Source organism: Zeus faber, assembly GCF_960531495.2.
Source record: "Zeus faber genome assembly, chromosome: 1".
In the NCBI taxonomy this organism is placed as follows: Eukaryota; Metazoa; Chordata; class Actinopteri; order Zeiformes; family Zeidae; genus Zeus; species Zeus faber.
In genome coordinates, this window is record NC_137193.1 from 30,988,922 (window position 1) to 31,129,044 (window position 140,123).

At 43.7% G+C, this 140,123-nt stretch overlaps 13 protein-coding genes across 21 annotated transcripts in view; 8 read left to right on the top strand and 5 right to left on the bottom strand.

Annotated features, from left to right (window-relative positions):
- Positions 1 to 675, top strand: part of atat1 (alpha tubulin acetyltransferase 1) — a gene marked incomplete at its 5' end in the record, with an annotated part of 17,094 nt that extends 16,419 nt beyond the window's left edge. The window contains one exon of the mRNA XM_080022976.1: positions 1 to 675. This exon is cut by the window's left edge and continues 935 nt beyond it.
- Positions 676 to 1,823: 1,148 nt separating this feature from the next.
- LOC307242830 (uncharacterized protein) lies at positions 1,824 to 7,359 on the bottom strand. Its single transcript, XM_080017424.1, has 6 exons — positions 7,078 to 7,359; positions 5,315 to 5,996; positions 5,128 to 5,177; positions 4,890 to 5,020; positions 3,790 to 3,956; positions 1,824 to 2,757 (listed from the first exon to the last, which is right to left on the bottom strand). Exons 2-6 carry the CDS (start codon positions 5,804 to 5,806, stop codon positions 2,587 to 2,589), a joined length of 1,011 nt encoding a protein of 336 aa, XP_079873550.1. The 5' UTR covers positions 5,807 to 5,996; positions 7,078 to 7,359; the 3' UTR covers positions 1,824 to 2,586.
- Positions 7,360 to 8,144: 785 nt separating this feature from the next.
- bag6l (BCL2 associated athanogene 6, like) lies at positions 8,145 to 25,261 on the top strand. 4 transcript variants are annotated; one of them, XM_080006420.1, is made up of 25 exons: positions 8,145 to 8,440; positions 8,591 to 8,675; positions 10,033 to 10,150; positions 10,549 to 10,775; positions 11,433 to 11,504; positions 11,588 to 11,710; positions 12,159 to 12,376; positions 12,501 to 12,630; positions 12,882 to 13,085; positions 13,181 to 13,415; positions 15,065 to 15,127; positions 16,070 to 16,389; positions 16,477 to 16,549; positions 16,668 to 16,972; positions 17,319 to 17,589; positions 19,925 to 20,094; positions 20,225 to 20,278; positions 20,366 to 20,468; positions 20,571 to 20,695; positions 21,861 to 21,995; positions 22,195 to 22,266; positions 22,735 to 22,920; positions 23,161 to 23,268; positions 23,681 to 23,827; positions 24,539 to 25,261. In XM_080006420.1, exons 2-25 carry the CDS (start codon positions 8,595 to 8,597, stop codon positions 24,635 to 24,637), a joined length of 3,639 nt encoding a protein of 1,212 aa, XP_079862546.1. In that variant the 5' UTR covers positions 8,145 to 8,440; positions 8,591 to 8,594; the 3' UTR covers positions 24,638 to 25,261. The 4 variants fall into 4 exon arrangements, with proteins under 4 accessions (XP_079862546.1, XP_079862548.1, XP_079862547.1 ...); XM_080006422.1 differs by having other exon boundaries at positions 17,322 to 17,589; XM_080006421.1 differs by having other exon boundaries at positions 16,671 to 16,972.
- A 64-nt stretch (positions 25,262 to 25,325) lies between these two features.
- Positions 25,326 to 31,109, bottom strand: cUnh6orf136 (chromosome Un C6orf136 homolog). 3 transcript variants are annotated; one of them, XM_080006459.1, is made up of 7 exons: positions 30,846 to 31,018; positions 30,054 to 30,287; positions 29,265 to 29,960; positions 27,551 to 27,639; positions 27,253 to 27,453; positions 26,770 to 26,839; positions 25,326 to 26,608 (listed from the first exon to the last, which is right to left on the bottom strand). In XM_080006459.1, exons 2-7 carry the CDS (start codon positions 30,150 to 30,152, stop codon positions 26,465 to 26,467), a joined length of 1,299 nt encoding a protein of 432 aa, XP_079862585.1. In that variant the 5' UTR covers positions 30,153 to 30,287; positions 30,846 to 31,018; the 3' UTR covers positions 25,326 to 26,464. The 3 variants fall into 3 exon arrangements, with proteins under 3 accessions (XP_079862585.1, XP_079862584.1, XP_079862583.1); XM_080006458.1 differs by lacking the exon at positions 30,846 to 31,018 and adding an exon at positions 30,419 to 30,831; XM_080006457.1 differs by lacking the exon at positions 30,846 to 31,018 and adding an exon at positions 31,040 to 31,109 and having other exon boundaries at positions 25,327 to 26,608.
- A 2,737-nt stretch (positions 31,110 to 33,846) lies between these two features.
- On the top strand, positions 33,847 to 51,400 carry abcf1 (ATP-binding cassette, sub-family F (GCN20), member 1). Of its 3 annotated transcripts, XM_080014038.1 has the most exons (28): positions 33,847 to 33,987; positions 34,291 to 34,329; positions 36,007 to 36,053; positions 36,148 to 36,225; positions 36,748 to 36,871; positions 36,970 to 37,004; positions 37,088 to 37,156; positions 40,369 to 40,428; positions 40,817 to 40,912; positions 41,021 to 41,074; positions 41,152 to 41,241; positions 41,534 to 41,632; positions 42,540 to 42,662; positions 42,777 to 42,877; positions 42,981 to 43,066; positions 43,181 to 43,320; positions 43,591 to 43,739; positions 46,581 to 46,664; positions 47,140 to 47,264; positions 47,881 to 47,993; positions 48,136 to 48,310; positions 48,395 to 48,469; positions 48,784 to 48,854; positions 48,941 to 48,973; positions 49,156 to 49,324; positions 49,419 to 49,483; positions 49,562 to 49,634; positions 50,900 to 51,400. In XM_080014038.1, the coding sequence occupies exons 1-28, from the start codon at positions 33,927 to 33,929 to the stop codon at positions 51,064 to 51,066; spliced, it is 2,601 nt and encodes an 866-aa protein (XP_079870164.1). In that variant the 5' UTR covers positions 33,847 to 33,926; the 3' UTR covers positions 51,067 to 51,400. The 3 variants fall into 3 exon arrangements, with proteins under 3 accessions (XP_079870164.1, XP_079870166.1, XP_079870165.1); XM_080014040.1 differs by lacking the exon at positions 40,369 to 40,428; XM_080014039.1 differs by lacking the exon at positions 34,291 to 34,329.
- Positions 51,401 to 51,454: 54 nt separating this feature from the next.
- On the bottom strand, positions 51,455 to 54,245 carry mrps18b (mitochondrial ribosomal protein S18B). The gene is made up of 7 exons (XM_080016138.1): positions 54,154 to 54,245; positions 52,470 to 52,635; positions 52,289 to 52,386; positions 52,139 to 52,207; positions 51,947 to 52,013; positions 51,808 to 51,867; positions 51,455 to 51,726 (listed from the first exon to the last, which is right to left on the bottom strand). The coding sequence occupies exons 1-7, from the start codon at positions 54,232 to 54,234 to the stop codon at positions 51,530 to 51,532; spliced, it is 738 nt and encodes a 245-aa protein (XP_079872264.1). The 5' UTR covers positions 54,235 to 54,245; the 3' UTR covers positions 51,455 to 51,529.
- Positions 54,246 to 55,675: 1,430 nt separating this feature from the next.
- ppp1r10 (protein phosphatase 1, regulatory subunit 10) lies at positions 55,676 to 68,814 on the top strand. The gene is made up of 18 exons (XM_080012747.1): positions 55,676 to 55,972; positions 59,437 to 59,545; positions 59,649 to 59,735; positions 59,889 to 60,024; positions 60,658 to 60,709; positions 60,839 to 60,928; positions 61,034 to 61,162; positions 61,274 to 61,379; positions 61,531 to 61,634; positions 62,175 to 62,302; positions 62,399 to 62,558; positions 62,647 to 62,790; positions 62,950 to 63,196; positions 63,472 to 63,547; positions 63,644 to 63,862; positions 66,339 to 66,462; positions 66,546 to 66,923; positions 67,032 to 68,814. The coding sequence occupies exons 2-18, from the start codon at positions 59,439 to 59,441 to the stop codon at positions 67,172 to 67,174; spliced, it is 2,430 nt and encodes an 809-aa protein (XP_079868873.1). The 5' UTR covers positions 55,676 to 55,972; positions 59,437 to 59,438; the 3' UTR covers positions 67,175 to 68,814.
- A 2,882-nt stretch (positions 68,815 to 71,696) lies between these two features.
- agr2 (anterior gradient 2) lies at positions 71,697 to 73,692 on the top strand. Its single transcript, XM_080016007.1, has 8 exons — positions 71,697 to 71,743; positions 71,875 to 72,038; positions 72,130 to 72,193; positions 72,283 to 72,335; positions 72,676 to 72,752; positions 73,062 to 73,125; positions 73,256 to 73,339; positions 73,468 to 73,692. Exons 2-8 carry the CDS (start codon positions 71,888 to 71,890, stop codon positions 73,515 to 73,517), a joined length of 543 nt encoding a protein of 180 aa, XP_079872133.1. The 5' UTR covers positions 71,697 to 71,743; positions 71,875 to 71,887; the 3' UTR covers positions 73,518 to 73,692.
- A 467-nt stretch (positions 73,693 to 74,159) lies between these two features.
- Positions 74,160 to 80,905, bottom strand: tspan13b (tetraspanin 13b). 2 transcript variants are annotated; one of them, XM_080013111.1, is made up of 6 exons: positions 80,677 to 80,905; positions 79,164 to 79,316; positions 77,469 to 77,499; positions 77,177 to 77,290; positions 76,659 to 76,769; positions 74,160 to 75,074 (listed from the first exon to the last, which is right to left on the bottom strand). In XM_080013111.1, exons 1-6 carry the CDS (start codon positions 80,737 to 80,739, stop codon positions 74,857 to 74,859), a joined length of 690 nt encoding a protein of 229 aa, XP_079869237.1. In that variant the 5' UTR covers positions 80,740 to 80,905; the 3' UTR covers positions 74,160 to 74,856. The 2 variants fall into 2 exon arrangements, with proteins under 2 accessions (XP_079869237.1, XP_079869238.1); XM_080013112.1 differs by having other exon boundaries at positions 74,864 to 75,074; positions 77,469 to 77,549; positions 79,149 to 79,316.
- Positions 80,906 to 83,799: 2,894 nt separating this feature from the next.
- On the bottom strand, positions 83,800 to 93,868 carry bzw2 (basic leucine zipper and W2 domains 2). The gene is made up of 12 exons (XM_080016708.1): positions 93,805 to 93,868; positions 93,580 to 93,650; positions 91,611 to 91,787; positions 90,593 to 90,696; positions 90,434 to 90,499; positions 89,287 to 89,422; positions 89,069 to 89,178; positions 88,685 to 88,855; positions 84,864 to 85,010; positions 84,508 to 84,646; positions 84,205 to 84,327; positions 83,800 to 84,085 (listed from the first exon to the last, which is right to left on the bottom strand). Exons 2-12 carry the CDS (start codon positions 93,641 to 93,643, stop codon positions 84,054 to 84,056), a joined length of 1,269 nt encoding a protein of 422 aa, XP_079872834.1. The 5' UTR covers positions 93,644 to 93,650; positions 93,805 to 93,868; the 3' UTR covers positions 83,800 to 84,053.
- A 4,800-nt stretch (positions 93,869 to 98,668) lies between these two features.
- LOC307247031 (ankyrin repeat and MYND domain-containing protein 2-like) lies at positions 98,669 to 107,622 on the top strand (the record flags this gene model as incomplete). Its single annotated transcript, XM_080023086.1, has 10 exons — positions 98,669 to 98,735; positions 99,174 to 99,238; positions 100,538 to 100,676; positions 102,691 to 102,789; positions 102,881 to 103,041; positions 105,489 to 105,703; positions 106,161 to 106,296; positions 106,442 to 106,570; positions 106,691 to 106,814; positions 107,459 to 107,622. 10 exons carry the CDS (start codon positions 98,669 to 98,671, stop codon positions 107,620 to 107,622), a joined length of 1,299 nt encoding a protein of 432 aa, XP_079879212.1.
- A 3,052-nt stretch (positions 107,623 to 110,674) lies between these two features.
- On the top strand, positions 110,675 to 111,854 carry sostdc1b (sclerostin domain containing 1b; the record flags this gene model as incomplete). The annotated part of the gene is made up of 2 exons (XM_080023199.1): positions 110,675 to 110,837; positions 111,412 to 111,854. The coding sequence occupies 2 exons, from the start codon at positions 110,675 to 110,677 to the stop codon at positions 111,852 to 111,854; spliced, it is 606 nt and encodes a 201-aa protein (XP_079879325.1).
- A 16,593-nt stretch (positions 111,855 to 128,447) lies between these two features.
- meox2b (mesenchyme homeobox 2b) overlaps positions 128,448 to 140,123 on the top strand; it is an 11,884-nt gene continuing 208 nt past the window's right edge. The window contains exons 1-3 of the mRNA XM_080018701.1: positions 128,448 to 129,164; positions 132,888 to 133,060; positions 137,714 to 140,123. The exon at positions 137,714 to 140,123 is cut by the window's right edge and continues 208 nt beyond it. Coding sequence (XP_079874827.1) covers positions 128,678 to 129,164; positions 132,888 to 133,060; positions 137,714 to 137,932 — 879 coding nt within the window. The 5' untranslated portion in view covers positions 128,448 to 128,677 and the 3' untranslated portion in view covers positions 137,933 to 140,123. The remainder of the gene's footprint in view (positions 129,165 to 132,887; positions 133,061 to 137,713) is intronic.

Sequence of the window (140,123 nt, forward strand, 5' to 3'; positions counted from 1 at the left end):
GCTATAGACTTGGTTTAAAAATAATAATAATAATAAAAAAATCTGACTTCCAAAGGGAAGATTAGAACGAATCTAGGTCTAAGTGAACTTTTGTACTTCCTAGTCTAGAACTAATGCATCTTAAATTAAGCAATTTCTTCGAAAGGCATTTTGTAATTTTGTATAAATGTAAGTAGGGTTATTTGAGTTCCGAATAAGATTAAACCCCGTCAGCGGAACTGTCCCTATATGTACCCTGTTCTGCTAACGTTTGAGTGTTTGACTCAGTGGAATCGTTACTCACCCATCGGCAAGAGCCTGCCCAAACTGTCAAATGGGCCAATTCCGGACCGCCAGGATCTTTAATTGGGCCCACCATAGCAAAAGAACTCTCTCTGAAACGCTTGGAGAACCCAAACGTTTCAACTGAGAGGAAACAATGCATGTTTTTTTTTGGGTTTTTTTCGCTGTGCACCTTCTGTTACAAATAAATTGTATGTGTGCTAGTGCTTATCAATTGGGTTCCAGCTGCCTTCAATGGGTTTCTTTGTGTCTATTAAGTTTGCTGCGCTGCCTTCACAAGCCTAATTGTGACCTCTGTGCAGAGAAACATTTTCTTTTTACAGTTAAAAACTTATTTGAAAGTTGTGTTTCATTATTTCAAAACAATGGCGGACCATTCATCTCTGTGCCCTTCGACCATTTCTCATGTTGTTTACAGTGCGGTGTTGGCGGGCCGCTTGCCGCCAAGTTCCAGTTTCCAGCCTCCAAGGGAAAAAGGTTTAGGTTTAGCCTGAAGCGATTACACACCTCGAAAAACGACCACTTCCTCTTGTTTGGAGAGAAATGAACCCTTCGGCCGTCCCAGCCCTCTCGGGTTCAGAAATGGTGGGGGGGGGAAAATGTCACAAAGGTTTTGGGTTAAGCACATAAGCAAAGTGGAACAGATAAAAATAAAATGAGTCTATTTACACGAGAGAAATTTTGGTTGTAAAACGTGTGCGTGTGAGAGAGAGACCTTTGTGGCCTTTCTAAACCCATGACAATTTCACAGCGTTAAAAGAACTAGACTGCAGCGCAGCACAGCACACAAAGGGTACCAAGATGTCTTTTAAGGCTTCTGCCATGTTTGCTCTCAAGTGGGGGTCTGTGATTCAGGCGGCTCACATGCTCCATCTGCCTGCACCCCCCATCACAGTATCCCAGCAACCCCTCCATCTCCGGGGCTCGGACAATCTCAAGTAGAACCCTTTGCCATTTAAGCTTCCACTAATGCTGCAACCATCTGAAGGCACACGTTGCTACTAAGGAATTTCAATTACCAGGTTTTTTAAAGGCCACCCACAGTATTTGAACGTCTGTTGAGCTATCCATTGGTTTTCTGTGTTGCAATACGGTGATTACACAGTTACCTACATAAAAAAAACATTTTTTGCACTTTCAGTTCAAACACCACTTCAGACGCCGCTGTTGAAATGTAACAATTTCCTCACACTTCTGCCTCTGTGACTGAGCCACCGCAGCCTTTTCACCTAAAGTCTATTGAGAGTCCGATATCAATATGAAAAATCCGCCACGTTCGTCGGTAGCATTGGAAAGAATCTGCTTCATTTATCGCTGGGTGCCATCATGTTGCTAATATGTAATGTGCAATCACTCACCACAGCCACTTCCGTTTTGAGAGAGAGATTTGTGGGGTTGGGCCAGCCTGGTCTAATTACTGGCCTCTAAGGACTACGGACCCAACAGATACAAAACAAAAATAATTTTATTTTTTAACAAATGTTCCACACAGAAACAATAATAATAATAATTTAAAAAAAAACTCCACAACAACCTTTCTTTGTATTGTGCGTCAGGCCCCATTTCATGAGGAGACGTGTTACAGGCGCATGGTACAGGAGCAGCACTCAGTCATTCAGGATGCTTTGTGGAAAGGGCCGTGTGAGGTTACGCAGTCTGTGTTTGTGAAAGAAACACTTCCTCAAAAAAAAAAAAAGCAATATTTCGAGTGGAGCTGAAATCGTGACTTTCCTGTGTCTCGAATTCCTCCTCGGCCATCAAATAAGAAAGTGCTTCGGAAAGAAGTACTTTGCCCTTTCGCTATGGCGCCCGTTCTTGCCTAACTTGTTTATTTTTTTCCCTCTCCGTCAGCGAAGGAAACTCTGAATGTGTTTATTGGACCGTGGGGAGGCTTAACTGCCCACAGGGAGGGGGAGGCCAGAAAATGAGGATGTTTAATGATTACAAGATGAGATATGCATAGTTTAAAACCGGTCCGATATACCGGGGAGGAGAAAAGCCTCCTCTCACTGTGTTTTTAAATTTCACTTGGTCTGTTTTTCAAAGACCCACTTGTCCGACTTCCGAGTGTGTTTACCTCCAAATTCCTCCCGACCATGAAAACACTGTGGCCAATGTGCAGTGCATTTCCTCCCCGTGCATAAATACAGCACCGGCAACACCCCGTGTCTTGTGAAAACACACCATTCAGCCTTCATCCATCAGGCTCGGGGGTTTTAGCCACACCTTCCTCGGGAGTGGGGCTGGTTTGGGGTCATCTCGCACACTAACAAGTCCACCCCCCCCTTTGGCAGATGGAGGCTCCTAGGCGGCCTCCTCCAGCAGGGCGAGGTAGACGGTGGACTGGAGGAAGCGGGGGTAGCAGTCCGTGTCCAGCAGGGAGTAGATGCGCTTCTGGGCGTGGGACAGCGAGGTGTGAGACGGGGCCTGGAGCAGCTGCACGGTCAGCTCCCTGGTCTTACTGTCCAGGTTCACCTGGCGGGGCGGGAAAGGAGACGAGCGCGTCATTCACACACACACACACACACGCGCACACAAGTACAAACAAATACGCCTATTGCCTTCAACAACGAAACATTACTCCCCACGCTCAGTTGGAAACGTTCCATGTCGTCTTCACACCTCACGGCCGCGTGGTGCCGTGATGATGTGGTGTTTAGGTCAGGAGGTTTAAGTGAAGTTCCGGCCGGATTGCCATGACAACAAAGCTTTTTTTTTTTTTTTTCCAGTTTGCCTAGAGAGGCATACGATGCGTTTCCCCCACGACGTGTGAGGTTATGTTCAGTTTACTCAAGAGATCAGCTTTCCTGTTAGCACACAGATTCAAAGCGTACAATGCAGGGTACCACCACCACGCAAATAAGAGTTTTCATTACATCGGATTACTCTAAAAACATTTTTTAAGATTATTATTATTATTATTATTATTATTATTATTATTATTATTATTATTATTATTATTATAATAGCTTAGAGGCCTCTGGTTGCATTTATATATTTATACTGTGTGTGTGTATTCAGATATTTAGATCATATAATGATTATATTTATTTATTAATGTATTATTATATTATACGATTATTTTTTTTGAAATCGAGAACAGTATGACTCAGTATGACCGAAAACCTGCATGAAGACTGAAGTAGGAATGAAGTACACAGCCATTTCAATGTTTCAGACTTGCAATGCAATGTGCAATGTGCAAGTCTCATACTTTCAGACCTTGTTGTGAGAAATATTTCAGACCCAACACTTAAAATTGAGAAATCAAAGTGTAAATTCAAAGATGTAGGTTTAACAAATTAATGTTTTTTTTTTTTTTTTTTTTAATAATCGATCCAATGACTCCATTATTTTTCCAGTGTAGGTCATCATTAACTCACACTACAACATTTGTATCATGATGACAATAACACAAGAATGGTAAGAGGTACTTGTATTCGGCGGAAATCCTTTTGTTTTATTAAAAAAAAATTAAAAAAAATCCATTTTAAAAGGGTGGTGTACCTCGCGCGGGGACCCCGGCTGGATGTAGGTGGCACAGATGTCCTTGGCACGCCGCTGCAGACTGAAGTTGTTGGAGGAGTGCTTGTACTGCTCGCAGGCCAGGTAGAACTGCAGGTTCTCCTCGCTGAACTCTGAGCGCAGGAACGCTCCGAACACGGACAAGCCCGCTGGAGAAGGGGGGGAGGGGGGATAGTTTACCAAGGGTTTATCACCCACGTCACTTTCACCCCATGGAACGCTGGACACCACATCTGGAGCGTTCCCATAGCAGTTTCGAGAGCAAGGGATCACTGTGTGTGCGTGCGTGCGTGTTGGGGGTTTCGGGACCATGTGCTGACCCCGTGGTTACAACGTGCAATAGTTCACGAGTGGCGGCCGGATCGACTACGACCCCGAAATGACACTCGACGACGGGCAGCCACAGAGATTTTTTATTTATTTATTTATTTATTTTTTATTCCGTGGGCACAAGGGCACAGACTACACTCCATCGTCCCTGGCAATTTCTTGTAATTGCAGAACGGGGAGCAAGGAACATGTACAAGTTCCAGATACACAAGTAAACTCCATTCATAGGCCAAAGCTAACAACCTCATCTCAAACACAGAGAAGCAAGTGCATTCATCGAAACACGTCAAAAGAACTGTTACGCTGTGGAATCGGCACGATCTGTGCGACTTCGATTCTGATGTGGCAAAAACACAGTGCTCCGGACGGCACAAAAGAACAACAGAAACTGCCAGAAGCGGCTTGCGTCGCTTACATAACCTTTTCTTTTCTTAATCCTATTTTCCACGATGGCAGAACACTCATTCTCTCCTCCATTATTACCCCTGTTACCTCGGTTAAGACAGCTTCTAATCTTTCCCGAGCTTTACCCCAGGCTGTCCGACAGGACTAGTCTGAGTCTATTCTCTTTGGAGGCCGTGCTTTACAACCACCTCGCTGTTTACTATCTGTTCTATTCATAGCCGTGACCCGGCGGGTGAAGGGAGGCGCTTTATTGCATCGCAGACAGGAACTGGTGACGTCCGCCAAAAATGAAGCGTCACGCTGACGTCCCAGCCCAGGCATGCGGATTCAGATAGGGAAGGGCTCACCTCGACACCCCAGGAGGCTGTTCAGAGACTCTGCCCACTTGTCCAGCTCTTCTCGACTGAACTTTCCTTTCCTGTGGCCGACCTGGCTCCACTGCCGCATGAACAGGAGACGGGACCTCCTCTCTTTGGCACTGCCGTCGCGGAGATAACAAGATGTTGATAAATGCACTCACACTCACACTCTCGGTGAGGCATGCCTAGTTCCATTTAAAAAATAACTGTCTACAGTAGAAATCACCTGTCACTCTGCTCAACGTTGAATAAATTTGAGTTTGAGGAATGAGGACTCTGAAAAGGACAGAAAGGTTATTTGTTTTCTCCTCTTACACCACATCCTGCTCAATTGGTACGCTTGTGTCAATGTTTTCCTACCAAAATTCTTGAAATGCTTGTATACGCAAATCACCTTAACAATTGGCGTTTACCTGTGCAAACAGACTCTTCAGGTGGAGTTTGGCCGACGACAGCCGGGCTTTGGCGTTGTTTTGGGATTTGAAGGAGAAGGGGCTTGTGCAGGAGGGCGAGGAGGGGGAGGAGGGACAGGGGTTGTCCCTCCCCATGCTCTCTGTGCTGCCTTTGTCCGTGGGCACCAGCTGACCGTCGCTGTAGGCCCGGCAGCCTTCGCCGATGGGCCCCACGCTCAGGTGGTGCTTCTCCAGCTTGCTCAGCTCCGTTAAGTTCTCCACGCTGACACTCAGCTCCTTGGACAGCTCCCCCCTGCCGGCCCTGCCGGGGCTGGGCCCCACTTCCCGAATCATGGGAGGGAGGGAGGTGGATTTCATGGCCGGCTCGACCTCCTCCGGGCGCGGCGTGTAGATGCCGGACTCCCTCTTGCAGCTGGGGTCCTTCAGTGCCGCCTTTCGCCATGGCAGAAAGTCCAGGTCTAGAAGGGACCCTTCAGAGCTAAACCTACGCATCCTGCCCTCTAGTAAAGCCTTCACAGGAAGTTGGATCAAGGAGAGGGGCGGTATTGAGGTTTAAAAACAAACAAAAAATAAAAACTAAAATTAAAAAAAATACAATGCAAGCGTGAGAAGAGGAAGATTATGCGTCCAAGTCTACAGTGAAGCACAATCTATGAGGCAGGCAGAGAAGAGCAGTGGGAGGCTGGGGAGGAGATAAAATTGGATGATTAGAAAATGGGTCACAGCAGCACAGTGAATTGCCCCAAATTTCTGCTTGGTCTCACACACTAGAAAGGCGAGTACTTTATGTAACTGTTACAGACAATATCACAGTCAAAGGGCTGAACTTTGTTTTCAGTGTCAAAACGGCATCACCCAGCCTGTTCTCCAATGGTATTTCCTATGATATGATACAGTGGTGGCTTTATATCATTTAAAATTCAATTGCAATAGAGAATCTAGCGTAAACTGCAACTAGTGACAGATCTCCACAGAAACATGCCTATGTCGCGTTCTAATGACTGCGTGAACTCTAACTCCTGTTTCCAAAATAACCCAAAGCTCAGTCTGTATGTGTGTGTTTACTGGATCTGTTCTGCTGCCGATGTGTTCAGTTTAACATTTAACAAAGTCTATAATAGAAACATTGGCAAAGGGTTTAAGACAATGCCACTGTTGCATTTCTGTTGTTTTTTGTGCATTTTTTTTTTTTTTTTTGGTCATTGGAAATATTTGGATGTCTTACTCACAGTATTTCTTATTGAGAGTCGCTTCGGACAAAAGAAACGTGAGGTTTATGATCACCCCTTCCGCTTTCGGGTTCAATGACTTGTTTCTGAAAATGCAAATCCATATGCCTGTGTCGGGTGGATTAAATGACACGTCCCAGGATTACGTTCCAAACGGAGACTAATTCTATTTGCCCTCCTCTGATCCTCGATTTTCTTGCTTTTCTTGGGCCATTTGAGGTAGCGGAGGGACGTTTACAGGGGCTGCTGTTCAACGCTATGAACGCCCAATCCTGATCGACAGTTTACTGACCACTTGTTGCGTGTCGTCGGGAGAGGAAGACCCCCGCCACCAGGCGCGCACGCACACAACGCAACTATACCAAACGGTTGTTTCTTATAAAGTGTCAGCTAAAAATAATAATAAAATAAAGAATCAAATTTGGGATTTTTTTTTCATATATATATACAAAATTATCTCACGGATTTGCACTTTAATATTTGGCAACTTTTTTTTTTTTTTTTTCAATGTGTCAATAAGAAAGGTGTCCTTACCTGTTCCCCAAGCGCTGCTCTGGGAGCCGATCCGACGCCTTGTCAACAACAAGAAGAAGCGGCGTCGGTTTTCGCGCACACCGCTCCAAGCACATGGATCTTTATGCCTTTCTGTTCCAGGAGTTGAGCGTTGCGCTGGGAGGGTCCACGCAGTTTTTCCACTGTTTTTTTTTTTTCCTTGTTGTCTGGTTTGAGGTTTTTTTTTGTTTTTTTTTTTTTACGTCAGAAAGAAGCATTAAGGCGTCATGGCTGCGGCAGCCACACCTACGGTGGGTCCCGACTTGCCCGTCGCCGCAGACGGGACGAGGCGCTGCCTGGTCCTGATCATTCATTCACAAAACAGTGGGCGTGTCCGGACGACCACACCCCGTCGCACTTTTAACTTCTCTGCTGTCGACCGAGCGTTGCCGTCATGTGATTGACCGGACCGAAAAACAACAACAACAACAACAACAACAACAACAACAACAACAACAAAAACCCCTATCGGTTTCAAGAATGGCATTTGCTAGACGACTACGTGGAATTGACATAATTGAATACACGCAAAATGTTACGTAAAACAAGAATTTTAAAATGAAATGGAATAAGACAGAAAACCGTGAAGTATATATTAATAACAACTATACGACTTTCACTGATGTTACAACAAGCAGAAACAAACAAGCAAATAGAAAACTATTATTAAACTATTGTTGAAAAATCAATAATACGATTAAAACTAATATCACTGTGCTCCCCCGTTATAAATACAAGTTTTCTTCGTATTATAACAATTATTAAGTTACTATCATTAAGTCTATTACGACTCGGTGATAGAAATAAGCCTGGTGGTAGTTCTAGTAAGGCAAGCACAAACACGTAACAGTTAAAGAAGATAAATCAATGACGGTTGCTCACAAAGTTATAGATTCCTCATTTCTGTTGAATATGAGACGCCGCAATTGAAGAAAAAAAAAATCTGTTTTTAAAGAAAGATCGCCATGTGTTTTTTTTTTTCGTTTTCCTCGGGCGTTTGAAGTGGACACCCAAAATCTGTTCGTTTGTGGGTCCTTCGGTGATTTTGTGCTAGTGACTAGCTGGCCACGGATAAACTGGATGCCCTCACACAACACAACAGCAATTCTTCATGACAAACCACCCTTCAGAGGCGATGCTCGTAGTCGGTGACACATAAAAGCTGACACGGGCTGTCTTATTGAACAGACGCGACATTGTATTCTACCGGGGAGATTTAGCGTTAGCTAGTTAGCTGTGTTAGCCTCCCGATAATTGGGATTAGCTAACGTTAGCTAGCTGGCTAACAACAATAACAACGGACGAGCGGAGCGGTGTCCAGTGCAAACTGAATATACATAACCAGGTAGTGTTCTGTTTGGATCCGCTGTTGAATTTGCTCTCGTTTCGCTTGAATATAAATGGCACCATCGCGGTTACGATTGAGTCAAAACACAGGTTGTGAGAGTGAAATCTTGCCATATATGATAAAGATGTATTTCGTTTTTTTATTTAGAACCATGGCAGATTCGGGCACCACCATTGAAGTCACCGTAAAGACGTTGGACTCTCAGAGCAGGAGCTACACAGTCAAAGGCGAGGTAATGCCACACGACCTGATCAATAGCTTAGGATGGGATTTATTCCAGATGTCAGATGGTAGTGTCGATGTTTACCAGTATGATAGACGATGCTTTTAATCGTTTCAAGTTAATATGAATAAAAAGTTAATATTTTAGCGGGCTATTGTTATTGCTGGGATTTTTTTTTTTAAATCTTCCTGTGTTTTTCGAGCTAAAAGTATCTGGAACACAACAACTGCTGAACCCCGGGACATGGTCTTGTTAGAACTGGGGCGTTTCAGACATCTCGTGGTGCAAATTTTATCCACATCAATCTTCATATTCAAGAGGTTTATTTGTCATATACATACAGTCATACATATATGCAGTGAAATGTCATGGCACCCGGAGATTACGCACAATAAGCTCTAAAAATACTAAAATGTGCATATGTTGCAGGAATTAGTGGAAAAACCATTGCAAGTATTTTGGCGTACCTTGATTAGTTTGTGAAGCGAGACACTTTTGTTTCTTTCAATAAGGACATTTAGTGAAATAAAATACATATAAAATGTAAAGCTTGATCGGAATGACAAGAAAAGATTCATGGCAATGTTTTTATCCTTCTTTTTTAGATTGGCGCTATTTTAGAGATTTCTATGAACTAACTCCATTTGTCCTTCATTACTTTTCATATACTTGTTAACGCATAACTGACAGTTTTTATGAGCCGGACGTTATCAATAGGGAAAACTTTTACGACCCCACTTCTTTAATCTGATCGGCTAAGCGATCATAATGTGACATTGACAAGTGCAGCTGCTGTTTAGCTCGAGTCGCACGGGAGAGGAAAGTGGCGTCATACAGAGAAATTCAAGTGGCGTGCTCCAAACGATAATGTCAGTGAAGGCGCGTGTGGCAGTTTTGAAGCACCAGAGGGCAGATATTTAAATCGGCAACTCAGCCATGGCACTGAAATGAGGCGCTGAAATCTGCGTTGCGATACGGTCCGGTAGATATCGATCATATAGGAACCGGTGCCATAGTGATACCGGATTTCGGTACCCAGCGGGATGTTTAAAACGTCTGCGAGGGAGTGGAGGATACTGGGAGGTGGCTGCCCACCAGGTTCCAAGCAAAACAGTTAGCATGCAGCAGCTATCTAGCTATTCGCTATCTCTGAACACATAGGGAAACAATGAGCTAGTTTCCCAAGAAAATGGAGTACCCTTTAACCAAACCAGTGATGTTCACTCAATTTTATAGGTGGTGCCAATACACTCGGGGAAACCCTGTTATTATCTAATTTTAATTTTAATCTCTTTCTTAACTGCACTGTTTTCGGGGGATTAATAAAGTGTTGTCTTATCTTAATTACACAAACGTTTCGTTTCAGTTGACAGTGAAGGAGTTTAAGGAGCACATAGCCTCCTCTGTGGAGATCCCAGTCGACAAGCAGAGGTTGATCTACCAGGGCAGAGTGTTGCAAGATGAGAGGACCCTTACTGAATACAGTAAGTAATATATGCATTATTCCTATATATTGGGCCCTGTTCAGACCAGACACATTTATCCACATCCACATATACCCTGATTGTGTCTCGAGAGGGACTGCAGTCTTGCACAGCTTTAACGCCTGTCTAAAATGTGTCTTTGATGACCGTTTTTGATCCAATTTCTCTCCCGCACTTGATATATAAATGACCACACTATTGTCTTTCCTGTATGCCAACAATTATTCATTGTTGGCATTCACACTTCACCAAGAACGTGGTCTCCCGTGTAAGTAACCTCCTCTGAATGTGGTTTAGGTGACTGAATTCTCAATGCTTTCCACTGAGCACCCAGATGCAGTCTTATACCTACAAAGCTTGAAGTAGAGACATTTTATATCCTTTCGTGTCACTCTCAGACGTGGACGGTAAAGTAATCCACCTCGTGGAGCGAGCCCCGCCTCAGACCACCACGTCCGGCTCCCTGGGCGGTGGAGTGTCTGCAGCAGGGGCGGACGGAGGCCCGAGCACCAGCCACTCCTCCACCGCCTCGCAGGGGATGCCGCACGACCGCAACGGGAACAGCTACGTGATGCTTGGGACTTTCAACCTCCCTGTCAACATCATGGATCCCCAGCAGATACAGGTGCCACATTTCAGCAGATGCAATATCATTGTGTTTTTTTGCTAGAATAACTTTGATGTTTCTGTGTTGTTGTTTGTTGCAGATTGTAATAGTAACACTATACCATAGTTATATAACTTAGATAAGTAGTTGTTCATAGATTCTAGAGTCAGTCATACAGTTATTGGTCGAAATGTTATACATTTACATTACATTTAGTCATTTTGCAGACGCTTTTATCCAAAGCGACTTACAATTATTCAAACACCGACGGACGCAGCCATCAGGAGCAATTAGGGGTTAAGTGTCTTGCTCAAGGACACTACAGCATGCTAGCAGGAGGAGCCTGGGATCGAACCAGCAACCTTTAGATTACTAGACCACCAGCTCTACCGCCTGAGCTACCACCCCCATACTTTGATAATATCAGCCGAATTGCATTGATTTAATCGAGCATCAAAAAATTTGGCATTTGATACCAAATTTGTTTTATAGCTTTGCAGAGAACCTTTTAGCAGTATATGACCTTCAACGCAGTATTTACTGTATCAAAACTGAAAAAAATAAAATTGTTTAAGAACTGGTGAAGTCAATGTATCTGTGCCTCACATTTTGGATCAGTGGGTTTCAGATAAATAGTGTTCTATTGCATTGTAACGGCTGGGGCTTGCTCTCCAGATGTCCGTCCAGCAGATGATGGCCGGAGTTGGAGAAGCAGGAAGGAACGCCCGGGTCAGCACCAGTGCCGGGGTAAGGCGTGTCCCCCGTATCCCTTTTATTCTTTGTTCTTAGCTGTCCGGGGAAAACTTAAAATAAATGCTCCGTGTTCGCAGAGCAACGGATCCGTCGACGTGCACATCAACATGGACCAGTCAATGCAGAGCGAGCCGCGGATGAGGCTGCAGCTGGCTGAGAACCTGCTGAGAGACGCACAATCTCTAATCCACCGGCTGGAGGTAGAACGGTTGAAGAGTTTGAAAGATCCAGTGTTGACGCTAGAAATGTTGGGTTAACAGGGAAGGTAGTCAGTGCCACTGTGGTCGTGATGTTCTTTCAAAGAGCATGCGTTATTGAACAAAGTATTCAGGGAAAACAAAATGAATGAATGAATTTGAAACATTACATGGTAATTCACCTGTGTGTGTGTGTGTGTGTGTTGTGTGTTGTGTGTTGTGTGTTGTGTGTGTGTGTGCATTTAAACTCTCCTGGATGGGTTATAAACAATCAGAGAGGTTACAGATTATTTTCCTACAAAACCTGCTATTTCAAGGGAACTTTCTTATCACTTACGCCTTTTATATATTATTTTTTATATTTCACCACTGACAGTGGAAATAGTGGATGGCCCACTGAAGGCTACAGTAGAGGATACCCTGAACTCAAAAGTGTCTTCCTGGTTTCTAGGGCCAGTCTAGTGAAGGCGGCTCTCAGCCGGAGGCCGCTCGGCCCTCCTCTCCCTCCCAGCCCTCCTCCTCCGATGACCTAGGAACGACCAGGACGACTTCGTCACAGCCCATGGACACCACCCCCCCCGCCCCCACGGCCATGCCTCCTCCCTCCTCCTCTTCCTCCTCCTCCTCCTCTGCCACCCAAACTGAGGGGCCACCCCACTCTGGCCCCAAGTAAGACCACCTCTTTTGTTTTTTTAATTATTTTTTACCCTTTCCTCTTGCAGTCTAAACCTATGTCGTCACCACGTTTGTTTTGTTTTTTAATCTTGCATTCCCATTCTGCTGGTGTTCCCAGCCACCCGAGCCCAGGTGAGTTTGTGGAGGTTCTCTCCGAAGTGAGGCGGGTAGAGGAGCGGTTGCGGCCGTTCATCGAGAGGACCCACTCCATCCTGGGCGCGGCCACGTCAGCAGACTACAACAACAATGTGAGGTTTTATCTACACAACTGCACACGACTGACATAAAAATGATGTGATTCCTGCAAGGGCCGAGCAATAGTGTCTTTTTTCAAATATAGGTATAGATGTCCTTTTTTCAATCGCACGATGTCATGTCGCCCTTGCTTGGAGAAAACTGTAGTATTTCTGTCTCTTTCAGCCCTAATTGTGACCCAGTCCTCAGGAGATGGCACTCCATTCTGATGCAAAACTCTGCAATCTTTTGTATTTTCTTACAGATTCGGGAGAGGGAGGAGGGTCAGCGCACTCTCAACCTGGTTGGAGATGCTCTTCGTCTCCTGGGCAACACCTTAGTTGCCCTTGGCGATTTGCGCTGCAATCTGGCCTCCAGCCCTCCGCGACACCTCTACGTGGTACGACCCATGGCCCACTATGCCTCCCCAGTGCTGCTTCAGGCTGGTCTGCCGCACATGCCCATCCCAGTAGGTTTCAACGGCTTGTTACTTCATATCAAAATAACTTTATATCAACACATAAGTATTGTTTAAATTATTGTAATTTTTGTTTTTTGTGATAGATCAACCTCGGGACTACAATGACAATGACATCTAATGGGGCACCAACAGCTGAAGGACAAACGCAGCCCCCCCAGGCCGCTAGCCAGTCAGATCAGCAAGGCCAAGCCCAGGCACCGGCGGGTCAGAGTAATGGTGGCAGCCAGCAGCCCGGGCAGGGTCAAGGAGGCCCGAGGGTGATCCGGATCACCCACCAGACCATGGAGCCTGTGGTCATGATGCAAATGAACCTTGATGGTAGGAGAACTTGCCTGGAGTTCAAAAGACATCCTTTCCATCGCTATCTACCAGTTAAAGGGAATTTCCAGTTTTTGGGCAAGTTTCACAAGAGCTCAGCTAGTTGCTTCTCTCAACAGCCTGGCATTGAGCTGACACAGTTAGCATGCATCAGCCCACTCACAATCTCAGCACTGGACACAAAGGGATGAAATTGGTGTGGACTCTCTTCTCAATCTAGGTAACATAGACAATGAGCTGGTTTCCCAAGAACATGGTGTAACCCTTAACCAAACCAGTGATGTTAACTCAATTTTAGAGTGGGCCAATTGCACAAAATAATAGTAGGTCTATGTGTTTTTTGTTTGTAATAACAAAAGAAAAATTTCAAGCTTCGCTCAAGTCACAGAATGTGCTGTGGTGTTATTGTATACAATTTTTTAGTGTGGGCCCCCCCAAACTGCTTAATTTCATTGTTGGCACCAGATCTACATAATATGGGTGTTTTGGTGAGCCAAGGAGAGTTCTCATTTTGTGAAAGCAGCTCTCAGCATGCAATATTGCAGCTGTAAACCCATCCCAGATTGCGGTTATGTGGGATTGAAATGGTCCCACGAGAACACCCAGACACAACTGAAACTGGATTTTAACTTGTGCAATAGTTTCCCAATTGACAGGCTGCGTTTACAGTATTTGTCCAATGCTGCCATCTTGTGGTGTAGTTAGTCACAACTTATTTTTTAGAACAATCAAGTTTTCCTTTTATTCGACTTATTTAAAATGTAGTAGATTCTCCTCACAAGTCTCCAGGTTGTCCCCTAGGGTACGATGAAGAACACTGAATTTGAATCAGGGCCTTCAATCGATTAAAATATTGAAACGCGATTTATTGCATGATTGTCCATAATTCGCAAATAGTAAATTAATTGCACATTTTTTATCAGTTCAAAATGTACCTTAAAGGGTTCTTTTTTTCCAAATGTTTAATACTCTCATCAACATAGGAGTGGACAAATATGCTTTAATTACGGAATGTATGTCAATTGGAAATCAATTAACAACCCAAAACAATGACAGATATTGTCTTGAGGCAAACTTAAGCCCAGCAAATATAAAATACTAAAATGTCCCAGTTTTCCACATTCACTTCCAAATTTTCCCGGTTTTCACCAAAATTTAAATAATAATAATATTATACTTGTTTTCAGCTTTTACATTGACATTTATCATGTTCTGTCCCACTCATTACTTAACCCAATAAAAATAAAAAAAACAATGCACCAACTGTGAATTGAAAACTGATTTGTCTATATGTGTGTCAATCAGTCAATGTGTCGTTGCCAAGCCTGTTGCTAGTCAATCATCAGCGCTGTGAGCCACAAGCGCAGGCTGCCTTTGAGACTTGTGGCTCTGTCTGGCCAAATATGTCTTATCTGCCTATGGTGCGTACATAAGCGCACATACCTGCCGGTTTCACCGGGATTCTCCTGTTGTTAACCCTCTCTTCTTTCCCCGTAAAAAATAGATGAACCCCCCCCCCCCGTTACGTTAATGCATCAAAAAAATGTTAAAACTAATTTGTATTCACATGTTATTATCGCGTTAACGTTCACAGCCCTAATTTGAATATAAAGCTCTCTGATCTTCTCTTTCTCTCTGTGTGTTTGCAGGTGAGTCTGCCAGTGGGCCACAGGTTCCAGGTCAGCCAAATCCTGCAGGTCCTGCACAGCCCGGTAAGCCCCTCTGCGTTCATGTCCTACCTGTTTAGAAAGGTAGGATGGGCCATCCAGCCATTGGTACTTGGGGGGGGGGGGGGAACATTTATTTATTTTTTTTACCTTGCAAAATAATTTGAGACGTGATGGCCGAAGTTCAAATAGTTCCAACTTTGACCCAGTTGATACTGGCGATTATCAAAACTGACACAATCAAAAATACATCTCTCTTTAAAGATTTAAATATATACATATAGAAATATATATTTATTTTCATTAAGGGATGATAAAGACAGTCGTGGGGTGGGGACGGGACGGAGAAGGTATTCCCGTTACGCACGGTTACACACAGTTATTTTGTTGCATTCAATTAAAAAACAGTAAAATAAATAAGTCTACAAAAAACGCACACTTTGTTTGGATAAAAGATCGCTCTGATCTGAGCTGCGGATCGCGCTCCACAATTTTTCCAGATCGACAATGCATTTCTTTGCGTGCATTTGCGAATGTAGGCTAAAATAAATAAATGAATCATGTTGAATAGTTATTCAGCTATAAAAATATTAGAGAACTGCCTGGTTTTACCCCCACGTGATGGCGGTCTGACATAGCGAGATGATGGTATCTGCAAAGTGGCATCTGAAATGAAATCTAATTCCGCTGCGGGGCTCATATGTACAATGTGCGCGCATTATGGTACAGGGCAGGATGCGGACATCGTGGGCACAAAAAAATCCCGATGATAGGCCCGCCTCTAAATATGTAGAGTTCTGAGAACGCGAAACTCCTGCAGTGCACACCGCCACGTTTACATCACTAATATTCATCAATAAAATAGGCATGTTCTTTTTTGGCCTTTGATGAGGTATAAATGGATATATTAACATTGGCAGCCATCTTGAATTTCATTCTGAGGTGTTGTTTTGTTGCTCTAAGAGTAAAGTAGCATGTTTTGTTTAGGCTCCACGCCGGTCCACATCCCAGGGCTCCCACCAGAGTTCATGCAGGCCATCATCCACCAGATCTCCCACCAGGCCGCGGCCATGGCAGCAGCCACCGCGGTGGGCCAACCGGGTCAAATGCCGCCAGGCGCCGCAGCCGGCTCCCCCTCCGCGGAGGGAGCCCCTCCCCCGCAAACCCCTTTGCCAGCGCAGGCCAGGGTCGTCATCACCAGACCGTCCTTCTCCCCCCGCCCATCCCAGCCTGTCGGAACCACCCGAGGGACCACCATCAACCTCAGGGCAGCGGTGCCCCCTACAGCAGGGCTCCAACCAGGGCAGGTGAGGCAGGAGGATGATGTGAGATGTAGACACCGAGATTGGAAGAGAAGTGAATGAACCATGGCTTCATGTTGACCTCCCCTGCAGCAGGGATCTCCTTCCCCTCTCACCCAGATGATCAGCGGTCTGGTTGGGCAGCTCCTGATGCCAGGGCAGGCAGGTGAGTGGCAGCTCCACTCCACAAAGTCATCAATACAGTTTGTGCAAAGGCACAAGTCAAATATAAAATTTGATTTGATTTGTTGTGTCCCCCGCCTCCCCACACTTTTTCATCTCAGCAGGCGACCCAGTGTCCACCTCCTCTTCTTCCCACTCCTTCACTTTCTCTACCTCTTCCTCATCGGACCCCTCCTTTTCCACCGGTCCCTCACCCCTCACCACGGCCACGAGTACCTCCGGTCAGATGCCCACCCACAACTCCACGGGCCAGCCACCGGAGGGGGGCTCCGGGGGAAACCTGGCCCAGCTCCTGGGCTCCCTATTGGGTGGAGCGGCCGGACCAGGTGGGGGCGTGCCACCCTCCATCACTGTGACGTTGCCTGGTGTGCCCGGCTTCTTCCAGGGCATGACTGATTTAATACAGGTAAGCGCATGGAAGCTGTAGAACTGAATAATATATAATATAAGGGCAGAAAAGGGACATCATATGCTACTGGCTGGTTTAAATTAAATCACTCCCAGTTATTGGATAATTTTCTTTTTTATTTTAAACACGTACAGCACTCTAATAGAATTAGTTGCTTGTCAGAATGAGAAAAATAGTAAAATGTGTTTTTATTTATAGAATATAGTGTAAAATTGATTTAGGAAACATGGTGTTCACATTAAAGTGAATAAAAAGAATAGAAATATGTCTCATTTCATGCAACATTTTTTAACATTTCAATGTGTTCTAATTGACCCTCTGACTTTGATTTCCCACCGGTCAGCAGCCTACCCAGGCTCCTGGCACTCCCAGTGCTCCTCCACCCACAGGCCCTCCTCCCCCTCCTCCTCCCCCACCTCCCCAGGCCCCGGGCGGAGTCGGCGGTGGGGACTCACTGAGCCCAGAGCTGTTCACGGGCATCGTCCAAGGCGTGCTCTCCACCATGATGGGCTCGCTAGGGGCCCAGCAGGGGAATGGCGAGAGCATCGCCCAGTTCATCCAGAGGCTTTCCCAGACCAGCAACCTGTTCACCCCAGGCTCCGGGGATGCAGTGGGTGAGAATATCCCTAAGTTATAAGTAATGAAGTTCAAAATTGCATTGCAGCGACATGGACGTTCTGTATAACATTTAGCTGTATATGTTAATCACCTCATGGTAGCATCAGTTGGGATTTTCTTTCTCGCTTCTTCTGAATAAAATATAAAGGTGGTTGAAGTATACTAAAATAAACTTGTCTGGTTCAGTGTAGGTGCGGTGGTGCGATGCTCCTTTGCTCTCAACCAGCGTTTCCATTATCCGGTAATTACCGGTTTTTGACAGGGAAAATCTGCTCAAGTCTGACATTCAAATTTCTCCGCTCATAATGTCCGGTAAAAATAATTCAGCACAATTATAATTTGTGCTGGCCGATAAAACAACGATAATTATCGCTATATTTATAGTGTTAACTGGCAGGACCTATTTTATTTTAAATATTATTATAAAATTATATACATCTACATGCCTTAAAAGGGACCAAGCTGGGAAAGATGTACAGCAGGTTAGGGTGATGAAGGATAATGATGGGAATGTGCTGACTGTTGAGGAGTATGTGTTGAGAAGGTGGAAGGAGTACTTTGAGGAGTTGATGAAAGAAGAAAATGAGAGGGAGAGAAGAGTGGAAGATGTGGGGATAGTGGATCAAGTAGGGCAGCAAATTAGCAAGGATGAGGTGAGAACAGCATTAAAGAAGATGAAGAGTGGAAAGGCAGTTGGCCCAGATGACATACCTGGGGAAGCATTAAATTGTTTAGGTGAGATGGAGGTGGCGTTTCTAACGAGAGTGTTTAACACCATCCTGGAAAGAGAGAGGATGTGGTGTCAAGAAGTGTACAGGTACCCATCTTCAAGAATAAGGGAGACATACAGAGCTGTAGTAACTACAGGGGAATAAAGTTGATCATCCACAGCATGAAGCTATGGGAAAGGGTAGTGGAGGCTAGGTTAAGAGGAGAGGTGGGGATCAGCGAGCAGCAATATGGTTTCACGCCAGGAAAGAGTACTACAGATGCAATGTTTGCTTCAAGAATGCTGATGAAAAAGTACAGGGAAGGCCGGAGGAAGTTGCACTGCGTCTTTGTGGATTTAGAGAAAGTGTATGATTGGGTGCCAAGAGAGGAAGTGTGGTATTGCATGAGGATGTCGGGGTTGGCAGAGAAGTACGTAAGAGTGGTACAGGACACGTATGAGGGCAGTCAGACAGTAGTAAGGTGTGCAGTAGGTGTGACGAAGGCATTCAAAGTGGAGGTGGGATTGCATCAAGGATCAGCTCTGAGCCCTTTCTTGTTTGCAATGGTGATGGACAGATTAACAGATGAAATCAGGCAGGAGTCTCTGTGGACTATGATGTTCACGGATGACATTGTGATCTGTAGCAAGAGTAGGGAGCAGGTTGAGGGGAGCCTGGAGAAGTGGAGGCATGCATTAGAGAGAAGAGGAATGAGAGTCAGCAGGAGTAAGACACAATACATGTGCCTGAATGGGAGGGAGGGTGGCGAAAAGCTGAGAATGCGAGGACTGGAGGTGGAGAAGGCGGATGAGTTTAAGTACTTGGGGTCGACCATCCAAAGCAGCGGAGAGTGTGGGAGAGAAGTGAAGAAGAGAGTACAGGCATGGTGGAGTGGGTGGAGAAGAGTGTCCGGAGTGATCTGTGACAGAAGGGTTCCAGCAAGAGTGAAGGGGGAGGTCTGCAGGACGGTAGTGAGATCAGCTATGTTGTACGGTTTAGAGGCGGTGGCACCAACAAAAAGGCAGGTGGCTGAACTGGAGGTGGCAGAGTTGAGGATGTTGAGATTTTCATTGGGAGTGACAAGGATGGACAGGATTAAGAATGAGTACATTAGAGGGACAGCTCAGGTTGGACAGTTTAGTCAAAAAGTGAGAGAGGCCAGATTGAGATGGTTTGGACACATGTGTAGGAAAGATGCGAGTTACATTGGGAGAAGGATGCTGAGGATGGAGCTGCCAGGCAAGAGGAAAAGAGGTTTATGGATGTGGTGAGGGAGGACATGCAGGCGGTTGGTGTAAGGGAGGGAGATGCACAGAACAGAAGGTATTGGAGGCAGATGATCTGCTGTGGCGACTTCTAACGGGAGCAGCCGAAAGAAGATGAAGAATGCTTATCAATTGTTTTAAGCTCAATATACCCAGAAAATATTTGACCAGAATCTCTCCCATTTTTTGGGGAACTTGAACTCTCCCAGGGCACGTTGACCGGCACCAATTTTTTCTCATCATCAACTCTGCTCTTGACTGAGGCAGGAGTGTAGGCCAGAAAGGCTGTTTTAATACATATCCGCGAAAATACACACCCCACCAGGGTCACTTACAGTCCGTCCGTCTCCCTCAAGGCTTCTTCGGTGATCTGCTGTCCCTGGTGTGTCAGAGTTTCTCCATGGCAGACATGGTGCTGCTGCTACACGGCAACGCCCAGCCGCTGAGCCGCATCCAGCCGCAGCTCCAACACTTCTTCGCTGACTACTACCTCCAGGGCTGCGAGCCCACTGACGCCAACATCGCCGTAAGTTCCCGACCCTCTCCAAATCTAGCGACTAGTGTAAATGCAGCTCAACCGGCTCCTAGTTGACTTTGACTTATTTATTCATTTGTTTTGGTATTCCCAACAAGTCGTCCTTCCTGTTTCTCGACAGAATGCGGCCGAGGACCTCATCAACGGTCTGGAGGAATACATCGCCGAGAGCTTTGTAAGGGACGCTGCCGAAATTAAACCAACAGCGCTCACAGGACCATTCGTGTCAATGTTTGTCTCTTTGTTTGTTTTGTCTGAACAGGCCACCGTAACCGTACAAGAAGGAGTGGACATCATCCAGACCAACATGTCTTTCCTCAGACAGCAGTTCACACGCATGGCCACACACATCCTGCGCTGCAATGGTGGGAGAGTCGATCTGATCCACTACCTCCTAGTTATGAGGAAAAAAAGAGCCCCCCCCCCCTTTCTTTTTAATAATTTTTCAATCTTTTTACTTCTTGTAGATCACACATTCGGCCCCCGCCTGCTGTTGCTATGCACCCAGGGCCTGTTTGAATGTCTGGCCCTGAATCTCTACTGTCTGGGCGGCGAGCAGAGAGCCCTGACTGCTGTTATCAACCACCGCATTGTGAGTACTAGAGCCCCACCAATTCCAAATTTTTGTGATCGATGCCGATCCTGATTTTGGAGAGTCCTAGTACACCGATTACCCATCTTTTGACCAATATTTGTCAAAAAAGTGCAAAATTTTTTAATCAATTTGAAAAACATATATTTTATATAAGTTTCTATATTTGATAACATTTAACTTATAACCAAACAAATAAATAAAAATAAACACACAAATAACTTTTTGATAGACCGTTTTTTTTTTAAAGATGATATTAAATTATTTTTTTATTTTTTTCCAAGTTTCAGTGCACGCATCATCACTTCTGAAATGAATTAGTTTTCCAAGTTTCCCATGAACACAGCGTCGCTTCCTTGAGAGCCATGTCTAAACGCGAATGTTAACAAACTTGGATGGATTTATAATGCCTAGTTGGACTTCTGCACTTATTTTGGTGAGTAACTTAAAAGTAGTATAAAACAAGTACAGGATAAATAATCAATGTATTTTTGTTTATAACACTTATTTAAAAATCGGAACACTTTGGCTGCATAACGATGCCGATGTGGTCAAAAAAGTCAAATAATGACCGGCCGGTCAAGTACACCTCCTTCCTCCTAGTTAGATTAAACTGGTATAACGATGCAAATTTTAGGATGATGGTGGCTGATGCCAGGATAAATTGGAGTATTGTGTAAAATATGAAATGAGGTAAAAATACAATATCCACATCGTAACATGGCGCATACGGAAATGAATCGATTTTCAGATTTTGGGTTACTGCATTTATTGTGTGTGTGTGTGTGTGTGTGTGTGTGTGTGTGTGTGTGTGTGTGTGTGTGTGTGTGTGTGTGTGTGTGTGTGTGTGTGTGTGTGCGTGTGTGTGTGTGTGTGTGTGTGTGTGTGTGTGTGTGTGTGTGTGTGTGTGTGTGTGTGTGTGTGTGTCATTGAAAATGTTATATCAGACTACTAGGTTTTATAATGAATACAATATGACACCAGACATTTTTGGTCACAGCTTGGGTTGGGTTAGGTCATCACCATCATTCATTTGGACATTGTGTATCACGGTTTCATGACTGAAAGACAATATATTATTGCTCATCGTCTTGGCAATTGGTGCGGACACTATGGGAATAAACCTACCCCAATGAGTTGAATGGAGGCCGTCTGTTTTGCACAGAGGAGGATGTCGGCTGAGGTCAACCCCAGCCTTGTCAACTGGCTGACCAGTATGATGTCCATGAGGCTCCACGTCATTCTGGAGCACAACCCAGTAACCGAGGACCAGATCCAGCACTATGTCATCTACACACAGGTAGTAAACCCCGACCTGGAAAAAGAGTACGCCAACACCAGCTCCCCCCATAGAAAACCTACCATGCCACTTGAAGCTGGTTGTGGTCCTAACATTGTAATGTTTTTAAAAATACATAATCACCTTCTGGGACATTTCATCAATCAAAGCTTTTCAGTTGTATGTGGAGATGATAGGGTTTCTGATTTCTATTTCCCAGAGCGAGTCCACCCAGAGGACTGAGGCAGCGGAGGCACAAGCCGAACCGCAGGCGCAGAGCCATAATGTCGAGGTGAGCTTTTGTCCTTTTTGGCAAAAACAACTTAATGGCTGTTGATCTTGTTGACAAGATATTAGAGCGAGTTTTATTTCAAATCTAGAGTTTAGAGGTTCATATTTCAGTTGCCAGGAACCATGGTTAGATCAATACCCAGCTCTGGTGCCATGATACACCAAGTGTATCATGCCCTTTAGAAACACCTTGGTAAATGGCAAAGAAGGCTTTTTAAGGAGAGTAAAAAAACATTGAGATACATGCATTTATATATTTTTTATTTTGTAAAAAATATGTATTTTGCTTATTCACGTATGTTTATTAAGTTGAAAGAATTTAGTTAATTTACTTGGCATCATGTCATTGTCCCAGCTACCGGATGTAAACCTTGTACGGTGTGATATTACATAAAATTGAGTAATTATTGTCGTAATAAATTCTTCACAATTGCTGAGCCCGCCTGTAATTCCACGCACACCCCGTCAGATGGACGAGTCCCCGTCACCTGCGCCGGTCACCACAGCAGAGGACGCCATGGCCGTGTCAGAGGAGCGGCCCTCGCCCGAGGAGAACAGGCCGCCCGGCAGAGCGTCCTTGCTGGAGGCTCCGGCGCCGACGGGAAGGGACGAGCCCGGGGCTGAGGTGGAGTCCTGGGCAGCAGCCATGCCACCGGTAACAACATTGTTTTCTCACGAAGGTTCCAAAATGGTGTCGTGATCTGATGATAATCTAATTTCATGACCGTTTACCTCCACCGATAAACAACAACCCGTCATAATGGATTTAATATCCAGCCCTGTTTGGGAGTTGGGTAGATTGTCCTTTCTACCTCCACCCGCTGACAGAGCAGGTTGTTGAAATAGTCCCCTCAGCCGCCGCCCCCTTGTCACTGGGAACGTTGTCCGCCGGCAGGAATGGGTTCCCATCATCCGGCACGACATGCTGTCTCAGAGGAAGATCAAGGCCCAGCCGCCGCTGTCCGACGCCTACCTCCACGGGATGCCCGCCAAGCGGAGGAAGGTGAGGCCCCTCGGCACGCCCGGTCATCCCAGGACGGTTTCTCTCCGTCCTCTTTGTCTTTTACTTTTTGCGGGTGACGAGGCAGAAATCTCGCACACAAAAGTTCTGACACGATCGGGGCCAAATGCTTTTTCCGCCGGTAAACGGTTCTTGGGTGTTGGGATTATTTTGTGTATTGTTAATCGCTCGACATTTCGAAAGCGCTGATTTTAATTTTTTTTAACGATTTATAGTTGATTCGGTTTTTCAGTTTTTAACACGGTGAGAACATACAAAGTTCAATAAATAACTAATAAATAACAAAAGTCTCTTCACGAGAGACAAAATAATACAAATTGGATAAGTGCCGAGAAAAGAATGTATACAAAAAGAGTGGCGAGTAGTATTGATTTTTATTTATTTTCTTTGTTAGACCTCCCAGTGTGAGGGGCCCCACCTCTCCCTCTCCGACGCGGTGAGTCGAGCCGCTCGCACGGCCGGCGTCCGCCCCGTCACGGCTCCCAGCAGCCTGCAGGGAGAGCTAGAGATGCCTGAGCTTCAGGAGGCCTACGCGGACCAGGTAACGACGCCGGTGTACGAGTCAGAGCCTGGCCGCGTGCCAGATCGTATCGCTTGGACCCGTAAAACTCCATCTTTTGATTGCATTTCTGAACCACCTCGCCCCCTGCTGTGTCCCTGGGGAGAGAAGCGGCGCTAAGTGGGTTTGTAGCAAAATCAACTACATCACCTCTTTTGGAATTTGGTATTAAACGAAAGGGCGACGTCAGTGGCTGTGAATGAAGAGAATTATTATTATTATTGTATAGCTGGCATAGACAATATTTTGGATTTAGTGATGATTTACATGGGAACCGCTCTGGATGTAGATACGTAATACAATTGAATAATTGCGTTGAAAAGCTGAATATGAATAGCATCATTTGAAATTGAATTGATTCGTTTGGAACTGAATTCCAATAAACTTCAAACTGAATGTAATATTAATGAAGGAGTGCTCCACCAGCCTGCGTCAGGTCTATCTTACGCTATGCAGAGCGCTGGGTCACTGCGAGGAGGATTTGTAACGTTTCCAAGGTTAGATAGAGAGCTTTAGCCAATGTTTATAATTTGTTTCTAAAGAAACCTTGTGAGCGGACTCTAAGGGAATTTCACAAATGTTCTGATCATGATATATGGCTTTGTCTGCAATTCCCGATAGCTTACCACAATTGGTTGAACGTGAATAATAAGATATTCATTCCTGTTTCCTTCACGTCACTTCCCATCGCAGGTAAAAAGTGACATCAAGGAGAGAGTGCAGGACGACCCCAACTACAGCTCCCAGCAGTTCCCCAACACGCACCGCGCTTTCTCGCTGGAGGATTCCTAATCCCACATCCCACTGGTTCATCCTCTCACGGCAGCAACCGCTTCGTACCCAGTCTAGACATTCACCCAGGATCTGGCAGACAAGCCCCCCCCCCCCCCCGCCCCGGAAACAAGCGCTGGGAGGGCTGATTTGTCACCAGTGCGTTTTAGGTTGTTGAACCAGCCTCTTGGGAACATAGCGTAAATCCATTCTATGTTGAGTGTATTATATATGAGACTGAATTGTAAATTGCCACAAATTGTATATTGTAACGTTCACATACGTAAAATGTCATCGCTCCATGTTAGCGCCAAGTCAATTAAGTGGCGTTTCTTACCATAACATTGGATCTCCATTTCTTTTAAACTTGTTGCCCATACCAAGTCTTACTTATTTGTATTTTTTAGGAATTTAAGATGTCTATTAACATTTGTCCAATTCAGAGGATGGAATACGAGTTTTCTTCTTCAGTTGAGAATACAAGAATTGCTATGATCAGGACCGTAGCGCTGATAGGTGACTGTCTAATGCTATTTTCGGCGGGCATAGCAGCAACTTATAGAACTTTTTTTTTTTTTAATAAACTGTGAATGCATAGTATGTATTAGAAGAAAATGCTTCTTACAGTCCACATTAGAAATAAATAATAGTGAGAAAAGACAGTCCTCCATTTCACTCATTTGTTTTATTCACACAACCAAGATATACACAAGCTTTACAGCAGCAATACATGTGATATTACAGAGATAAACACAAATTGATTGTTATTAGATTTGGATGACTAACACATACCATAGCGTATTAAACAAAGTACGACCGCACTTGTTATATATGGCATGCTGTAAAGCGAGGATCTGCTGAGCCAACAAGCTTTTTTCGTGAAAGCGTAGTGATCTTACATTTAAAGCTCGAGTGGCACGACTTGAATCACTTGAGCTGATGAAACCCCAAGTATAGTATGCTAGTTTCCATTAGAGGGAAGAGTTGTCCAGAGTTCACAGCAAAATCACAGTTTAATGCTTGTTTATTTTTCCCCCAGACAGTTATAAATCTAGTCATATTGTAAGGAAATGACACTTTGTGCCGAATCCTCTCAAAGTATGAGGTTTAACATCCCAACACTTTAGTTCATCAGCATCTGATGATGTCAGACAAACTTAATGAACTAAAGACAAAACTGTGCGACCGGTGCACAATAACAGGGAAAGGTAACGGCAGAGCAGGACACAAACACGCCTATTGATATCACCAGCTCCTGCGTTTGCTAGAAAACTGAAGCTCCTCGAGTCCACGTCTAGTCAGGCAATATTCCTGTTGTAACTTCTGCTGCTAGAGTAAGCCCAGGTTACAATTAAATATCACTCCAGCTGTACCTTTGTGCGCTGTTCTGTTGCATATTTACTGCACCAATAAATTGCATAATAATAACTCGTGCTATTCTACTACTGTCCGGAGGTTGAGGTTTTAGCCTTTTTTTTTTTCCCAACTTGAATTTTGAAATATCTAGTGTAGAAGATGAAACATGGAAGAAATCCTCTTGTGTAAAACTCCAGCATGCCAATGTGTTTTCACGGTTACTTAGGGTGATGGGACGGGAGTTTCTCTGTATATACATTGTGTGTTTTCTAACGTGGTCACATGAGCTGGGGTCCTGGAACGGGTTTCAAGTAATCAAAGGCCTCCTCCCATCGCCACTGGAGTCGCTCAACACAGCCGAGGCCGTTCCTCCGGCCCTTACAGTCAATTCTCTCTTCTGTGCATCGCCACAAGTTGTCCTTGTACACTCTCGACCCGTCGCTTCGTCTCACTGGCGGGTAACTCCCTCACCCCCACACATCTACCCCGCTGTTAGTTTCTGCCCTGTCGAAGGGCAGAGAAGAAGAGGGGCAGCAGGTTGAGGGCAGGCCGATGGTCCTGCACTCCCAACGCCACCAGGGCCCCAGCCAGGAGCGATGTGACCCTGGGCAGGACGGGTGGCTGGGCCTGCATCACCTGCGGGAACGGGGGGATACGTATGATTAGTATAGTGGAGACGTGGAGACGAGACCACCCACACACTCACACACACACACACACACACACACACACACACACACACTCACTCACTCACACACACACGCTCACACACACACACACACACGCTCACACACTACCTTTTCCACCTTGTGACAGTGGATGAGCCCGTCCTGACCGACGTAGAAAGTGGAAAATGCGTCGTATGACCTGTGGGTGAAGTTTTCACAGAGCAACTTTAAGCCACTGCAACACTGACATTTATTGGCCCGTACAGCCCTGTCGCATCAGGAATGGCCTGTTAGAGATTCCTCTACGAAGAAGGCGGGACCTAAAACTAGCTTGGTAGCTCACCAACCGTAATAAAAGACATGTGAGGAAACGTAATTATACCACTTCTGCCTCACCTGCGCAAATGTCTATTTTGTATAACAATTTTCTAGCAGTGCAGAGTTCTAAAAAAAAAAACTAACTAAAAAACAGGAGGATTTGAGACCGCTCTAAGGATAGCACCACTTGACGTTGCTCTTTTGGACTCTCCGACAGATCAACCCATTCATAAGGTCCACCCAGCCAAAGGTGCTTTGCTTTTGGTGGATTGGAGTTGGTCTGATGTTCTCAACCTGTAGAGGTGGGACTTGTCCTTCCTGTAGAAGCGCAGCAGCAGGCTGTAGAAGGGGAGGCCCCACACCCTCCAGCGAGCCTTGACGGTGCCGTCCTCCGCGTGCTTCGTGAGCTTCAGCACCTCCAGCCGCGCCTCGGAGTAGTAGCACAGGCAGAGCAGCCGCCACAGGGACAGGGCCAGCCGGTACGACAGGCGGCCCCTTGGAAACACGCCACGGTACCGGAAAAGGAGAAGTATGTTTTTGTACAAAGAAGAACAATGAGTGATTCAATAAGTCCCCCTGACTGTGAGCATACCTGGTGTGTGTATTGATCAGCCCATTGAGGAATTCCACGTTGTCTGAATACATTGTGTAGTCGTGGCTCTTGGCGAAGAAACATGGAAGCTGCGGAGATGAAAGAGCTTCATTTTAGTCAGTATAAAGAACATAGGTGGGCTTGCATATATGCTCACATCCTGAACTCATCATGAACATTTTTCAAATTCCACTTAAAATAAGGAACGGAAATTATCTCTTGCGTTGCAAGATCAAAATCTGATCAAAGTTAATCTGGACTAATTCATCAGTTTCAGACGGAATAGTTGGGACTATCTGAGTTTCACTCAGAGTGAGGATTATTCAGCTCTGTGCTGTGAATGGAGTTCTCTTTTGATTCAGTCAAAATCACTTTTTTCTTTTAGGGGGAATGCAAATCACATTCAATATGACGGACTCGCATGGGCCTTTAATTTAATCCTCATTTAGGTCCCTGTAAAGCAAAAATAAATGTGTTCCGAGTTTGTCACACCGCAGAAAAATGTGTTATTAACCACCCAGCCAAATGTGGATGATTAGAAAAGTTGCCAAGTATAGCTGTGGTGCGTCTGCTGAAGGCGCTGAAGCCTGACACCCCGAGAGCCACTGCAGCGACTCTCGGGGTGAACAGGGGTTCCCAAAGGATCACTGATCAGCTGCGCAGCCGTTCCGATTGCAGTGCTCCCTACTCCGCAGCGCCTTCATATAGTGTTACGGGAGGGGCCAGGAAAAGCAGGGGCCACCGTGCGTCATCCAGCTGGGATTTAGGCCCGCCCCCAAAAAATCCAGAACACAAAAATGGTGATAAACAGTTTAACGGTCTAACTCCACAATTCAATACGACATTGTTCAGTCCGGCGATGCAAATTGAAAGGAATTTCCTTAATGGATAGTTGTTAACCTTAAAAAACAATCGTCGATTAATTTGGTAACGTAAAAGGTTATGACGTCACCAGGGGCTGGCGCCCACCTGAGGACCTACACAATGTTGCGCACCTCTGAGATTCTCCTCATTTCATTTCATTTCAAAATGGAGAAGTTCGAGGCAAGACTCGCTGAGCTGGTTCACGCATACAGGAATATTAACGACTTGTCTTGGCGCAAGTTAAATATTTAAAACTTTTTGCCATCCTCTGCGGCAGTATGAGCCGGATGTTCCCTAGCAGATCCAGTCTGGTGCAGATATGAACAACGAGACACTTATAAAATTACTAAACATTGCAAAAATTCTTATATATAATAACAGACGCAAAATAATTTAGTTATTAGAATAAGAATATATTAGAATATAGAAAATATTTTATTGGAGTCATCACCATGGCAACATATCACTTGTTTCGTTTTGCTGTCTTACCTCCCCCTCTTTTTACATGTTTTCAGCAATGGTTTTCTCACATGTATAATGTGTTGTGAAAACAAATCACTGAATTCACTTTACAAGGACTTCAGTTTGTGAGTTGAAGATTCACTCTTTTGCCTGCTGACTCCAGACTACAGAGTCATTGAAAAGATTTGTTTGTTCCAAATAAATTGTCTTGTCTTGTCTTACTTCACTACTAGTAGTCCATAATAATTAGCACAGTTATACAGGTTTCTGAGGTTTTTAGTGGTTAAAATGATAGTGGTGTGGCGTGGGATTATTTAATTGTAAAAAGTGCACCGTGGAAGAGAAAAGGTTGGGAAACACTACCTTAATGTAACGCAGCCTTTCTTACCTCGATTCGAAGCCTTTCGTAAACCATGGCCAGCCTTTCCTCTCCTTCACTGTCCTTCGTGTCAAGGCTGCACTCTGCTCTTTCCACCTGGCTGCAGAGGAAAGTAGCCAAAGACAGAGGAAGCTTCGAGGGCTCGTTCTCAAGTCCGACGGCCCCCAGCCTGCATTTGACGCCGTGCACAGCGAGCGGTTCTGTTCCCGGGCAGTGGAAACAGTAGAACTGAGAGCCGTGCACGAAAGGCGCCGGGCAGCTTTCTGCCTCAAAAAGGTGTCGGAAGGACACGCGCCCCCTCCCCAGGGCTTCGGCCTCGGCCCCGGCTTCGTCTGTGCCCCAGGGCCCGACACTGATGTCGTCTTCTCGCCTGCCATCTACGGTGGTCAGCGGGAAGGGAAAATCCATCTGCCTGCCTGCGCCCGGTGCAAGTAGCTCTCCCAGTTTGGACTGGCCGAACAGGGGGATCTCCACCAGGGTGTGCTGGCCATCGGCTTCCCTGCGGCGCACTAGCACACACACGCTGAGCGAGTCCTCCCAGTCCTCCTCCAGGCGGCTTGCCCTATGGGGTTGGCTAGCATGGTGGAAGGGGTGTGAGAGCAGCGGCAGCTTCACGTTCTGATATCGCAGGCCGCTGGGGGGTACGGGGGCCCACGACGCGCTGCCCAGGGGCCGAGTCTGCTCGATCCACTGCCAGTTGACTCCCTGCAGGGGGGGGTCCACCAAAAAGGGAACAGTGTGAGGTTGATTTTTAACATATGGAAATGGGATTGCCGATTCTAGGAGCAAGCAGGTTACCTGCGTGAGGCCGCAGTGCTGTTTCTTGATGGGCGGCCTGCTGCCATGGCTCCTGAGACATCCCACCCAGAAGGCGATGCCCCCTCTGCACACAGCCATTCAAGACCGGGGCACAGGCTACCCAAAGTCACCAAGTCACCATGACCCCAGAACCGGAGGAAGACTAGCTACTTCTTTCGATACTCGACTTCGGACAACTCCCCACAAATCCAATGAGTGTATAACACTCTCTCCCTAAAAACAGTCAGAAAATACAAAGGGGAAGACATTGAGAATTCAGATAGTGTTTTCAGAGACCAGGAGGGGCAACAAACACCCCTAAAATGTAGTGTCACGCAACAATCAAGCCTGCTGATCGTAATGACCTGTGTTTCTTTCTTACTGTAGTCTCGCACGGAGGACATGGAAGTTACGCCAGTAGCACATGACAGGCAGAACGTGAGTGGCGAGCCAAGACCACAAGCTCACAATCAGACAGCACAGTACACACACTGTGTCCGGTGGAAGCCATTTAAAGTAAACATACACGGATCAATACCACACGCACTGACAACCGAGGGGACTCCTCCTTGCACTAGCGGGACGGGAGATGTGCTAGCACTGTCTTACTATAGACAGCCGGTAGTGAAACGATACTGAAAGTAAACAACGACGATACGTGGAGGTTCCCACAACCCGTCCTTATGTTTGCCTGGGTACATAATGCGAGCAGAGGTCGCCCCTGGACGGCAGGTCAAGCTCCAGAAATAGCCTTGATGTTTTCGCCCCGTGCTAGCATGTTTTGAACCTCACCTTCCACGCTTGTTGCTAAAGTCAGTTAGCCGCCGACAGCTACTAGCTTAGCCTGGATAGCCACCGCCTGAGCGACATAGGACTAAAAAAACCCCACTTCAATCAAATGATGTGCCGCAATATCTCTACCCGAACTCTCAGAACAAAGCCCCGTAGAACAGCGAGCATAACGACATAGCGGTGAGTTAACTTACACAAGTGTCATTCCACTCCCCCAATGCCCTTGTCGTGCAGACTCCCCTCACGTCAGAGCAGCGTGACGGCGCTTCCAGAAAAGACGCCCCGCTGCTACGTCCACCCACACACCCTTCCCTTTTTGTTTCTTTAACTTTGGGAAACGTTATTATTATTATTATTATTATTATTATTATTATTATTATTATTATTATTATTATTTCCCGCCGGGCTGGAGCCCAAATAATAATAATAATATATCAATTGAATCATCAAATAAATCAGGAGACATACTCATGGAGAACGTGTCCCCATTACGCACGCTTTCGTTCCATCCATCATCCGAAGCGCCATTTTTATTATTTTTTAAATATAATCTTCGTGTAATTCTCACGCAAAATCGGTCTCTCCAACACCCTGCCCTACCCTACCCGACAACAAATTCAATCCGTGCAAAGACTTCAAAAGTAACCCAATTCCGCGTGAAAAGTGGACCTCGAACATTTGTAATTTGCGTCGAGAAGAGGTGATGGTGTGTTTTACAAAAACCTTGGAAAACTGTAATACGTACACAACGCGACTAAACTAGACCCCGTGTATTGCTCGGGCTAAAAGTGTCTGGCCCACGACCACCGCCAAACCCACGGACACAGTTGACGTCTCGCTAGAATCGGGACGTCTCAGACATCTTGTGGTTCAAGTTTGATCCATAGTGATCTTCATTTCGAGCAGGAATTGGAGAATTATTATAAATTAAGGCTTTCTGTTTGTTGTGTCTCTCCTTACTTTGGGGGGATTCAATGAAGTTGTAAGATACAAACTGTAGGCGTCCATGATGTGTTTCATGGACTTGGAATGCATTGGAGCTGCACTGAGAGTGCAGCTCTACTTCCACAGAAAACACGGTGAGTTATAACAACGAGTAGTCGTGGTTTACGGGCAAACATAGACGGTTGTTTTAAAGACAGGAGGGTTGCGCTGTGGAGACCACATAGTGGTTGCTCCGTGACATTAGCAACCAGGAGACGACAGACTGGGGGAGCTGATGCGGCCTTCAATGTAAACTCTGAAAATTGTGCTGCGTTTCAGAGAACCCTGAAAACTGTAATACATACCAAACACGATGAAAGTGGAACTCTGTGTATTGCTGCCTGCAGCTATATTTATTATTATCATTATTTAGGGTTATTTTGTTATTGCTCGGAGTTTTATTATTACAGGTACTGCTCACTTAACAACCTCTCTGACCAGTCTGTATTATACGCTGTGTACAATACCGCAGCGTGCGCAATTTCTTAAAATTGTAATCTTGGCATTTTTCAGGCTAAAAGTATCTGAAACACGACAACTGCAGTATGCACAGACATGGTTGAGGCCTTGTTGGAACTGGGACCTTTCAGACGTCTTGTCGTTCGAGTTTTATCAACATCGATCAACATTTGGAGCAGAAATTTGCGAAAAACTGTCGTAACTTTACTGGAAGTAGAAGAACAGCGAGGCGATTAGGGTTAGTTTCAGGAGCGGCCTGCTTTGTGACATCAACGCTGTGAGCAGCGTTTGTTTCTCCAAGTTGACGGGGATTTTTTTCAAGGGTAGCACCACTGCATGAGCCTGTTGGAAATGTTACCAGACGGCAATATCAGATTTTGATATTATTTATTATTTATGGACCAGCAGTACTCGAGCACTAGTACAAATATATACAAGCTTTTGTTTGTTTACTTAAATATCATTTTATTGATTATAAACCAGCAATACACAGGCCAGGAGTAATGGTCTGTACCTTAGCAGCAGGCCAAAAAATGTACAGTACTCGCTTTTTGTTAAATTAAAGATATTATTTATAGTTTGTTTGTTTATTTAAATATTTATTATTTAACTACACTTTATAAGTGCAAATGTGTACAGTCAGTACCTGATGTTTGTAATTATTTATTGTTTATAGACCTGCCCTGAAGGGTAAGTCCTTCAAGTTTCAAGGTTAAAGTGATCAAATTGGCAATGGCATTATCTGACTTATTTCCTGTGTTGAAAAAGATTATACAGCCTGGTCAAATATAGACATTAATGGAACACCGACTGCCTGAAACTGTCATGGTGTCCTCCACAGTGGTGGCCTGCCGGCAACAAACCTTGCACTTGCTAAAATATCTCTGTTTTAGTGTTACAGTAGCCTAAATTATCCATCCATTATGCTTATAAGTGGTGGCATCAAGGGCTGGTGTTTGTATATGCGTCGATGGGGCGGGGGCGGTCGAGTATCCGCGGGCTGGTTGTGGGGGGCTGGTCTGGGTAAAATACTCCAGGGACGTTTTTTAGTCCCAGTCCGTCCCTGCGTCTAGTTTAGTTAACCACAGCATATTGTACAGTACAGTGCAGTGCAGTGCAGTCCTGGACGTGGGGGATGGCTTCTCCTGTGACCCCCTTCTCAACGTTTCATCCTTTTCCTTGCGCAGACGTGGTTCAAGATATGGCGATGTTGTAGAGTTCTTTGTGAAATGTGGCTTTGTTAAGCCCTTTGATACTACACCGTAATTAAGGGCTATAGAAATAAACTTCACTTGACTTGACTTTACCATTAGATATTAAAAAATAACTTTTTCCAACTCTTCATTTGTGCAAAGTGATCCTAGATTCATGCAAGAACACGTTGGAGATGAACGCACCCCTGCGAGGAAAGGAAATCGGTATCACATGTCCCACTTAAGTGCCGCTAGGCGGCGCTGTGCGAGTCGTCCGAGCGGCTGCGACCCGGCGAGCGGCGAGAGCGGAGCAGCCAATCAGAACCGGCGCTGCAGCCGCGTCATCACCCGAGTGGGAAGTCAGGCCCACGCGGTGTGTGCGGCGCCGAGTCTGCTGAGTTTTGTGCCGCTCGGGGAACCGTAACAGTCAGTCAAAGAAACGAAAATGCCCAAGAAAGCGAAAGAAGAGCCAGAGTGGGAAGGGGACGATGTCTCCCCGGCTGCAGGTAAACTAAGTTATTTGTTTATTCACGCGGCAAGAGGGCTAACTGCACTTGCTGTGGCCGGGAAGTTAGCTAATGCTAATGCTAGCAGCCTGGGAGAAACTCACTGTCAACATCGTTAACAGTGAGATCCCCGCGAGCTGAGTTGGGCACATGGACACTTTGGTCCAAGGAATAACCGGGTTAAGCAAGGGAATTAATCAGAAACGGGTTTCCAAATCTATTTCAACTACGAAGTTAGCATTGCTGCTGCGTCCATGTGAAGGTGATGCAATTCCATTGTTTTCATTGAAATGTGCCTGACAGCAGCGTGTGAACCTGACAGCGAGTTGAGTCCAAAGACAGGTATTTGTCTGATCATCAAGTGTTGAATACGTGTGGGTTGAAGTAGCAATAATAATTTTAGCATGTAGACCGAGGACATTATAATACCTTGTTAAAAATGTTGTAATAATTAAGACCAACTCATCCTGTACAGCAGTATCCCCATTGTTTTTTGTATACCCACAGCCCTACAAGCACCCATAGAACCACCCCTGCTAAAGCCTTCTAATATCCTGTACATAGAAAATATTTTGTGTGTTCCGTATATTTTTGTGCATTTTTATTTTTAAGATTTCCTTTAATATTACTCGCTATCTGTAGAGCAATGCACTAACCCTTAGCCAATAAAAATTCATTGCTTATTAAAATATACTTGCCCAATAAACTGATTCTCATCACTGTTGGGCCCATTAGAGCTAGAGATATTGTATTTAACTTCATTGGACATTCTTCTGCATAAGCTACAAACACGGTTGAGGTGTCATTTAAACTGCCATGTCACAAAGATGTCATTGTTTCAATTTCATCCAAATTGAGCATCGGAGCAGATATTCGTGAAAAACCAAACAAATTTGACACGTAATATTAAGTTGGTCTTGGTTAACTGACACGTCACATGTCTCGTTCCAAAATGAAGGAGATAAGATTTACAGTACAACGCTTATGACGTCGTCATATTATTTACTTTAAATGTACAGATACCGATTGAGAATGTCCAGTTGAACTGTGTCCAGTGTGCATTGTGGACTCAGTCACTTTGTAGTCTTTATACGTTCCCAAACTATCGATTTACGTGTATATTTATATGGCTTCTTACCTGGTAGAAGTCAGATCTGTTAGATTGATATTTTAGATCCGTTAACTACATTACTCTGCCGGATTAATGAAAAAAATAAATAATAATAATCCTTAAAATCTCTTCAGCGTGTCCCTCAATCGCTGAAATGTTCGACTCAGTGATGCGTTCAAGATCCAGCGAGGCGTCGCAAAAATAAAAGCCTTGCAATGTTATGTTACGCACAGAAATACCACAACGTTTTTCGTATTTTATACAAATGTATTATACTGAAAATGTAATCCAAGGAAAAAAACTCAACAAATAAATGATGTGCCCGACCTGGCACCAAATGACCACCTGTCACTGAGAGTGCGGCTCTATTTCCACAGACAACATGGTGAGTTCTAACAATTAGATGTTCTGGTTTACAGGCAAACATGGAAAGTTGTTTTTAAGACAGGAGGGTTGCGCTGTGTAGACCGCAAAGTGGTTGCTCCGAAAGATGAGCCAATGCTGCGTTCAAGTAAACTCAGAAACTCAGTGCAGCGTTTTAGAGAACCCTGGAAACTGTAAAACGCAACCAACATCACTAAACTGGACACTGTGTATTGCTGTCTGCAACTATATTTACTATTATTATTATTATTATTATTATTATTAGGGGTCCAGTCCTGTGGACTACAGGTCTGCCACGTTCAAATTTTTAGGATGAAGTAATAACCTGCAACAAGCGTGAATTACTACTACAAACCTTTTAATTATTACTACAAACTGATGCTAAAAAAAATTAAAAATATTTTTAATTATAAAAATTGTAATTGGTGTCTGCTGGACCCTGTGTATTCCTGCCTGCAGCTATATTTATTATCATTATTATTATCATTATTATTATTTTTTTTTTTGTAATCCCCTCTTTACAGAGAAAACTGCAAAGAAAGGAAAGAAGGATAAGAAGGGGAAAAAGAGTGTAAGTGTAATTTATGGAATCCGTTTTTCTCTCAAATTATTGTCATGCGTTATTTAAGCAACCTCACTTCTGTGTATGATTGTGTTTCATTCAGTTCTTTGAGGAACTTGCAACCGACGGCAAACCTGAAACTGTGGATGAGACTGAGGTGAAAGATACTAAGGGAAAACAGGTAATGATCTGGAGGAAGGCCAATGAGAGACGGTCGTGTTCCTATCGGGAATAAAATGTAACATATAAAATGTTACATACACAAACTGCAAACTAACTGAACCAGTGACGCCCTCTGTGTAAAAAGTAAAGTAAATTAATATTGAGGACAAAAAAAGTTTTTAACTCTGAAATAATAACTTCAATGATGTAGCTTGCAATGCATAGTATAGTCATTTCCAATGTAGAGCCTTGATGCCCTGCTCTAATGAGAATGCATATTTGGCAAGTCCCAAAAACATGAAAAATAAGACGATGATTTTAATAATGGTTATAATCGCTGCTGAAATTCATCATTTAATGAGTTTGAGCGTAAACTGGATATTTCCCACCACAAGGACAGGGTGTAATCTCTATTTAGTGTCAATGCGCAGCCAGCACCCTACACTTCAACCTCTCCTCTCTGCCCTCTGCTCTGATTTCTACTGTAGTTTATGAACAAAAGTGTCTGGTCTCTGCTCACAATGATATTTTTGGCTCTCAGAAAAAGAAAAAAGACCGGCGGAAAGGGCGAGGCGACGATGATGACGACGACGACAATAACGAGGAGATTATGCAGAGGCTGAAGAAGCTGTCGGTACAGCCCAGTGATGAAGAGGACGAGCCAGGTCACTCCAGTGCCTTTTGACCCAATGCTTGCTCTCATCGTAATCGGTAGGATCACATGAGTTTGTTGCCATTAAATGTGTTGTTTCCTTCTCTGCAGTCGTCCCTGCTAAAAAAGGAGGCCAGAAAAATAAGGTGAGACGGTATTTAATCTTCATTAAAAAGTGCAGGTGGTAATGGTTTTGTTGGATTTTTGAGCACCTTCTAATTTCCGGCAGGGCGGGAACATTTTTGCTGCCCTCAGTCAGAGTGGTGATGAGGAGGACTTGGAGGACAACGGAGAAAAGGTACATTACGCTTTTATTTATTTAACAAAAAACGAGACATCAAATTCTGCAATTTTTGTGACAAGCTCAGTTTATCTGCTTAGAAGCGCTAAATGTGTCAAGATGTAGAACCTTACTATCCTCGTACTTTTCAACCTGGCTTTCTTTCTTCCAGCATTCTCTTTGCATCTACATTACATTAATTATGAGTGGGGCTTGTTATAATCAGTGTTTCCTGATCATTTGGACAAAGTGATCAGGTGTTTTTCTTTCCGCGCCGGGCGGAAGGGATATTTGACTCACTCAATAGTCACAAGCTTGCAGTCATTCAGTCGCAAATAGGCATAACGGGCAGCCAGCTTTGATAATCAAGTCACTTGTGCCAAGTGTCAATTTAACAACAGCTTTCAATTATGGCTGTCAATTTACTGCGTTCATTTTGTTAGTTTATTATAAAAAAGTCACTGTACGTCGCACAATTCCAACCACAATAGTATAATTTGTATTTTATTCTATTTACATTACATTTAGCAGACGCTTTTATCCAAAGCGACTTACAATTGTTCAAACACCGATGGACGCAGCCATCAGGAGCAATTAGGGGTTAAGTGTCTTGCTCAAGGACACTACAGCATGCTAGCAGGAGGAGCCTGGGATCGAACCAGCAACCTTTAGATCACTAGACCACCAGCTCTACCGCCTGAGCTACCATCCCCATATTCTATATAAAAATGACCTGGAGTCGCACCAGACCAACCACGCCACGCGAGAACGCAATGTCCAAATCCGTTATCGGCTTCCCCCTTACAAGCAACAAACGGCCTCCATGCGAAATAGAAAAATAGAAAATAGAAAATAGAAAAAACAACTTTTATAACAATCCACATTTTTTATTTAAGCCCGATACTCCAGAGAAAAAGGCATCTAGCAGGTCCTTCACAGCAAAAGCAAAAATCCGCCAGTTGCAGCAGGTTAGAGTTGGCTCTTCCACTTTGTTTACCTCTCTGCCGGAGGTGCGATTGGCACATCATTGCTTTTGGCTTTGAACATGGAAGCAAAGGACCAAGCTCTGCTTGGCCCTCTCAATGGAAAATGTAACTACATAAAACATCCATATGGAAATAAAAAATAACATGTATTTGTAAAAACTTCTTAAGATATTGAAATAAAAAAAATGTAATAGTTTTATTTCAATATCTTAAGTTTTACAAGTCAATATCATTGACTCCTAAACACACCTTTTGTAATGTCTATTCAATGCTTTACTCATCTGCAACAATTACATAATGTCTTTGAATTTAAATATCTTAATTTGGGGCTTTTCCCAGCATATATTGATATATATACAATTATTTTTGATTAATTTGGTTTATTAATTAAAGATCATCTTATTACTTTGATGACATTTTTTTAATCGGTTGACGGTCCTACTTTAAATATTAATCTCTTCCTGCTAACATCTGTTATTTGTCAAAAATGTACAGTACTGACTGGAATTGATGTATTGCAGTAGGGGTATCAAATCATGGAAGTGGCTCTGTAAGGTTTTGATGGTGGTGAACCCTTAGGATAAAGGATAACAGGATACGACACAGCAGGGTTGAGGTGTAAATCTGTTGGAGGAATTAGCAGCATCAGTCAAGCAGGGATGTTTTCTAGAGCTCTGGTTTTTACTGGTGACCAAAAAAAGGTACAACCAAGTTCCAGAACTCTTACAATAATATAGCAGGCTGGTGGACAACAAAAGCAGTGTCGCAGGTCCAGCAGATTCTGGTAGCAGTGGTGACACCCAACCTGACCCTCTCTCTCGCTGACACCCAAACCTGCTTTCCCACCTGGCATACACCGATCAACCACAACATTAAAACCACTGAGAGGTGAAGTGAATAACATTGGTCATGTCATTACAATGGCACCTGTCAGAGCATCTCCAAAACAGCAGGTCTTGTGGGGTGTTCCCGATATGCAGTGGTTAGTACCTCCCAAAAGTGGTCCAAGGAAGGACAACTCGTTAATCGGCGACAGGGTCATGGCCATGGGCTCATTGATGTGCATGGCGAGCGAAGTCTAGCTCTGATTCGACAGAAGAGCTACTGTAGCACAAGTGCGTAAAAAGTTAATGCTGGCTATGATAGAAAGGTGTCAGAACACAAAGTGCATCACAGCTTGCTGTAAAGCCACCGACCGGTCAGAGTGCCCATGCTGACCCCTGTCCACTGCTGAAAGCTGCTACAATGGGCATGTGAGCGTCAGAACTGGACAATGGAGCGATGGAAGAAGGTGGCCTGGTTTGATGAATCACATTTTGTTCTACATCACGTGGATGGCCGGGTGCATATGCGTTATTTACCTGGAGAAGAGATGGAACATTGGGATGCACTATGGGACCGGCGGAGGCAGTGTGGTGCTCTGGCCAGTATTCTGCTGGGAGACCTTGGGTCCCGGCATTCATGTGGATGTTACGTTGACATGTACCACCTACCTAAACATTGTTGCAGACCAATACACCCCTTCATGGCAACGTTATTCCCTGATGACAGTGGCCTCTTTCAGCAGGATAACGCGCCCTGCCCCACTGCAAAAAATGTTCAGGAATGGTTTGAGGAACATGACAAAGAGTTCAAGGTGTTGACTTGGCCTCCAAACTCCCGAGATCTCAATCCGATCGAGCATCTGTGGGATGTGCTGGAACAACAAGCCCGATCCATGGGGGCCCCACCTCACAACTTACAGGACTTAAAGGATCTGCTGCTCACGTCTTGGTGCCAGATACCACAGGACACCTTCAGAGGTCTTGTGGAGTCCACGCCTCGACAGGTCAGAGGTGTTTTGGTGGCACAAGGGGGACCTACACAGTATTAGGCAGGCGTTTTGAATGTTATGACTGATTGGTGTATATCCCCACTCCTTGAACTCCATGAAAACACGCCCCTGGAAGTGGACCTCAGAGAGAGTGATTAGTAGGAGTTCCCCAAAATAAAAGCACAACATAAGAAAGATGAACTTCCTGTATTAGTCTGTTTTGTCGATTACAGTCAATGTGCATGTGAGTATTGCTTCTTTCACCCTGGTGAGGGGGATGCTCTCTAGCTCCCTCACAGGCTCAGACATAAAAACCCTGGTGGTGGTCTTACTGTGATGGTCACTGCAGTCTGAAAGCTGCACACCAATTGCTTATCTAATGTAAATGAATGCTGGGTCTATCTGTGCGTGTCTGTGCGTCTCTGGTGCAGGAAATTGAGGTGGTTGCTAAAAGCAAGAAAAAAGATAAACCTAAGGCCAAGAAGGTGAAGGTGGGTGTTAAACATTCATTATCCAGGACTCTTCATCTTCCGTCTGCTCTCTTCTCTCCTGCAACCCTGCTTCATCTCTCATCGCCACTAACTCCTGTACCATTTTAAGCACGGCAGAGCATATCTAAAGCATGTTTTTTAATCTACAACACAGTTTTGTCTCCCCTTCTGCACCACCTTTAAAGGTTTGCTTTTTGTTTTTCAAATAGTGCCCTATTTAAACATTGTTTTTGCATGAACTGGCGTTAAGGCATAAATTGTTTGTCCCATTGGGCAGCAAATGACTCAAAAGATGAAATGAATTACGGCCCTCTAACCCATTCTGCCAGCAGCGTGTCTTTCCTAAACCTTAGCCACTCACACTGACCTATTGGTATGGAATGATTAGGCTGCGTCTGAGGACGAGGTGGAGAAAAAAGATGAAGATGAGAAGAAAGCTTTGAAGAAGAATAAAAAGCCAGAAGCCAAGCATGCAGCCCCCAAGGTGGGTAAAGCCACCTCCTCTGTGTATTTGACATGAAGCACCTGTTTTTGAAGAATGACGCATGAGTGACTTTTTGTTTTATTGTACTGTGTACTCTCTGTTCTGAAGGCGGAGGAGGAAGAGGAAGACAAGCCGAAGAAAGGCAAAAAGGAGCCACCGAAGGCAAGTAGAGTGGCAAGCAGTGCCTGTGGAGCTCAGTTATAGCATCCTAACGCTCATTTTGCCAATTCCACCTGTAGAAGGGAAAACCAGCTCAGCGGCCGCGCAGCGAGGACGAGGAGGAGGAGGAGGAGGAAGATGGCGACAGTGACTGCGATGACACCATGCTGGTATGTTTTCCTTTCCGAGGCAATTATTTATTTATTTTTGTTTGTACTTTGCTTAAGGCAGTTCCAGTCAACTTTATTTATAAAGCACATTTAATGAAATTACCACCCTCACCCACAATGTATTATTGTACTTATTATTACTTAATGTTTGATACTTTAGCATGCTTCACACCTAGCCCGTAATCGTATCGTTAGGTGTGAAGCAGGTTTAGTTTTAAAGAGAAAAGATAGGTTTTCATCCAGTATTTATTGATTTTGACCTTTTTGGGGGGATTGAACCTTCTCTCCTCAGTGTGCGGAAGATGTTATAGCCGAGCAGGCGAAGCAGCAGGATGGGGACGATCCGTTTGCCAATCTCAGCAAAAAGGAGAAGAAGAAGAAAAAGAAGCTGGTACTTGTTTTCTTTGGTCCTATAAGTGTGTTTGAAACCCGGTGGTTGTCTCATTTTAATAATTTTCTATATTTCGCAATTTCTCTTTAAGAAGAAGCAGAGATTATGCATTTATTTCAATGTCAGCGCAGTGACACAGCAGAAGATCCAGACAAAAGTGTGTGTGTCTCTGGGTTCAGCTGAATCATAGCGTTACTGATGATACACTGTACCCCATTCATTGTTTTATGAATAGGGTGACAACCAATGAAACCCGACGCCTTCCGAAATATCAGCCTGTGTTCTAACTAATTGTGGTCAGGTTTATGATGCCATTTTATAATGGAATGAGATATTTTTTTCCTTTTTACTGACTGAAGTCTAATTATTATTTTTAGAAAAATAAACCTATGGGCTGATGCATGAAACTAGGTGTAACTGAATTTCAACTGGACGTAATTTTTCATATTTTTCATATGAAGTACAGAAATACAATCCAATACAAACCTCATTGTTTATTGTAACTAAATATCAAGTATTTGTTGGTTGTTTTGCTCCCTTTCAGTCCTGCAACTGCCATAGACAAAAATAGCCTCTTTCTCGGCCGCTCACTTTGAAGGACTGGTAAAGGCTTTGACTGTTGCCTTTTTACAGCCCTTAGTTTGGTGGGTGCTCGCAAACTCTCCTCATTGTGTCGTAGGGCTGTTTCCAACGACTTATTCTAACTACCTTCTACGTGACTGTACAGTGTAAAGTACAGCGTATAGGTTAAGGGGAAAAAACAGCCTTTGTCCAGTGTCCCGATAGCCACACAACCATTAAAACGTCTACATTTTTATATTCTCGTGTATTATGTATATTACAGAAATTTGCTTTTAACAAACACTTTTATTTCAACCTGTCTTTGCCGATTTCTGGGACATTCCAGATGGAGTACGAGAGGCTCGTTGCCAGCGTGCGCGCTAAAAACGCAATCGAGGGAGACTTCTCTGTGTCTCAGGCAGAGATGTCCTCCAGGCAGGCAATGCTAGAGAATGCATCGGACATCAAGGTAACTCAATGGAACGTACTAACAAAGCTATTTCATATAATATAAAGAAGAAAGACGCAGTCATATTGAATTAAACCATCCAAGTATTTTATTAACCGGATTCATTTTCCTCAGCTGGAGAGATTCAGCATATCTGCTCATGGAAAGGAGCTGTTTGTCAACGCTGACCTTCTGATTGTCGCAGGGAGGAGATATGGCTTAGTTGGACCGAACGGGTAAACCTCTCCTCTGCGGAGCAGCAAATTATTATTTGTTGGTCAGCAATGGGCGGACAGACCTAAAATCCTCCCCCTTTTTTCCCCTTTCTCCTTTAATCAGCAAAGGAAAGACAACACTACTGAAACACATTGCCAACAGAGCTCTCAGCATTCCCCCCAACATCGACGTGCTGTTATGTGAACAAGGTACGTGACCTGACAGATAAACCGTTCCTTGCGTTCATGTCTTCCATTTCAGCTCCTCTAATCCACCATTCTGTGTTTTGTCTTGTTTTTTTTTCCCTCCTTACTGTCCCGCAGAGGTGGTGGCGGATGACACCCCCGCGGTGCAGGCGGTGCTGAAGGCTGACACCCGACGCCTGAAGCTCTTGGATGAGGAGAAGCGGCTCCAAGCTCGGCTGGAGAAAGGAGAAGACAACGTGTCTGAGCGGCTGGAGAAGGTGAGTTGTATTGTGCCCTTTGCTGTATTATACTCTACCTGTGTTGATTATAGTTTAAAAGCCCTCGTAAAAATAACTAAAAGCATAGCAGACCTAGTAAAGAGCTTTGTGGGTGGAAAAAAAGTGCTTTTCAAGAGAGAGGAATGACTGAGAATGAGAATACAATGAGATCGTTGTCAGTAGAACTGTATCGTGGTCACGATATTTTTTAGCTAACCACTTGAGCCTGATGTTCCTTTGTTCACGTTTGCGCTCTTCCGTCTCCTGTAGGTCTATGAAGAGCTGAGGGCCATCGGTGCCGCGGCTGCAGAGCCCAAAGCCCGCAGAATCCTGGCCGGTCTGTCCTTCACCCCCGAGATGCAGAACAGGCCCACCAAGAAGTTCTCTGGAGGCTGGAGAATGAGAGTCTCCCTGGCCAGGTATAACACCATCATCAATTGGAAACCTGTCAGTCAACTGAGATGCTTCGAGTCGAGCAGTTTTCCAGTCAGTGTGCATTACAGTAACAGGATAAAACAGAAGCTTACAAAATGCAGGGATAATATTTCAATGAGGAATTATACATAAGGGGAATCATAAATATATTATCTTTGTGATTCGCCTGCGGATGCAAACACGACTCTCCGTGCTCCCCGATCGCCGTGCCCTGTTCCTACAAATAAAACAACCATGTGACCGTAATGTTAACATATGAAACGTGAGATGCACCGATTGGTCGGCTGGTGGCGGGAATTGGTTGGTTTTCACCGGCCAATCAGTGTCAGATATTAGATATATCCTAGTCTTTGCAGGTCAAATTTTCAGCCCGATACTGTTCTCATGTACTGTAATTTCCGAACTATAAGCCGCTACTTTTTATCCACGCTTTAAACCTCGCGGCTTATCCAATGACGTGGCTAATTTATGGATTTTTCCCACTTTCACAAGCTTCATGCCGCCAAAAAACTGAGCAAAAAACACATTATGTGACGGTGCTCAGTTTTTGGGCGGCATGAAGCTTTCATTAGACCAATGAAATTGCCAAACGGGTTAAGGTGAAACAATGTAACTGTTTAGATTAAATCGAGCGCGCTCAAACTTCCCATCATTTACGGCCGTCATTTCGTCACCCTCATCATGGCAAAGAGACAAAGAAATGCATATGATGCAGCTTTCAAGTTGAAGGCGATCGATCTGGCTGAGGGAAAAAGAAATAGAGCTGCTGCACGGGAGCTTGGCCTTAATGAGTCAATGATAAGACGTTGGAAACAGCAGCGTGAGGAACTGACTCAGTGCAAAAAGACAACAAAAGCTTTCAGAGGGAAGAAAAGCAGATGGACCGAACTAGAAGATGAGCTCGAAGACTGGGTCAACACACAGAGAGCAGACGGCCGAGGTGTTTCAACTGTGCAGATCCGACTGAAAGCCAAAACAAGCGCCACCGCAATGAAGTTTGAGGATTTTAGAGGTGGACCATCGTGGTGTCTCAGATTTATGAGACGTAAAGGCCTGTCCATCAGGGTACGGACGAGTCTGTGTCAGCAGCTCCCTCCCAACTACGAGGAAAAAGTTTCAAACTCCTGCAAATTCACTGATGCATAAACACATAACAGATTCTGTGAAAGAAGCCATCAAGAGGACAAACTCAATTCCAGCTGTGATTCCTGGGGGCACAACAAAGTATTTGCAGCCACTCGACATCAGTGTAAATCGTGCATTTAAGGTGGCGTTCCGTGTTCAGTGGGAGGCTTGGATGACAAGTGGGGAGAAATCCTTCATAAAACGGGCCGCATGCGAAGAGCAACTTATGGTCAAGTCTGCCAGTGGGTCTTGACAGCATGGAGCATTGTCAAAAAAATGCACTACTTGATTTGAAGTTTGAACTGGACATTATTATCTCCCAAATAGGAGCCTTTCTGTGTGGAGTTTGCATGTTCTCCCCGTGCTCACATGGGGTTTCCTCCACCTCACGTCAGTAAGGACCCCCACAAAAAACATGCACCCATCATTGTCTGACCAGCAATGGACATTTATCACCTGGTCCCCGGGCGCGTCCACGTATGCTGCCCACTGCTCCTGGCTGTGCCCCCGGAGGAAGGACAAGCCAGGATGGGTCAAAAGCAGAGGATCCATTTCACCGGCCACCATCAAAGCATGTGCATGTGTGTGTGTGTGCAAGCATGTGTTGTAGTGTGGTGTGTTGTGTGACGAATAAAGACTGTTTCTTCTTTCTTTGTGTTCGACTAAAACTCAGTGAGAGTTAGAGGTTAAATTATGCCGAAACTTGGTGACAGTCCCATATTCTATTTTATTGAAACTCAGTGACAGTTTCAGGTTTTATTATTCTTTCATAGTGAATAATGAACAATAATAAACATTCTCAAAATCAGAAAACTCACTATTGTGGTAACTTTAACCAATTGCAGTGTAGTCCATATGTGCAGCTGTCCAATCACTTGATTGTGATCAGATCACATGATGTATTTGTCATCAACGTACAGCAGAGGGTAAATACGAATCTGCAGGTCACACAGGTCGAAAAATTCAGAAATAGGAATCAGCCAGGAAAATGACAGTTGGTGCATCTCTAGTTGATGAACATGTTCGTAACTTGAGGAGATGATGCATTTCAAGGGGTATATCCTAATGATATGAATTTATATACTGTATATAGTTCGCTGTAGTAGCTCACATACCAAGTGATTAGCCTCGTTACGAGACGACTACGGTGTTAATAACTGATGGAGTCATTTATCTGCAGTAACTCAAACACCACGGAGACTCCCTGTCACACTAGTGTGGTACTCAAAATATTTTTCCAAGGTTGGCAGGTCTGAGACAGGTGCGCAAAATGCTCTCCAATCACTTATCTCACCCATAGGATGAGCCGAGCCCCCTGTGATTCGATATATATATATATTTTTTATATAATGTATCGACACAATAGTGCTAGACTGGGGATATGGATTGCAAAGAATTGTTGTAAAGTTGCCAACTGGTGCTGAGAATTGTCCTTCATTAAAAGCCACCCAGCCCTAGAACATTGAGATGATTACAGTATGCCCTCCCCCGCTACCAAGAACTCAAATAACACTAAAGAACTGTTTTTTCAAATCCCAAAGAACCATATAAGTAACATGAACGCCATCCGCTAAATAACCTTTTTATTTTTAAGTTTTGCTATTTTTTTGGGGCATTTGTCATGTTTTTGTGTAGTTCCGCTTCTGTTCCACCGCTTGTCTGGTTTGACCTGACATTATTCCACCTGTTTTTCTTCCCAGAGCTCTGTTTATGGAGCCCACCCTGCTGATGCTGGACGAGCCCACCAACCACTTGGACCTGAACGCCGTCATCTGGCTCAACAAGTACGGTGTTGCCCAACAATAGTCAACTGTGTTTTTTCAACCTGTTTACCAGCGTAGAGACCAGAAAGAAGTTCAACACCTACACCTGTAAAAAGATGCACAGAAATGCACAAACTTCATGTTCTGAAGCCAAACTGTCTTGATCGATTCCCAACAATTTAAAAAGCTTAAGAGCAACAAAAACATTTTTAAATATTATCCTCATATTGTATACATCTATATATTATATTTATATTCCTGTTCATACTTGCTTGTACAAAGCAGGTAATTCTTATATGAACTATGAGCAGGAAACTACTCAAGGATAGAACCTGTGTCTTCTATATTCCTAATTTTTAATCACTGATATGCTCTGTCGTTGAGAAATGCTTAACGTCTGCCAGTTATTTTTAGGGCCATGTAAAGCAAGTTTCTGCACTTTATGTTCCAATGTTTTCTATAATGTACATCTATTGTTGACACTCTGCACGTTTAGCTATCTTCAAGGCTGGAAGAAGACCCTCCTCATAGTTTCCCACGACCAGAGCTTTCTGGACGAAGTCTGTACGGACATCATCCACCTGGACAACCAGAAGCTTTACTATTACAGGGGCAACTACTGTACGTATCCATCCAGGACCGCAGCTAGATGACGGCGGGAAGACTTCTTAAGACTCTTTCAGCTGTTATCCAAACATTGGTCAAATCCTAAAGCACCCTTGAGTACAGTTAAATATAGAATTTTAACCATTTGACCACACTCCATATGCTCCATTTTTACCAGATGCCACTTTCCAACACCTGTCCAACACTACCACGACACTTTCCTGTGTGGTAATTAAGCTCTTTAAACCTGTGAGTCGTCTTGTCCCGCGATGAGTCACCGCTCCACTCGTTGGAACCTGAATGTCATATGATCTTCAGGGAAGATCACAACAAAACGCCTCTTTCTCCTGCCTGGATTTTTTTAAGGATACAAACTAACATTTCATGGACATGGTAATAAACAATCGGGTAACTACAGATTATTCTGTTGCAAAACCTGTCCTTCTATGTGACCGTATGTTCAAGTCCAAGTATGTCTCTCAATAACCGCAATTAGGTAGAAATGGAAAAATGCTCTAAAATAAGTGGAGATGAAGATGGGAAATCACAAATGTCTGGTAGCCAGGTCTCAGGGGTATTCTCTTGAGGGAACCCTGTTATCAAATTCTCTTTTTTTTTTTTCCTCCGAAAGTGACATTCAAGAAGATGTATGTGCAGAAGCAGAAGGAGCTTCAGAAACAGTACGACAAGCAGGAGAAGAAGCTCAAGGACCTCAAGGCAGGCGGCAAGTCCACCAAACAGGCCGTGAGTAGCGCTCTCACCTTGGCACATGCACCCATCACCTCTCTCATGTCTCACTCACTCACACACACACACACTCTCTCTCTCTCTCTCTCTCTCTCTCTCTCTCTCTCTCTCTCTCTCCTCCCGCCTTCCTCTCTCCCAGGAGAAGCAGACCAAGGACGCGCTGACCAGGAAACAGCAGAAGGGCAAGAAGAAGGGCGGTGTCGAGGAGGAGAGCCAGGAGTCCACGGAGCTGCTCAAGAGGCCCAAGGAGTACACAGTGAAGTTCACCTTCCCCGACCCGCCGCCGCTCTCTCCGCCCATCTTAGGACTTCACAGTGAGCCACATCCCCGAGCCCTTGGCTGTCCTACAGTTACGTATTCGAGGGATGACCCTGCAGAGTAATTCTTGTCTGCCACAGGTGTCGACTTTGCCTATGAAGGTCAGAAACCACTCTTCAAGAACGTAGAATTTGGAATCGACATGGAATCCAGAAGTGAGTATATTCAGGGTTTAAAGTTTCAAATATGCTTCATCTCTTTTTATGTTGCATGAAAATAATATGCTTGAAATGTGAACAATAACCTGGAAAATACTGTTTCTAGCTTTATTACAAATTAGTTTGTATATTCACATTGAAATTGCTGGAAACGGGTTTGAGTTCCACTGCATTTTACCTGTGAAAACCTAGGATTTTGCTCTCATTTCAAAGCCACGTTGACCATAATGTAGTTTGAATCAAAGTTGACATCTTGTTGTCTTTTGTTTACACGCCTCTGTTTGAATATCAACCCAATCCTCCTTCCTCAGTTTGTATAGTGGGGCCCAACGGCGTGGGGAAGAGTACCTTGTTGCTACTCCTCACCGGACGATTAAATCCAGTAAGTGTGAAGAATCTCCACTGTCTGTTTTCTCAAAAAACGTGTGGACCTGAAAGTAAAATATATTTATATTTTTTTGTCTTTAGACCAAAGGTGAGATGAGAAAGAATCATCGGCTGGTGAGTAACTTTCTAAAACGTTATTAAAAGGGTTCCTAACTGCAGCTGAACCACAGCTAAACTCATATTGCTGCCGTTGTAGAGGATCTGATCAATTTATTTACTAGCATTTGTCTACTCTACAATTAGTTTACTCCAACGCGTGCAGTACCGCCTTAACCCGGGCCTTTGCGTCTCCACAGAAAGTGGGCTTCTTCAACCAGCAGTACGCCGACCAGCTCAACATGGACGAAGCGGCCACAGAGTACCTCATGAGGAACTTCAACCTGCCCTACCAGGACAGCAGGAAGTGCCTGGGACGCTTTGGTCTGGAGAGCCACGCACACACCATCCAGATATCCAAGCTCTCTGGTAGGTTCTACGTCAGGTGAATGGCCGAAGCCCGGCATTTTAAGTTAGTATTTTCTACTTGACATTTATATTACAAAACTGTCATTCCCACCAGGCGGTCAAAAGGCCCGAGTCGTGTTCGCCGAGCTCTCCTGTCGCCAGCCTGACGTTCTTATCTTGGTGAGTGTTTTCGCCGCTCGTTCACGCTCACACTTGTTTGGGATTTAACCAAACGTTTTGCCTTTACTCCCCAACCAGGATGAACCCACAAACAATCTGGACATAGAGTCGATCGACGCCTTATCAGAGGCCATCAATGAGTACAAAGGAGGTATGATCACACACGCACCTCCCATTGAAGAAACGCCAAATAATTGTATTGTTTACTAATTGATTTGATCTATTTTGCTACTTTGAAGACATTTTGAATTAGTATAACTTAAACTGACATCCTGTTCAACACTGCTGTTTGACTGTTTTACCAATAGTTATTATAAGGACATTGACATGAATTTAATTAGTAAGGTTGGGCCGGTATTTAGAATTTTCAAACAGGTTTGATATGAAGCCAAACACGGGGCCGGTATACCGACTTTTACCACTAGGTGTCGCACTTGAACCAGCAGCCGCTCCCAGCAGGACGCCTTAGTGACGCGTTGTTTTTATTTCTCATAACAACCATTCAAATTTCTCATAACAACCATTCAACTTAACTTTCCTTTTTCTAAACATCTAAATAATTAATGCAATAAGACGTAGGCCTAGTGCATCTTGAGAAACTGGAGAGAAAGGGGGGGGGGGAAAACTCCACTCCAATTCTCTGAGTTAGGTTTACGTTTTGCCTCAAATGCCAAATATTTCCAAACAGCACTTCTGCTGTTTTGTTTGTCAACCAAAACCAATGGTGGCAGGCCGTGCAGCTGCCATCTTAAATGAGCTCACACCAGAACAAACCAGAGCGAATGAGACGAGTTACGACAAGACAGCGCTGTGATTGAGAGGGGGCGGGGCTGCGTGGGCGCTGAATCCGTTATAGCGTTTATAAACAAACATAATATTCTGTTAATCACATTGTCATATTGGTTATTATCAATGCAATGCAATTTGGATTGAGTGCCCTCCCACCGACGGCGCAGGTTGCTGGTGTAGACTTCCTATTTCTTTTGCCGGAACATCTCATGACAAATATCGGTCAAGTCGGTTTGCATAAAATCCAACCGGTTTAGGCTCCTAACCGGACCGGTTTGGATGCTACCAAACCGATCACCTATAATGGCACATAACCTGTCTTTCCCCTGACTCCCTGTTGGCATGGACCACCTTGCTTTGTGGAGACCTTTAATGCAGTTTCATACTTTTTTTTTTTTTTTTTCTTTTTACGATTGTTTTTTTTAATTGGTCTTCAGATCTCAGGTGCCACTGTTAACAAAACTCCTTTTATTGCTCACATGCCCAATTCTACTATTGACTGTAAAAAAATGATCTGCGTTTGTTTTTATTATGACATTTATTGGGCATCAGTTAATTTACAATTCAATTCGTACAATTTATGGGACAGAGCGCCAGCATAACTGTCCCCGTCTCCCCCTGCCCCAGCCGTTATCATCGTGAGTCACGACGCCAGGCTCATCACGGAGACTCAGTGCCAGATGTGGGTGGTGGAGGACTCTGCGGTCAACCAGATAGACGGAGACTTTGAGGACTACAAGCGGGAAGTCCTGGAGGCGCTGGGGGAGACCTTGGTCCACAAGGTCAAGGAGTGACCACAGAGACTTACCGCTTCAAACTCCAAGAAACGGGAAACCTTGCCAGGGCAGAGTCGTCATCGACAAGCGCTCTGGGCTGCTGTGCCCTGGAAACTCTAGTTATGTCCAATGAGCACACGGTCTGGATGTGTTGGCATGAAAGAAATAAAATAAATCATGAATTCAGACTGCTTGCTGCAGTTGTCTCTAATGGCGTAAGGGCACACATTATAACTGACTCAATTTTTATGTGGAAAATAAACTTCCAATTAATAGGGACTGCTATGGAAATATTTTGGAGTGTATGATATCTGTGCTGAAAAAGCCAAACAATTAAATGAATTTACCCATCTTGTGACACTGTCTCTTATAATGTTTAATGAAGACAACAACCAAATAGTTCAAGTACAGTTTGTTTTATTGCAGATACACTTAACAACCAACACAACATGAAGTCCTATTAGTCGTAAGAGAAAATGCCCTATTTGAGATAAGCCTTGTATATTTTCTTTACTTTAGCCACTTCTTTCTCATCGGGCTCGATTGTGCCGTACCACGTGTACCACGCCTCGCCGGGGGTCAGGCATGGGGGAGGTGGTGTGGAACCCACTGCATCATGGGAATTGGAATAGTCTTCCCCCAAGAATTCCACATGGGGAATTTGGAATGGTAGCAAGCCTAGAAGAGAGGAACGTGTCAAAAGCCATACTGACCACACATTGACAACTATTTCAGCTGCTCCCTCTTTATCCTACGTACCATGATTTTGTGCCGTGCTGATTGCCTCGTTAAGCTTCTTTTGCTGCTTCCTACATACACCTAGAAGGCAGAGGAGTCTGAGCAAAGACACAAAGATGTTTCTCAAGGTGTTCAGTTGGAAGGGGCGATGTAATCTCACCTGTCCGAGTGGGATCATATACAATTCCAGTATAAGGACTTATGAACTGCTCCAGCAATTTAACGTTCTGTGGGAAAACGAAAAACAAGCCAATGTAGGACCTTCTGTTTGAGGGGGAAAACCACATTTTCATTGTATTTGTTGTGAAATACCGGATTTACAGTTTGGGAAGCAATTGCGAGGCCAACCGACCTGATAATGAATGATGACGTTTGGATCGCGGCAGATGGGACACGGGTTTCCACAGATCTTGTCGCCTCTCTGTCGAGAGAAAGTGCGTTATTGCAAAGCTAGTTTGACAAGAACACAACAATTATCTTGGAGGAATTCAATTATTTTCACAATGCAAGTCTTGCGGGTCTTCTGTGGGGGAATGCCTCCCTTGTGGTTCCTTCTGTAGCCTCCCCACACAGGGTTGGTTCCATAGCGCTCAATGTACTCTGCACGGGGGGGGGGAAACACATTGTCAACGAGACACGGTACAATCCAAAGCCAGATATACTTTTCTTTCTCCATTGCTCACCTTCGCTTTCCAGGTAATCCCAAGGTCTGTCCTTGTAGCGGGCCAGCACATCGGCTGCTTCGCCGGCATCCGTCACCGATGGCGACGTGCAGAACGAGTGACTAAGCGGCGTCAATGCCGAGGCGGCCGGAGTCCACAATCTCACGGGCAGTTTCTGAGGACATGACTGACAAAGGAGAACTCACAAGTCACCGCCATTTAACCAACCTGCCTGTGATCGATGGAAAGAAACGCAATCACATTTTACCATCATTTTATAAGTAGACCTCCCCCTTCACTCTTGCTGGAACCCTTCTGTCACAGATTACTCCGGACACTCTTCTCCACCCACTCCACCCTGCCTGTACTCTGTTCTTCACCTCTCTCCTGCACTCTCCGCTGCTTTCGATGGTCGACCCCAAGTACTTGAACTCATCCACCTTCTCCACCTCCACTCCTTGCATTCTCAGCTTTTCGCCGCCCTCCCTCCCATTCAGGCACATGTATTGTGTCTTACTCCTGCTGACTCTCATTCCTCTTCTCTCTAATGCATGCCTCCACTTCTCCAGGCTCTCCTCAACCTGCTCCCTACTCTCACTACTGATCACAATGTCATCCGTGAACATCATAGTCCACAGAGACTCCTGCCTGATTTCATCTGTTAACCTGTCCATCACCATTGCAAACAAGAAAGGGCTCAGAGCTGATCCTTGATGCAATCCCACCTCCACTTTGAATGCCTTCGTCACGCCTACTGCACACCTTACTACTGTCTGACTGCCCTCATACATATCCTGTACCACTCTTACGTACTTCTCTGCCACCCCAGACATCCTCATGCAATACCACACTTCCTCTCTTGGCACCCAATCATACGCTTTCTCTAAATCCACAAAGACGCAGTGCAACTCCCTCTGGCCTTCCCTGTACTTTTCCATCAGCATTCTTGAAGCAAACATTGCATCTGTAGTACTCTTTCCTGGCGTGAAACCATACTGCTGCTCGCTGATCCCCACCACTTGCCTCTACTACCCTTTCCCATAGCTTCATGCTGTGACTGATCAGCTTTATTCCCCTGTAGTTACTACAGCTCTGTACGTCTCCCTTATTCTTGAAGATGGGTACCAGAACACTTCTTCTCCACTCCTCTGACATCCTCTCCCTTTCTAGGATGCTGTGTGTGTGTGTGTGTGTGTGTGTGTATCTATGTATATATATAATAACATATAATATAATATCATATGTTACTCAGGTTGGTTGAAAGTCTGGTTGATTTTAAAATATTTACTGGTCAAAATTGCTCACAGCTACACTCTTTCGTTTGAAAAGAACCGAAGGTAAAGTTTACAAGCACTGCATTTTAGTTACACTGGAAATAATACTTTGACAGGTGAACTTACGTACTTCAATTACAGTAACGAGAGTATTCGTAAGCAGTTCCTTCTCCCCTCGGCGGGTCAGTATCGACGCTATCTTAATTCAAGGAAAATTGGTAAGAGCCCGTCAAACAGCAAACCACCGCCTTCGTCCCGGCGCTGGGTTCCCACACTGCGGGACATTCACTCCATTCAACGTTTAACATGGAGGTTCCGGTACGTTCCTGCGCCGTGGAGCCGCGGGGGGGTAACGCGCACCAGGAACACCACGATCCTCATCACGAGTTTACACGCATGAGTCATGACATCACCGACGAACATCCAAATACCTTGTGTCGCAAAAGAGACCGAAAACGAGGCGACGTTACGCTTCGCAGGGCCCTGCCGATGCCTCGCATGTGCGCCGCCATGTTGTTTTCCCCCGCACGGGGCCGGGCGTGAAAGGTCAAAGGTTACGTCGGCTTGTTCCCTAGGCGACGGTGTGAAAGTGCAAAGTTGTTCGTATCTCCTGTATTTGTGATTATTGACAATAATTGCGATAGAGAAATACAAATGTCCATACGAGCTCATTTCGATAAAATTGTATTATTTGGTAAATAAATGATCAACTATAGTGTGTGTATATATCAATCGTATTTCACCAATTCACCATTGTATGAATGTATTTTATCGTGTGTAGATATATATATATATGTATGTATGTATGTGTATATATATATATATATATATATATATATATATATATATATATATGTATATGTATATATATAAATAAATATATTTCACCAATTCACCATTGTATGAATGTATTTTATCGTGTGTAGATATATATATATATATATATATATATATATATATATATATATATATATATATATATAAATAAATAAATATATTTCACCATATGAATGTATTGTACAGTGTGTGTGTGTGTATGTATGTGTATGTATGTGTGTGTGTGTGTATATATATATAAACAAAAAACTCAATAGTACTCGATTGTGGATTATAAATATGCAAACATGAAAAGCTTCTGCTTTACATTTTGAATTGTTGATACTAAGGTTCACGGTTCATTTTTAGGTTAACGTTTACATTATTTGCACTTTTTTCTATTTTTATATAAAAAAAATGTATAGGGTCATTTTGTTATATTTATCTATATTGTACTTCAATATGATCATCGACGTATGTTGGTGTGTGTGCGCTTCTGTAACGCCGCAATTTCGCCGCGGGGACGAACACAATATCGATCCGATCGAATCTATCCGCACTGATAGTGAACTCGCTGCCGCGTGGGCTTGGCTGACCTACTTCCCGGTCGCCATCTTGTACAAACATCGACAGCTATATTTATGCACCAAATATGCTTTGAAACCAAGGAAATCGTGTCGCATTCGACGGGAAACGTGGCGACGGGCCCAAATCCGCGTCGCGACGCGAATTCGAGACCGGGCCCGGCGAGTGGCGCCGTGTCCCGCCGCGAGAAGGGCAAACGACGCCATTACGCCCTTGGCCAAACCCGGCGCGGCGTCCGACTCCATTTTGCCGGCGTGAAGAAACGCCTCGTGTGACGCCGGACACGTCACGCGGTATAAAGGCGAAGCCCGTCCCCTCGCCGCTCATTCCTGGATTTGGTCAAAGGTGAGTAATGTCGCAAAGACATCGAGGCTATTTTGAAGCAAAAAAAGAAAAGAGAGTTACTGCTTGTTGATGGTGAAATTGGGACGGCTCTAACCTAAACTCTTAAAGAACCTAATATGAACAAAACATGAATGAGAAGCGAGGAAACGTAAGTTTAAATGTGTCTTTTTTTTTTTTTTTTTTTTTGTCTGTGTCTGTTGCAGGTCCGAATTCGAATAGCCGAAGACCGGGGTGGCGACGAGGACTTTCGAACAACCTTTACTCAAATTGCATATTTTTTCTTCAAGTAATGGACATTTGATTACTATTTTTTTTTTTGCCTCCAGTTTGTTCCCGAAGGAAAAGCTAGCCTTTTAGCTGCCACAGCCCCCGCCCATAAGCAGTTTTTCCAGTTGCTATAAAACCATGGTGGTTGACGATATAAAACTGATGAAATAAGAGATACACGTGGCTGTAAAGCACACTATAAGATACCCGAGACGCTGAGGATCTGTAGTACCAATAGTAAGTTGATTTTTAAAAGCGGAATTAATCAAATTACATTCTCCGCGGGTCGCGGGGCGGGCTAACGAGCCCGCTAGCCTCCGTGCTCGTAGCGGCTGCTCCGGGGCACAGGGCGATCTGGACTGTAGCGCAGCCATTAGCGGTAGCGTATGAGCTCACACGGCAAAGTGGACGGAGCCACGACGCTCCGCTCCTTTGCGTGTGAGACGGACTCTGGGCGCAGATGAGGGCAAATTTCGTTAAGTAACCATAAGCAATCTACTCATAAAGATTGCCGTAGACACAGACAGGAGATATCTTGTTCACGTTGTCGGATTTTCTTTATTTTTTTACCTGCCAAATTTGTCCTTATTAGGGGGCCGCTGCTCGGAACGAACACCCACCGCAATCTACACATAAAGATTGCATTAGATTGAGGACTTGGAGGTGTTTTTTTGTTTTTGTTTTTCCTCAGTACGCCATGTCTCCCTTGTAATGTCGACAATAAGCGCAGGGCATTGTTTGCAGGCTGTATGTGTACTCGCACTCGGCAATCTGAGGATAAAGATTGCGGGACGACTTCCAACGCGGGGAGCGAAGCAGCGCGGGACTGGTGCCGAGTGTGGTGGTTTTTTTGGGTGGTGGTGGTGGGGGGGGGGGCGCTTGTTTCGCCTTTCTTCCGCCGAGAACCACCGCGCTGTTCCCCCCACATCCTCCTCCTCCCTCCCCTCACTCCCTCACTCCCCTCCCTCTCTCGGAGCTTACGGACTGGAGGAGAAAAAACAAACAAAAAAAAAAAACCGACCGCCAGCTCGAGTCGGTCGCATTGTTGTCGGGGGTTTGTCGTTCGCCGTCGCCCGTGTGTCGTCTTGTGCTCGGGCGGCCGCCCGCCTCGCTTCGCCGCCGGAGCCGCCCGTCTGGCGTGAGAGCCATTGTTCTCCGGCGGGAGAGTGGCCGAGGGGGCGACGTCACAATGTGGTGGAGCGGGGGGCGGGGCTGAGCGAGCGAGCGAGCGCGCCGCTGGTGGTGCTCCGGGGCCGTTCTAGTCGTTGTAGCTCTGCCCCGGTGGAGAGGTGATTTTTTATTTACGTTTTATTTATTTATTTTATTATTATTGACTATATTTCGACCGCGTCTTCGTGCGTTTTTCTTTTAAAAGCCATCGTCGACTAATTCGTTATGTGCCTCGTCGGATATGTTGTGTATAACCATTGCCGCCTGGGTAAATTAAAGTGAACGGTATTTTCTACCCTCCCCCCCTTTTCATTGAATAGGAGGTAGTGATATATAATTCGCACAGACATCACATTTGCCTCCCTCCAAAATGATCCAGAAACCCGGGCAGTGTTAATAACTGACTTTATTTACATGTGTGACATTTGCAGGAATTGGGTTATTTTGCAGTGTTGTGGAGGTCAGAGACAGTATAAAACTTCTACAACAGTTGTACGGGTAAGACCAAACTGATTCCTCACATCATGACACTTGGAAGTTTATATCAACCAAAATGACAGGTCTGGTATTAGATGAATGGACTAGGGATACCAAAGAACCCCAGTATAAAGTGTAAATATTTAGTGGCGATACTGTGTACTGCAACAGACATGCATGCAATTCGGGCTCAGTTTAAATAGTTGACATTTTAAGGTGCAAAGTATTTACTGAACATATTTGTTAAGATATTTTATCAGATAAGAGTTGAGAGTCGCTGCGTACCAAATACAATTTCTGACTGGCTCGTCTTTAATAGCCATGGTCCTCTTCGGCATGGGCTGACCTGGGCTCCTTTGACACAAAGCCAAACCCTCCAACCTAAGCAGGATGCACTTGTACTTGACAGCAGTGCACACTGGAATTCAACTCAATTGTGTTTTGTATTTTGCATACATTTTACGTGTTTGTACTTATAACTTTTTGTTGTTCAATTGTACAGACACTTGAGTTTATTGTTGAAAAACTAGCCTGGGGTGGCAGATTTGCTCCATTATTGGGTCAGTTATTTATTAGACCATGATTCAGAAGAAACATTCGCCCATTTAAAAAAAAAAAGAAAAAAAAAAAGGACATTATAATAAACATAACAGATTATTTCTATATGTAACATTCCATACAGTAACCCACAATTGTTTTGATTACAATTTATAGTCTGGCCCATCGCTTTTAATCTCTATACTTAACGCAATATTAATCACAAGTTCTGTTGCCTTCAAAATTTTGCCTTGGTGTTCTTGTAAACTTTTTTTCAGATGTACAATTATGATTTCTATTGTTAATAATATGTAGAAATATACTATATATAAATATATATATATATTTTTTTTTTTTACATTAGAATATCCCAGAATTGTGGCATTTTCAATGTGGCACATCCATTTTTATTATTTGTTTTCAATTTCATAATATACAGTGTTAGTAGTTAGTTGGGCTGGGCAGGATGGATGGATGTGTTATCAGGTGATAAGAGAGGATATGATAATTTTTAAACTATTGATACATCACAATATCTGCTTATATAGTCGCAATCCCATTCTAAAAACTCCCCAACTGATAATCACCGCATTGAACAGAAACAGTATTGTAATAAATATATTGGACTAAAAGTCTATATATAATTTTAAACATACTCCATCAAATATTTAAAACCTCATATCAAGGGTTTTATAATATATATGTCATAATTGTTCACTTAAGACTATAAAATGTGACAGTCCTAATATAAAAATATCACTGAAAGACCATGCATGTCTCTGCATTTTCCCTAATAATCAGTCAACATAGTCTTTGTGTGTTTATACTTTGGTATGTTTCATCAAAATAAAGAAAAGTCCACTGAGAATGGATGTCATACTTTTGGAATGAAAGTGCAACAGATTGAATGTCACACTCATTGCATAATTTTTGCCTCAAGAGATAACCAATGAATAAGAATCAGCTTTGTCACAGACGCACTGGGTCAAATGTAAATGATAAGATTGTTTTGCCATCAGAGGAAAACTTGCCCGAGGGAGAGATTTGCTGTTCTGCCATATTCCTGCGCAAGCAAAGAAGTTGTCCTAAGACAGGTTGAATATTTGCACTATGAGTCTGCGTACCGAAATCATGAAACCACAAATTGTCGAATGGTGAAGTCGCCGCGTGTTTGGCCGGGCAGATACACTGCATCCTTTATTCCTAGTCAAGGCTTCTCTGCGATTTACTTTGACTTAAAAAGCGGCGTGGCATGACGTTGTAGAGCACATGCTGTCTTGATGTTTGTGTGATAAAGATGGTTGTCAGCAGTTGTCTTGTCTAGCGTTTCAAATTTAAAGAGTTGAATCTTGGTATTTCACGTTTTTTTTCATCCATGGAGCGCCCGACATAATTTGGCAGGCAAAAATCTCTTCCACAGTACAATTTCCTTTTATTTTTTACCAGACCTCACTGAACAAAGCCACCTTCCTACTTGCATGAATGTGTCCTAATCGTCCACGGTGTGTGTGTTCCAGATATGGCCGTGGGCCCAGTGGACCCCCGGGAGATCTTGAAGGGAGTGGAGGCGCTCCTGGGCAAAGATGGAGAGCTGCGCAGCCTGGAGGGAGTCCCCAAAGTGTTCAGGTGAGTAGCAGTAATGTAAGCAGCAATGTTTTGAATGATTAGTTGTATCCAACACATTAACACCATTGATTAATTTTGTTTTTTTTATTTTTTTACTGTTCAGTTTGATGAAAGCATCTACCAAGATGGTCAGCAGATGTATGTACATGAACATCCTGCTGCAGACTAAATCTCATGACATTCTCAACAGGTAAACCCAACTTTAACTGTTTTTCTTTGTATCCTAGTGATGTACGTCAATTTCTCCTCAGGCATTGCTGTTGTGATTCAAATGCAATACCTTTTTGTCGTATTCATAATTTTATTTTCATTGTGTATTTGCTTTTACTTTCTGGATATCCAGGTTTATCAGAGTCGGTGGCTACAAACTGCTCAACTCGTGGCTGACCTATTCGAAAACTACCACCAACACACCTCTGCTGCAACTCATCCTGCTTACTCTGCAGAAGCTGCCTCTCAAAGTAGACCATCTCAAACAGGTAGCCAGGCATTGTAGTCCACAATGCATTTTTAGCAAGGCAACACTAAGGCCTGTAGTGGAAATGGTGTGTTCTATTGCATTACGTTTATTAAGTTTGGATGTAATTGAAGGGTGAAGCAAACTATTTATCGTGGAGCTAATCACTAGGGATGCAACAGGCTCACGGTTCGGTGTGTCACAGTTTTGGGGCCACGGTAATGGTACAGTTTTATTTTATTTTAATAAAATCTCAGAGTCAGACCAGTGTGTGTGTGTGTGTGTGCCTTCGCTTTGTGAACCTGGCGTGACAGTGGGTGCGCTCCTTTTCAACCAGAGGCACCTCCCGGGAGGAGGTGCAAAGGCTGTCTCTTGCATAGAGACATTTGCTGGCGACAGGAGATGGCAACCTAAACAACACAACGTAAAACAACTGTAAAACTTGACAAAAAAAAGAAGGGGCTCATCGCCCAGCATACGCTGCACCAACGTGTCCAGTGGTCTTCTACCGTGATAACTTAATACCACACAATTAAACCGGAGGGGGGGTAGCTAATGGTTAGACAACATATCGTGTACCGTTGCATCCCTAGTAATCACATGGGTTGTAGTTTTAGTATTTATCAAAATAACATTTTCCACATCTCTCTCCCAGAACAACACAGCCAAGCTGGTGAAGCAACTGAGCAAAAGCGGCGAGACGGAGGGTAAGTTTACTCCCTTCTCCTCTTTTCCAACACTGTAAATACGAGTCCCAAATAGACACTCTGTCTCTTATTGTGGCATCGGTGGTCTCCAGACAAGCCTTTCTCATGACCTGTCTTGTTGTCTCTCAGAGCTGAGGAAACTGGCAGCCGTGCTGGTGGAGGGCTGGATGGCCATCATACGCTCCCAGAGTGTCTCCAGCAGTGGCAGCTCTCCCGCAGGTACAGACGCTTTCCTCCCTCTAGGCACGCAGCCATCGCGCTCCTAGTAACTCCTTCCGTTCCCCTCTGCTCTGTAAACAAGCCTTTTTTTCCTTTATTCCCCAGATAAGAAAAAGAAGCGGGAGGAAAGCAAAGTTCCCGTGCGTGAAGTCAAGGAGAAGCCCGTAGAAGATGAGCGGAAGAAGGAGAAGCCCAAGGCTCATGCGCCCAGCCACGCCAAGATCCGCTCCATAGGTGACCTTAACCTCCAGAGTGCAAACCATCCTGTGAAGTGGCTTTATTGGTTGAGTTTTATAATCACTATGTGTCATCTAACTGGCTCCTTTTTTTTTTTTTTTTAAATAGGATTTGAGATGGATACACCCACCCCAGCCCCGGCCAAAAAGCCCCCTATTCCTCCACAACTGGGTGACAAGTACAACATCAAGCCTGCAGTTCTCAAGAGGCCCAGGTACCAAGTTCCACTCCTGTTGTCAGGACAGTCGCTTGAGTTTAGCGCCCCACCGTGGCACTGTTTGGAACCCCATGGCAGGATGTGTTTGCAGACTCCCATCTGGTGGTGGAAGAATGTATTGACACTTTCTTTTCTTTTACTTTAACAGCACCGGTCCGTCCGACACTCCGCCGGTTGAGAAAAAATATAAACCTCTCAACACTCCATCCAACTCGGCCAAGGAAATCAAAGTGAAGATAATCCCTGCGCAACGTAAGCTTTCAGCATACACTTACACTCAAAATGTTTAGCTTGAATACAAGTTTTCCCCAATTTGGTTGAGATTTGCTCCACTGGAAGAGTTTGAAGTTTCTCTTAAGAGAGACAAATGGTGATATTAATATACCATATTTCCTCAAATATAAGCTGGTAGTTGAATAAAAACCGGGCCTCTAATAAATGCAGGGTGCGTGGTCAACACAAACAAATACAAGCCTGCCTTGAATAAAGACCGGGAGGAAATCGATCCGAGCTGCGGCGCTGTTCCGGTGCAGAGCTCTGCTCCCAAACAAAGCAAAATTAAAAACTGTGTTTTTATCGTAGATGTATTTAATTTAGGGTCGTCACGATCATGAGGTCTTAGTTGACGATGAAATATCCATGTCACTATACATCTAGAGTCTAATAATTTAATAAAACCACTACAATCTCCTCAAATAATTGCAATAAGACGATGGTTTAGCAATTGTGGAATTTTCACTCGGAATCTGTTGTAGCCCTGGCGCTGACTCTCCATGCTTCTCCTCATTGCAGCTATGGAGTGCACCGGCTTCTTGGACGCTCTGAACTCTGCCCCCGTACCTGGCGTAAAGATCAAGAAGAAGAAGCCCGGCTCTCCCGCTCCCGTGAACACCAAAGCGGTCTCCCCCACCTCCAACAAGGTATGCGATCATAGACTTCAGGCACCATTAATTCGCGGACAGACTAGAATTAGCTGCTTATTCATCTTTTTTCCAATTTTATTTTCCCCTCCCTAGTCGAGTCCGTTTGACAGCAAGCCCCCCATCTACCCCTGCTCGTCCACCAAGCCGTCGTCTCCGGAGGCCCCCGTCTCCACGACTCCCCCCCACGAGACGCAGGAGCTGGAGCAGCCCGGGACCCCCGTCCCCGTTGAGGACCCAGAGGCGTCTGAACCCAGTACGTCCTACACCCGTCTCCCTCCCTTTGAGCCGCAGACTATTTTTCTGTTCCATTTATTTTATAAATTGTTCTTCATTTATTTAAGGTGAGAAGCCAAATTCGCTGGCAGAGCCGCGGGAGGAGGAGGAAAGCTTGACCAAGAAGGGCAAGAAGAAGAAGCATGTCCGCTGGGCTGAAGAAGAACAACTGAAAGAATACTTCTACTTCGACCTGGACGAGACGGAGAGAGGTGAGGGCAAATTAAATATTCAAACTTTAATATTGAAATTTTTCCGGCCTAGTTATGCTCCACTTGCTCCTCGAAATGCCTTACCACTTTTTACCAAAAACCCAGAACAACTTCCAATCCCAAAGCAAAAGTTTGATCCTCTCCCTCTCTTCCTCACAGTGAACGTCAACAAGATCAAGGACTTCGGCGAGGCGGCCAAACGGGAGCTGATGATGGACAGGCAGACGTTTGAGATGTCCCGCCGGCTCTCGCACGACACCATGGAGGAGCAGGTCCCCTGGATGCGGCCCCGGCCCCTGGCGCTCTCGGGCAGCCTCGTCATCCCGGGCGCCAACAGCACGGAGAAGTTCACCCAGCGGGACAGGGAGATGGGCATCCTGCAGGAGATCTTCCTCAGCAAAGAGAGGTGGGCTTCCTCACATGAATGAAAACCATGGAAACGAGTAAACAAACATATGACGTTTCCTTTTAAGTGAATGTTTTCACTATTTCTATAGATTTTATTTTTTTTTCTTGGAAGTACTTGTAGACCACTAACGACAGCTTCAACATGCGTTTCAAGGATGTTCGAATGTGACACAAACATCCAAATTAATATCATAAAAAGCGAGGTTAACGCAGGGAGAGAGAAGTGGTGCGTTCGTGGACACAATTGTAAACGCTCGCCGACCTGTTTTGCAGCGTTCCCGACACTCCACAGGAACCAGATCCAGAGCCGTACGAGCCCATGCCCCCCCGCCTGATCCCTCTGGACGAGGTAGAGTATATTTATGCCAAAGCTCCGTTCTCTCTTGTTCTTCTCCCAAATACCTTTGTTGTTTACTTCACTGTTGGTTCTCCGCCTCCCCCACAGGACTCCACCATGATGGACGACAGCTACATGGAGCCCATGGACACCACCCCGCAGCAGGCCGCCTCCATGGGCGCGACCGAGGGCTCCAAGCTGCCCCCCGTGTTGGCCAACCTCATGGGCAACCTGGGCAACAGCGGCCGCAGCCCGCAGAACACCAACCCGGTCGGCAACCCGGCAGCCCCCGCCGTGAACGTGCAGGAACTGCTCTCCTCCATCATGGTGAGAACTGTCCCGTCTCACCTCACTGCCTCTACTTGCTTACTTTGAGTTTATGTAGTTCTTGTGCAGGAAAATGCAAAATGCAAACTGTTTGACCTGTTGAACAGCAGTACCGCTGCATAATGGAGGTCACGATTCAATTTGTCCTGTCCTGTTAGTTGAGGTACTGGTGATGTATGAGTTCAGACATCTTCAAGCGATCTCAGCCATCTCAGGCACTGCCTGTTGAGATTTTTTTTCCTCGCCCGATAGCCAAATGTACTCGTCCCAAATGGAAAATGTAGGCCTATTAAAAAAATTAATAAAACCAACAGGGATTATTATTATCTTGAGTGTGGCTCAGCGTCTGAAGATGCTTTGGAAAAAAATAGAACCATAAGGCATTTAGAATAAAGCTTCATGAAAGAGTGAATATTTAAGTGAAACGTGGAAAAAGTTGATTAAATAACAATGTAATGTCTGCATGTCTGTGCTCGGTGCGCAGGGGCGGACTTAAGGCTGAGGCATACTTAAAAGGAAGACGTTTTTGACCAAAAACACATCTTCAGAACAAATTGACGCGGTGATCTAGGTTCTTGCCGTGTTCTCGGTACACTTGGGCAGATTAAAGACTAAATTGTAAATTGGCGATCGACTCGATCGATCGCAATTGACATCGATGACAGAATATTAATTTAAATTTTAATTGAATCCGCCAGGAAGAATCCAAGCATTGAAATGTGTAAGTGCGGTTTAGTGTGTTCTGAAACTGGAGCGGGAGAGAGAGGGGGAATTGGGGTGGGAAGGCCCCCCTCCACTCAGAGCTCCACCCTGTTCATTATGCAAATAGTGATCATAATAAAGCAATATATAATATAATATAATCTCATAGAGAAGGATTTCGATTTATTTTGTTTCTGTAGTTTCTTACTTGTATGGAAAATGAAAAATGTAATTAACAAACGCCTTTTTTACTGACTCTGGAGTGACAAGTCCTCTTGTCCGCTAACTCATTCACTGACTAGCTCCTCCTACCTGCTACTAGCGAGGCAGAATGTCACTCGCACTTATTGTGCAGCTCTTAGATGAACTGTATTTGTGGAAATGAATCAAGTTAATTATCTTATTAACCTACGTAGCCCTGTGAGAAAAGAAAACGCGTTGGTGCTCGTTTCAACTCATTACTCACTCGGCTCGCACTCCCATCCCGGAGCCCCGCCCCCGAGCTGATTGGTCAGGCGTGGGCGACACGACTCACTCACTCATTCGCTCTCCCGGCCCGCCCAGAGTCTGAGTGACTGATTTGCAACCCCGATGTTATTCACCAAGACATTCTGGGGCCGGTTCGGAGCTGGTGCCTCATCTGGAACCAGTTGTTCTGGTTTCGACAGCAAAAGAGCCGGCTCCTGAACCGGGAAACTGGTTCCCCTTGCTTAATGGATGAAACCAAGAACCGCGTACGCCGGGGGGTTGGGGGCCGGGTCACCCAAGCCCGAGCAAACATTGTAAACCTCTATTTTATTATTTTTACCGCTTCAGCAGTACAGGATTCATGGACATAAAATAATGCACGTTTATTTGAGATGTATTTAAAACTCTTTTATAAAGAGAGAGTTTTGGTTTTGTGCCTCTCATATCAGCCTGGTGCCCTCAGCAGTTGGGGTGAATAAAAGTGTCAAACACACTTTTCAGCGCCAAACATTTAGTTTCCTGCATTCTGGTGAACTTTGATGCACCACTCTGTTCGAAGACAATAAAGCGAGGAAAAATATTGAGACTATAACGTTTGATTTAAAATGATAGGAGAGAATTTTTTTTTTTTTTTTTTTTTAATGAAATCCCTTGCTTTCATGATAATCGTATAATTTAACAAAATGTTTTGTACAATTTCATTTCAACCTTTCAACACTACTGCAAGTGCATCTCTTCTCCGCTCTGTACGCTCTGTACATTCTTTTCTAACCTTACTTTTTTTTTTTTCTAATTCTTCTCATCATATCACAGCATTATGCACCGTTTAACATTATTATCTTATGTTTGATATCACAATCCAAATCATATCCATAACATTAACTACTCTTACTGAGCGTGCCGGTACTTCTTACAAGCTGTCAGTATTGTTCTGACGTCTCAAGTGGATATATTATAAAATATATTATATTTTATTGGATCGGAGCGCACTTTTTCTTTAAATTACAGACACACACACACACACACACACAGAGTTATTTTTCACTAGCCCGATCGGGCAACTGCATGAGGCATTCCACTTGCCCGAACATGGAGTTAACTTGCCCCGGCAAGCTTTCATTCGGAGCCCTGGTAACTGTGATGTACTGCAATACAACCTAATGGACGTCTGACCATGAGGCTAACTACAGCTTTGCTAGCTCTGCTTACCGTCCATAAATTAAACATGGACACTTTTTTCCAAGTTACATTGTTTAAAAAACTATCATTTGGATTCTCAAGTGTATCAATATCTTTCCTTTTCCAGGGCGCACAGGGGAACCAGTCGACAGAGGAACTGATCAAGCAGCCTGACTTCTCAGATAAGATCAAGCAGCTCTTGGGCTCCCTGCAGCAGACCCAGAATCAGAACCCGAACGGGCCTCCACCAGGTAACCGCAGGGACTCCGGTCCGGTGACGTGTCCTTGGTCCTCGTTCCGATCGTTTCTCTAAACGTTGTTTTTCCTTCCTCAGTCAACCAGGGGCTGCTGGGTCACGGCCCCGGAATGAACAACATGAACAACATGAACATGCCGATGCCCATGAACGGCTACCCGCCGAATACCCCCCCCGGGGGCCCCCGCTTCAACCACCCGCCACCCCCCCATGGCCACGGGCCGCCTCCACCGCCGCCCTTCAACGGCGGTGGGGGCCCCCGCATGATGGGGCCGCCGCCGCCGCCGCCGGGACAGAGCCGCGGCGACAACGGCAACTACTGGGGCGACGACTCCATGAGGGGAGGTCCCCACCGGGGGGGACACTTCCACCGGGGAGGCCGCGGCAGAGGAGGCGACCAGGGCTTTAGGGGCCGCGGCCGAGGGGGGCCCCGGGGGGGACACAACAACATGAATGGTACGTGAGAGAGGGAAAAACCTCTGGTTTTCTGCACTCTGTTTGCCAGATTCTGGGCTGCTGCGTAACTACGTGTCGGAGTAAAATGTGTGTGTTGTTCTCTTCCAGATATGTCCAAGAGGCCCGTCTGTCGCCACTTCATGATGAAGGGAAACTGCCGGTACGAGAGCAAATGCGCCTTCTACCACCCGGGGGTGAACGGACCGCCCCTTCCCCCGAACCACCCAGCTAACAACCAGCACGGCTACTAGATGGAACCTTTGTGCCCCGGTAGCCAGCGAGCGGCCTGGAGCAGCTCGGCGCTGCCACACAAACTGAGGCCTTTTCTAGCCTGCACAACCACTACAGACCTGCTTGTTTGGACTCATTTGAAGCTGTACGATGAACCTGACACGGGCCCTCTCACCGGTTCTAACCTACGTGCTCCTGTCGCAAGGCCATGGGCCACCGACCCAAAATATTAAGCTCAGCTTGCTATGTCCCTCCTGCTCGACTCTAGATGAGCATTACTTGCACACACTGAAATGTAAAGGTAGGGACTCGATATCTGTTTGGTGGCCACAAGAGTGACTACATGTGTTATTATTATTTTTTTTTTTTATCATTTTAAACAGCCCAACTATAAGACTGAAAAAGAGGCACTGTTTGACCACTATTGTGTTGCACAGAGCTAATCACCCCACCACTAAAACAAGAGCTCAATTCAAAGTGGGGAAAACAAAAAAACAAAAAAAAAACCTTGGCCAAAATGCCAACACAGAGACTTTGCAATCATTAGGCGGCTTTGTTCCATTTCTCTCCCAGGCTGAGACGAAAGAATGACTGTATTCCCTCTGAACGGAGCATGTGACACAGGGCTCCGTGCGGATCTGCTTCACTTTTCACCTCGCACCAGAGAAAACGTTGAATTTCTGTCCGGGTTACATGATTGTATTGATGGCCTCTGTTGACTTCAAGATCAAGGGCGTGTTTGGGTATTTCCATAGGATTGTTGATATATCTTGCAAGGACTTCCTGATGTCATTTGTCGTCAGAGCAACAGATAATTTAATGTACGTTTCTTTTCTTTTTTTTCTTTTTTCTTTTTTTTCTTCTCCCCCAAAGGTTGGACACAGATTTAAGAAGCACTTTACAGAGATGAGACTAAATTAAGCTGCCTCCTGTCTGCAGAATCCAGTCACGCTTTATTGTTTAGTACGCTTACGTTTTTTTCTTTTTTTGTCTTTCACAAGGCCAATCTTTTCCAAACAGATCAAAAACTCAGTATTAAATCCATTTTTATTTTACTTTGGTGGGGCACGGCGGTTAAGAAGGTGAAGAACGATGTTGGTCCTTAAAATTAGAGCGTAATGCAAGATAGAACGGAAATCTGACTTCATTCCATTGTGTCTTTTATAAAACCTTTTTTTTTTTTTTTTTTTTTTTAACCACATGCTGTGCTTTCCACAATCCCCCTTCCTCCAAAGTGCAGCTTTCGCCCCAAGCGTTTACACACTGCCGCTTATGTCTTCGCTCGCATCGCCCCGCCGCGCATCCATCGAAATTTCCCAGGCGTGGTTGAAGTTGCTCGTTTTTTTGTCAGTGTTTGAAAGAAAAAATGAGTCCAATCGACCATAATAACTTGACTCACTTGATGTGTGGGTCAGCTATCTGGAATGTTTTCTGTGAAAACAATGGCCTTTGTGTCTCTTGTGGGACTGTAAAAATGTATTTTTCTTTATTATCTTTTTTTTTTTTTTTTTTTTTTTTTTTTCTCTCTGTGACCCCTCCCCAAGTTTTTATTTTGATACAATGCGACCTCTTTTAAGACGGGGTCACTGTTTTTGTTTGTAAGAAATGTTTATATTGATGCGTTTGTGTAGATACATTCACATCCACACACATTCACATAGTCAGGACGAGTATTTTGTAAAAATTGTATTTAATAAATGTCTAACTAAAAAAAAAAAAAAAAAAAGGAAAGTCTGGCTGTGCTTCATTGGTGAATACTTCAGTCGGCGGCTTGAAGTCAAAGCTTTTGTTGACGTTTGGATACATGGTGTGACAGTGAAATCACTTGATCAGTTTTAATCATGAAACTGATTTCCGCTGGGCTGCAGAATACTTAAGATTCCTAAAAATTGTAGACCAGTATCCAGTACAGATGTGTGTATATATTTTTTTGGTTTATTTTCATTCATGCGTTGGTAAAATTACCCATTGACTTCTATTATTAGGGACATGAAAAGGAAATTCTCTAAAATTATTATTATTATTTTTTAAATTTTTATTTTATTTTTTGTGGTATAAGGCTCAGATTTTGCTGAAAGTAACACTTGCTTAATGTCTTTTAAATAATGATTGGACGTTTATTAAGCAAGAATGTATGGTAGACATAGTGAGACAATTTTAAGTGCAGTACTATGCTCTTTCCTTTAACTTGGCAGGCCTTATTTACGTATCAATTACAGTTGACGCCTGTGAGCAACTTTTGTGACGTTTCAATTCATGGGAGGGGAAAAAAAAGTTGATATACGGGTTGTGAAAAAGGAAGACTCATAATGCCAGTATTACACTTTCACATTTAACATTTTTTTTGGCGTTTGACAAGGGAGATAACTGAATCGCACTTGAACAATTTTGCTGTTAAGACTCCAAACGCCTCATCGTTACGCAGCGCCGGGCCGCGCGCCACTTCGGCCTTGGCTCAGCCAATGGCAGCGCGCCTCGCGTCAGATCCGTGTTATCAGGGCGGGACTCATCCGCCCCGAGCGGCGAGAGCGAGAGCGCGAGCAGGAGCGGCCTGTCGCTGCCTCCAGATCAAATATTGACCCGACGCTGTGACAACAGCGACAGGAGAATAAAGGACAAACGAGGAGTAGGGACCCGCGGGATAAGGACACCTCAGCTATGGGAATGATGACTCAGCCATCCGCCTACTGTAGGATATAAAATATGCTATAGTGATAATAATTGAAATTAAAAAATCATTCCAATGAAATATTTTATTTTTCCGTCATTATGAATTGATATAATATAATTCAAAAACATATCTAATTGCAAAAGTGTATATATATTAATTGTTTCTTAATTAATTAAGATATATATTAACAATATATAAAATAATTGTTAATTAATTTAACTAATGATTATTCAACATCTTATATTTCATATTATAATCATTATATAAAGCATACATCATATGAGTTCCATATGAAGGTATACGCAAACGTGGAAGTAGAGTGTCTCAAGTGAACGCCGCCATCACAAGGTGAATATTGAGGAATAATCTGTATTGTTCTGGTATATGGGTAGATATTTTTCCACACGCACCAAGCCAAAACACACTCAGTCAAATGGACATTGGCACAGTTCCAGCCCTCACAATACACACCACCACAGAGTCAATAAGGCCCCCCAGTCCACCCTTCACGTCCTGGTTCCTGTTGGGACTGGGAGAGGTTCCCGCAGATCCTTCTCCAGTTAAGTTCAGTTACACATTACCTCGCCGATGGCGGAAGCGAGCTCAAGTGTTTTCAGAGACCGGGACACTCCCCGGGATGTTCACAGTTTGGACACTTGGTGTCTCGGCACAATGGAGGACTGTTATGTTAGCGGCCCATTCATTCATTCATTCATTCGTTCATTCATTCATTTTGAAACGACTTACTTGTCCAGGAGGCCCTGTCCTGTCGAGATAGGAGTCCCCGAACAAGGCTTCCATTTATTGCAAACAGGTCGGGTTACTTCTGGTTTGGGGCTGGTGCGGGAGTTAGAGCTCGGATACCTCAGGAATATGCGAAGCCGGGACGCACGCTTATAGGGGAGCCTATTTTTTTTTATGATATGTACTTTCTCTGATGTGAACTGAATGAAAAATACAACTTTCATGGCCGACACGTAATCAACATCTCTTTGTGTCAAATGCAACATCTACCAACCAGTATAATTCCTCAGTGCAGCCATTTGATAAATAACCATTCAATTAGGTCCTGAATCAAGATGAGATACGATGTGATGGGATAAGGTAAAACGTCATTAATCCCCGTGGGGAAATTGTGTCACAGCAGCAAAAAGTAAGATGATAAGATGAAAGAATTAAAATGACCTAATTGCTGAAATTTTTGAATCTGGAGGTTAGAATTGATAACCGTGATAAATCTTCCGAATCTCAGTGAGACAACGGGTATGCAGAACAATTCCATCTTTTTTTTTAAATAAATGTTCCAACCTAATCATCCCTCTCCAGACGTCGGTCCCCACATAACCCTTTTTTTTAAAAAATTGAAGCTGTGTATTTTGTCGCGGCTAAGAACCGAATCGTTTGTATCTGAGCTAATCTGAGATGTTGGGGAATTAAATCTGATTCCTGGAGTTAGTGCTGATTTGTCCTTGGCCCAAAGCCAAGCCACAGCCCTGCCACAACAAGGCCTGTTAGACTTTGTTGGAATCTATTTCCTGTAGAAAATGAACAGCACCATACATTTGGGGACTTGATCGAAACTCTATGAAGGAAAAATAATTGTAAAACAGGGAACAAAACTGAGGAACATCTTGAACCCGTTCATTCACAAAGTTAGAACTGACGTGTGCTTAGAGTGAACACTCAAACATTCCAGTGGGACGGCCATGTGTGTACCGCGTCCTGTGTGTGTGTGTGTGTGAGTGTGTGTGTGTGTACGTGTGTGTGTGTGTGTGTGTGTGTTTGAAAAAGTGGCTGAGGCGGGGCCTGGCAGGTGAACGGGTGTATAAATGAGCTGCAGGTGAAAGAAAAGGGACACAGAAGGTCCTGGAGCCGTGGCGGGGAGCTCAAACAACAGGAAAAACCCATCAGGAAGCAGGTAAGAGCCGGAGCCAATCCCCAAAGGTGTGACTGTGAGGTTGTTTGTGGTGGGCTTGCTGGTCGGGGGTGAGATCGTTGCATACAAAACAGGCCTTCGGTCATGTGTTTTTTTTAATTTCTGCATTGCAGCGAACTTGCAACAATGATCAAAGCGCTCCTGTCACTGCTCTTGGTCCTGGTGGCCGTGTCCACCTCCCTGGCCAAGCAGGAGAAAATCGTACCCACGCCCGCGGTGAAGCAGGAGAAACTCCTACCCAAGTGGGGAAAGAGGATCCCCCAGACGCTCTCCAGAGGTTGGTCGACGTGAGACACCTGTAGTCCAGAGGTCTGCTGCTCCGACTCAGGCGTGAGGTGGATGGTGAAATGTGCTCTGTGTTTCCACAGGATGGGGCGATCAGCTCATCTGGGCGCAGACCTACGAGGAGGCGCTGTACTGGTCCAGGTCCAGGTGTGTAACTGTGCACCTCACCTAACTGTGCAAATGGTTTGAACCCACTTGAGTGAAGGAAAACCCACAACGCGTCCCTGTCTCCTTAGAAACAAGCCCCTGCTGGTCATCTTCCACCTTGAGGACTGCCCACACAGCTTGTGTAAGCCCCGACATCCTTGTTCTTGTTCTTGCATCGTGATTTGTCGGCCATTTAACCGGCCGGTCCGAGCGATTCTGTTCCATTGAGGGCATCAAAACCCTTTTGTTGTGACGACTCTGTTACACGTCATCAACGAATGAATGAACTTCCGACGCTTCAAATTCAAATAGCTAGACTTTATCTACAGAGGCCGTCTCTACCCGAGCAAGCCCTGTGCTCGCTGACATGGTGCGCTACGCCCTGCTTGTGGTCACGCTTCAACACGCTGGCCACACCTGGCTCCTAATGCAGACTCAGATCATGAATGACACTTTTTTTCCTCCTTTTTTTTCTGACACAGTATTGAAGAAGGCTTTCGCCGACGACATGGATGTCCAGAAAGCTCTCGATAAGGATTTTATCGTCCTCAATCTGATGGTGTGTGGCGTGAATGTTGAAATTTCCCTCGCGTTGGAAACAATATTCATATCGAAATGAAACGCTGACATGATTGTTTTTACACTCGCAAGAGAAAACCGAAGAGATTGTTCAGCCTTTGTCCATCTTTTAAAACCAGTGGACAGTTCTGCAGAACCCCATTGCGGCCTTAAAGTGTTCCATAAATATAATTGTCATAAATGTACCAGGAGATGTATCCAAACATCGACGTCAACTTTTTGGTTTGTCAACATTGAGCCTCGTGTAGCATGTTGTTGCTCACACTGTTCTTCCCCCCTTCAATACCAGTATGAAACCACGGACAAGCATCTCTCTCCCGACGGACAGTACGTTCCAAGGATGGTGTTTGTAGGTAAGAGGTCGCCATATTCGCCCGTACAAAGCTGCCTCCCTCGCCCTTTTTTTTCCCCACATTTTTGGGAATGGTCTTTGCAATTTCGGGAACCGCACCTAAACCCCGTCTTGCCCTCGTTCCCCCCCAGATCCCTCCATGACGGTGAGGGCTGACATCGTCGGACGCTACACGAACCGCATGTACGCCTACGAGCCCTACGACCTTGAGCTCCGTAAGTACCATACATTTGTGTTAAATATGTATGAATTATTACGGTGATAAATGATTTTGTATTCAATATAAATTTGTTCAGAGCAAGTTGACTCCGTGATGTAACTCTTTATTTTCTATCTCTTTCAGTGCTGGAGAACATGCAGATGGCCAAGAAGCTGTTGAAGACAGAGCTATAGGATGTGACACATCACACGCGTGACATTATTGTTATTATTATTATAATTACTATTATTATTATTATTATTGTCAAACGGGATGACCACCGTTTATGTGTGGCTTCTTTTCAATATTGTCCATATAACAAATGCATCGCTGTACATCAATGTCTTTGAAATAAATAAGTCTGTTTACACATCACACTTCTGCTCCTCGATTTTCATCCAAAAATGAGCTGTAATAACATAGTGCGTCATCATTGCAACAAGGACATGAAATCGTTGGAGTTCCTCCTCACAAAATGTGCTCCCACCCTTAACAAGTTGACATTCCTGTTTAACATCCTGGATGGGCGGGGCCAAGACGGCACAGAGCTGAAAAGGTGTTCCTCGAAATCACTTCGGTTGCCAGGTTACCCAACTGAAAAAACCTGTCCCCTCTCATGACGGCCTTCTGTGCTCCGTGGCCGTTCTCAGTTGGTTGGGAATTCAGGAAATGTACAAGGTTTAATGACGAAGCCCGAAAGAGTCACTACATTCCAGTCTCGTCAAAGGCCCATATGCTTCTCCTCCAAACTAGTATGTCTTTTGGAAAATGACCACATCCATAGCACACGCTTCTGTACATTTTGAGTTTATTTGGGATTTACAGTACAAAGGGCTCTGACAGATGAATTCACACTTCACAAAGTCTTGGTTGCACTTTTAGCTTATGTTAGAACAGGGCTCATGCAAAAGGCCACACACACTGCCTCTCATTTCCCTCTCTGTCACGCGCGCACACACCCACACACACACACACACACACACACACACACACACACACACACACACACACACACACACACACACACACACACACACACACACACACACACACACACACACACACACACACACACACACACACACACACACACACACTCATGCTATTACAAACAAAGGTGAGCATGTGATGTAAAACTACAGTTTTGAACTGTGGATACGAACTTCAGTCATTCCGGATATTATTGCATCAGTAGGATTGCCGATTTTTTTCTTTGTTTGTATTTTACAAAAAAACTTTCAAATATATTTATGGGAATTAAATAAACAGCAGTTTGGATTATTACACGTTGTGATGTATTACTACAATATTGTTTGTAATACAAGGAGACTGACAATTTGACTATTTGTTTTTTCATTGACATGTGGGCGGTAGGCAAGCGGTGTACACTTCATCTCCTAGGCGCTAGCCATCTTGACTTGGATGGGGCAGAGGTGATGATCCAGGAAGGTGAGACGTCACGCATTTAGATGACGTACTCTCCCAACGCACCTGAAGAAACCCCCAAACCCGGCCTGGTTTTGTCGCCACAGATCAGTGGAAGAAGGTTACGCACGTCACACTAGTATTTACAGTAAAACTCCTATAAAATGTCCACACCAAAGAGAGGAGACAGAGCCAAGGTCCTGGACTCTGAGAACCTTGTTGTTGTTGTTGTTGTTGTTGTTTGTTTGTCTTCACAGGAAGGCGCTGGGGTTGGCACGGGGATCTTTCTGATTCCTGTAGCGGTAAGTGAGCCAAAGGCCGAGGATCTGAAATAGGGGGAAAATGAAAACGGTCAGTCAGCTTACTCTCTCTTTGTGTCCCACGTGTGTCCCAGGATGATTCCATTACACAGTAGAAGCCTGTTTCTCCCAACCTCACTTATCCAAACCAGCTTCTTTCCAAACCCGATTACCAGCTGCAGCAATTAGTAATTAACTGCCGAAAAGAGTAAAAGAACACTCGCTATTGTTAGACGCACATCGAAAACGTTATGGCTGCCTCACAGGGCTCAAGTTACCAGTATTAGTTGATGTTCAGATAAACATTCTCACTAAGTTGAATGTTCATGTTTATGAATTATGAGTAAAATTGTACTGTTTGTCAGTTTGTTTCTTTATAAAGTGATACCGTTTGAATCAATACTGGCCTTGTTCAATAGCTTTATATGCAGATGACAGAAATCTTTAGGGGAGACAGATTTTCATGGATGGTACCGGGTTTCGGATATGAGGTTCTACTGCAGCAAAGGAACAGTCAGTTCTTGAAGGTGATGTGTTGGAAGCAGAAAATTGGGCAAGCGTAAGGATCTGAGCAACTTTGACAAGGGACATATTGTGATGGCTAGACCACTGGGTCAGAGCATCTCCAAAACAGCAGGTCTTGTGGGGTGTTCCAGGTATGCAGTGGTTTGCACCTACCAAAAGTGGTCCAAGGAACAACAACCGGTGGCCTGGGCTGATGAATGAGGTTTTTTTTCTACATCATGTGGATCCGATCGAGCATCTGTGGGATGTGCTGGAACAACAAGCCAGATCCATGGGGGCCCCACCTCACAACTTACAGGACTTAAAGGATCTGCTGCTCTTGGTGCCAGATACCACAGGACACCTTCAGAGAGGGCCCTCCTCTGTTGCTACAGAGTTGGAAGCGCACAATTCTCTAGAATGCCATTGTATACTGTAGCATTAAGATTTCCCTTCGCTTAATAAAGAGACTGAGCCCAAGTCCTAAAAAACAGCCCCACACCATTATGCCTCCACCACCAAACTTTACAACTTTACAGTTGGTAAGGTAAAGTTCTCCCGGCATCCGCAAAGCCCGATCCGTCCCTCAGACCGCCTGATGGTGAAGCGTGATACATCACTCCAGAGAACGCGTTTCCGCTGCTCCAGAGTCCAACGGCGGTGTGATTTTCACCACTCCAGCCGCCACTGAGCATTGTGCATGGTGATCTTAGGCTTGTGTGCATCTGCTCGGCCATAGAAACCCTGTCCATGAAGCTCACCACCAACAGTTGTTGCTCTTGTACTGCTACTGCTACTGCTACTGCAGACATTTCCACCTCACAATAACAGAACATGTGGTGGACCAGGACAGGTCGAGCAGAGCAAACACTTGACTAACTGATAGGTTGGACAGGTGGCATCCTATGCCATGTTGAAAGTCAATGAGCTCTTTAGTACGACATATTCTATTGCAAATATTTGTCTAGGCACGGCTGTATGCTGTAATAGCCAAACCGATGAATTAGAAGGGGTGTCAACTTACTTTTGGCCATGTATTATATACAGTACAGTATATACACACATTTTTTTCCCCAGTTTTAATTTCCTCCATTTCTGGTGGCTGACCTCTGTGAAGCTGAAGAAGAGTCCGATCCCGCCGACGAAGCGAAGCACCTCGCTGGCGTGTTCCTGGATCATGTCGGCGCAGGGCGAGCACGAGTGGTTGGGGAAGCAAGCCTGGAATGTGGGAAAAAAAAAAAAAAATCAAGTATAAAATATGATGCGTAGAGGGCGGAGCTAGTTCTGCCAGACAACTTGACGGCGCCACATGCTTCCACGCCCTGCATGGGCCGGTCTATTTAAGCAGTCAATTCCTCCTGCTCTACCTGCTTTGCTGCACTGCTGCTGCGCTTGCTCCACACCGCCCCTGCATCCACCTGCTGGGCTCTACTCTTTTATCCAATGAGGGGATTCAAGCTCATCACTCCAATATTTCGAGCTCACTAAGTGTGCAGGATGTACTGTATGCACGACGCGTAATAAATAAAGATTATTTTAAAGTAAATCTTGAAGAGTTGTCTGTCAGAAATAAGGTTTCAAGATAATAATTCTGGAGTGAATGGAGCGAAAGGACCCAGACGTACGGCGCTGCAGGTCCCGTTCAGGTCGACGTGCTTGAAGCCGCAGCAGTTGAGGCTCTTCTCCACGTCGCTCTGCATGCTCTCCGAGTTGTTCCAGCCGACCTCCAGAAGGTGGTCCTGCAGAGCGGGAGCCTTAGTTAGGATTATTAAACCAACTTTCTGACGGCGCTATCAACTGCAGAGGTCAATCACGAGACGTAGACTAGTCATAGGTGATTGTTTGGTCATCGTATGTCTTGAGGAAATTGCTTGATGAATGAATCTGAAGATCTATTTTTTTATATTTTCCTCCTACCTGCTGCTCTTTGTTGATGGCCAAACAGGTGCTGGAAACAGAAAACTGTACGATGAGCACCATGAACAGGATGATCATATACTGGGCAGGTCTGTCAAGGAGCAATGCTAGACACCCACCCACCAACACACACACACACACACACACACACACACACACACACACACACACACACACACACACACACAGACACACACACACACACACACACACACACACACACACACACACATACATACATACACACTAGACAAACACACATATAGAGACACACAAACACACACACACACACACACACACACACACACACATAACAGACACACACAGACACACACATAGACAGACAAACACTCATACAGAGACACAGACACACACACATAAACACACACACAGACACACACAGAGAGAGACACACACAGACACACACACACAGACACACACATACACACACAGACACACAAACAGACACACACATAGACAAACACACATACAGAGACACAGACACACACAAACAGACACACACATAGACATACACACATAGAGACACACACACACACACACACACAGACACAAACAGACACACACATAGACATACACACATAGAGACACACACACACACACACACACACACGCGCACACACACACACACACACACACACACACATTTTTACAGCTTGAAACTGCTAAAGCTGAGACTTTGAAAAAGATATAGACACACAAACACACACACACACATAACAGACACACACAGACACACACACAGACACACAAACAGACACACATAGACAGACAAACACACATACAGAGACACACACACACACACACACATAAACACACACACAAACACACACACAGAGACACACACACAGACACACAGAGAGAGACACACACATAGACACACAGACACACACATACAGAGACACACAGACACACACATAGACATACACACACACATAGACATACACACACACATAGACATACACGCACACATAGACATACACGCACACATAGACATACACGCGCACACACACACACACACACACACACACACACACACACACACACACACACACACACACACACACACACACACACACACACACACACACACACACACACACACACACACACACACACACACACACACACACATTTTTACAGCTTGAAACTGCTAAAAGCTGAGACTTTGAAAAAGATAAACAACTTTGAAAGTGGCATAAGGGCTTCTGGTAACTTCTGAGTCTGAAGGGTCAGTGGTGTCTGCCTCCAGTTGGCCACGGTGTGAAATACGATGCCCTTCTCTCATATCTCACAGCACACATGTTCCCAAAAGCAAGCCACACTTTCCAGAGCACAAGGGTAAAGGAATCGCAGGAGGCCGAAAGAGAAAACAGCCTGACGTGGAAGAGTATTCTGTCCAACCACAATCTAATGTCTTTAAACACTTTATAAACAGCATTCGGAAAAACATATTGTGGAACTGATGTGTTGAAAGTATAAAAGCCTGATATATATAATAAATATATGGCAAAAGGTTTGGTGGGAACCTGACCCTGACCTACTATAACAGCTATATTCTGTGGTTTTCCGATAGGCTTACACTGTATAAACGCACAAACACACGTATCATATTTTTGCACGCCAGTCACGTTCGCGCTCCTCATTTATGGGTAAGGATACAAAAAACAGCAGGACCTGGTGGTGCTTCATGGCCCCGATGAGTCCGGCCAGGGCCACGAAAAAGAGGAAGACGCCGACGCCGATGACGCCGCCCACCACCTGGAAGCTGGACACCAGGCCGAACCACTTCCCCCACGCCGCGATGCCGATCATCAGCAGGCTCACCATCTGAGGCGGAGGACGATGGAGAGAATATAGCACGGAGGGGATGGACACAAAACCTACCTCAGACCGGGTTTGGACAATAAATGCTTTGCTTCTTTGTTATTTTTTTATCATTTTCTTTGTGTCTTCTTCCAATGTTGTACAGTGTTTTCTACCATATAATACAGTATAAACTGTCTACCGTGTCCCATAAACCTATCATCAGCCCTTTCATGATTAAGACACTTTGAGAGAAACTTTTTTCTTTTGGCTAATTTAGCAGAAAGTGACAATCAATCGAAAGGACAAATAAAACCTCGGAAAATAACAATGATAAAACAAATGATTGAAAACCATAAAATAAATCTATAAACAATAACAAATGTTTCTGATGGTTTGTAAATATAAGTATAAAAATATATATTATATTGGATATTGATATGCAATATACATGATTGTGATATGCATTACAGTAAAGCAATGCCATTTTCTGAACTTCATAGACTGTTGTATCTGTCCTGATCAATGCCAATACCAGTTTGGTCATAATATCCACATCCATTAAGATTGTTTACTCAAATATTTCTTGTGTGTGTTACGATCTTACGAAAGCGCCAATTCTCCCCCGTATCACACGTTATATACTGTGCTTATACACCACGGAATGCTTTATCGAATGACGTCATTTTATGGATCTATTATTTGGACCGCACGCTCCTATTCTTCCTTTTGGGAGCGTTAAGTATGCAGACTGTGCACACAGCTCGGCCATTCAACCCCCAGGGCCAAACACCGCTTATAAGATATGGTCGGTGCAGGAAGGCAGTGCTGAACAAAAGCAGGATGCGGAGGGAAATAACATCTGATAGAACAAATGCGATAAAAAAAGAAAAATGTCAAAAAAAAAAGAGAGGAAAGAGAAAAGAGAGGAAAGAGAAAAGAGAGGAAAGAGAAAAGAGAGGAAAGAGAAAAGAGAGGAAAGGTTGCTTGGTGTCGTGTCTGCGGATCTTTGTGGAAACACATGCGATCGGATTCCAGAAAAAGGAGCCCGTCTAAATAAATGATGGATCCAGGCGCTCATTCAGCGCTGTGTTGCTGTTTACACCAAATGTCACCGTAGGCACGAGAAGGAAAAAAAAAAAAAAAAGACCTACAACAAGCATCCACATAACCAGCGTCCTGGGGCCATTATCGCACAACGATCGCCCGATCGCGATTATTTGAACGGACCGCGATCATTTAGCGAAAACCGATTCCGCGGCCATATGTTTCCCCGCAAACGTCTCACACACGTATCACTTATTGTCGTTGTCATCGTTAGCGGCAATCCACCCCTCGAGCATCCGCCTGCTCCGTATGGCAGACCGCAGCAGGCCGTACTCACGACGTAGAGGATGTTGAGCGCACACAGCGAGTGCTTGGAGCAGGTGAACCCGGCGCAGCCCATCCTGTCGATATCGGAACGAGTCCAAGCGCGATCCGCGGGCTCCCGGAAATCCGACCGGCCGCTGCCTCTCACGGGACCGACTGACAGCAAACGAACAGCACGAACGGCGCCGGGTCCAGGCGCTCGGTCGCCGCCCGATCGCAGGTCGCGCCGCTGGAAGAAGCGCAGCGGCTGTCACGTGACTCCCCCGCCGCTCTGCCCTTCCTCCGGAAGCGGAGCGGACGCGGGGGCGCGCTCGGGCGTCTCAACGCAGTGCGCGTGCGCGCGAGGGGCACGCCGCTCTGCCGGCTGCGGGCCTGGCAGCTCCAGACGTCCAGGTCAACTTACGTTGCATGTTGTTGTGACACACTAGTCTTCAGCTGTTTGAGTTCAGCGCCACATATGAGCCGTGAGAGTGGACGCTTTGTGACGTCATGATCCTAAGTTATACAAGTCCAAGTCCCGCCTCTCCAGGTCCCCCGCGTCAGGCCGCTTGCGCCCTTGTGTGCTGCACAGCGTTTGCTACACGTAGGGAGACAACTCGCGCCCATGCTGTGCTTGAAGGGGACTGGAAAACTGCGACTTGTGTTGAGTTTCGCGAAACCCCCGAAAAAACGAATCGCTCACAGAGGGCGTTCTCGCACCGCAGGAAGTTCTAAGAACCCTTGACGAAGCCGCCCCTTTCTTTTGTGTCCGCACGGCATTATCCAGGAACGATCGTAATTGTTGAAACACAATCCTTGAGGGACATTTAAACTAAACAACACAAGAGGAACATTCACTAACCTAAGTGCACAGTGATTAGTCCAGACGTAAGTTCACAGTGATTGGAAAAAAAAGCATGAAAAATAAGATACTTAATTTTAAATTAACAATTTATTTCCAAAACAATAAATCTACGTAAATAAAAAAAAAAAAGTCTCCTTCCACCCGACCTCGCCGTGGACACGGCGGACTCTGAGCGATGACAGGTTTTCCTCAGTGCGACCCGACCCGGTCGCATTGCCAGTCAGTAAAGAAAGAGTGGACAGAACATTCATCCTTACAGGTTAGTCACACCTGTGTTAAAGAAACGACCAAACAGACCTCAGAAAATCTTGAAAAGTTAGGAAAAGAGTGAAAAAAAAAATACGCAGCGTTCAAAGTAAACTCAGAAAATTGTGACTCGTACTGCGTTTGACAGAACCTGGAATACTGCACCCCTTGAATTGCTGCCTGAAGCCAGATCTCAAGATTTGTTTTTTCATCTATGAACAGAATGAGTTTTTTTTTTAGCAGTAGGTTAAGTATGGATGGGCACTGGAGCAGGCTTATACACTATGATCTATAGTCTTTTTTTTCCCGTTCAAATTTCAATGAGATTTGAAGCCTTTGTTTCCCAAACTTTTTTTCTACTGGAGCACACATTTCATTTATAATGGAGTGATCTCACATTACATCACTAATCCTGCTGTTCACAAAAGGTGCTGGGTTCAAACGTCACCGGGGCACTTATTTGTGGAAGGTGTGCCTCTCATTAAGTGCCAGTTAAATAAAACGTTTCACAAATGGGATTTGATCAAGAAAATAACAACTCAATAATGTTCCGGATTACCACTTTAAGGTTCAACAGTCGAAAGTTTAATTTTATTCACCTAGGGAAATTGTTTTAGAGTCCGGACCCGGCTCCCGTCGATTATTTATGTTAAACCTGCTAATCTCACAACAAAAATTAGTGAGGGTGAGTTAATATAAAAAAATATATTTGTATTTTAATGCAACATACAGTATATATATATATATATATATATATATATAAACATGTTTGTGTTTAAAAGTGTTATTTTATTATCACATAACGATGCTTGTTTGTTTTTTGCAAAAGGGTCTGTAAGCTGCAGGTAACATATTGTTTATTTGTGGGTTGAGGGATATATGTCTGCTTTGCTTTTTTTGCATTTGATAATCGTAATACAGATTTGTAGATTGTTGTGTTTAAATTTTTTTTTTTCTTTTTACATTTGTATTTATTTCAGTCCCATTTTATTAAATTATCTATACCTGTGAATCGTGACACAGAATTGCTTTCGTGACTGGGTCGCGGGTCTGATGACAACCCCGGACCAGGAGGGCTCTCTGGCCGACGAACACAAAAACACGTCGAGACCAACACGTGTCACTGGGCACGAAGCCTGCTCTGCTCCTCAGGCCCAGAGGAGTTTCATATCGCTCCCTCTAGTAGAGAATAATATCACTGCATGCATGGATGGATTTAGGATTCATGAATCTCTTGCGAATCCCTTCACAAGAGAACTGTTGAAGACAATGGAGGCGATGATTTACAAGAGATTAAGAGGTTACCAGTCACAGCAGAGTGACTGCATGAGTTTGATGAAAACATTAATTAAGAACAACGACTAAGAACACATATCTAAGATTGTAGAGGATGAGAAGCACTTCATGCAGCTGTCAGCTCATTGTTATACTGTGTTACATTCTTTTCAACAACACTGCAAAACAGAGCAACGATTTTAACAAGCCAGAAATCTTGAAAATAACAATCAGGAATCGTTTCAGGATAAATTGGCCGGTGGGAGAATTATGGGAGCTTTAATAAATGTGTCTTCGGCCATCTTACGTAGACAAAAACAACTACTTCTTTGGAGTTAGGAGTTCTTTGAAAAAAAAAAAAGGTACGTTTTTAAAGAGAACGGGAGACTTTTAAAGAAATTTCAAAGTCAATTTCTAAGTTTTTTCACGTTGTTTTTTTTCCAGTGAATGCATGAAAAATCCCTCGATCGTACATCAATATGGTAGCTACATCAGACGGAGGTTTGACTGGGCCGTTCAGCTTTGCAGCGAATGTCCTTTGTGTGCATGCGGTTTCAGTCCTTTAACACCAAATGACTCGCGAAAGCAAAAATAATTACCGTTCATTTTGTAGCAGCTTTTGTGAATCAAAAACTGTGGGCACACATATAAAAACCAGACACTTTATTCGTTCGAAAGATAGACGCATTGCCAAGCTACACAGGCGAGCCTCATAGAACTCTACTGCAAAATTATAACAACAGCTTTTTTCCGTTTTAATTTTTGCTGGGTTGTAAACCTGTGGTGAAGGTTGCCCTGACGCTGCAGGTGGCCCAGTTTGCTTGTGTTGACCCCACCTGCCGCGCTCTTCATTACGGGACCGATGACGGGCTTGGCATCGCGAGCGGTTTAGGCCTCGCCCTCGACGTCGCAGATGTAGCGTCCCCACCCACGGCAACCTCCACCTTAGATAAACACTGCACCACATGGAATCTAACAGGCTAACTGTGACACGCAGGCAGCGGGATTAACACCGCTTCACTCTTTTATTGGCCCTCCTCCCCCTCTGACTCTGACTCTGTAGGGAAAAGAGAAACACATTGACGGGAGTTTAAACAGCTCTCCCTGCTGGTGACAGTAGGAAGCAAAAGGTAAACAGAAGGCACCAAAAAAAAAAAAAAAAAAAGATTTAATTACCTTCTTCTGCATTCTGCAGCCACTCGACGAACTTCTTCATCTGCTCCAGAAAGATGCTCTTCCCTTTGGCGGCGTGGGCATCTTTGTACCAGCGCAGAATGGCATCCTCGCTCAGGACGTCCGCTGCGGAAGGGGGAGGGTGGGGTGAAGAGAGGGTGAAATTGGGGTGCAGAAAGTGAAAATTCCACTCCTGGATTTTCAATCAACCACGTGGATTCACAGCGCCGACCCAGAGGTCCAACTGAGGAGTGAAATCTGCTCGGTCGGCGCGCGGTTGGAGCAGGAACCTGGATACATAGGTACCTTTATAGAATAGCACCACTATCTTGGAGAAGGATTTCATGAAGTGGATGTTGTCGTAGCAGTACTCCTGGATTTTAAGCAGCAGCACCAGCTCCGACTGGCCCTGAGTGCTGAAAGCTGCCAACAGTGGAGCGTAGTGCTGTGGACATAGAAGACGGGTATGTACTCATATTGTATTGCTGTGATTCTATCGCAATTTAGCACCATCACGGAATGGAAGCTAGAAGCTGCAACTCACTGCCTCTTTTGCTGATGCAACTGGCAACATCTATTTTCTTGAAAGCAAAATTCATGGAATTCAGAGCAATGCACCATCGAGCAGAACTTATTGCTGTTATCTTCCTCGTCGGACCTACCTTGAGGTGTTTCAGGGCCTGCTCCGTCACCAGCTCCTCCTTCTTGTTCCACTCCACCGCGCCCATCAGGCAGGTCCACAGCAGACCAATCACAGCCTGCTCCTGGAGCTCGTTCCTCTTCATCTCCTCCTTCACATGCACCACAATCTGAAGGAGTAATAAGAATAAAAAGAGGGATTTTAAAAACATGTGCACTGTGATTATGAGCTGCCAGCGAGTTGGTGGTTGCCGAGAGGGGTGGTCTTAGTGATTTGGAGGCCCTTCTCCACCTCACTGAATGCAAGCATGGCTACTAGACTTTAAGTATTTGGAGAGGGCTGTTTCCCAGTGAGCAAAGCTATGAGAATTGTAACTGAACCAATCAAACGCTCTTCACTCAAGACAATGGGACAAGAAAAAGATTATGAATATATCATTTTTGTTTTTTATTTAACTTTTAAATACTATATAAAATGTCTCAGAAGTCGGGAATCACTGCAGAAAATGAGTAATTTGCTGGCTCTGTGCTGGGGGCTGCTCTGGAGCCCCTAGAGCTGGTTGTGGAGAGGAGGATGTTGCACAACCTACCGCTCAGACAGCAGAGTGCCTTTTGCCTTCAGCGCCGTTACAGGAGGTCATTCCTGCCTACCGCAATAGCCACCTACAATGACTCCCCCTCTGTGTCAGGAGAGGAAACCCCTCCTCTGAATGGCAATGCACAAGGCCCATTTGAGGTAAGTACTGGAGATAAGTTAAGGTAAGTTTCATTTCGGAGGATTTAGATGTATATTTAATACAACACAGACAATTCATCCTATTATATAATTATAGAGCCTAGGATCGCGATTGGTGCGCCGTCCCTTGCGGCTGCCTGCGCGAGCACCTCGTGGCGATTACGCACATTTTAGTATTTTTTGTATTTTTAGAGCTTATAGAGCTTATTGTGCATAATCACCGGGTGTGATGACATTTCACTGCATATATGTATGAACGTATGTATATGCACATGTATGCGACAAATAATCACTTGAACTTTTTTACTTTAGATTTAACTTCCACTTTTAAGCTTTTCCTTTCACTAAGTTAAATTATATTTTATTCTATTTATTTTATATAGAACAGTAGTTATTTTATATGTATATGAATATAGACATATATAAATACATATATATATACTGCATATACGTGTGTATACAGTGGTACCTTGACTTACGAGTTTGATTCGTTCCGTGACAGAGCTCGTAATTCAATCTGCTCATATAGCAAATCAATTTTCCCCATTGAAATTAATTGAAATGCCATTAATCCGTTCCAGCCCCCAAAAAAACACCCCCATTTTTTTTGTTACGTGTTTTTAAATAAGAAAAACGTATTTATAAATAACAAATATTGTATAAAAACATAATGAAACACAATAAAAGAGCATGTGTAGATCTCTCTTCTCTTCTGCCTTCTCGCAGATGATCCCCTCCATCACGCTATCTCCTGCGAACTTCTCCGTCAACCAAACCAACAGCAGATTCTCCATCTTTTCATGGACAGCGGTCCGCAGCTTAGACATTATTTTAACGCCTTTGGCTGGCGTGATACCCTTTATCATCTCCTTCTGCTTCAGTATCGTACTACGCTCGTACTGCCGCGCCAATTCCATCACACGCACACCTCGCTCATGTTTTTCTATGATTTTGCACTTTAAGTCAATGGACGTCGTCTGCTTCTTCTTCTCGGTCCTTTTTTTTTTTTTTTCCGGACCCATGGGTCTAAAAATTTTTTTGGGCAAAATAACTTCACAAAAAGCACAAATCGCGAGCACAAAACACAAAAGCGATGCCTCCCTGCTCAGGTAACCACGTGAAGTGAAGACGCTCGCCACGCCACCTAGCGGCGGCGTACCTGGAGCTCGCTCCTTGTAACTCAAATTTTTGCTCGCAAATCAATACAAAAAAATCGACGGAACGACGGCTTGACGCACTCATAACTCAAGGTACCACTGTATGTATATATGTATGCATGTGTATGTATATACTGTATACACACACACACACACACACACACATATTCATACATACTATATATAGTAATTCATTCAAAAACAACCTACCACATTGTTTGTGTCTAAACGATGTGTGTTTTGTCATGCATGTCATTGCTGATGCAACACTGGACTTTCCCTTCGGGGATTAATAAAGTATTTTTTTGTGGATCAAAGAGGTAAGCCGCTGTTGGAAGGCTTCAGTGTTCGACGACGTGAGGGTTCGATGTCCAGCGAGCTTTTGGACGGCGGCACCTCGAGGGTGCTTCAAAAGCGCCCGGCTCAAGCGTTACGTCGCCCAGGTGACGTGGAGGTTCAGACGCCGCTTTCCAGTGCTGCCGTCGCAGGTTCACGTCCTGTTCCTTCAACCTGTAAAGCCCGACGGACCCACCGACAGTGTCCACGGCACGGTTCATGTTAGATGAGTTTAAACTTCCGGTATTAGCGGAAACTAGACTTCCAGGCGGACCGTAGGTGTGCAGCACGTCATTCGAGATCGTTGAGAAGTGGGCGTAACATAGCTCCAAAGTCGGAGATCTTTTTGAACGAAAGTAAATGGGCATGACCATATTCAGACAGGTCCTTTGACCTCAGATTAAGATATCTGAATGAAATTGGGCTTATTAGAACCGCAAGAGTCTCACCTTTACAGCTATTCTTGACATACAGTATGTCAGCTACAGAGGGAATGTTAGCTTCAGGGTCTTAAACACACTGTGTTCTGCAAGCAGGGAAAATATTAGTAGTAATAATAGTAATGATAGTTATTGTCCCCTTTTTTCCTATTTCTTTACACTGTGGTACCTAAACAGGCATGGCATGGTAGAAATTTTAATCATTTCAATGTGATGACAGCATTTTTTATCTTAATCTTTTTATCTTTTGTGACCTCTAGACACATAGACCATTCAGAAAATGTACGGTATGTCCAGGTACACTTGAAGATGAGTGGCTCTCTCTGAGCCATTTCCAGAAAATAGTTCCTGTCATCCAATCGTCAAAATCGCACAAATCTCCAATATTCAAAAGTCATATTATATATCGCATCACAGCATTCAGTTCTCTCAAGGGTTTTTCAAGGTCATGAGGTCTTCAGGTGGTGTTTGGGGGGAAGGATGAGGGGATGTTCTTGAGTGGTCAAAACACAACTCAATACTTGGTGGAGCAACTAATCCCACATAATTGAGCATGGGAATGGCCATCATTAGGCATGAGTATAATGTTCAAAGCCATTTTACACTCAAAATATTAATAATTTTATCAGGCATAATTAAAAATATGTCTATTACCCTTTAATCGGTAGATAAGCTTGACATAGTCAATGAGTGTCAAGCTACATCTGATTCCTTCCCGTCTCAGCTTTCAGATGGTGTAAGGCACTTGTTTGTGGCACCAGCTGCTGACCCACACCTTGCATAGTCAACAGTGCTACAGCCAAGAAATGAATTGCAGGTGTACTGTCCCAGAGAGTCCCATCTCATTCTCCAATTTGCAATGTGCAGAGGCAGGCTTTGGCAGAGCTCTAGAAGCGGTGCCCCATTTCTGTTCACCTGGTTGTCCAAGTTTTTGAATTGGGCGAGCAAACCCGTTTTGAAGGTAGGTGCGACCAAAGATGTGGTCTTTGGTAGCCTCTGACGTTAGCCTTGCAGTAGCCAAGAGAGCTCATATGGGGAAGTGCGAGCCTGAAAGCAGTTGAATAGTTGTGAACAGACATAAATGATGGGAACCAACATCAACCAAGACCTGATTTGAAGAGAGGTGAACGCTATCCGCCCTCCGACAGGGGTCCCCCAATTCAAACATGTCCTACCTCTCTGATGGTGAATTCCTGGGACAGGCGTTCCTGCAGCTCTTTCTGCAGCTCCTTGCGGGTCCCCAGGGAGCGCTGCGTGCGCAGGAACTCTGACAGCTCCTTCAGCCCGGCCTCGTTGAAGTAGTTGGAAAAGTGCTCCACGTTCTGCTTGTTAGCAGGAAACAGCTCCTGCGATGTGAAAAATTTGGAGTTTCTTGAAATGAATGAAATAACTCTTAAGTACGTGAGTAAGTAAATACGTAACGCCGCCATGGAAACCCTCTTCAGACGCCTCCGCTCGGTGTTGAGCACAATGCACCGTCATGTTTTGCGCTTACGAGTAACCCCGCTTCTACAGAGATGAAGTGAGACCTGCAGAGAGAAGTCAAGAAAATTCTTCACCAGGAGTCTTTTATCGAGGTTCGCCTTCCTCAAAGCTGCCATCACCGAATTGGCATCTTTCTCCGCCATCCACACCTTGAACAGCTTCACGGCGAAGGACGCAGAGATACCTGCGGGAGAAAAAGTAAAAAGTGAATCTTGCGTAAGCTTTGCCAGGGTCCGCCTGTGGATTTTCATGGGGAGCAAATGCGTTCCGAGGGCGTCCCACGTCTACTCACCCTCTTTGACAATGTTGTCGCCGAAGAGTCCGGTGAGGATCACTGGGGGCAAAATCCCACTGGCCAACAGGATGCCCGTCAATATAGCCAGCTTGGTCTGCTCCGATTCACTAAAGGCCTTCAGGAAGAGCAGCAGCTAAAAACACAACATGACAGGGAACAGATGGGAATTTTTATAACCAAGGTTAAGAACATGACAGGAGACCAGAGATTTTAGGGACTCTCTGTTGAGAAATCCCTCACTTTTCTGAGGGACATTTAGGTAGATAAATGACACTAAAATAAACAAACCACAAAAATTGACAATATGCAAGAAACCTAATCTGTAACAATAGACAATCTATAATTCAAGGAATCTGTCCGTTCGTCCGTCCATCTGTCTGTCTGTCTGTCTGTCTGTCTGTCTGTCTGTCCTTCGGTTATCTTGACAGCTGTTCATCTTATCTACTTCGCACTTGGTGGGTGTATTGCTGGGGACCACAGACACGTGCAGTGTCAAATTCGGTGCAATTTGGACAGGTGACACGTGTAATATTAATAAACTTAGTAAACAAGCGAGCAGTGAGCCGCTCTGTAAACTGGGGCGCTTTGTTACGTCATCCAATTGCATTAAACGGGGCGATTTGTGACTTCATCCAATATGTGAAGCAGGAGATGCATGAGAGGAAGCGCTGGAGATGCGATGACCTTCAGAACGAGAGGAGGACACCCCTGCGCGGCGAGCGGCGCTCCTGGCAGTCCGCATGAACGCGACCAAATCATTGACTGAAGAAACCTGGACTCAACTGATCCACCTGAAGTTTCTAATCTGCCAATATTTTCACATTTGGTGCTTATTTTCTACTGCAAATTTATCCTTACATTTTGTTGAACATTTTGCCCGTTAAAACTGTGCCACTTTTAACGGGCATGCAGGACACAGGACTGAATTATCGACATTTTGTTAAACTGTGACATTAAAATGTCTTAGAAAGTCTTAAATTTCCAACGGGCAAATACTAGTAATAATAAACCTAAGATTTATAAACAACAATAAAACTAAAAATAGACAAGAAAAAAGAGAAAATTTTGCAATACACAATAAACCAAAAAAATGTACAATAAATACAATGAAGCGAAAATGAGAAATGGTACAAGAAAACCTTACCTTTTTGATTTCCTCCTCAAAAGCCTTCTCCAGATATTTGTACCTCCTTATGAGTTTATTGAAAACCTGCAACAGCAAAATAGGGCACAGCAGCATTGTGACACACATGACACAGTCCAGTTAATCATCCATTGAATGAAAAGGCTTCTTGCTTCTTGCCTGAGCGTAGAGGCGCAGGGCGGGGAGGCTTTCCTCTGTGGTGAAGACACAGTGCAGCGTCACCTTGGTCTTGTCAGCCTCATCAATGCGCGTCCCTCCCGGGGCTGCGAGGAGATGCATTTCCTTTAAGCATAGGTTTCCTCCCTATCTGCTATTGGACTACAATGCAAGTTCCCCACTTTCGAAAAGGAGATTTAACGTTTTGGGGTTTTTTTCAAGGCTTAAACACGTGCCCTACTGGATTGCACTTGCAAGGACAGTGAGAAGCAGCAGAGTGGCAAGTTTCTCAATAGCCAAGTGTTGGGCGAGGTTGCCCTGGGAACAGTTCTGACAGACTTAGATTTACTTTAAAATGATCTGATTTATATTTTGAATTGTTTAAGTTTGGCGTCTGGGCTCTACTGCACATCAGTCCCGGTGTACAGCGAAACACAGGCACTTAGTGAGCTGGAAATATAGGAGGGATGAGCTCCAATCCCCTCATTGGATAGAAGAGTAGAGCTCAACAGGTGGATGCAGCGGAGGTGGAGGGAGCGCAGCAAAGCAGGCAGCAAAGCAGGCAGCCAAGCAGGTATGGCAGGATAATGGCGCAGCTGCAGAACGACTGCAAAAAATGCTGTTTTTGGATGAAAAAAAAAAAAAAAAAAAAGGCACCGGTTCCTCGATCCGCTCTGTTGCGCGATCAATAACCATACCTGTCTACATTGGCAGCATGTTCTTCACACAGCTGCCTTTTTTTCCACACATTTTCCGAGTTCATTTCCCAATCAATCATAATCGAATCATAGTATGGCTATAACCCGATACACTGCTTTTAAAATAGAAAAAACATTTTTTAAATTGTATTTATTATTATTATTTTTTTTAATAAATAGACAGCCAGACAGACAGACAGACAGACAGACAAATAAATAAATTGCCGGATAAATCACAAATAACCCCACGCGTTTGACAGCCGTACGTATAATATAATAAGACTTGGCCCAGGTGAGATATTTTGACCACACAGCCCTCTCACCGAGCATGCTCCCCGCGATGAGGATGTCGAACAGCGTGTCGGCATAGCGACGGTAGTCCAGCCGAGAGCCCGTGACGTCGAGGAACCTGGCGACGGCGTCGAGGTCGCCACCGGCGGCGTTGAGGCCCACCACGATCGTGTCTCGGAAAACCGTCGGCTCGAACTTCTCCTTTTCATCTGGGAGAGAGAGACAGAGAGAGACAGACAGAGGGAGCGGTGTTTTGTGTTAGTGTGGGTCACCAGATATTACCCGCAAAACAGTGGTGTTCCTCAAATAAGGTCTATTTAAAGAGCAACTATCAGTTTTTTTTGTTTTTTTTTCGTGAATTCACAATTTTTGGCTTATGGACAGGATGCTTTGAAGAAAAAAAAAAAAAACTTTTTTTTTTTTTTTACAGGCACAAAGTGTCTAAAACGAAAATAAAGTTCAAATACACGCCGTCCTTTCGGGGCGAAGCGGGACTGCTCCGGGTGGAACGAAGCTGACCCGTCCCTTAGTTATTTACGAGTTATTTATTCTAAGTTATTTACATTTTTCGTTACTTCTAAAATTACAGTTTTACAAAATGTAAGGGCAACTTTACAATAGTAAATAAGCGGCCAAATGTGAACATTTAGGCATATTAGAACTTCAGAAGAATCAGAAACGATCTAGTCGTGTTTATGAGGACTGCCAGGCGCGCCGCTCGCCGGGCAGGGATGTCCTCCTGTCGCGTGCATGAGTGACATTGAAGGTCATGTGCCCGGTGCTCGGCTCGCATCTCCAGCGCTTCCTGTCGTGCATCTCGTGCTTCACATATTTGATGATGATGTCACCAATTGCCCCAGCTGCATGGAGGGGCTCGCTGTTTGCTCGTTTATTGAAATTTCATTCATTTAACACATAGCGCGTGTCCAAATGACACAAAATTCGACACTGCACGTCCTTGGGTCCCCAGCAATAAATCCACCAAGCGTGAAGTCGATCGGATGAACGGTTGTCAAGATAATCCAAGGACATACAGTACATACATACAAAGATTCCTAGAATTATAGATATAAGATAGATATTGATAGATGCTTATGAATCCCCCTATTGGATAGAAGAGTAGAGCCCAACAGGTGGATGCAGGGAGTTGGAGGGAGCGCAGCAAGCAAATAGGCAGCAAAAGGTAGGGCAGGAGGAGATACTATCAATACCGTAATTACTGGTACTGGTGCTATATAAATACTGGCAATTATGTCCTGCCACTGCACACCATTCCGGCCCCACTCGAAGGAAATCACACCAGTGACTAATTCCCATGCGAGCATCCTGCCTTGGGACATTCCTCTGAACATGATAATAGAGCTGAAAATCCCCATCTCATATTGTGAATCGAGGTTTTGATTATTAGCCATAATGTCATAACCATCCAAGGCAGACTTAACACGAGCTATGAGATTGTGAAACGATGGAATATGCTCCTGTAGAAGACCCTATGATAGCAACCTTTTATTCACAATGTCATGGAGAAGTACTACACTACTCACAATCCTAAAGTGTAAAGCCGGAACCGTACTCCCAAGAGTCCTTACAATTGACTTTTTCCTAATCGAAACGAAACAAAAACACACACACACACACACACACACAGGGCCTGCAGCCGACAAGGCCGCCTGCTGGAGTCGACAAGGATCCACAGAGGGGCCCCGTGTCCTGGCTACCTTCTCCATTATATTTGATGAGGTCAAATGTTTCAGTTGGTGTGGTAGACTCCACTGCCATCACGTGATCGGTGTACTCCGTCAACATGCGTATGCACGCAAGGATTTATACGCCTGTGCATGGTGGCGTGGTATGCATGGTAGTGATTGTTGATCACAAACTCCATCCCACCACAACTCAATATCCTTCTATGTTGACATTTATTTCACTTTTAAATGTTGTACATTTTATCTGCTTAAAAAAAAAAAAAAAAAAAGACAACAAAGACAACATCACACTCACCCCGTTTCCTGGTCTTGAACCTCTGGCCTGTGAGCACCGGCTTCTGCTGCTTGCTGTTATTCATAAAAGTCCTGAAAAGCAAGGTGCATTCAAAAAAAGCATCCTGGTACTTAACATTCTGTAATGAGGCAAAAGTCTAATATAATAATATAAGATAATAATATACAATAGACACTATGATAATATGGAATGCATATGATGATATAATATACTCTGTGAGCTTACTGGCTGCGAGCTCCTCTGTGACTAACGCTAAACCCTGAACAAGAGCCCTGCTGTCCTGTCTGCCCGTCTGTCCTGCGCTGTGCTGTGCTCCGCTCTATTTATACTATATTTATACTCTCTCTCTCTCTCTCTCTCTCTCTCTCTCTCTCTCTCTCTCTCTCTCTCTCTCTCTCTCTCTCTCTCTCTCTCTCTCTCTCTCTCTCTCTCTCTCTCTCTCTCTCTCTCTCTCTCTCTCTCTCTCTCTCTCTCTCTCTCTCCACGTGACGCAGTGTGTCTAGCCATGGCCGTGGCTAATACGTTCTCTGTCTCTCCTCACTCTGTGTACCATGGACACCCACACACCCGTCCACCTGTCGTACTTATTACCAACCAACCGGGTTTGTTGGTTGGTTGCTTTTTTTTTTTTTTCCTTCCTTGGAGGACAGGCCTACAATGAAAGGGGTAACCTTCAGAGCGGGCCTTTTGAGCAGACAGACAGGGTTCAGCTCTCCTGGCTGGGTCAGGGATTACAGCACTTTCTAATCCCCTGACATCAATCACCCGCTGGTCGGCATTTTAGTCAGCGGACTACAAGTGGTTATACCATCCGGTGCCATTTGTATGGAGAGGTAGAGTTTTGAGATAATATGTACAATTTAAATAGAAAAAATGATCGATGCTTTGGAAGGAGGGCTCATAACCAACCCTAGTTAATCCCTTAAATTGTTTTTTTCCAAGTGCACGTGACTTTGTCTGTTCTTCCAATGTGGCATTCTATATCTACATTTCTGATCTCCTCTGCACAGTCTAATTTTTCCTTGAACCTTGGTCTATAGGTGACCCCTTACAGAATGACCATATATTAAAAAAAAGAAAATGGATATAATTTCATATATAATTGAGATATAATTCAATATATGGAAGGACTCCACATTATAAAACATGCAAATTTTATCATTTTAAAGCTTTAAAGCTATACACTGTATATATGTATGTGTGTGTCCACACACAAACACACACACATACACATATATATATATATATATATATATATATATATATATATATATATATATATATATATATACACACACACACACACATACTTATTATAATTACAACAACTTATTATACAACTTATTATAATATATAGAAATAATAATGATAATCATCTTTTTTTCAATATATTGCCTCTGAATCCATATGTGGATATCACTGTTTAATGCAATAACCATGCTAAAAATATTGTGACTCAAATTGACACAAATAAGGAAGAAACTAGAACAACAACATACATCCTGAATTTTGCCTCAGGAAATAATCAATAATTTTACGTTATTTCATTAGATTTTCATACATGGAAAATGTGTTTCTTTTGCATAAGGAAAATATAAGACTTACTTCGCACATTGCATCTAACTATAAAGGAAGGAATCTGTATTTATGTTCTCCTATTATCTCGACAACCGTTCATCCAAACTACTTTCCACTTGACGGGGGTATTGCTTGGGACCCAAGGACATGCAGTGTCAAATTTGGTGCAATTTTGACATGCAGCACATGTTATATTAATAGACTTTCAATAAACAAGCGAACAGCGAGCCGATCCACTCTGTGCAGGGGGCGAGCAGCGGGGGGCCACTAAGCAGGGTGATTTGTGACATCATCATCCAATATGATATTATGTGCAGGGTGTGGCTCTGGGGGGCATTTCACATAAGATGCGATTCGCAGTCTTATGCGTCTCGACTGGTCCTCCTGACATTCTAATGCTTTTTTAAATTTTTTTATTGCAAAGTTGGTCTTACATTTTGTTAAACTATGCCATTTTGAACGGGCATGCACTAGTTGTAGTAAAAACAAATCAAAACAGGATTGTATCTGTCCTTCATTCATTCTTTCCATCCTTCCCCTTTATGTGTCTTCTTTGCTATTCTACATCCATCCCTGAATGAGCTTTGTTAGATTCCAACAGCATGCCGATGTAAGGCCTGCGCTTCAATCCTCTCCAAAAATAACGTCCCATAATAAAATTCTCGGAAGTAAGGCCAGTAAATCAGACGGGATCATGAGGCAACAGCCCAGTTTTGTTTTTTTTCGTTTTTTTTGTAGGTCGTACGCTGACATCAGATGATGACATCAGAGTTTACACACGTTTAAGGGAATTGCATATTTTAGTGTCTCTGACAGGTTGGAGCATCCCGAAACCAAGATTGAATTGTGATCATTTTAAATATAGTGAGCAAACCCCATGATTTATATTGATGAACGGTTGTATGTTAAGTGTTTAAAATCAATCCAATTATTAACCTATAGAATTAAAGTGTTAATCCATAAGATTGTTTCTGTTGGGTGGACTACATGGAAAGTCCCAGATCTATTAGAAAACTCAATCCTTTTTGTCTTTTCCAACATCCAGGTTTGCCCTTTTCTTTAAGACGATCAGTTTATTTTCTTGACAGTGTGCCTTTTTCTAACATTTACTTAAAAAATTTTCTTGGTCAATTCAGGTGGTTGGGATATTCCATCCAAGGGTTCTGCTATTGTTGTGGGAATGCTCATCCACATCGACAGTTTACTGACCACAACTAGTCACGATGCTTTATCAAATTCGCCGCGGCTGCCTTTTACTTCCTGCGTGTGCCCGATCAGCGCATTCTCGGTGGGAGAGATGGACCCCGCCCGCCATCATCAGGGGATAACAAAAATACATTGAATGGATGTTTCTTAAAAAACACCAGCTAAATAAATAATGACACACGGGATTTGTTTTAACAAAATTTTCCCCCAGTTATGAGAATTATTTTGATTTCGAATTCCCCTGGATCTTATCGTTTATATGAGTGCTACTACTCGAATTCCCATTTGGATTAGAATTTGAATTTGTGGAACGGAAAGCCTCCCTCAGGAACACCTACCTGACTCTGGTTGGCAGCAAGTGGAAGCAGCTCTCTACTATCACACAAACAAACAACAGACACAAATAGAAATATCAGAGCGTTTAGTTGTGAAATTGTCCCGTGCTCGAGAAATCACTGGAAAAACTGTGAAATATAAGAGTTAAATATTTAAATAAATAAGGGGGTAAATAAGGGCGCCAAAATACGGCATTCCATAATGTGCACTCATACTTAAATGCTAAAAAATGAATTATAAAACAAAACCATGAACAAATAATTAGTGAGGTAAGTTCAGGTAACCCGACAGATGTTTACAACCCCCCCATCCAAGTCACTATGGACGAGCTGCGGGGTTGCCAGACTTGTTGTTGAGCCTTGAGTCCTTGAGCAAGACACTTAACCCCTAATTGCTCCAGATGGCTGCGTCCGTCGGAGTATGAATAATTGTGAGTTGCTTTCGACAGAAGCGTCTGCTAAATTATGTTATAATGAAAACTTCAGCTTGTGGGGTATTGTCTCATTTCATTGTCCACTATCCAACTTGTACAAAATAAATTGGACCAGGTAGTTGAGAGACAGACAGCTCAGAGACGGCTCATCTTCAACGTAAAATTTGTGTGTTTTCGCCTTCAAAGTAAAAGCTTTTCTTCTGCAGAGTGCTCATGCATATCCTTATTACAATAAGGATATTATTACAATTGACAGCAAAGTTTAGGTGGTGTCATATAGCACTTTGAAAATATATATAAATTAAAACATTAATCCTGATTAGAAAAACCCTCAACTAAAATAATGTTATGTACTAATACTATGTACTGTAATACTATGTAGCCTTATTTTGTAATTTATCTTTGTCTGGTGCATAGAGCACATTTTGTATATTCTCTATATATTGTATTTTTTTTATGACTCCACTCTTTATGCTACTTGTCTGCCTGCACTATAATGCACCAATTATTACCAAGACAAATTTCTTGTGATTCGGTTAGAAATGTGGTTGACTGAAAGTATATTTGCTGAAATGAACCGGAGTAAAAGTCGAAAGTCAAATGTACTTAAGTACAGTAACAAAGTACTTTTACTTTTGTATTTAGTTACTTTCCACCACAAGCGTGTGTACATACATGTGTGTATATGTATGTCTTCCACTTCTTTGGCATAAACTGATGGCAGCTTCTCCAAACGCTCAGGTTTGTGACATCACAAAGACATCACATGATGGCGCTGGGAATTCCCCAAATACTGTATGTTTACATGTGTTTCCATGACGACTGGATTCCTCTGCCACCTTCTATTTTGCCATAGAAAACCTCTTGGGCACAATTTTGGCAAAAAAGTGGAATATTTCATAAACCCAAGGCCAAAAACCAGAATCTCCCACAAAGTTATGACACAATCGTCAGGATCAAGCCGGGAATTTTGATATATTTTGCATTTATGCAGCGTATAAACTCAAAGTTTGGTTATAATTTAAAAGATAATAAGATGAGTAATAATAGTAATCGCCAGCACAATTAATAATAAATGATAATATAATATAATTTATGTATGTAGTACATTCGATGTAAAATGTAATAAAAAAATATAATAAAAAAAAAAAAAAAAAAAAAATATATATATATATATATATATATATATATATATATATATATATATATATATATATATATATATATATATAATTTTAGGAATAACAAAGTAATATATTATATAATATAATACTATTATAATCCTAATAGTGGTCCATGGATGATCGTGATTAGAAAGTTTAAGTAAAATTGGTGAAATTGCTTTTGGGTATATTTTTTGCCCAACCCTCTGCTTAGAATGCCTGCATTTTCTGGCAACCCTGCAAGTGACAGTACTCGCCACAGGTCCTGTCTCCTGTTCATTTACACACCTATTTCTCCATGTCACAACAGTGCAGTCTCCTGGAGGGCGAGGCAGACCAGCAACGCACCACAGGACAGATTCACACACGGACCATGGCTTCACCCAAGAAGGGGGACCTTTCAGCATCTGAGAAGAAAATCCTGCAGGTAATTGCTGCAGGTGAGTAGAAGATGTACACATTTTTTAGACAAAATCGACTTTCTTTTATCAATGGTGATAGTAGTTGACATCTGCTTTCATTACATGATGTTTTAAATAAAAAAAAGAAAATTGATGGATTTTTTTTTTCTCTGTGAATAGTCCAAAAAAAAAAAAAAAGGAAGAAGAAAGAAAAGGACTTGTGAAAAGGAAATTAAATGGAGGCGTATGGGAAGACTATGTACAATGTTTGGCAGTATAATAATTTATACATGAGTTTGTTGTTTGGGGTGCATTTCATGGGCATAGTCAATTAATTGACAATGAATCATTCAGACAATCTATTCCAGCCTTTATATTACACTCATACTTTTACATTCTTCAAACAGCTAACATCGAAATCTTTGTTTGGAAATTTAATCTTGGTATTACTACATTTTTCTTTCATTCTACTTGTAGGTAATGTAGACGACGCTTCAAAGCTGCTTGCATGCCAAGATGTCCGAGTGAACTGCTTGGACGAGGTATCCCCCTTGGATTAAAGCACGAGGAAAATAGAATGGAAATTAGGAATGATTTTTGACAAGTTTTGACTATTTTCAAACAGGCCTGTATATCTGATGAGTGAGGGGATAGGGCGGAGGCATCAAAACACCTTTAGGCCACAGTTCTACACAACCAGGGTGTATAAATCAATGATGCCCATAATTCACTGTAGTTCTGTTATTTATACTTCCAAAATTGTGTTAAAAAAAAACAACCTGTGGCTATGAATCAAAGGGACAGTTGTTTACTAGAGGGGTTTACTAGAGGGGTTGTTTACTAGAGGGGTTTACTAGAAATAACCAAAAAACATTGGTGATAAGGATGAAACCAGGTGGAAACTAAAGAGGGACAAGTGAATGCACAACAATGATACGCGCCTCCTCATGGCCCATGGGTCTGTAATGGAACAGTTGTGCAACTGCGGCATACTGTATTTACTCCATTGTTCCAGAGACATATGGCTGTGACTCTCGAGGAGCGGAAGTTGTCCTCCAAAGTGTTTCATAATAATAGCGCCACGCCACTAGATGTAACATACAGGCTAGCCGGGCTCCTTTGTTCACAAGGGCTTGCTTACTTGTCAGAATCAGATGTCTTCACCAAGTTGACCCATTGGACCAGTGTTGTTCAATCATACTGTGCCTGAGAGCTCACCAGGTGTGCCATGAAAATGGTTCAAATTTACACTTGAAATGAGGTCTTGTGTCGCAGGATCAAAATTGCAGAGCTGTACTAATTCATCAGTTCCAGGCAGAATAGCAGCTCTGTGTTCATCAGAACAAGTTCAAGTTTCACATTAAAAGCGAGAACTAATAATAGGCCAGGCCTTAATAATATGTGTACATGTTTGTAATTGATTTTATTTTATTTTTTTGTGGTCGAAGGGATTTTTGGTATGCCGTGGGATTATTTCATTGGAAAAGGTGTGCTGTCGCAGATAGAAGGCTGCAAAACACTGCTTTGGAATGACCATTTACAGTGGTGTTAAATTCTGCATGTATTTAAATGGTAATCCGTAAGATTATTTTGTTTGCAAAATCCCATGTTTGGCACTTGGCACCTTTTAAGAGACAGCAATTCAACGTTTTTGCTTTACTCATGTGCTCCTTTATATGCTGTTGCGTATAGAGGAGCATCATAATTGGTGGCGGGTCCACCTTTGCAAAGATCGGGCAGTTACCTTAGGACGATTGTGTCACTCAATGTGCTTATTTTCACTCTTAATGTGACCTGGATACTAATACCACCCACCCCTCCTCTCTTTCTCTATTGTACAGTGCGGCTTGACACCGTTAATGCATTCAGCTTACAAAGGTGAAGCAGACATGTGTCGGCTCCTGCTGCAGCACGGGGCCGATGTCAACTGCAACGAGCACGAGTATGGATACACCGCCCTAATGTTCGCTGGTCTGTCAGGTACATCCCCAAACACACACACACACACACACACACACACACACACACACACACACACACACACACACACACACACACACACACACACACACACACACACACACACACACACACACACACACACACACACGCGCACACACTTTTTTTCAAACGTGACTTCACTAAACAAACTATTATAGGATTTCTACTTGAATCACCAATAGGACAAAACTGATTGTGCCAGATATTTTGGAGTCCTAATATATTATATATATGTTTTTCAATGTCTGATTACATATGGCCATTCTGTAAGGGAAGACATTGCAATATAAGTAAAAAGACATATACTGGCAATCAGCAGAATGATTTCAAGTCAGACTGTAACAGTGACACACCGATGGAGGTGAAGGTATCATCACCACGTTTTTCTTTCTTGTTTTTGTTTCTTTTGTTGTCTTTCTCCTCAAATGTACTATTCATTCACTAATTCAAACAATTTATTACTGTATATGGTTAATTCCTAAATGTCTGTAAAACACATTGAACTGAACATTTTGTATGAAAGGTGCTATATAATGATAATTATTATTATTATTATTATTATTATTATCATCATCATCATAAGGGTTCCAGCCCGCCTATTGTTATTGTTTGATTATTTTCCACAGAGTTTTTCGGGCTAAAACTATCTTGAACAGGACAACGGCAAAAGCTATGAACGGCTTACGTCTTATTAGAACCAGGACATCACAAACATCTCGTGGTTCAAGGTTCATCCAAATCAATCCACATACAGGGCGGAAATTCATGAAAAACTGTCAAAATCGGACCCAAAGTAAACAGACGGTTGTGCGTCACCGACACACTAACGTTCAAAAACTAATGATGATTGAGAGTAAGGCGCTTTGTGACGTCATCATAATATTTACAGTACTATAAATGTGCAGGTTATGGGTCACATATCCATTCGAGTGGTGTCCTCTGTGTTCAATTTATTTTTTAAATCCGTGGTCCAAATTACTTTAGTAGATTAATAAATAATAGAATAAAAACAAATCCTTAAAATGTCGTCAGCGCGTCCCTCGAAAACACTTAAATGTTCAACTCAGTGATGCCTTCAAAATCCAATGTGGCGTTGGAAAAATAGAAGTCCTGCAATGGTAATTACCAACAAAAATATCCCAACATTTATTGTATTTCAACAGAACTTACTGAAAATGTAAGCCAACTACAAACTGAACTCCACTTTACAAAGAAATACATGCTGTGAAGACCACATAGCAGATGCTCCGCGAGACAAGCAACCAGAAGACGACAGACCCATGCCCATGCTCCGTTCAAGTAAACTCGGAAAATCGTGCTGCGTTTCAGAGAACCCGGGAAACTGTAAAAAGCACACAACACGACTAAGCTGGTCCCCATGTATGTGCTGCCTGCAGCTATATTTATTATTATTATTACTAGGGGTCTAGCCCTGCGGGCTTGATCCCTTATCGTAATTGCTCGGGAACATTTCTCTAAATTTTCAGGCTGAAACTAGTAAACACAAACACAACAATGACAGAAGCTACAAACATGGTTGAGGTGTCATTTGAACTCGTTTGAATCTCACGGTTTAAGTATCATCCAAATCAACCAACATACGGAGGAGAAGTTACTGAAAAACCGACCAAATTTGACCCCAAGTATCCAGTTGGTCATGCTTGATCGACACGCCACTGTTCATAAACATAATGAAATAAAAGCAGAGTGATCAGATCGTAAATTTGAAAGGCAAAGGAACATTAATAAACAGTAATTAAATTAATTCACATTAATGGACAGAGTACCAAGGCCACTCCCTGTTTGACTGGTCGAATTTTGGGTGAGTGAAAAATATGATTTCTGATTCAGAATTATTGAGTCACAGTTATTATTATCACAGAGCGCAGATTCGGGAACCTCGGAACCTCAGAAACCAGTGCTGCCTGCAGCTATATTTACTATTATTGTTATTATTAATATTATTAACAATAAATCTTGGCTTTACCGCCAGGAAAGACAGACATCATCACCATGATGCTGGACGCAGGCGCTGAGACAGACCGGGTCAACTCCGTCGGACGCACCGCTGCACAGATGGCGGCATTTGTGGGTGAGCCAGCAACAACAGCTGAAAGAATACCGTTTCTGCTTTTAATTTGTACTAAAACCCAAAGCTATGACAATTTATTTGATCTATCTAGGCCAGCACGACTGCGTGACAGTGATCAACAACTTCTTCTCCCGGGCGTGGCTCGAGGACTATACAAGACCCCAGGGGACAGAGAGAGAACCCAAGCTGCCCCCCAACCTGGCAGAACCCCTCCACAAGCTCATCATGACCACCAACCTCAACCCCGTCAAGGTGGGACGCGTTGTAGGGCGAGGAGGTCCCATCATGTGGAACTAACCCTAACCCTAACCCAAACTTTGATCAACACAGATGACCTGAAGCAGGGGTTTGAAATTCAAATGACCTGGGGGCCAGGTTGTCAAAAACAAACACTTTTTGTTCTTCCATTTTTCTCCCCATGCATTTACATAATGGTAAAAAAAACAACTTTGTTATATGCTATTGTATTCTGTCTCATATTCTGAAAGTGTTAAATGAAATTGTTTGGATTAATTAAGCATTTTTATTTGAAAATTAATTTGCAGGGACTAAACAATATATTATAAATATGTAGTGGGCCGTATAAAATAGTTTTTATGCGCCGGATCTGAATGCCTGTAGTTTAAACCCCCCTGAATAAATTAAAGTATAGGTTCGATATTTTAAATAATATTGAGAGACTTAACACTCTGCTGCAGCTTCTCGCTGTTCTTAAATGCAATCTAATGTGGCAAATGTTTAAACTTTAAAAATACGCAAAATGTCTCGAAACGAGACACAATACATTTTATCAGGATTTTCTAGGTTTACTGATGGTTGTGCTTTTGGCTATATCCGCACTAGGGTAAGAGACAATTTCATTTTATCCCCCCTAAGAGTAAAGGGTTTTAAATGTTGTACTGTGGAAAGTGACAAAAATGGTGTGAAATAAAATGTTTTATATATATATATATATATATATATAATTATAATTTCCATATCAATATGGGTTTGTGTGTTCCTTCTTTACGAGAAGAAGATCAGAATGAGATAGATATATTGGTTCCAGAGAAGGACTCAGATAGTCTGGCATTGACAGCAGTCCAGCTTTGGTCTACTGCGGCCGCCATGGAACCCTTCCAAGTCTAGGCCCATCTAAATATATCTGAATGTCTGGAAGTGTGCGCAGGGCTCAGTGGTGACACAGCCCAACTGGTCCCGGCGCCCAGGTCTCACACACACACGCACACCTTTGCTAGTGTGTAAATCGGCTGTTTATCATAAACACAAATGGTTTGTTTTCAAGCCATATTATCAAGGTGAGCATTTCCCACAACACGTTTTAAAAGCCCCATGAGCTTTTGGAGCCGTACGAGCCATGCACCAGTGTTGGTTTTGGCTTGTCTTTTTGAAGATTATCACGTTGGAGCATGTGAGGCCAACAGAGTGAGCGCGAATGGTCAAGCCTTGTTTTTTTGTGCTAAGGCAATTGAAGCTTGGGATCTGAATGCAGAGCCTTGCATGTTTAGCCCTGGAGCTTTTGAATAGTGTTTTGCTGTACTTGCTTGCTTCCAAAACATTATTAAAATGAGAATTTAAGTCAGCTTACTACTTACCTTTGCTTCTCATGTAGGTAAAGTAATGTCCATCCCTCCCTGTGGATGGATCACAAAAAGCAAAAGATACGTGTGGCAGTTTCGCCTACCACACGCCAACCAAGTGGCGTTTTCAGGGACCTCCGGCACAGAGACACAGATGACAGGGTTTAAGACACAGTATATTGCAGACAGTGTGTGGGGATGGGGGTTTTACATGTTGCCCGTTAGACCGACCAATGAGCAACAGGTATGCAGCCACTCTGATCCGAAGTACCTAGACCCAGGACAGGTGTGGCTGCTCAAACCACACCATCCCCACGCCACATACCGTCGACACCAAACTGAGGCCAGGGATTCTCTCTGGCCGAAGCCTAACCCCCCCACCCCCAAGCAAAGAACAAAAAAGAAAAAAAATGCGGACTGACATAGGGTTACCATACCTAAAATAATTAAACACTGGACTCTAAAACAGTGTTCCCATACCCCAAACCAACAAAAAAGTCTAACAAAACGGAACTGATCCCCTTCGTGGGGACCTGGTTCCCTGGAACCACGTGGTCCATTGGCTTCCTTCCCCCGGGGCGACGACAGACTACCCCCTCCGCCCTTCCGGAGCGTGGTGCCACGGGCTGCTGTGCTGGCTGGGGAAGGACTGGACTTGGCTGTTGCGGGGGCTGCTTGGAGGGATGGCCTAGCTGCTGGCCTGCTGGGCAGAGTAGCCAGCTGCCAGCGGTTACCTGTGGTGGTTGCTGCGGCTGCTTCTCCCTAGGTCCTCCGCCGGACACCCTGTGTGCTGCTGCTGCCAGTCGCGAGAGGGCTGCTACTCTGATCCTGGGCCCCAATTACCTAGACCCAGGACAGGGGTGGCTGCTCAAACCACACCATCCCCACCCCCTGCATTCACCCCGCAGGGCTGACTGAATCCATAGATTACAACAGTGATTTGAAAAAATTAAATCCAATTGAATGACATCGATCCAAAATGATTTGAAAATATTGAAATAATATAAAGTTGGTGTTTCTTCCAATTTGGGCCCCCCTGAGACAATTGCTAGATTACTATACTATACTATATTAACTGGGAGAGGGTGTGTGTGTGGTGGTTTTGGTCACTCCTGCCAGATGGTGATGCTCGTCAGAGAGAACCCTCTGCTTCTGGACATAGTGGCGCTGGAGAAGTGCTACCGCGTGATGGACCTGCTGTGTGAGCAGTGCGCTAAGAAGCAGAACATGAACGAGGTGCTGGCCATGAAGATGCACTACATCAGCTGCGTGCTGCAGAAATGCCTGGCCTTCCTTCGGGGGTGCGACGACAAGCTGGACACACTTGTCAAAAGGTGATGAAGGTTCTGAATGCACTTCAATGCAATTCAAACAACTTAGATCTTCATTATAAAGATGCAGAACGCATCGCTCAAATAAGGTGTTTCATTTCACAGGAGCTAGGCTGGTTGCTTCCCTCTGCAGCCATGCATTGAGCTAAAACAGTCAACATGCAACTTGTCGATGAAATTGGTGTTTCTCAGTGCGATTCACATTACAGTCATCTGATTCAAGTTGATTAGCAGAAAAATAAGTCTTTGGCAGTTTGTGGTTTGCCTGTGAATGAGTGGTGGGATATCTCGAAAAGAGTCATTCAAAATAATTTGTTTGTTTTTGTCAGGCACAGCAGTATACTGCTATGGGGTGAACGCAACAGGTTTCGGCAATGATAATACCACTTATCTCGATTTAAGATATTGCAAAATAACTTTTGATTTCATTTTCCTTCCTAATTACCCTTCTGTGATTCAGCTTGCTCATGGGCAGGGACAGTGATGGCTTCCCGCAGTACCAGGAGAAGTTTATCCGTGACTGCATCAGGAAGTTTCCTTATTGCGAGGCCACACTTCTCCAGCAGCTGGTGAAGAGCATCGCACCAGTGGAGATTGTGAGCAAACCCATCAATTCTTAGTATTATATGGTTCAACGCTTTGTGGTTAAATCTATCTTGGGGTAAATAAGAATACATCCTTGTATACTTTTAACTGAAAGCAAGCAGTTTTTACAGTGTACTTGCACGTTCTTGGTTCCAGGGTAACAACCCGACAGCCTTCTCCGTGCTCACCCAAGCTCTGACGGGCCAGATGGCCTTCGTGGATGCAGACTGCTGTTTGACATGTGGCGAGCGGGGAGCAGAGAAGGGGTGCTGCCTCTGCAAAACTGTAAGTCAATTTTCTTTCTTTCAGGCACACACACAGTACGTACAGTAGACGCATGCAATGTCGCGGCATCGGAAAAGCTTGTGTGTGACTCGCCTGACGCCAATCTCCCTCTCGTTGAAGGTGATGTACTGCAGCCTGACATGCCAACAGCTCCATTGGTTCACCCACAAAATCATGTGCAGGGCGTTTCAAGAACAGGGCACCGACCAGGAGAAGGACACACTGAGGTTGAAAATACATAAAGGTGCACATCCCATTGATCTAAAGAAAATGCATCACTCGTAGTTTCACGGGGTAATGGAATGACTCTAATGTCGTATTCGAGAGTTCTGGGAACTCGTCCGTGCTTGTTGCATATTAGGGACCTGTCTTGCACAACCTTTTTACGCTATCTACAAAACACTGTTTCTTGTTATAAATGTATGGTTTGAAAGTGAGTTGATAATCCAGTATTTTGGGAAGCTAACTTTTTGTCTGTCTTACCCAGATTCAGACGGGCTCGTCAATACAGATTTCTTCCCTGTGCATGCAGTACTGCGGTAGTAACGGACTGCATGCACACTGTGTTAGTGCAATGTATGGCTGTAGATCGGATCAACTAGCCTAGTTCCAGTGAAATTAAGGAAATACACCCTCCAGTATCTCAAAAGCTGAGTTATTTAGGCAATACATCGTGTCTTCAAAAAACAAACAAAAAATATATATAAAAATTTGATCTTAGTTGTGTTAAATGGCCACGGTGATTATACAGGATAAAATTGGCATTCAGTTATTGAATGATGAAATCTGGTTGACCTTCTCATCTGAATCTGGGCAAGACAGACAACGTGAATTTCCCCCAAAAAAGATTTCCTTTGCATGTGTCGTTTTTTTTTTTCCCCCCGCCAGAAGATGAGCACGAACTGGTGAGGGAGACGGCGAACTTCCTTCAAGAGCTGTGCATGAGGGCGGAGGAGAAGGTGGCGGCCGCTGGAGGCTTCCCCGCCGAGCTGCTGGGCTGTCCCTCCACCTCGGCTGAAGCTCCCAGGCCCGAGCGGGAGTATCGCAGCTAGACGCAACCAAAACGCCCGTGCAGACTTTCTGCTGGGATCACAAACTTCTGAGGGGCAATAAGGATGAAGCTCAGAGGGAAGATCCCTGTCCTCGTTGTGGCTGAAAACAGTGGTCAGAGTTTGTAATGCTTAGAAGGTGACGTCTATTCGCTCACATCACAGGGGAAGCAAAAGAATGAATGAGAGAAAGAATGTATTTTGTTTTCAAACTGGCTTTTCTCTGATTTGTAGGCCTACAACGACCAGGCAATGCATTCAGACTCAAAGTCCTTGTTGAGGCACAGTTTTACAGGTGTCAACGGAATACTGCTTTCCTTGTATTGTGTTCACTGCAACCTTATATTGCGCTGGCCCTTTTCGAGCGACCACAAAACCAGCGTTTGTTTTCCCTTAATTTTTTTTAGCACATTCAGTCTTATAGAAGGCATGACGTCGATCTGTTATCAACGGTTGTTTAAGGCAACAAAGCTCACCATTTCAATAAAGTGACCTATTAGCCCACTAGATTTTCTTTCAACCACTAGATGGCAGCATTTTTCTTTTCTTAATCACCTCGAAATTCTCAGTTTAGGATACTCTTCTTGGCAGATGTGAAGTGCCAGAGTACAAGACCTGCACAGTCATGTTGAATATCCAACAATCTGAAAATGATATTATCCCATACACTGCATCCCCTACCGTTATCTGTAAGCATTGTGCAGATTTTATGCGCACATATGGAATTTTGCTTGAATAATTGCAAATAAAGTAGTTAAGGCTATTATCTCCTGTCCTCCCATTTCCCTGTTTATCATCCCTGCTCATCCCCTCATCTCACATACTTAGAGAGAAATAACAAAATCCCCGGGTTTAAATGTCCACTTTCGGATATGTAGAAATTTGCAAACGCTGCACAGCATCAAATAACTTTGAGGGCCTTCTTTCGTTTGGGCCCCTGTGGGCCCCGTTTTCTAAGTCTCTAGCTCGTCCACACAGTGCATCCACCTCATGAAGGCTAATTTGACAAACTTGTACTTTTGGGGATATAACTGATCATTTTGACAGCATGGCTGTTTTTTTAAAGAGGGGACAAACAAAACAAAAAAAGACCCTGCCCTATCTGTAACAATAATGGCATGATCCGGACAGTTACAGAGTGGATTTTATTTCACTGGTATCAAAGAGGAGAGACCTGCTGTAAGTTCATTGTCAGAGCCCTGGGAAAGCGCTGTAAGAGGAAACCTTGGTTCTTGGGGGCACGAGTTTAGCAGCAGGATGAAAAGGGAGATGATTTGGATAATGGCTGCACATCACAACGCTGATGTCATCCAAACCCGCAAGAACCAGAGGACATGAAAAATAAAACAGTATGAATATATTTGATAAATAAATAACTATGTATACAGACTTTGAATTAAATAATTGAATGGAGTTTAATATTAATGTCAGTAATATCAGTTATTTTTTTACTTGGCATCACTGAGTGTCTGGGAAATGCTCTTTGACCAGTACAAGTTTTGTGGCTAACTAATCAAAACTCATGCATATGTGGAGCTACTACAAGCCATGTAAATGTAAGAATAGTGCTGAATGGTCATTTAAATAGATCTGAATCCTAAAACACGTCAAACTCCGATCTCAACCACTCTGCAGTGTTAACGCTACGTTAGAAGACGTGTCGCGGCTTGTAGAATACACAAGCTTGCCAAACAAACACACATTCAGTGTAGGCTTCCATGTTTCCCTGAACAGCGAAAATAGAAGTTTCACATTTAGCTCGGATGTGGGAACGACTGCACGGTGGCCCTGAGAGCTCAATGCACTCCAGCTAAACAAAACACGGCAAATAGACAAAACGCAGGCAAATTAGGAAAACATCATCATTTAGAAAACGCTGCAAATCCAGATGTGTGATACAAACTGTGTTGCAAAACGCTTTTGCAAATACAAAAAAACTCCCACAACAACATCAACGGAAAACACAACAGCATTAACGCAAAACACAACCCCACCAACGGAAAACACAACTGCATTAACGGAAAAACAACAGCACTAACGGAAAACACGAACGCAAAAGCCAAATAAAGGAAGTAAGCCACGCCATTACGGCGGTGAGCCCCTCCGGCTGCACTGATTTATCTGCAATTAAATATATTCAACTAAATTATTTAGTGTCTGAATTATATATAAGAATTCATACAAGTAACTTAGAGCAACTATCTCTAGACCAACCGCACCACACGAGACCACCGTGTCCAAATCCTCCATCTGCTTCCTCCATGTAATTAATAAATAGAAAAAAAACAACTTTTATACCAATCCACGTTTTTTTTTAATTTAAGCGCGATATTCCAGAGAAAACAGCTTCTTCCCGCTCTTTGAGCGTGAAGTTCGCGAACGATTCGTATCTTTGGGGTGAAGAACGAACTGAACTGATCCCCGTCCATCAGTCAGTTCAGCTGAGCGCTCGGCCGGTTCGGAGTGGAACGTCATTCGAAACACGCTCGCTCGCCCCCCACTCGCTCAGGGAGTGAGGGTCTCCCGGCGAGTGGGTGACCGATTCCCTGATTCGTTCGCAGATTCGTTTCGACCCAAATATTCGAATCGTTCGCGAACGTCCCCGCAACTAACGCGGAGCCGGCAGCAGCCGTCTTCTCCGGAGTACCGCACTGAAATAACGACGGCGGGTTAAAATAAACGTGGGCGCATGTGTCGTGGTAGCGGTGAAGGTGTTTTTCCCCGACTTGGCTTTTCGATTTGTCCATTTCCCCGTGTTCCGAACTGACAGCGACGGCGCGCCTTTTTGCAATTGGCGTTTCGCCCCTCCGCCTGTTTTTCCCGAGAGCCACTGCTCCACCTGGTCGGACTTAGCGGGGTTCCGAGTTCGCCGTGGGACGCGGTGGGCGTGCGTACGCGCGTCACTGTTCGTCGAAACTCCGCGGGCGCCGTTGTCAGGCCAGCAGCCGCCTATATAAGAGCGACAGGTGAAGAGTGCACCAACCACTGGGTCGAAAACACACACACACACACACACACACACACACACCTCTCGGCAGTAAAGTCAAATAGAGACATGCCGCTCCCTCCGCGTGGACGCCACCTGGTCCTCCTCTGCGTGCTGCTGGGGAGCGCGCAGGCGGTCAACAACGACGCCACGGAGGCGTTGGACGCGCCACTTGCGGACGGCGAGCCGGCTGGTCCAAGTCAAAACGGGTCGTTCAACCGAGCGCGAAACGGTGGGAGACGGTGGAGCGATGCTGAGCGCGGCGGTGAGTCACAATGCGTGAGAGAGCTGTCGGTAGTCAGTGAGCCACAGTGACGTCCATGAAGATGGATGACTAGATCGTGCAAAGAAAACCGGTCGGACAAACGGTCGTCGTCTCGATCCTCAATTGAGGTCAATGTAAATGTAAATGTATTTATTTCTGTTTTCCGCATAGTAGTTTATTGTGAATGCATTTGAATGTTGCAATCGAAGGTGAATCAACACCACCACTCAACGGTTTGACATTACAGTGATGCGCTGTTTATTTGCTGTCATGGAATTCCTCTTGTCCAGTGAAATGACTCGACCGGAAGTAATTGGGATTACATTTTACAATACACAGATTTATTTACACGATGGGGAATTAATAGGCATGCCCTATTAACACACATACGCCGACGTCAATTTGAGAAGGAGAGGACATATCCTCTCGCCCGGTTTGTTCCCTAACAATTACTCAGTTTAAGTTCAATTGGGTTGGATGTGTCTATTTGAAATGAAATGGCGTCTTGTGTTCATCCCAAGATGTGTGTTCACCCATTAAGGCCCAGAGCAGAGCCAAGTGGGCTGCAGGGAGCTGAGATCCACCAAATACATCTCTGACGGCCAGTGCACCAGCCTCAACCCCATCAAGGAGCTGGTGTGCGCCGGGGAGTGCCTCCCGGCGCACCTGCTGCCCAACTGGATCGGCGGCGGCAGCTACACAGGCCGCTACTGGAGCCGCAGGGAGGCCCAGGAGTGGCGCTGCGTCACCGACCGCACCCGGACCCAGCGGATCCGACTGCAGTGCCGCGACGGCAGCGCCAGGACTTACAAGATCACGGTCGTGACGTCCTGCAAGTGCAAGCGCTACTCCCGGCAGCAGAACGACTCGGTGCACAAGGCGGGGGCGCGGGTGCAGGAGCCGGCCGCCCCGGGCTCCAAGCGGAGGAAAGAGCAGAGGCGGATGGGAGTCCCCGAGGACTTGGTCGGGGAACAGTCCAACTAACTGACTCTACGTACCCTCACCTCATGTTTCCCCCTTACATCACAAACACACACACACACACACACACACACACACACACACACACACACACACACACACACACACACACAATAAAAATGCAAAGTACAGTTGAAACGGTTGAATCGGTTCCATTGCAGCCTGATGCCTGAGTACATACTTACAACTTTGAGGCAGAGAAATACACACTTAACCTAAAATCAGACCATTGTAATGAAAATCAAGCCGGGAGACGTGTCAGGTAGATGCAGATGTTTCCATTGTTAATTTGTGTAATAGCATAAGAAGTAATATACTTACATATATTTTATGGTGAATTAAATGTACATTATGTGATTGCGAGTGGTTTGTGGGCTACTTTCAATGTGAACATTTAAAGGGTGTAATTTATTTTTTTTTCAAAGGCAATGTTTTTATTCGTCATATTCTCTTATCTGGCTGTCCTTACCGAGATCCTAAATCCTTTTTTCTTTTTTTTTGGGCAACAATAAAGAATTGATGGTTCAAAGTGGGATGGTTTCTGCTTCTGTATCCAGGGACACCTCCTCTCGACTCGGGTGCTGCAGGGGCAGGGCAGACGGTTTTTCCAGCAAACAGGAACACGCTAACAAGAAGGAGCATTAGTCAGTGGTGAAACTCACCTTTCATCAGACACTCTATTCTGTTTTTATTGTGCAGGGATACCCTTACCTCCGGGGCTACAGCGGGGCCCGTTCCAGCGGCCTCGGCGACAAGTTAAGACACCTTTTTTGTATCGCATATCCTTTCATTTCAGCGCGGTGAAAGCTCGCCGACTTAAGCCGTGCGCTGAATGGAGTCACCTGCGCTTAAATGACGGCAGGATGTTTGACGTGTCCTCGCCGGCGGAAGAATCGAACTTGCGGCATTAACCACATTAATCTCCCTTTGTGCACTTATGGGCAAAGTCTAGTTATTTTCGCTCTCGGAAGAGACAGGGAAGTACGGAGCTGTTGTCTCTTTTAGACGACCTTTGAAGAGGATTGCGGCTTTTGTGTCCGACAAAGTGGAAGGCATCCGCAACTCAAATATTTGGAGGAAATGGGTTTGCACTCAAAGCTATTGAGCACAGGTAGGATAAGTTTCAGTCTGGTTCTACATCACCACCTCGAAAGGTATTACGTTGATGGAGACGACCTACACTGGAGCCTACCTCGCCTCAGGAGATGATGACAGCCTATGTGGGACCCTTGGGTCTACAATCAGCTGACTGTAACCTGCCCAACCTTTCAGGTGGGAGGGAATTTGACCTAAAATGAAAAAGAAGAAACCCAGGTCTGAAGCTGTGAGACAATGAAACTGTTCTAACCAGGTTCCTTGAAGAACCAGTTCAAGGAACCGTAGCTAGCAGCCACCCACCGCCAATACCATAGAGGTGTATGTGGTTATTTTGAAAATGTATACCATCCCCCATCAACCACAAAGTAAAATTAAAAGGAAGAGCCTGTATACTCTATGACGAACATGAAGAACCAGCCACGAAACAAAGTGGTTCTTGAGTCACTTGAGTTCTTTATGGTTCTTCCTGGAACCACGCAGCCTTTTAAAGAACCAGCCAAGAATCATTATTTAGCTGTTCTGACACTGCTTAACCTCCTGGCTTCTACGTGAGGTGGAGAGCTATGATTCGTGGGACAATCCCTGCCACGATAGCGGGCTTTGATCACCGGATGATACATCATCCCGGCTCCCAGACCTTCTGCCAAGCGAGAGGTTTGAAAGAGCCAAGCCACCTTAGGTGCAAATCCTCCCATTCATGAGACTTCCGTGATGTATGAGTTTGCAGCCTGCATGGGTCAATAAATAAAAAGAGAACATCTCGGCCGCATCAAAGGAGCAAGTCGAATCGGCAGGAAAATTCATCTTCGAAGGTGGAAGGTGGAAGATAGAGAATAAAACAAAGCACCATTCTGGGCAAAAAAAAAAAAGGCAACTGTGGTCTGGAAGCTCTGAGGACCCTTGGTAGGGTCCAGAAAGTCAGCAGGCGTGGAGACCGTGGGATAGCAGCCCTGTTAATGAAAGCTTTTGTAGGGAAGAGTTTCATGCAGACACACCTGGTTCTCATTTGACTAGAACGTTACTGGAGGACGTCCTCATGGCCACCACTCGGAAGGCTTTACCCACACAAAGAGCGCCGTTGTGTCTTGCGGTCGGAGACGTTCTCCTCCTCTGTCCATTGGTCCCGATGGACTTCGGAATATGACTCAGTCAAAACCAGGTTCAAGCTTTTCCGCTGACCTTCATCTTGGGTCATGTAGTGGTATCTGTAGTTCAAATGAAGCAAGACAAGTGACGGTGCTAGGAGGCCACAGATCTCTTTTATTGTCAAGGTCATTTTGATAAACGTAATTGGACAGTCACGTACTAGTTGACTTCAACTTCATGGAGCCTTTTTACGGTGAGAAGTGAATTAACCCCTGCACAACGAAAAATTCGTTTTTAAGATTCCTATCACATACTCAAAAGGTCCCTAGAATTAGAAAGCCTTTTTTGGAAAAGAGACCTCCGGTACATATCAAAACAAGGTACACTTGTATGTTTCCTCCTTCTGCTTTGTCTGTGAGAAGAAGGTGCTTTTGTCTCAATTGAAGAATAAAAGAAAGCAATAATTTCCCAATTATGAACTAATTGTTGCCTAGATTCAGCTCTACTCAACACAGAATTGGACTAAGGACATGAAATTACTTATTTTCTGTAGATGACAATCTATTTTTTGACATATGGTTCACAATTACCACAACGGATATGATTCTGTAAGACTACTCTTTTATGATGGAATGGTCATTTTTGCTGCTAATTTTGAAATTAGCTTACATAAAACAATATATACAATGTATACATACAAATTTTATTAAACTTTTTCTTTGAAACTCTAGCTCTTGAAATGTCATTTCACTGAAGCCGGACGTGCCGGACGTCATTAAACGATAAGAAGCTATTTTTTGTAGAGCAGTGAGTAATGAATAATGACACAGAAAAGCACCTGGCAGTGATTTTAATGAAAAATCACTGCCCTGTGCCTAATGTATAGTGTCTTTTTGGCTCTCAACCGTACAGTAACTCCTCAATGAAAATAAGACCATGTGAATGAACAGCGCTGTCAGAGCAGAGTGTACGACTCTCATTCTAAAATCATGCAGAGCCTTTCTCCTTTCTGACACAGAACAATGTACAGATGTAATCTTGTCAGCAATAAGTTATTTATAAGTTTTAATAAAATTCTATAATGTATGGGTTTTAGGTCGTAAAATTTATTTTCTAGCAAATGTGACTTTTCTTGAGGTTTCGGGCTGAAGCTGTGTGGCTTGTCTTGCCAGCATTGTAGGGAAAATGCATTAAATAGAGGAAGTGAACAGTCCTGGAGTGGCCGAAAAGACCTGATGAGGCTGTTTTCTGGGAATACCTGATTCCTCTAAATGCAGCACTGAAGTTTGATTGAAAATGGACTGTATACACTAGTATCGTAATATAGTATGAAATGCACTAATTGTAGCTCAACACCGTGGATTGAAGTCATTGTAAGTGTCTTGTTTTTTAGAAGTTTCCCCTTAATAGTCATACAGTGAATAAAGTACTTTATGACTTTACCCTGAATGTAGAGCACAGTCAGGAGTTTTTTGAGAGAGGTATTAGTGAGACATGCTGACACGCTGAGATCTTTTAAAGTCTGGTGGTGGAGCAGAGCGGTTGTTGACCCTCGGCAGGCTCTGGGTGTTGGGTGGTCTCATGTTTCCAGTCGCTCTTGAGCTGCTGGCACTGGTGCAGGTGTTTGAGACACGCTGGCTCATCAGCTGGTGAAGACAGACGGTGTCACGCCACTTTGTTGTCAGAGACCTCCAGGGAGCCTCCCTTCCTTCCTCCCTCCCTCCGTCCGTCCGTCCGGCTGTCCCTGCGACTTGTGCTCCTATGACCTCACTACTGGAGCATCACCCAAGTGGTCAAGGTTAGGCAAGGCCTAATCTTGTTCATCTATTGGTGTGTTAGGTAACACACCAATAGATGAAGGAAATTAAGAAAGCAGGACATATATTCATATTTATGAAGTATATGCATCTATATTTATATTTTATACCTATAGCCATAGTAGCCAGTGGTCACCATAATGCCACTTAACTCACTTTACTCATCCTGTGCATATAATCGCTTTTTGTAGATTCTGTATATCTGGCAGATTTTGCACATTGGATATTCATCTTTTCTTCTTCACTAGTACATACCGATTAAAAAAACAGTATGAGACTTTTTCGGACATTTTAATGGCACATTTTAACAAAAAGATTAAACTGCCCATGCATGCCTGTTCAAAATGGCACAGTTTAAAAAGGACAACTTTGCAATAAAAATTAAGCACCAAATGTGAAAATATAGGAATATTAGAACTTCAGGAGGATCGGTCGAGTCCAGGTTTCTGCCCTGCCCTTCATCTGATATGTTGGCAATGCGTCAGTGTTGCTTGCCAGGCGTGCATCTGCTTCATAACATGCTTCACATATTGGATGATGATGTCACAAATCGCCCCAGCTGCACAGAGCGGCTCACTGATTGCTTGTTTATTTGAAGTTTATTGATATAACACCTGTCGCGTGTCCAAATCGCGCAGAATTCCACACTGCACGCCCTTGGGTCCCCAGCAATGCACCTACCGAGTGTGAAGTCGATCGGATCAACAGTCATCGAGATAATCAAAGGACATACAGTTCATACAACATGCATGCATACAGACAGACAGACAGACAGACAGACAGACGGACAGATTCCTAGAATTGGAGAAGATATGCCAATTGTCTGTTCAGCAATCTTCACCATGACCTCAGTACCAGAAGGTTTCATCCTTGGAGCAGTCCAGCCTTCTCTCCATAGTCCCCATCAGTGCAAAATCTCCCTTCACCTTCCAGGCAAAGTTAACATTGCTAAAGGTTTCATTGTTTTATTGCCATTTTCTATCTGCTGGCACTATTTTCATTGCTGCTCTAAAGTGCTGTTCAGGCCCGTGCAGAGACGGTAGGAATGGCAGGTGCTCAAAAAAGAAAAGAACAAATTGCGCAACTCCCAAACTGTGTGGCACTATCGTTTGCTGTCTATTTACTAGACATCGGAAAGGCCACAAATATTTGGACAGGACTTGCCGAAAACAGAATCCGATAGTTTCGGTAAGCTAACCTCACAAGTGTCACAACACAATGCTGTCGTACAAATATGAGCAAGATGTCAGTGCAGAATGAGTTTTTGCACTGATGCATTTGGGAATGATCTACGCACTGCGCGAGGGGTGAGTTTAAAACAGAGAATAACTTAAAAAAAAAACAACCAAACTATTCCTTTTTAGAGCCTCCAACAAATAAATTCTGTTTTCCTTCGGCCATTTCAATGCAGCTGTGTCTTCACTTCAGGTGCACTAAGAAAGTCATCACAAATCAAATTCTTCAGAACCACTAGCGGCTGGTGATGACACAGCTATACTTTGTCTATGACATCACACATTAAGGGATACCCGGTTTCCTCTCCACGAGTCTCTCCCATTGTAGCGGACACATGATCTTTGAAGAGGGCCGAGCGTAGAAAGCTTGGCTGTTGTTTCCACACGGCGTATTGGATGACCAACTCCGAGTGCCCCTCCACCACTTGATATCCTTGTCGCTTTTATGATCTCATGCCTTCAAGACCCACTTTTGTTGAGACAACTTCTTAAAACACGGCCGACACAGACAACCTGATGTATTTCTCAAGAACGTGTTGCGCATCCGCTCGTGAAATTGATGGAAGGCTTTAGGTTTGACATTTTCTTTTTTAAATAAAATCATCCAACAAGACGGACCTTGGCTCAGGTTCTACTTTGGACAAAAAGACAAAAAACAAACAGATTGTATATCACAGTGGTGTTGCAGTGGTGGTCAAAGAGATGAACAGCATGGGAAAAAATGTTCCATGTGTGGACATTAAATTGAAGATAGTAACTTAATTTTTAATTGCATTGACGTGGTTATTTCTGAAAATTGACATTCAAGGAATTTAATAGAAGCGTTTAAATAAGAACTTGAAATAAGAGTTGAATGGGCATATTGGACATACAGCCCATCAAATTCACCAATAGCTACATTTGGAAAATTATTTATTTTTGATTGCATTGTGTATTTACAGCAAAACATCAATGTTCGATTCGAGACAGGGCCATTTAAGTCAATCAAAGCCATTGCAGAATTTCTTTTTCAATTCATTGTCGTATTTCTTCTACAGCGTTCTCCTATCATCCACTACAGTCAAATATTTTGGGACATAAATACATACATGAAAAGCCTTGAAAAACCTTATTTCCAAGGATAGGAAAGAAGGTGATTCGAGGTGAAAACCAGGTTTTGGTGCTATCTTGGCCCCGAAGAGAGTGAATACAACTCTATGTGAATATGAGCTTAAGGGGACACCTAGTGGTCATCTGTGGAATCGCAGCTACGATGCCCTTCACAATCAGTCAATCAATCAATCAATCAATCAATCAAATTAAAAAAAATTATTAATGTATCAAATATATATATGATTTATATGTTATTATGTGTGAATATTATAAATGATTATAATACATGAATAATATATTTATAATTTTCAGCCAGGGCACCTCCTCGCCGAGAGGATTCAATATTAACTTTAATATATTGAAGAATCCAGCGGGTGTAGGCAACTGTCCAGCTCATAATGTAGGCTCTGTGTGTGTTACTGGTTAAAGTCACTTTAAAAGAACAGAATAACAGAATGACAGATTGACAGAATGACAGCATAGGATCTAGAATGACCTGGAAAAAAAATACATATAAACATTTATAATAATAATAATAATAATAATAATAATAATAATAATATTATTAATAAAGAGATTGATCGATGGGAAAGCTGTAGAGCATAAAAACAGAAGGCTGCTTTGCCAGCTTTAGTATTAACTCTTGGAATGTGTAACAGGCCAGTGCCAGAGGAACGACTGGCTCATAGCTGACAAGTATGTTGGAAATATTATTTGGTGCCAGGCCAGCGAGAGCTTTCTAAACCATCATAGATATTATTAGTGGATAAGTAATAGTGTAATTGTTTGTGAACTATCTTTTCAAGAATTTTACTGAGAAATGGAAGGTTATTATAGCGTTAGTGTGGTCAATCTTTTTCAAACAAACCCGGTACCAAGCAGAGGTCACCATGGTTCAGAGAGAGAGAGTTTTAACCCTTGAAGAAAATAATATTGTTATTGCCCTAAAACAATTTGTTTAATATAAAGAATGAATAGATGGATAACAGCCAGTTGATGTGTGATGATCATCCTCTCTCCATAACGTGTGTAAGGAATAAATACTTGTACCGACTCTGAATCTGAATCAACACATCAATCCAGGATGTTGAGGCATCATTTCTCCCTGACCAGGCCACAACACACACTTTATTTACTTTTAATTGATGTTTTTTTCTATCATTGACTAACTGCTTTGTGTACCTTGCTGGGGAACACTTTCCATTGGTCATGTTTTGTAGGTTTGAATTGCTGGGGTCAATTTGAACCCAAACATAAGTCTGTTTATTTGAACATAATATCTGGGTTAATAACTGGGTTCACTGTGTTTCATCAGTAGCTCACAGGGTCTTCCAGTGCTTATTCACATTGTTTCATACATTCTCTGCTGGTCAAACATTATGACAGCCTATGGACTTTTAAAATATATTTCTAATGAACATACTTTGTATATTTGTTTTAAATCCGTGGGCTAACTTAAAATAAAATAAGATAAGCCTTTATTAATCCCCTGAAGGAAATTCAGGTGTCATAGCAGCAACACCAATGAGATACCCGAATTGTACACACTATGTATAGTATAAGTACATGAGTCCACGTGTAATTGCACCAGAGTCCATGCAGGATTCAGTAATTAACGGAGACTTCACAAGGAAAAAACAACATGAAGACCAACCTCCGCTGCTGACATGACTGACATGATCTTTCCTGTTGACCGTGGACTTCTATGGCAGATGCCATATTTTGTCTTCATCTAGGTACTCTTGCAGTGATTGCACTCAGGAAGGCTCAAGGCATGGTTGTAGTAGGCCAAACAAATGATGGCAATAAGCCTCCACACCAAAAAAAAAAAAATGCCAGTAAACATATACTGTATACACCGCTAGATTAAATTCACATTATGGTGCTTGTGCAAATGTGCTATATTCTGCCTTTTTTAATGGTGGAGTTGTAAAGTCTGATCGGCAGGCAGAAAAGCTCCTCGGAGCACTGCGGTGGTAACATACTGTATGGATATGTGGTTAACAAAGTTTCCATCGTTTTTTCAATAGTTTTTTTCATTTTCCGAAAACACTCAAATCAGTTCGGTATGCATCTAGGAATTAGTGTACATGCTTCCGAGCTATTCACTTTCAAAATAAGAAAACCTTTTTTTTTATGTAAAAAAATACAAATTTCAGAGTTCAATAGCTTTGTAAATGGGTGGCTTTGCAACAGATTCGTTCCTAAAAGCTTATAGACCTACCTCGAGTGTTCTCAGTCACATGACAAGAAGTAGAAAATAAAATACAATTTTATAAAAATAAATATAAAGCTAAATCGAGTTTGATAATAAATGATCAACAAATTATTTGTATTTTTATTTTATTTAAAGTTATCTGTTTTGGTTTTTGTACATTACATAAACATAAAAAAAACGCTTGGCCAGGAGACAATTTTCACCTACAGTTTGGCATGCATGTCATGTCATGTAATGTATGTCAAAATACACATGAAAAAAAATTAATGAGTAGATAAATAAATAAAAATTAATAATAATTATATACAGTTTGAACAGTTATGAACCCAGTGGAACAGTTACCAGTGTCTCTGCCACATACCATAACTTTTGCTTAACTTGTTTATTTGAGTACAATTTTTAACATCTCTTTACATTTTACTTTATGTTCTGTACAAAAATTGTGTCAAAATTCCAAGTGCTTTGGGCCAAAAAAGCCTATATGTGACCCACCACAGATTTTAGGTTACTTTTGGTGCCGTTTGACTATTTTCCCCCCATCATTTGAAAATGGAGAATCAGAGCTTCAAAACAAGGTGTCACTCGTGTGAATCAACCAAATATTTTTAAAGCTATGGCTTGTTAATGACGAGGGTTCGGCAAACTGTTTCTGAGACGATCTGAGACATTCAGCCAGCTCCCAGAATGCAAATGATTGGGAGGACCAACAGAGCCACATGGCTACTTGCCACATGGCCACTTGACACCCTGCTGAATGGGGTCTTGACACCCTGCTGAATGGGGCAATCTCTGCATTGTTCTTGTGTGTATAGGGATTGTTGAACAGAGTCACCGACACACAACATCTTTGTTTATAAAAATACTTTTATTAAACAGTAAGAATAAGTTCAAGTTCAAGTTCAAGAGATTATTTGTCACATACATATACATGCGGTCATACATATATGTAGTGAAATGCCATGACACCCTGTGATTACGCACAATAAGCTCTAAAATTGCTAAAATGTGTGTAAGCAACACGAGGCGCTCGCGCAGGCGGCCGCAAGGGGTGGCGCCACAATCGCGATTCTTCAGTTGGTTTAGCACAGTGGTGATGCATTTTCAAAGTTGATACAGTGAATATACATGTTTTTTAAAAGTGCAATCATATAGGAGTTGTACAGTTTGTCAATAATATTAGTCTTTGCATATAAACCTCGGTCATTTAATATATAAATGTGCGCATGCCAAATATCTTCAAAATTCTTGGAGTTATTATGTGGGCTTACCTCAACCCTACCCCAGCTACACTCTGAAAGCCTGCTTGGGGCCTCTTTTCATTTTCTTTTCGCCCATGGCAGGTAAACTGGAGAATCTTGTCCATTGCTACTTGTTCATAATCTGCATCACCAATCTCAATGGACTTTGTCACGTCAACTTCCTCTGTTGAAAAAAAAAAAAAAAAAAAAAATAATATATATATATATATATACATATACACAGTTTAGATGTATATATATATATATATATATATACTGTATATATATATACTGTATATAATATGCAAATCTCCAATTATTGTGAAAAAACTAATTGAGGATATTGAGGAAGGGAAATTGGAGTGAGTGAAATAATGAGTTTTAGTATGAAATTGTTGTTGTGCAAAAAGGCTAAAGTGAAATATTTGTAATGACATGGAATGTTTTATTTAATTTCAATACAGAACATTTAATCATTAATTTATTTCATGATTTAATAAAACAATGAACACATGAATTTCATGAAGTATTTGATTGATTCAATTACATTTTGAGTCATTTGGTCCTCCATACAACACAGGCCAACTTGACAACGTGTTAATGTGATTTTCAGTGGATGGAGTGGTCTGACCTGGTAAGTAACCAACACTGAGTCATTGGGTTTAGTGGGCTCTTATGTGTGGTTAGGGTCACAGTCAAGTAAAACCCATGGAGACCAAATAGAAGAAAATAGGGAATGTGATTATTTCCCCTTGTCTGTAAAGAAGGAAAAAACCTCCTCAAATGGAAAACCAGTTGACATAACAGGTTCCCTCTCCACCAGATGTACTGCAGCCTACATTGTGAAACTCGTCAACACAATATCCCGTCAGAAGGATTTGCGATGTGTGAATGTCGGTGTGAGCTGAAGCTGTGGCGCGGCTGCTGACTGTCCCCTCCCGTCTGCTCAAGTTGCTTTTACGCTTAATTCTTATGTCATGTATTATTCGCAAACGATTTGTTTGGAGCAAACAAATGTTTTAAACGACTCGAGAGTTACGAGTCACTCCAGCAAAAGCTGTTTGTTTGCGACTCTGTAAGTGAAGGCAGACGTAGAGGCCTTCAACTGAGACTCCAATCTAGAATGAAAAGAGCTGGGAGTTATGAGTCGCAAATTTAACAAAACTTTTTTACTGAGTCTGTCGTAAAGAGCCGAATCTCCAAAAATAGACAAACCTTTCATGGTTCATGACAAGGTTCAATACATGCATATTCCTGAATTGCTGACTGGTTGCTGACACAATAGCGTACAATGGCCTTTTTCAATAACCAATAAAGGTTTTTCCATTTTATTTAAAATTATGAACAGTTTTTGTCTTCCAGCCAAGTCATCCTTTCAAACAATTTATTGAACTATTCATCCGCCGCAGAGAAATATTTCATCATGATTCATCAATATCCATCATTTCATCATTCATCAAGTTAGTGGGGTCCAACTCCGACGTTTTGTTGATTTGTACATCAGAGCCGGAGCTGGTTCCAGGGGAAACCGCGTGGAGCAAAACACCCCTGGCCGTTCGTGCGTCGCTAATAGGAGACATCTGGCTAATGTGTCATGTCAACTTTGCAGTTTTGCTACTGAATAAACGCTGGTTTGGGGCCGCAACGTTGGAAAGTTACAAGTGAGGTTCTCCTCTCGGAGAAAGACACGCGATCTTACCGACAAGCGGGGGGCGTGACAGCGACCAAGACTGGGGCCTGTAGTACTGTGATGATGTCATTTTCTGGTTTGTGGGCCCCGGCATTTTGGTGTTGGTATAGGGTACTGCCTGGCATGAGGTCTGCTCTAGCAGGCCGCTCTAATTAAAGACGATAAGGGGCTCCTGGGGTCGCGCGGAGCTCCCACCAGATCGTCTCCACGAGAATGTCTCCAGGAAAAGCCGACCACAAAAGTCGGAGAGAGAGGCCGGCCTGCGGGGGAGTGGGTGAACGGCGAACGACGAGAGAGCGGGGGAGACAGGGGCAGATAGACAGATTAGATAGCAGACGGAGGAGAGGCGTGAGGGGTGTCTACGGAATCTCTAAACATCGGGGGCTTAAGGCGCCAGTACCCTTACGAACTGACAGAATTGAAGTTTAGAGCAAAAAAAAAAAAGGCAAGAAACAGCCAAAACACACAGAGTTTGGAGTTTTGTAGGAAGGAACTATTCACCAGTTTGCCAACAGTTTGAAATTGGACTATTTTGAAAACACGTCATTCAAGAAATATATCATAAGAAATCAATAGATGGAATAAATAAGATAATAATTATATTTCCTATAATGGACCATGACAGTGACGACATTATTTTGCCTGACCTGGCACCCCAAGTCTGGTCTGGTCTCTGTTCTGCAAAGTAGGCAGACCATAGATGCAAATACAATAACTGTACTGTAAAGAAAAAAAAGAAACTAAAGTATAACTTGGCATAGTTCTCCAAATAATGATTTCAGGTAGATAAAGAGAGTATTGAGTCAAATATGTGTTCCGATTATTTATATACTTACATGTAAATATTTCTTTAAATTCAGTTGGTATAAACTTGCATATTCTGCTCTCTCTCTCTCTCTGTCTCTCTCTCTATCTCTTATTTTCTCCTGGTGTAGTGCACATTGGCTTTGGTTCAGTTTGGCTGAGAAACAGCATTACTGATTGAATTAATAATCAATACCTCGAGGCTCCACCCCCTGTCTTTGGAGGATAACTTTATTAATTTACATTATATATTTTTATAATATATATTCACCCACCAAAAGAAGGATCGCCAATAGTTAAGCAGGGAACACACTGGTTATTGACAAAAAAATTAATTCAATATCGTAGGAGGTTACAGAGCAGTGTGTGTGTGTGTGTCAGAATGCTTGCTTGTCATTGAAGTTGTTAGTGTATACTCGTGCATGTGTATAGTGCATGGGCATAAATGTGAAAATCTATGTGTACAGCAATGTTTTCCACTGTGTGAGAGTTCGCCCATTTGTGCTGTGAAAATGTTGAAATTCCAATTAAAATAAATAAATAATGGAATTGAGCTCTTGTGTTGCTAGATCAAATTTGCAAGGCTGTACTAACTGATCAGTTCCAGCCAGAATAGCAACTCTTGTGTTCATTCAGAACAGAGATTTTTCATTGTAAAAAATATTTATAAACACCGCACACTATATACTATAAACGCATCTTGTGATTAGTAGAACGTTTTATGTTGGGACTATGTAAAAAAAAAGCCATGAACCAGTTTAGGATAGTGTTGTAAAATGTGACATTCATGAACCGGTTAACATTAGATAGGGCTTGATAGAAACTTCTTCCACAGCTCATTGGCACAGATAATAGCCTTCGGGGCGCTCGTGTAAACACACCCTGCCGCAGGCCGGCCGGGAATGGCGGACCGCATCTCCCAACACGCTTTGGGGAACTAAAAATATGAGCCGCTTCCTGATTACAGAACAGAACAGAACAGCGTGGCCGAAGTGCCATGGTGATTAGTGAGACCTTGAGCCGTTGTTTGCTAAATACCGATTCAAAACGCCCGTCTGTAATTAAGAGTGCTTTTGGAGATGGACGAGGCTTTTTCATGTTTTGCTGGTGTAGATCCTCTCGCTCCGTGGATCACTCAGGAAGATTGTGGTACGGTGAAAATAAACAAAACACAGCCCATATATTATTGTGACAGTGATTCCCCCTGCAGTGTGCGGCTACATCAACAGAGGGCGCTGTGCCCATTCAGTACTATGATTGTGGTCCAGAGGACACTACCTGGCAGGTTAGTTTTTGGGTTTTTTTTTGTTGAAAAATAAACAACTTATAAAATCGCCTGGAGAAATATGAACATCCCAGCTGTGAAGGTAGGGATGAATCTTTTGAGGGACAGTATTTTTTGGATGCTCTTTTTCTCGATTAAAATGTATGCGCCAAAATAAGGTGGTAAATACTCAGCCGCACTTGACAGATGCAATTGCTTATTTATTTTTGTGAGAATATTTTTTCCCAGTGATGAAAAAAAAAGCATTGGTAGAATGAAATAATTCCTCCGGAGGTGACACGGAGGCCATTGCACCAGAATAAATGTAAGCATTTTGGGAAAGCTTGCATTAGAAAAGTGAAGTAAGAGACCTCTCTGGACCTTGAAGGTTGTCAATGAAGATGTGAACTGAGCTGAAGGTTACTTTTGGTGAACCCGCTGTAGTTAAAGTTTCCCAGTCGTGTGACGCTTGACCGTGCAAAAGTCTCCTCCTGTCTTTGAAAATAACATTCAACATTCTGGGAGGCTTGTTTGTCCGCTATTTAAGTCTCAGTCTCTGAACTGTCTGCAGTCGTTGTCTTTGATTCAGCACCTCAGTGCGCGCTGAGCGGCTCACGGCCACATGGACATTTACTGTCGCTTCACTTTATCGCGGAGGAGCAGGCACTCGATGAAAGCATTTACCTCATCGAGTCTCGACAGCCCCCGGAGCTCGACAGTAAATGCACCTGCGAGGGGAGATACGAGATGAGCCGGCATTGGTTTGGCGCTGCTTTTGGATGGATGACATTTCAAGGCTTATTACAGAAACAAGCAGTACAGTGCAGCAAAGCGCGACTTAACAAATTATGTATACTGTATGTGTGTATATGTGTGTGTATATACACATTTACATATACAGTTTACACATATATGTACATATACATATATACACATATACGCATGCATATATACACATACATATACACACATATACATATGCATATATACACACACACACATATACACATATACACACATATATATACATATGTACACATATATTCATACAGGCACTCGATTAAGGCAAATATACACATATACAGTACATGTACAAATATACACATTTACACATATACATATATACACATATACAGATACAAACATATCAAAATATACACATATGAATACATGTATATACACATACTGTACATATATACACATGAACATAAGATTGACTAACAAAGGCAGGATACAGGAAGGCCGACTGTGATATACTGTAGAGTGAAAAGAAAAAAGCCTGCTCATAAAACAAACAAAAAAACCCATTCAAATAAACAAATAAGCAGCCTCCTCAGCCACCCACTAATGATAGAGTGGTAAATAAATCTACGGAAAGTTGTCACTCACCGGGGAGCAGTGAAATTAGTGTGGGGTGTTAGTTAGGGAGGTGTGGGGACTCAGAGTGGGGGCTCTCTCTCTCTCCCCGCCGTGGGCTCACGTCCGGACCAGCCCCGACTAAAATGAAACCACATGCGGAGTTAGTAGGCGCTGAGGGATTGCTTTACAGAGCGACTAATTATTCTAATTTGTTAGGTAAACAGAGTTTATTTTTCTTTTTTGTTCCTCCCCCTCCACACACACACACACACACACACACACACACACACACACACACACACACACACACACGCACACACACACCACTCCCTGACACCTACGGCACCGTAGCTGTGTTTTTCCTTTGCCTCGTCTGACTGTCAAAGCGATTCGCCAACAAAATGATTTTTAATTTCCTCCCTCGTCCACCGCTGTCGCCTCCAGGTTAGGAGCAGGCCGCAGAAAGTATCGATACTTCCGGCCGTGGGGCCGACCAGAGTGGTTTTTTAAAAGTTTACCAAGCAAAAGAGAAGAGATGTCGGAGTGTGGAGGAGGAGGGCGGAAAGGAATTGGTGGCATTTTCAGTTTCAGTAAAGCCCAAATTTGAATGGACAGGAAGAGCGGTGATTCAATCGGAAAACTTTTATCCTGTTTGACTATTATTATAAACACTTTTGCCACGATTACATGATTGCTCTCAGCCAGAAATCTCTTGGTGATGGCAAAATACTATTAATAGTAATATTATTTTTTGGTCATTCTTTTCTACCATGCTGAAGTGAAATAACTTCAGATTCTTCAAATTTTGCCTATACATTTTCAACAAATTTCTCATGAATCTAAAAGTACGAGATACACTCCAGTGTCAAGTGAAATAATAGGAAATTATGCTTTTCTGCTGATCTATCATGCTTTTCCGTCAGTAAAGCGATTCTAGTTCGGTCTTGCTTTTTCAATTGCATGTTTTGATCTGCTTTAGTTTAGTTCTAGAAAAGGCAACAGCATAGTTGCAGTTCATAGTTTGTAACTAAGGATTTGCAAAGAAAACCATGTGGTGATATAACAGGATATGTCATTCATGTCAATTATATTGCAGAGAAATTATTGTGTATGTATGACATCACAGATATTCATCGCGGGCAGCGCTTCACACTGTTAACTAACAGCTGATACGTATAAACATTACAGCCAAGCCAAGAAGCAGACAGATATCGTATCCAAAAAACCCTGCAGCTGAGCACAGTTCCGAGAAAGGAAGAGAGGGGGGGGGGGGGGGGGGGGTCGAATAGCCGTGCTCCAAAATAAATCCCCAACTTTGTTTCTGCGTCACGTCTCACGGATGAGCCAGTGACACAGCCTACATCTCCGATTTCATCCTGTAAATATGTATATAAATGTCTACATATACAGTATATTTATATATCAAACCCCCACCCAGCCACCCTGGTGCCTGCCTCCTCCCTACACCCTCCCCCCTCTCCCCTCTCCCCTCTCCCGTCTCACGCACAACTTCCCTGGAACTGCGCTCTCCTTTCCACACGGGTCCCGGGCTGGGCCGACCTCACTCTGTCATCCCAGATTCTCCACGGCTCTCGCTCTGTTTACCCATGCTGCGCCTGGCAGCCGTCTGCGTGCTCAGGATTATCAGAGGCCCTGGCTTTCAGCACCACTCACAATTTCTTGGGAAGGGGGGGAGGATAAGGGTCTGAGGGCAAGCTGCAGTGGGGGTGGCAGTGGTGGTGGTCTTTCTGCAGTTCCAGATTTCCAAAATTCTCTCTCTACCAAGAGCTTTCTGCGACTTTGCTGCTCTGCCGGTTGTTTGGGAGGTTTTCTTTTCGGGTGAATTCAACAGGAGGAAGGGCGGGAAAAGGAGGAGGAGGAGGAGGAGCGGTGCGGTGTGGTGGGGCTGGGGGCTGGGACGTTGGATGTCCTGTGTGATGGACCACTCTCTGTTCGGGTGTCTGCGCAGCCCCCATGGCCCGGCGCCGGGCCCCCACCCGCACCCGGCGTTCGGGCCGTCACCGCTGACCCTCCGCGCCCGGACGGACGTTCACGGGCCCTCCTCCTATCACGAACTGTCGAGTCCCTCGCCTCCCTGCGTCTATCCCGGGGCAGAGAGTGGGGGTCTGTACCGGGGCGGCCACCTGTCCCAGCAGCGGCCCCTCCACCCACAGCACCAGCAGCACCCACAAGCGACCTGGCACGTACCGCCGCAGATGCCCGCGTCCGACGCCCGGCACGGCCTCTGCCTGCCGTCGGCCGATTCGGCCCCTGCCCCAGCGGCGCACGTCATGTGCGCCCCAAACCACGGTTTGGGTGGGGGCGGAGGCAGGGGCGACGCCGGCGGGTTGGTTATCTCTCCCCCGGAGAAGCCCGACAGGAGGAGGTGTAAAGGGAAGAGTGACAATTCAGGTAAGATTTTTGTTATGAGCTCAATTCTTATCCCCTTTTTGATATCTATGCCTCCCAACAAGTATCTTTCTTTGGTGTTCACGTTATAAAAAGTAGAGGTTTAACAGAATTTTGTGATGAATGGATTATTTTATGTGCAGTACAAAACTAGCTCGTCTCAAACTATGGTACTTAAAGGATTTTCTTCAAGGACCTTCACGTTTCAATTCAGAATTAATGTAGATGTTTCATTTATTATAGAATGGACTTGGCATCTTAGACGACTTAGACGAAGCGTCATGGACTTAGAGAGCCACTTTATTTACTGGATGCTTCATCTTCCTCATACCTACCTCATCATACCCCTTGGTCCAGAGGTGAGGGGACGGCGATGTTGTCAATTCTAAAGGCAATTAAAGAAAAAGGCAGGTGTCGTAGCAAAGGAGTGAAGAAAAAAAAAATTGGGACGGAAAGGTTCTTTGGGGAACCAAAAATGAGTGACCAAAAATGAAGGAACCATTTTTTATTATAATCACTATTTTGTTGTATTAATTTTCCTGTCTGTAGTAGTTTGGGAAGTTAGTTATCAGGTTGTGAGCTATACCACAGCTTTAGGTGTTTATGGGTTTTAATCATTCAAGAAGCGTAACACACATAAAATTGTACCAAATATCGTTTTTGAAACAATTTTCTCTCTTTTTTTTTATGTATTCTGTGGATAGACTCCTTATGAAGTTTAACAGTCATTTTTGGTTGTTGGAGTACTAAACATTTTGAGAAAAACTAAAAAGTTGCAGTTTCCATTATTAAACTCAATTTTGCTCTACTCACAATTCCGATACAACTATGCATTCAAAAAGATGTAAATATGTCAATTTTTTCAAATTGCATTTCAAGAAAAGACTTAATGTGAACCATGCACATTAAATTAATGATAGTGTAGCATGTCTTTTACAGATCAAAACATATCTCCATACAGGTGCAGAGGCCTTCAGCTATCACATTCAAGATTTCAAGTTGTTTATTTCTCGAGCATACATATATGTAATGAAATGACAGCCGGACACATTTTAAATAATGTTATTATATTATGTTATTAAATTAATGTTAGCTTGATGCAATGAATTTCCTCTTTAGGAAAAAAAAAAGATTCCAATAAATTTACGATTTCAGAAAAATAAATAAATAAATGCATCTGGTTGATTTTTGATGTATTTATTTCTATGTGGAATTGAAATAATGTTAAATTACAAAATATTTGGAAACAGAATAAAGAATAAATCTTTTTCAAGCCTCGTCATTTTCTTATAATTACAATAACCTTGTAAGCAAAGCCAGACTCTCTCTTTTTTATGGGGTGCAGCAGCCACGGGGCATTTATAAGCTACAGGTGCAGTTTGTGTGGAGGCCACCTTTTTGACTTCTTACAATAGGTACACCTGGGTTTTTTTGATAGGCAGCTGTTTATGGCCTTTGTACAGACCTTTCTATCACAGCTGCACTTTTGTTTCAGGAAAAAAAAAAAAAAACACCCAGAATCATTTCGACACAACGGCGGCCATAATAAATTCTCAGCATCCACTACGACAGGACAATATAAAGTATTATACTGTATACTGTCAGGTCTTACCAGGGTGGTCGGACACTTAAAGGATATGCTATGGTCTTTACCCCAATACACCATTTAAACACTGTTTTGCACAAAGTTGCATGGACGTTCGTTTTATTGCCGTGCAATGAAATCCGAGCAAAATGAATTAAGTGAGTATATCAGTCATGATATCAGATATATCAATATCAGATATCATGGGGAATTGCTTTTAGAAATAGCTGAGAGAGCGAGCCTCAATCTTTCTGAAAGCATAAAGCAAGAACTAAAGCATCTGACTCACTGGAGTGCATGGAAACTGGCCGAAAAGGTAAAAGTTTGAGAATTCTATGGGGCATTGAAAAACAAAAACCCTATCCTTTAAACACAGTGATGGATTCCACCCTGCAGTCTTCAATATCCTGTTTCCATTGGCTTTATCAACAGAATAATAGTAATAATAAAAACGACGGTCCATCATACAGCCATTGAATATCAAACTTTTCAAGTTTGGTGCTGGGCTGGAGATTTTGGCGCAAAATTCACTGTTGTCGAATAAGTGATATACATTTTATATTTCAACAGGAATCACAGCAATGACACAGTATTTTCTGGAGAAAATAAAAGTTTTACCGCTTGCATTTCCACACATCAACACATGGTTGCCATGGATCAAAACATCTTGTACGCACGTGTGAAGCACCTTTAAAATGGCCAATTTAAGTGTATAAAAAAACCCCACAAAATCATAGAAACTCCCTCAAAGACGTTTCGAGCTCTACCTGATATCTATAGTTCAGTCTGTGCCTGGGGTAGAGTGTTAGCGCAATGCTAGCCAACGATTAGCATTGAAAAGATGTTTATAGGTCCTGGCTAAAGCCAAATTCAGTTAAACAAGCAACATTTGGTTCAGAAGTAAAAATTTAGGTGACGTCTTTGTCTAATAGCAATTAAAATAATGATCAAAAATGTGGAATTGCTTTAGCTAATAGTGGGCTATGCTTATCCTGGCGATTTCCAGGGTAAATGAGAGCTAAACACTCTAATTTGTCGGACTTAATTAATTGACACCAGAATGGGACAGGCTAGTAACCGCGATTTTACCGCATTTTCACCGTCAATAAAGTTGAAATAATCATAAAAGATGTTTCATTTTGAAATGAGCTCGAAATGCTCTCCACTTCTCCCGGTCATTCCCAGGGTGAACGGGGGCTGAACTCCGCGGGACTTAATTCACAGCGGAATGAGACCCAACTCTCCCAACGCGGTGCCAGCCCAGCGCCCGTGTTGTTGAAAGGGAAGGAAGCCTGACCTTCCCGCGAGTAATGGCCGACGAAAGGCCGGCGAAAAATTTTGAATCTCAGGTAGACGCTTGTAGGTCACGTTTGCCGCAAACACATGGGAAAACCATTTGCAAAGCGGCGGGCGGACTTGTGCCGAAAGCCAGGCCAAATAGACGTGTAATTGGACGTGCGCGGCTGCCAAGGTCACTTCTCTAATTTTCCTGTGTCGTTTGCCGGCGCTAGGAAAGTTTGCGTTGATTGACAGATTGAACAGAGAAGGGAAATGGAGGCCTCTGCCAGCACACGCGCCCCAAATCCTATTTCCCCACTCCAACGCAGAACCACATCCTTCAGTCAGGGTAGTTTTTCCATTTTTAGTAGAATCTTTTTTTTTTTTCGTTTTTTTTTTTTTTTTTTAAATGGAAGCTAAATCCAAGGTGGACATTCTGGAGGAGATGATGACAATCATTTTTGAAACGGATTCTTACGTTAGACTTACACACTGTAACAGGTATGTTGAAATGATACGATACTAAATCAATGGAAAATGCAAAATCTCTCGTGCAAAAAGAGGAATATGGAGCGGAAGCCGCAACACCACACACACGCGCGCACACGCGCACACGCGCACACACACACACACACACACGTGGCAGCCTTTTTAAAGTGTGCAAGACTAATGACCTCACAATAAAGGGGCGGCTGGCACCCCAAATAGCTCTGTCTTTGCTTTTCTTTGTGTTTCGGCTTCAGACAGGGGCCCTGCTGTGTATCAAACACCCCCACCCCTCCTCCTCCGACCGTATTCTTCCCTTCTCTTTTCACAAGACTATGTGCTGCTGTGGCTGGAAAATGTTCTGTTTCTCATTTCAGAGTCCCAGGACGGGAGCTATAAGTCAGACGCGCACGGCAAGCCCAGGAAGGAGCGCACGGCCTTCACCAAGGAGCAGATCCGAGAGCTGGAGTCGGAGTTCGCGCACCACAACTATCTGACGCGGCTGCGGCGCTACGAGATAGCCGTCAACCTCGACCTGACAGAGAGACAAGTATGTCGCACTCCCGAGCGGTTGAAAGGCCTTTTGTTAACCAGGAAAAAACGGGCCAGAAACACACTCAATACCAAATATCGCGAAAATCCAACATCCGCTCATCCAGAATTATCATCGTTTTCCCGCCAAAAGAAACAGTGAAACGTAATTTGACTTTCAATTCGGATAATTGTGGTTATTATCAATGTCCCCGTTGAGCAGGAAGCTACGCTGGATTTATATGGCTCAGAGTAAAAGGAGAAAAAAAAAAGCTTCACGGGACGTAACCACTGAACTGTGTTTTGACATTAGCGAACGATTGGACGTGTCATGCTAACGCTCGGAGGCTAATCAATTCCAAACCGCCCAGACGGTTTGAAAAGTCAGCGCCGCAGGGTCTCTGTGTCTGCAAAGTGACTCTCTGATGATGTGTCAGGATCCAGATGTTTTCCTTAATGCGCTCACACAGCGCTGGGCATGAAATATATATAGTAATAATAATATATATATATATATGTATATATTTTTTTTCGAGGTGGCAGAGCCCAGCTAGCACACCCCCTCGCTGTCTCCTGTTGGAGTTTTTAAAGCGTTTGGAAACAGTTGAAGGCCATCTCTAGTGTTTTGGCATTTCTGAGTGACCAAATGTGTTTTCTTATTTTCTGGCAGTCGATTCCACAGGCACTGGCACACGTTTCTGACACATCACTGAATATTATCCCTTTTTACACAAGTTTGTGTTGGTGAGAATATGCTTTATGTATCACTGGTTGTCATGGCCTTGGTAGCGCCTGAAGTTTGATGTCAAACCACAGTCACAATTTCTGAAACATTGAGTGAGGACGTGAAATTGGCTGGAATGTGGCCTTTCAAAAGTCTTCACAGGCGCAAAGTCGGTCTGATGTATTTAGTCAGGTTTTAGTGGTGCCCAAAATGTGCCCAAACCAGCTCTTTGATTCTTGCAGCGAGTTTATGGGGGTATTTTAATGTGTGGCTTTAGTGCTTCATTCAAAGGGAAAATAATTGCATATCAGGATGTGCAATCTCTTGCCAATAGCAATTGCTCAGCAAATACAAATTCATACCCGCATGAACCCAGGTCTTGAAGATTTCCTTGCATCTAGAATGGACCGGTGATGCAAAACCTGTGAACGATAAGTTCATAGTGAACTATTCCTATATAGGACTTGATTCCGTTGGCGACTTGGTAAGTGCATCCAGGCACGCAGGCATTCACTGAGACTCGAATCTCAAACAAAAACAGCCTAGAGCCCTGAGTCGTGAGTCTCGCATGCGCCCCAAGCAGAGGCAATGACGCGAGTCTCGTATATGTGCTTCAAGCCCTGCAACAAATCTTCTACTCGCGCACAAAGAATAATCACTGAGGATGAAATGAATGTGAAGAAAGTATGAAGGCATTTGGCATAATACACATGAATTATGTCATTATGCAATATGCAATTATGCATTCAAATGAATTATCACATTGATTTCCACCTTGCATTCCAACTTAAGTAATTTTGGCAGAATTCAATGATTCTCGTGGAAATTCCATTCACAACACAGTGCTTGACTGTCGTTACACAAACTGAATCAAATGAACGAAGAGTCATAAAATTTCATTTAATCGAATCACTCGAGTCACTCGCATACAGTAGAGCCAAATTTATTATGTGAGTCAAACTTTTCATCGCTAGAATGAGCACAAACAGAATATTTGAGGAAGTACAAAACTCTGTCCACGCCCACCGGCGCTTCGGGAGAATTGTCTGGCTGAGCCCGACCGTTGTGGCCACGGCCAAGAAAACCCACTCACGATTTAGAGGTCTTCCTGACTGGTCCCTCAGCACTCCCTTCCCCCCGTGTTGACTTGACTCCCCAAATGTTTCCCAATGTCCGTCCAATAAATCTGTATGCGTGTGTGTACAGGGGTCCGTCTTGGATCCGGCCAACCATTTTGTTTCTGCACCCCTATTATTGTCTTCCACCTCCCACTGCTGCATTCGTAATTTATTTATTTGGAACTCTTATTAGCTGGCGAGCGGAACAGCTACTCCTGTGGTCCAACACCTAAAAGAGGACATTATTTGCACATAGCATACTATATTAAAGAAAGAAAACACAAGATACAAGAAAACGGAAAGTAAGGACATTTGACAAACCACAGGATTCGCTCTGTAGGCAGCTTTTATTTCTATTAGCGAAACTGAATTATTTTTCGTGTACATGGGCGGCGAGGCGTGTTGGGTGTGGCTACCTTTAGGCTGTTTATAAGAAAACAAGCTACACATGCCGGTGTGTACAGCAGCACTCCACTGTATGGCTCATCCTAAAATAAATCAGGGGCATGGTGATAGTCAGCAAATGTGGTAAATAGGCATATACGGTATAAACTGTGTGTGTGTGTGTGTGTGTGTGTGTGTGTATATATATATATTTATATATATATATATATATATATATATATATATATATAAATACATAATATATGTGTGTGTGTGTGTGTGTGTGTGTGTGTGTGTGTATGTGTGTGTGTGTGTGAGACTGTTGATTTGTGTGTTGGAGTCCGGGTAGGTGGACAGACTGACTGGGACCCAGATCGGTCCTTGGTTCCGTTTAAGGCAAAAGCTTAATCATCGCCACGGAGACGCAAATACTGACCAAGCCTTGGAGTTGTCAGGGAATGGGGTGTGTTTGTGGGTGGGGTGTGGGTGGGGTGTGGGGTGTGGACGGGGGGTTGCTGTGATTCATACATCAGCACATACCTGACTGTGTTGGAATAAGATAGCCCTGGCGACTCATCGCATAAGAACTAAGTCTTACACAATTATGCTCAGCTCACCCCCCCTCCCAAAAACAAAATAAAAAACCTGTCTTCCCTCTGCCTACATTAAATGTGGAACCGCACTGATCTAAACTGATGACAATTTGATCCTGCAGCGTATTGCTGCCAGTTGAAATGAGCCGATGTGACCCTTGGGAGTTTGGATGAGCTCATGCCTTGTGAGCAGGCAAGAAGTCTGAGCTGGCAGGAGCCTGTTCCACTGAGCCCGTAAATCTCTCTCTCTCTCTCTCTCTCTCACACACACACACACACACACACACACACACACACACACACACAAACATGCTTCAAATTGAGGGAGGTGTGAGGTTTCCTGATGGAGATGGACTCAGAGAGTTATTTTGACGGGGCTTTAGAAAACACATGCCAATATTAGCCGGCGGAGATCCTGGATCATTTTGTGCGATTCATTAATTTGTTCATATGCGTCGCCGCCTCTGAGGATTATCGCGGTTGCCAATTGCAGCCAGTTCCTCACATGAACCGTCAGGACCGCAAACATCCAAATGGTTTGGCTCAAAGCGCCACAATACAGCAGCTCTGGGAATAAAGATAAGTTCCGAACAAGAAACAAACTAAAAGGTACAGTGGTTTGAGGTTGTGTGTGGCAGTGCAATGTATTTCACCTGTTCAGCAACCGTTCGCTGACCTCCCCTTCTCTGCAATTGCTCTAAACATCACATGATGTGCTATGTCAGAGGTGATGAGTACGACTGCAACATGCTTCTTTGGTTCATTTCCTCATTGTTTTGTACTCATTGTTCGTGTTGGGTACAGAGACAGTCGCCTTCTGGGAAATGTTTTTTTGGTGGTTCTTTTTTGTGAAGTTTCTTTGTCGGGTACCTTTATCAACGAGACTGTGGGGCGAATTCACAAAGGGATCGCGTGGCTCTCGCATCCGCTAAACCGACCCAAATTACAGAAAAAGCAAGCGTCGAATTCACAAAGCACCCGGAAACAGTGAAATGCATTGCTAACTACGCTGCCACGCAAATGGGCGTCTTTAAATGAGGTATTATGCATGCATTGCCCTGATTTACTTTGTCACATAGATCATTTTGATCAGACGCCACAGACCAAGGGCAAATTGCACTCAGCTGCAAAACTTTATGGGTGTGTTTGCGCTAACATATCATTTGCACGATATCTTTTGTGAATTGGACGCTTAGAGGGTATTAGTGGCCGCAGTCCATTCTTTTTGAATTCGCCCCAAAGTGCGCTTGGTTAGTAAAATGCGACCGGGCCTCAGCAAAATAAATTGTAAACGCTTTTCCTTTTTGAGGCTGAGCCTTGCTGAAGTTTTAAAAATGTTCTCTTGGTGGAAGTGGTGAATCACTGTGCTTATTAAACTCATTTTGTTCCGGTCACTATAAAGATGCATAGTCACTGATGTTTTGAGTAGGAATCTTGAACGATTCGTGAATAGCAAACGATTCGTTCACAGCGAATTAATCGTTCATAGCGAACAAAGATTTGAGGTTACTAAGTAGTTGGCAAAATCGTTTTTCGTTAGTTTAATTTGCGATTCTGTTACTGCAGCCAGGCACACTGGTATTCACTTAGTCCGAATCTCGACTCACCGAGATTCGCGAAACGAAAAGAGCCGTGAACTGCGAGCGTGCAGAGGCAATGAATCCTGAATCAATTCATGAACACTCATTTCATTCATTCATTTCGTTCATTTTGAGGATTTCTTAGAAGACATTCATTCGCGTACCTCTCTGCTTTTTCTGAGTACCACGGCACAAGCAACGTTTTTTTCCGAACAAACTGGAACGTCGCACACATAATCCCGATTGACGGCTGACGTTTTTGTCTCCACTCAGGTGAAGGTGTGGTTTCAGAACAGGAGGATGAAGTGGAAGAGGGTCAAAGGGGGTCAACAGGGGGCAGTGGCACAGGACAAGGAACTGGTGGACGCGAAAAAGGGGACGCTGCTGCCCTCTGAGTTCTCTGGCGCGGCGGGACTTCACCGCGCCGTCAACTCGCCTGGCCACGAGGAGAGTCCCGACAGCGACCAGAGCTCGGAGCACGCCCACTCCTGACCCACCCAGCGACGCCGCACTCGTCTCCTCCTCATCTTCCTCTTCCTCAAGAGCGCTTCCTCGTTTTGTTTTTTTCCGCCAGCAGAGGCCGTTTTGAAACATTGTCCCTGCGGGAAAGAGGACGGACTGAGCAGGAGTGAAAAAATAATAATACTGGACGAGTTCAACTTTTACACAAGTTAAAAAAATGGCAACCCTAAAACAGACTTTAAACCTTGTGAGCGAAGCCCGCCTACAGTGGGATTAAAATTTGACTTGGTGAACATTCCAAAGATGCTCTGCATTAATTACAAACTTCGATTTTGCACTGTTGAGGATTTGCTTGAATCAAATTCTACTGAACTAATTAAATAAGATATACCAAAGAAGGAAAGTAGATGTACCCACAGATTTTACCCTGGACGTACATTTCTGTATTTATTTTTCGCATCACAATTTAAGGCAATGAGCAATGGTCGGCATCTTTCTGTTCATCCTTTTGTCAGTTTAAACGATTCACTGAAAAAAAAACCCTGGAATTGGCTTCCAAACCAAATAAATCTGAACATCTAAAGATATGTCTTTGGGAATTCTTGGACAATTAATGAATACTTGACTACATTTTTTACGTGATATAAATAATTTTACATTTTATTCTCTATATATTCTCCATCTATATTCTCTATCAGGGTGCATCAAAGTGTGTAGAGTGGTATTTTGGGGGAAAAAAAAAGTAAAGTATTTGAAGTATTATATAGAAAATAATATTTGAATGAAGCCAAATGATCTGCCCATGAGTTGAGAAAAGTTGACTTAATATTTCTTGAACCAAAAAAACCTATCACTGACTATAACAGAATAATCCATTACACAATCCTAGACTATTAATGTACAAAAAAAAAGAAAAAAAAGAATAACAATCTGTTTATCTTTAAGATGTTCTGGGTTGTTAAGATTTCAATTTTTTTGCAATGTACACAAGCCGCTAGTTATTCTGAAACTTTCAAGTTTGGATTGAGCATTATTGTGGCTTTCCGCATCCCCCAGGCAGGAACACATGGTGGACGTTGGATTTGTAGGCGGGCTGCGGTTCAAATCTAGACCCAGCGTTCGGTCTCCGTGCAAGATGTATTCGATTAGGCCCTTTGGCTTAGACGCCATTGTCTTGATCAAAGTGGTCGGAAACACCAGTCCCGGGGTTGACATAGTCTATTTTCGACAAGATAATGAATGAGAATGAATGAGCGCTCACTAGGGCTTGTCGTAACTGCCAAGCGACTTGAAGGCCTTTATGGTTGACAGAGCTGTTTAAACGCAACATGATGAATCTGTCCCGCCAGAAGCAAACCGCACCAAAGAGACCAACGGGGGATCAACACACACACGCTTTGAAGCCATAAGCCAATGCAAACCAAGAACATGCATAAAATAAACACACAAATGAATACGCCATTGATAGTGTTTCTTAAAGGGATACTCGAAGATGCAAGATGTACTGTATTGCTCAAATAACTCTGTTTTTGATGTGCTGGAAGGTATATTTCCTTAATTTCACCGGAGCTGGGCTAGTTGATCCCATCTGCAGCCATGCATTGAGCTAACACAGTTAGCATGTAGCCCATCAGTGTCTCGGTTGTGGACACAGGAATGAAACTGGTCTTGACATTCTCATCTGTATCTGGGTAAGACAGACAAAAAGCACATTTTCCCAGAAAAAAACTGGACCATTCCTTTTATATGCGTTGGAAACAATGCACAACCGTACAAGTACAATAGCGTGCTTGATTGAAAAGAATTCAAAATCTTTATCCAAGGTGATTATGTAGAAGTTTTATGTAGATCTCCTGAAGCTAATAAAGGTTCCTTGCAGTACCTGAATTGCAGGTCTGGTGTGACAATTATGTTCTGATTTACAAGGGCCCTTATTGAAAGTGCCTGAACCACATGCCCCACAATGCATCAGGAACAGAATGCGGTTGCCGTTATTCTGGGTGTTGGAACACTTTGCTTCAACAGTGTGAGAAAATGCCATTGCGAAAGTTGGATATCTAATTATTCCCCTGCTATAATTCACTTAAATGGACTGCTCTTCTTTCAAAGCCCTGGTGTGTTTAGGAATGTGTCTGGCCTGTGTAACTTTTGGTCTTGGATGAACCCTCCACTTTGACCCCTTGGGGGACAGGGCTTTCCTCTAGCAGGAAGTTTGATGTTG

Bases quoted from the DNA above. Each gene is read 5' to 3' on its own strand.
- LOC307242830 (XM_080017424.1), bottom strand. From the start codon at position 5,806: ATGCGTAGGTTTAGCTCTGAAGGGTCCCTTCTAGACCTGGACTTTCTG. The intron at 3,957-4,889 runs GTGAGCCCTTCC...CCCCTTCTCCAG, and splicing joins CAGCCTCCTGGGGTGTCGAG to CGGGCTTGTCCGTGTTCGGA. The intron at 2,758-3,789 runs GTACACCACCCT...CCGCCCCGCCAG, and splicing joins AGCCGGGGTCCCCGCGCGAG to GTGAACCTGGACAGTAAGAC.
- bag6l (XM_080006420.1), top strand. From the start codon at position 8,595: ATGGCAGATTCGGGCACCACCATTGAAGTCACCGTAAAGACGTTGGAC. The intron at 13,086-13,180 runs GTAGGTTTCAAC...TTTTTGTGATAG, and splicing joins TGCCGCACATGCCCATCCCA to ATCAACCTCGGGACTACAAT. The intron at 17,590-19,924 runs GTGAGAATATCC...GTCTCCCTCAAG, and splicing joins AGGCTCCGGGGATGCAGTGG to GCTTCTTCGGTGATCTGCTG.
- cUnh6orf136 (XM_080006459.1), bottom strand. From the start codon at position 30,152: ATGGCTGTGTGCAGAGGGGGCATCGCCTTCTGGGTGGGATGTCTCAGG. The intron at 29,961-30,053 runs GTAACCTGCTTG...CCCCCCCTGCAG, and splicing joins AGCACTGCGGCCTCACGCAG to GGAGTCAACTGGCAGTGGAT. The intron at 27,640-29,264 runs GTAAGAAAGGCT...TCATCTCCGCAG, and splicing joins ACGAAAGGCTTCGAATCGAG to CTTCCATGTTTCTTCGCCAA.
- abcf1 (XM_080014038.1), top strand. From the start codon at position 33,927: ATGCCCAAGAAAGCGAAAGAAGAGCCAGAGTGGGAAGGGGACGATGTC. The intron at 43,321-43,590 runs GTGAGTTGTATT...CGTCTCCTGTAG, and splicing joins TGTCTGAGCGGCTGGAGAAG to GTCTATGAAGAGCTGAGGGC. The intron at 48,311-48,394 runs GTGAGCCACATC...TGTCTGCCACAG, and splicing joins GCCCATCTTAGGACTTCACA to GTGTCGACTTTGCCTATGAA.
- mrps18b (XM_080016138.1), bottom strand. From the start codon at position 54,234: ATGGCGGCGCACATGCGAGGCATCGGCAGGGCCCTGCGAAGCGTAACG. The intron at 52,208-52,288 runs GTGAAAATAATT...TTCTCTCGACAG, and splicing joins AGACCCGCAAGACTTGCATT to AGAGGCGACAAGATCTGTGG. The intron at 52,014-52,138 runs GTCGGTTGGCCT...GTTTTCCCACAG, and splicing joins ACGTCATCATTCATTATCAG to AACGTTAAATTGCTGGAGCA.
- ppp1r10 (XM_080012747.1), top strand. From the start codon at position 59,439: ATGGCCGTGGGCCCAGTGGACCCCCGGGAGATCTTGAAGGGAGTGGAG. The intron at 61,380-61,530 runs GTACCAAGTTCC...TTACTTTAACAG, and splicing joins GCAGTTCTCAAGAGGCCCAG to CACCGGTCCGTCCGACACTC. The intron at 63,548-63,643 runs GTAGAGTATATT...CCTCCCCCACAG, and splicing joins GCCTGATCCCTCTGGACGAG to GACTCCACCATGATGGACGA.
- agr2 (XM_080016007.1), top strand. From the start codon at position 71,888: ATGATCAAAGCGCTCCTGTCACTGCTCTTGGTCCTGGTGGCCGTGTCC. The intron at 72,194-72,282 runs GTGTGTAACTGT...CTGTCTCCTTAG, and splicing joins CTGTACTGGTCCAGGTCCAG to AAACAAGCCCCTGCTGGTCA. The intron at 73,126-73,255 runs GTAAGAGGTCGC...GTTCCCCCCCAG, and splicing joins TCCAAGGATGGTGTTTGTAG to ATCCCTCCATGACGGTGAGG.
- tspan13b (XM_080013111.1), bottom strand. From the start codon at position 80,739: ATGGGCTGCGCCGGGTTCACCTGCTCCAAGCACTCGCTGTGTGCGCTC. The intron at 77,500-79,163 runs GTCCTGCTGTTT...TTCTGTTTCCAG, and splicing joins GGGCCATGAAGCACCACCAG to CACCTGTTTGGCCATCAACA. The intron at 77,291-77,468 runs GTAGGAGGAAAA...CCCGCTCTGCAG, and splicing joins CCATCAACAAAGAGCAGCAG to GACCACCTTCTGGAGGTCGG.
- bzw2 (XM_080016708.1), bottom strand. From the start codon at position 93,643: ATGAATAACAGCAAGCAGCAGAAGCCGGTGCTCACAGGCCAGAGGTTC. The intron at 90,500-90,592 runs GCAAGAAGCAAG...TTGCTGTTGCAG, and splicing joins CCCTGCGCCTCTACGCTCAG to GTTTTCAATAAACTCATAAG. The intron at 89,179-89,286 runs GTGAGTAGACGT...TTTCTCCCGCAG, and splicing joins CGACAACATTGTCAAAGAGG to GTATCTCTGCGTCCTTCGCC.